This window comes from Neopsephotus bourkii, unplaced genomic scaffold (genome assembly GCF_033783945.1).
Source record: "Neopsephotus bourkii isolate Nb327-2 ecotype Australia unplaced genomic scaffold, CSIRO-AGI_Nbou_v1 NB_168, whole genome shotgun sequence".
NCBI classification, from domain to species: Eukaryota; Metazoa; Chordata; class Aves; order Psittaciformes; family Psittacidae; genus Neopsephotus; species Neopsephotus bourkii.
In genome coordinates this window covers 428418-550313 of record NW_026900684.1, presented here as the reverse complement: position 1 = coordinate 550313, position 121896 = coordinate 428418, and the positions used below count along the sequence as shown (strand labels likewise).

General features: G+C 39.2%; 4 protein-coding genes across 11 annotated transcripts in view; 3 read left to right on the top strand and 1 right to left on the bottom strand.

The window, feature by feature from the left end:
• Positions 1-24545: 24545 nt before the first annotated feature.
• On the top strand, positions 24546-39015 carry NMU (neuromedin U). 3 transcript variants are annotated; one of them, XM_061370024.1, is made up of 10 exons: positions 24547-24814; positions 28172-28230; positions 32056-32103; positions 32200-32259; positions 32796-32825; positions 32931-32981; positions 34995-35069; positions 36706-36759; positions 38105-38144; positions 38694-39013. In XM_061370024.1, the coding sequence occupies exons 1-9, from the start codon at positions 24634-24636 to the stop codon at positions 38138-38140; spliced, it is 594 nt and encodes a 197-aa protein (XP_061226008.1). In that variant the 5' UTR covers positions 24547-24633; the 3' UTR covers positions 38141-38144; positions 38694-39013. The 3 variants fall into 3 exon arrangements, with proteins under 3 accessions (XP_061226017.1, XP_061226008.1, XP_061226027.1); XM_061370033.1 differs by lacking the exon at positions 32931-32981 and having other exon boundaries at positions 24546-24814; positions 38694-39015; XM_061370043.1 differs by lacking the exon at positions 34995-35069 and having other exon boundaries at positions 24548-24814; positions 38694-39014.
• An 848-nt stretch (positions 39016-39863) lies between these two features.
• PDCL2 (phosducin like 2) lies at positions 39864-45247 on the top strand. The gene is made up of 6 exons (XM_061370010.1): positions 39864-40115; positions 40835-40955; positions 41455-41545; positions 42484-42627; positions 44428-44636; positions 44982-45247. The coding sequence occupies exons 1-6, from the start codon at positions 40110-40112 to the stop codon at positions 45143-45145; spliced, it is 735 nt and encodes a 244-aa protein (XP_061225994.1). The 5' UTR covers positions 39864-40109; the 3' UTR covers positions 45146-45247.
• Positions 45248-49434: 4187 nt separating this feature from the next.
• CLOCK (clock circadian regulator) lies at positions 49435-109878 on the top strand. Of its 5 annotated transcripts, none has more exons than XM_061370472.1 (25): positions 49435-49590; positions 60215-60326; positions 63061-63152; positions 67524-67577; positions 76804-76909; positions 79306-79396; positions 79960-80019; positions 80432-80580; positions 84144-84235; positions 85096-85185; positions 86117-86237; positions 87356-87469; positions 89982-90100; positions 93753-93835; positions 94059-94165; positions 94790-94937; positions 95159-95234; positions 96168-96309; positions 96687-96787; positions 97643-97732; positions 98560-98718; positions 100386-100544; positions 101688-101896; positions 102145-102418; positions 104637-109878. In XM_061370472.1, the coding sequence occupies exons 6-25, from the start codon at positions 79350-79352 to the stop codon at positions 104817-104819; spliced, it is 2523 nt and encodes an 840-aa protein (XP_061226456.1). In that variant the 5' UTR covers positions 49435-49590; positions 60215-60326; positions 63061-63152; positions 67524-67577; positions 76804-76909; positions 79306-79349; the 3' UTR covers positions 104820-109878. The 5 variants fall into 5 exon arrangements, with proteins under 5 accessions (XP_061226456.1, XP_061226447.1, XP_061226429.1 ...); XM_061370463.1 differs by having other exon boundaries at positions 49436-49590; positions 98572-98718; positions 100338-100544; XM_061370445.1 differs by having other exon boundaries at positions 49436-49590; positions 100338-100544.
• A 5379-nt stretch (positions 109879-115257) lies between these two features.
• Positions 115258-121896, bottom strand: part of TMEM165 (transmembrane protein 165) — a 10994-nt gene continuing 4355 nt past the window's right edge. Inside the window, exons 3-6 of one of the 2 annotated variants that reach the window (XM_061370505.1) lie at positions 121557-121732; positions 120552-120734; positions 117745-117850; positions 115258-116179 (exon numbers count right to left, since the gene is read on the bottom strand). In XM_061370505.1, the coding sequence (XP_061226489.1) occupies positions 116103-116179; positions 117745-117850; positions 120552-120734; positions 121557-121732 (542 nt within the window). In that variant the 3' untranslated portion in view covers positions 115258-116102. Of the gene's footprint in view, positions 116876-117744; positions 117851-120551; positions 120735-121556; positions 121733-121896 lie in introns of both variants that reach the window. The other variant, XM_061370495.1, reaches the window with a different exon arrangement.

Below are 121896 nucleotides of genomic sequence, written 5' to 3'. Positions count from 1 at the left end.
CTTTCTCAGCCTGTCTTCATATGGGAGGTGCTCCAGACCCCTGATCATCCTCATGGCCCTCCTCTGGACTTGTTCCAACAGTTCCATGTCCTTTTATGTTGAGAACACCAGAACTCCACACAATACTCCAGGTGAGGTCTCACAAGAGCAGAGTCCTATTTTAAAGCAGCCTCTGCATAGCTTTGTGCAGTCAGGATGCTAGTTTTTGTTCATCTGTCCAGAATTAAAACCACGGGTACTTAAGGAGTGTCAGTAGGTGGCTACATCTTGCTAACACTTGAAGTACTCACTGGAAACTGGAAGTAGATTTAACATCTCAGTTAAATCAATCATCAAAGGTTTGTTAAGAATGAAGAGTCTTTCAAGGTTTGAAAGATGATTGATTTTACCTCAAGAGCCCTCTGGGAAGCACTGTAGATTTCTAGAGCCGAGACTTACGGCTAAGATTTCATATTTTGATTAAAGGCTGATGAAAGAGCCCAGAGCATGTGAAAGGGAAAGCACCTTCTACAAACATAAATGTTCTGGGTTATCAGAGCAGCCTCAGAATGCATTGCTGGTATTTGTGTTTTAACACTGTAACTAATATTGCACCTTTATTTTCTTCTTAATTTAATTCTTTTGGGAAAAAAAAAAATCTATATTCTTAAAGCAAGATACCAGCTGAATTCCTACATCTCACTGAGCAGAGTGTATCATGCAAACTTTTAGTCTGGAGACTCAAACACAGATAGACAGTTCTGTGTTTTTAAAGTTACCAGCAGAGTGCCAGCTTGACCTTCTCGAATGCTACTGCATAAATACTGATAAAATGCAGAATTATAATGAGTATGTTTTACTAAGCTCTACCCTGGTAATAATGTGAGCAGGTTGATTGATTTGGACAGGAAGCTGGTCCATTCAGGTATTGCTGATTCATGTAGTGCTGGTGTTGTGTATATGGCCTGATAGTGAGATTGTCTAAGAAATAACACTAATCAAGTGGTACTTGAGCATATTTTAGGTTGGTAGTGAAGAACTGTAAGTATGCTGAAGTTACTGATAAATCTGTAAGCAAAACCGAGCAAACACAATTCCTATGACTTCAGAAGTCATAAAATTGTTTTGATTTAATCACACTAATTTTGTGCTCAAAGGTACTCATCCCATCCTGGTGCTCAAGCTGCAGAATTACACCATGTGAGATAAGGACACCATGCCTAATTGAAAAACTCATGCCAGAATTTATTTTATTAGAAGGGAATTAAAAAAGTCAGGGAGAATGAATCATTTCCTAAATTAATTAACGTATCACTTACTAACTGTCATTAAAACCTTGTTAATTGGATCCAGCAACAAAGCTAATTAAGAAGATATGTGTGCTTCTAAAAACTAATGAATATTTTAATCACTTTGTTCCTTTAACGTCTTCCCCAATTGTTTTAACAGTCAATGGCAGCATCGTGTCATTCTCTGCTGTCCAGAGGAGCCTTCAGTGACCCGGCACAGAGCAGTAATGAGGTGCTGTAGGCACATCTAATAGCAGGCAGTCCTGCTTGGATGTGAAAGCTCTGTTGCAAAACCAAAAGGTGAAAGCAAAACTTGTGAGCAAGGGCAGATCTTCCTCATCACTGGCACATGGCTGAAGCCAGAGACCAGTAACAAGTCCAGTAACAAAAGCAATTATGAAACTATAGAAACGCTTAAAGTCTCATCTACCCATTTATCCATTAAAAATGTTCTTGTTAGAGGACTTGTTCTGTTGCCAAGGACAATTCCAACATGTTTTCATATGAGAAACTGATGCCCCTTATCTGTCTTATGTGCCCAGTCTTATGCTCTTTGATTACCTTATACCTGTCTAACTGCACAGTCTCTTTTGGGATGCTTAGCCAGCAATGTAGGTGGAGATTTTACTCTTAGAATCTCTCTCTGTGATTATTTTCAATAGAATGTAAACATTTTTATGAACATGAACATACATGTGACTGGCAAGATCTCGTACCCAGTTTTGTAGTGTAGCCATGTAATGTAACTATTAAAACAAACAGGCTTCCCTTTTATTACCTTTCTACAATAATTCAAAAGCACATTCCACTGTTATTCCCTTTGTTTTCTTACTCTTCTTCCCCCAAATAAATAAAAAAGAAGTCATGCGACCCACCTCTCCTCAGTCTCACAGGTATTACTTACTGCTGCCTGAACCATTTCTTAAAAGGGTTGGGTATTATCTTGAGCCTGATGAACAAATTGCAGATGAATAGCTGAGAGATCATTTCCACACCATATGTCTTCCAACTTGTTGACATCTTTAGGCTTTTAGTCCAAATGTCTTCATCAATACTGACTGTGATGCTTTTTAGCTGGTGGAGATCTCACCATAAAATTTTGTGTGTGTGAACGTATAGGGAAGGGGATGTTCTACAGAACAGCCTTATACTAACAGAATATAGGCTGTTTGTTATCAAGATAATAATAACAACATATTGTTAGAGCTGTTACACATAAAAAAACCCAGAGAATTTTGCCATTACCTCATAAGAAAGCTTTGGAGGAAGAAGATGAATGGTGCAACAGGGAGGATATCCTCATTATGTAAATAAAAGGCAATAGTGAATGGGATCTGAAGCCACTTTGTCGTTTGTGGTGTACGACTGGGGCATAGAAACGTCTGGCAGATTAAAGTAGCTTGACTCTTTTGAATGTGTCTGATAAACCTGGAAGTTACAGAGATGTAGCCGGTCTCCTTGTGCTCTAAATCAAGAAGTCAAGAAAATGGCTTACAAAGAGTAACACCCAGTCCAACTTTGATGTGGCAGTGATCAAACTCTTTCAGTGACCATACTCTTTCAGTGACAGACTTCCAGCAACAGCCTTCCAGCACCCTGCATACGTGTGGAGGCAGAGGCAGCTCATGAGTAACCTTGCAGAATTAGGGCTTGAACTGCAGGAGCATTCCAGGTCTGCTGCTGCTGCAGCTTAACTATAAAGTGGATCCCAGGCTGTTTCTGCACTGAGCCACTTGTATCTGAAAGCAGTGGTTTCAACCCGGTTTCTGTATTCCACTGTGCAGCATTTTGTAAGCCTCTAGAGTGTTACCAAGATTGTTGTAAGCCAGAATTCATGGGATTTTCAGGTTGAAAGCAATTTTGTTTTATTGAGGAGTAAAATAATAAAATGCTTTTCCCTTTGAAGCCTGTCAACATGCATTTAGGCAAATTAGTCTGGAAACTTCTTTGTGCATTAATGGAATGGAAAAATTGTTTTTAAGTTCTCAGCTTTTCATTAATGTGGGGAATGTTTTGTTTTCATGTCATCATCACTGCTTTGACAAAAACAAATCCAGGCTTGATGGACAGGGGTTTTAGAGATGCTGCCTATGTACAATCCCCAGTGGCTTCAAATGGAAATCTGGCTGTTTGGTACAGCTCTGGCCACTTCATCCTGCTTCAGAGACTAATACTTCTGTGGGAAAGTGAGGAAAAGAGGCTGAGATCTCACTGTTTACTATTAAAACCTGTAGGCTCTTCAGAGCATTCAGACACACACAAGCATGCACACAAATATGCTCAATGTACAAAGACTAAAGTAGAAACTATTGATATATTCCTTCTTTTAGTAAGTATGAAATGGTGGAGAACAATCACTTTAGTGACAAAAACTGAAAACAAAATTAATATTAATTAAATTATTTGCATTGCATGTACAGGAGTCTAAAAATCAAATTGCTGCCAGGCTTATATTATGTGAATGCCGTGTCAACCAGTATATCTTAGCTCCCCTGTTCTCCCCAAGTCTGTTTTGTTTTGTTTTGCTTTGGTTTTTCACCTCCAGTGGAAGTGTTTCACTTGCACCAGATCAGCCCTTTCCAACCAAAATAAGTATTCCAGCCCCAAAACCCAACCTGCTTCCTTTCAGATTGTAAACATTTCAACTGCCATTTACCTGTCTTACACATTTTCTACATATTTACCAACTCTGCTTGATTAATGCTTTTTTGAGTCTGGTTCTTATTGACCACATAAATCACTGACATCAAGCTCGCACTGTTACATGTCTCAGTTCAATGAATCATTATGACAACTTGTGCTAAATTACCAAAGCCAAAACTGATTTCTGGAACCAGCAATTCCAAGAACAAAACTATTTCAATCCTCCCACCCTTGCAGCTGAAAGAGGTTGCAGGGTGGAGTAAAAGTTACTGGAAGGCTGGCCTGGCCTCTTGCTGTTGTCCCTAAGTGCCCAGGTGAGTCTGCCTGAAGGCTTGCAGAGCCCACCAAGCATAAACCAGGTGTGAATTGGGACTTCTGGATTCCTGTTGTACCAGTATACATATCTTTATGTACTTTTGAGGCTCCTTTTTTCTCCTTTGCGTTGTGGATAAACAACCGCTAATCCAATTAATGTGGGAAGGGAAATTGGGAACCATCCTACTTCACCACTTTCTTTGTCTCCACTCCATCTAGCATTAGCTGAGCCTACCTCTGCAGGGAGCTGTAATACCTTCCTAACTACAGCACTTACTTGAAAGTGTCTTGCAGTGCTGGTTTAACATCTCAGATGTTTCAGGTACCAGCTCTCTTTGGTATTAATACGATGGATTAGGCTATAGGGATTAGCAGGAGTGAAGAAGGATTTCGTAAACTTACAAAGATTTCCAAAACCTTTAGGACAGACAAGGACAGGAATACTTGTTCCCTGCAGCTGTGACAATCCTGTAATTGGAGGAACTGTTCACTTCTCTCCTGTAAGCCAATGACCTACCTAGGGGCCATCTGTGAGGCAGGTCCTGGTTCCTCAGGCTGCTCCACAGGATTGATCACTGTAGACAACTAACACATAGTTCAATAAAAGGTAAGAAGTGATCTTAAAGAAAAGAAGCAAAACCACAGCAAAACACCAGCAGTTACCACATGTCATGTAATTGTCTTGTATCCCAAGAGCTGGCTGCTATAATTGGCTTGAAGAATGACAGAGCAAGGTACAGAACAACCACCTTCTGATGGCTACAGTATTGGCCTTCTAGCATGCTGCTACAAAACCTGACAGAGCCCAGAACTTCTAGGCAATTCTAGAAACAAAATGCAATCAAGAGGATTTGGCTTATTTCTGAGCAAAGCCTCGCCCTGCTTTCCCCATTGTCTGCTGAAATGTGTCACATCCATGTGGGACTTGTGTATGCTCAAGCAAATGCACCTTTCAAGCAAAAGGTTTCTTGCACTGCATGGGTGTGTAGTTCGGCTGCAGTCTGTAGGTTAAAGCTGTGGTTGAGAGCCTGGCTTTAAGTAAGGGTGGTGCATCTTCCAGCTCAGGTTGGGAGAGGTTTCTGATCCATCATGGTGAATGTGAGTGCCTGTCTTAGATCAGCCATGGAGGAGGGCTGAATCCTTCACTGTATCTGTCCAAACTCTGCCCCAAGCCATAGTTGATAGAAGTACTGATCTGCTAAAGGAATTATACAGGAAGCATAGCTCTCAAAATTGTATTTGTCTTCCAAAAGTTTCTTGTAAAACTGATCTGTCTAATTTGCTGCAAAGTATCTTTTTGTGTCTCTCAGGATACATTACTGAAGATGCAAAAACTCCAGGTACTAAATGGAGTTGTTTGTCTTCCTGTTCATGAACCAAGTTTTTATTCTGGAGGAAACTTCTGTCCTTACTTACACCTCCATTTCTCCTAAGGTGCATGTTTCTGAGCACATTGTATCTGGGAAATACGTAATGAAACAGTTCAAATTTGCAGAGGGAGAAAAGAATTAAGTCAAATACATGCTCTATTTGTAAATTGGGAGGACTTGGTACAGCAGTATTTAGTCTCAGGAAGAGATTTCCAGAATGTTATTTTAATGATGTTTGAAAACACAAACAAATATTCCGGTTTTCTTAGATCTGAAAGACATGAGGAAGATGGAAACACAATGAAACAAAGGTATTCCTCTTTTTCCAAAACAGGAAATCAGAGTTTTGTATTAAAGTCTGTATTAAACTTTGTATATATAATGAATAAAATAATAAAAATTGTATATATAATAAATAAAATTAATAAAAAATAAAATATAAAAATGTATTAAAATCTGTAAAATACAGTTTTGTATTAAAATGAAGTAGAATGTTTTGTATAATCTAGCTACACTAGAAATTGATGCATACTCTTATTTTATGCTCTATTTATCCTATTTTCACGGACTGTATATGTTTGCTTGTTTTATTGTCTTCTTTGGCCAAACCATCTGCAGCTTGCTCTTCCTATTACAGCAATTTGGACTATGAAAGTTCCCATGCTTGGCAGTTGTCTATACATATATATTCAATGCAATATGTAGATTATGTTTATAGTGAGGTGAATATATATCCTCATGAATCATCAGCAAAGAAGCTGTGTGGAGTTCTTTCTTCTATGGCTGATATTTTATAAAGCTTGTATGCACGTTCTCTATACACTGCCCAAATACCGTATGCTTTTTTGAACATAATTTTTCAGACACCATGGACTCCTTTGGGTAGATGTGCATAAAATACAATTTATGCTGAACCAAGATGCAGTTAATAGATCATCATATTTAACTTAGTGTATGGCATGCTCAAACCTGAACAGTCTCCTTTCAGAGCTAAAGACAATAGAGGTATTTTTCAGTTGTTAATTTTAAACCAACACAATTTGGAAGCATGTCCTGGCTGGATGGTTACAGGTCATCTGCAAAACTGCACCCTTTCTAAGACACATTCAATAAAAAATGGCCTTAAGTACTATGGCTTGAGTCTCAAAGGCATGTACATAACGATCCTTCCCGGCCTAGGAAGGTACACTCAACTTCCAGTTTTCTAAAGAGTGAGATAAACTGCTATCCTGGAGGTAGGAGCCATGTGAAACCAGGGCTTTCTTATGAGAGGCAGAAAAGACCCTGGAAAAGAAAAATGCCGTTTTCTTCACAGTGAATCAATCACTAAAGGCTATTACCCCTGAGGAGGGTGAGTGAACATCTTAGCAATGTATTGCCATTAACAGCTACTTTATTGTCATCTCTTATGACATGAAATAAAGACTACAGAGGCTGGAAATGCAGATTCCCTTCCTTCATGATTCCCACTCAAAGAATACTGACCTGCAGTTTCCTTTTTTTTTTAGGCAAATCCACACTCAGAGCTAGGCCAGGAGAAAAGCTACATTCAAGAAAGAGAGAGAACTAAACAAAGACAGATAATTTCTTTCCAATGAAGCCTTTAAAGAGGCACTTGAAGAAACAGACTTAAGGAGTCTGATTCTCTTACCATGTGCCTCTAGGAATACAAAGTGCCTCTTGAGACTTGTATAATTTAGAAAATTATTCTTACTATTAAAATGTCCCTCAGGATCCTGCCTGGAATAACACTGAGGAGAGATCGATTGATTAATGCTATAGCTACTACATTTGCTATGCATGTGCCATGCCCACAGGTGTCTTTAGAGAAGATAACTGTAGAGAAAACTGTATTAACATACCCAGCCTGCCTGATGGTTTTGTGGTGTATTTGTGTCTTGTGTTCATGTAAGTTTTGTCAGCATTGCTGTTGAAGCTGTTTCACTGCCTGCTTCTGTTGCACTACATCCTCCTGCAGTCAACCTCCTGCAGTCCTCCCCTGTGTTAGAAGATATGTTACAGTGTGCACCAGTGACTTGTCCTCCTGTCCAGCTGGGGACTAGCGCAGCCGTACCTAGGGACACACAACAGCTGGGGTTGTGCTTGCTGCATCGTGTCATACAACAGCAGGGTACCTTTCCATTGTTTCATCTTTCCCACTTCTGCACACGTGGCTCTATAACAGGTATGGTTTTCAGGGACATCATCCCCAGTTACCTGCAACATATCTCCAGATTGTCCTGTTTCTGCTTTTAATGCAGACCTTTCAGTTGACTGTCTTCAGTAAGGGAATATTGTCAGAAGGTGATCTTTAAACAAGATGCAGCTCAGGGTACCATGAAAGGGGCTTACCCATTAATGTAATGGGTACTCATTACCGTGCTGCAGTTATTGTACTGCCATGGTAGTATGAGGGGAATTATACTTTAAGTTCATGCCTTTAGTCCTTCCCAGCTCCCCAGATTAGACGTGTACTTCAGCTGTGTCATGAATCCAGACGGAAAGCTAAACCTGCTCCAATCCTTCATTCCTGAGAGCTAAGTGAAGCCTGTCCAGGGAGACTGGCACAGACTCAGGGTCCTGTACCCAGGACCAGGACTCCAGTGCTCAGTGAGATAAAGACAGGCTTACACAGTTCAGATGTCAAAATCCCAAGGTCTACCTGGGGAAACTCTTCTGCACCTTTTACTCAGGTAATGCTAACAGGGGCTCTAGGATTTGGCCTAGGATAGTGGCTGCATAGCAGTTAAGTTTTAAAAAGCATTAAAAACCCCTGTTGAAGTGAAGCTCCGTGGCTGTGCTTGAGTGTGTTCATTGTGCAAAACCAAGTTTCCTAGGGGCCAGAAGGACACTGAGCAGGCAGGCACGGGACCTGTGCTACACTGAGCTGCCATTATGAGGTTTTCTGAGCTCCAGGGCAAAGCTGGAGAAGTGGGGAAGCATTACAGAAATGTCAATTATTTTGCATGCAGTGTTGTAATTAGTATTCATGTAATTAGGAAAAGCTCGTGCCAGCAGAGCTATTGAAGCTGGGGTGTGATGAGGGTGAGGAATGATAGACAGCCCCATGTGAAGAGTTTGTGCTGCTGGGGCAGCTGGCCCTGGTTCTGGGCTCCTGCCATGAAGATCATGGTGGGTTGCTGTTCTGGCATCTCCCAGTGGGGCTGTCACCCAGAAAAATGCTCCCACTGTAAGGGAAAGCATAGAAGCAGCTCTCCCCGGCTGGGTAAATGGAAAAGCAGTAGTAAAGCAGGTCTCCTACGGGATCGCCAAGCAACAGGCAGGCAGCTGGGAAGTACTGAAACACAGAGTGTGGGCAAAAGCTTTTTGAACCTGAGCACTTTAGTGCTGGCATCACAGAGTGTGGAACTTTTATGTTTTACTTGTTTACGGGAGGTAAGTTTATTGGAAGTGACACAGTGTGAGCACGGGAGTGCAATAACACCAGGAAGGAAAAGCTGCAAGGGCAAATAGTCCAGGACAACTTTCATACTCTGGCATGAACCAAACTCTGTTTTGTCCATTGTCATCTTTAAGGTGTTTGTTACTTGGCAGGCTGAGGGTCATGTTCTGCTTTTAGCTGTAGCAAGAAAAAAACATTAATCACCAGACCAAGCACGGGCTGAACTAAGGACAGGCAATTTGCTTTGGCTTCTCCATGCTGTCGTTAGACTCGAGGTTCATGTGTAACTAAGCAGAAACTGACCTCTTGTATTCTATCATTCAAGGCACTTAATTTTACACACAAAGCATTCTTCCAGAGAGAAATGGGGTATGTTAACTATATGGCCACATGCGTGGGCACTCTCAGGAGGATAATCCTAGGAAAGTCCAGGATTATCCTCCAGACTGGAGCCCTGGTCAGATCCTTGTATCTAGGATTTCTATCCTAACAGTACTACAGACTTGGCTAAGTTCTCCAAATCCCGTTACTTGTCCAGGGATCCTGACTCATGATCTTTCTGCCCTGAGCCAAAAGCTCTCTAAGAGGCATCAGCCCCACAGACATCTTTAGCATTGCACCATGAAAGACAGTCTCCCAGTCAACAGGACTCTTGCACCTCACAGCACATTAGCTGCACAGCATTTCCCATTGCTCTGTCCCAGGAAAGATGTTTGCTCTCTGCCACCTGGGTGCTAGCACCCCTTCTCCCTCCTACAAACGTGTTAGCTCAGGCTGTCTGCTAAGTTACAGGGGCAGTTTTAGGATTTACTGTTGTAGGTTTAAGATTAATTTTTCAGTCTGACAGTGACCTTGCACCAAAGATGTTCTAGTGGAAACTAATATCTATTGCAGACTGTCGTTGTGGAAGCATTAAGTGTAGAATTGATTAAGCTTTATAAAGCATGTCCAGATGTTTGTAAACAAAAGCTTGCCTCTAGAACACCTTCTCACAGTATATCAGATATTCCCTGGGCCTGTAGGGATATGAGACTTTATTACACTTTCCTCTCTGTGTAAATCTGGAGTTGATTTTATCATCTATAATTTAGAAGATTCATATAATCATTTTGAAGTATCTAAACATAGCATAATTTATTTACAACTTCCAGTGTGGGATTATATTCGTGGGATGGAAAATTCCCTATGTAAATTGTGATGCTGAATTTCTATTCCTTTTTAACTGCTAGCCATCTCCAGGGCAAAGGGGAAAAGCTGTGAAAGAGAAACTTGTCGGAATCACTTGAGGAGCATTCACACCTGCAGGTATGCCAGATCCCTTAGGATCAAACAGCTTGTTGCTTGCTGTACACAGCTGTGTAACACTGTGCATGGGTTGTGGGTGAGTGCATTTAATTTGTTCTCTTACTTGGAAAGAGGAGTATGAGGTCAAATGGCACATGTTAGATGATGAGCTACACCACAGTTGGTTCAAAAGACTACTTTTTCTAAAAGGATCTGGGGAATACTCAAGCTATTAGTCATCACTCGTAGTGTTAGTGCTTCACAGTTAGACTGCTGGAAGTAATTTATCAGTAAACTCAGTCACTTGCAACAGCCAATTTAGGGAAGGCAGAATTTCAGTGCTGGCTAACCTTAGAAACCTGGGTGTGAGATGCTTGTGGCACAGTGGGTTGCAGAAAGATGGTTTACAACAGTCTAATTATTGTTGAAGCTAAATTGTACTTAACTAGCCAGGAAAAAAAAATCATCACAAAGAACATCTAGGAAATGACAGTTCTTAAGCCAACCTGACGTCTGTTGTTCTCCGTTTGAGAAAACTACCTGAAAGAGCCTTGGCCTTTAGAGCTGTACTGGCTATTGGACGGACATGCAGACAAACTTCTTAGCTGCTGTTCTTGTCAGTGGTACACAACAGTTACTGCCACAGACACAGGATAACAAAAAAAGCCATCTTAGCCAAAATGAAGAAGAATTAAATTCACCCATTTTATACTCCTGGTCATGATATTGTTAAATATAGCAGTTAGGTGTCATAAAAGGGGAGAACATCAGTCTAGGGAATCATGATAGTGTCCTGCAGTTCCATCAGCTTAAATTGTTAAGGATGTAAATGGGTTATCACTAAAATTTAAATGTGTTGTTGATATTATGAAATAAACAAATTCAAAGGATCCTGCAAATGGTTGTTTCTTCTCTTTGGGTCCATTTGGGTACTACTAAATCCCACAAACAGCCATCTTGACAGTGACTTCAGTGTTTGTGCTGCCATACCTGCTTTGTGAATCTTCTCCTAACTAAGCAAGGTAAAGCACATGTACCTTTCCTTTCCTTTCCTTGGATAATTCATGCAATGGATAGTTCTTGCTCACAGCATAACACTTTGTGACATTTGGTTACAAAAGAGAGGGAAAGCAGGATTTGCTGGAGAACAAGGCAAGCTCTCCTAGCAACATGGAGTTTTCACCTTTAAGGTGTCTTTTGTCAGCACAATATAAGCAGTGTAAGTTGATGCTCTTCAGTGTCTCCTATTTACATGATGATTAACATGAAGTAACTTCAGCACCAAGGTACCAGAAAAATAGTGCAGTAACCTACCCTGCTGCGTAGTCAGAGCTGATGCATGTTGGTTTAGTACTGGTGACCAGTAAAAAGCATTTCATTTCTTAGCAGAGGCAGGGAGAGTGGCTCACCTTAAACTTTATCTACCTCTGTTTTCCTATGCCACCAGCAGTTGCTGATTTTACATGATTTTGAACTGAAGTGTATATTTAACAGTAAATTTTGTCTCCTAGTTGCAGAATGCTACATTTCTCACTATGTCTAATTTCTAATGCCAGTGTAAAGATCAGAATGCAAATACTTACTCTGTTCAGTTCCAGTTTGTTTTATCTGACCTTCTGCAGTCCAGAGCATTGGCTCCTATTGCTGGCATCACATCAGCTGTTGTCCTTAGAAATGATCTGGTATGAAAGTGCAAGATTACAGGGCAGTTTTACTAAATAAAAGCTTTTGTTTTGACAATAGACTACATTTGGATCTGGTATAAAAGTGTAGAAACAAATACTGGGGTATCCACTCTTACACCATGCATAAATTTAGACCAAGGGCTTAAGGGGTTTTGTATTATAATCTTTTTCTTTTCAATAATATTTTTTCTTTTCTGTAATACTGAAGCCTTTTTGAAGTCAGAGACTCTCACATGTACATGTTGCAAACATTGTTACCTAAAACCGGTTTTCTTAATGTCTTAAACATTTATCAGCTATTTCAACAGTAAAGATGGGCAAACTGCTGAGGTTTTCCAGCATCCACCTGATTTTAGAGGGATCAGTGGGCAAACCTGTAAAATTAATTCAAGTCCATAAATTTTACCAAAACCAGGATTTTTTTTTCCCTCATTTTCTTCCTTCCCAAAAAGCGATTCACACTTCTTAATTTGTTTGCTTTTTTGGGGGGAAAAAAAAAGATAATATCTTGTTTTTTAAGGTATTAGCAATAAAAAAACCTCCTCATTATTAATTTTCTTCAGTCTTACTGAACTGTTTCCTTAGGACTATACTGAGAATATGAAAAGAAAATGGCTTTTTGTTTGCAATAGTTGTGTGGGGTGATTCTTTATACTGAAATAAAGAAATCACACTTCTTTAACACTGTATCGGCACATATTGACATAACCCCAATTTCCAACTGTTTGTCCCCACAGGTATTAATCACATATGTGGAAAAAGAACCGAAGGTGAAAAGCTAAATGTAGTGCCCCAGCACACATCCTAAGCCTGTGGACCTTGCTTTTTAAATGGCTTGAACACAGTGGTAAATGCTCCATCTCGGGCGGAGTTCAAAGCTAGGTTGGACAGAGCCTTGGGTGACAGGGTCTAGTGTGAGGCATCCCTGCCCATAGCAGAGGGGTTGGAACTGGATGATCTTAAGGTCCTTTCCAAGCCAAACCATTCTGTGATTCTATGATTCTGTTCCAGTTCCTCGGGTCTGGAACATCTCTCTGTCTCCTTGACCACACAAGGAGTGTTAAGCTACATCCTGTAAGGAGTGCCATAATGGCAAAGGTTGGAGCCCTTATAAAAGGCATTGCAAAGACTGAGATGTGCGCAGAGAAGCAACTCATGCTTGACTTCTAGGATAGGCTGAGCTCAAGGGCATTATTTTTTAAACTATTTCTTTTTTTTTTTCTCCTTTTTCTGTGGGATGGAGATGATGCACAGGTAACCTGGTCAGCCCACACATCTGCAGGAGCAAAAGAATGACAATGTGTTTTTATGTTGCTACTGCAAGAGCAAGAAATGCTCATGAGTAATTACAGATGAGGAGAAACTAACAGACTTGTTAGAAAACCTAACCTAATTTTTCAGATTCCTGGGTACACTTATTTCTTAAGACTGTTCTTTTTCTAAACAAAGTTTGTCTTCAGAGAGTGAAAATCTTTATGCAATGGCATAATAAGGTGTATTATAATTCAGGACAAATCAGCACCTGTAAGCTGAAGCAGATAAAGAGGCTGCACAAATCTCTAAAAGCTACTGCCTACAATGTTTGGGAAATGGTCTGCAGCTACAAAAGACTGTAGTTGGGGATGTATCAAGGAAACCCAAAGAAAAGGCTTATATGATTAGGACTGCAGAAGGAGATGCTACTTAATTAGGGGAAAACATGGGAATAATAATAATAAAAATATCTAAGTAAGGAACCTTTATTCTCAAAGACTGAATGTTTAATAAACTATTATTACTAGTTTTAAGTGCTCATTGCACAGGTATAACATACATATTGCTGCTGCTTTACGACAGTTATCAATGCATATATTTTAACAGATGGAAAAAAGAGTAAGAGTTCGAGTCAGGCACAGTTTATGGAACTGTGAGCACTGAGACGTCCTAAATGTCCTTTGGCTGGGAAAGGTCATAAATTTGTCTAAAGTATGAAAGCATTTACGATTTTCAGAACTTTGATGGGGAAAGGTGCGATGCGATAGGAATCAATTCAAAATGTCTGGAGTGTGTCAGTTCTTGTGGAAGATAATATCCCAACTGCCACTTCTGAATCACACTGAAGAAATACAGAAAAAGTAGCACTTCAGTCCCAAACCAGACCATAATTCTATGATAAGATTAAGACTGACAATTATGAAATCATGCCCTTCAAAAGGGGAAAATTGCAAATAGCTGTGATAAGACATCTTGCAGAGGCAGTCAGGGCATTTTAATCACTTGATGAAACCCGGAGCTTCCAGTAAGTGCTGCCTGCCCTTCAAACCCTCTTGGAAGCAGCAAAAAGAAGTGGCCACTGCACTTTCCCATGTAGGAGCTTCCTGACTGTCTGTGTACAGAGCCTTGTAACAGTGGGAGCAAGGAGCTTTTCATCCCTTGTCTGGTTTTTTGCTTGCCTGTTAGCTATAGCTAAATACTGTATAGTGTACGTCATGGTTTGTGTCTTCTCTTTTTGTCAGCTAGGGGAAGGGTACATGCTTTCATGCTATGAAACAAAAGCCAAGGAATTCAAACCTGACATGGCTGTTGGCCTTTGATGAATAATTTCTAGCTTTGTGTTCCATATATGAGAAAAGTAGGTAATATGTACTCTGTTTACCTTCCTTCTTGGGGGGGACTAGGAGTAATTAACCCTTTTAAGTATCTGTTTCTGTAAAAGAACTATCCGGTGCCACCATGTTTGTCTATGGAAAACATGGACTGGAAAACACACACAAAATTTCAGAAAAAACAGTCTAGAAGAGGAAGCAGGGCATGGCAATGTGTCCTTACTCTTTCTTTGAGTGTTTGGCTTAAATCAGCGATGCTACTTAAGCAATATATTTTAACAAAGCTTATAAACCTGCCAAATGTATAACCACAATTCATTTATAGGGAGCTTCTCTTAGTCGTCCCCCAAACACACACCATCATCATTACCCAAAGCCTTTCCCTGTCGACGCGGGAGTCACGGGCAAAGCAGGAACGATCAATGTGATCAGCGATTGTCAATTTATTACAAATCTTTAACTCCTTATATACCATTTCTTACAGGCACTTACACTGATTTGGCATATTATGATTGGATACATGTCTTGAAGACCCTTAGCGACTAACACATAATTGGTTAAGCACAGGTGTGAGAACTTGACCTTGAAAGCTTGCCAACAGTCCACAGTTCTCATAACTCAGTGAATTCCAGCTTCTTCTTATCTTGTGTGCTTAAGCTTCCTCGGGCCTCTCACGGCCTTGCTGTATCTTTTGGGATTATTCAGAGTTTATGTACCAATTATCCATTCTCCCATGAGAACACTGTCTCCACATTTCCCCATGCTGATCCCAACTTTCTACTGCTAAAGCTGGAGTTTGACAAATTACATCTCCATTGGAAAGAGAGAAGATATAAACCTGCAACTTCCAACAAGGGCCTGCTGCTGCTTTGTAGGGTGGAGAATAAGTGCCATCACATTACAGGTGAGAGGCTGGAAGTTTGGGAATATTTGAGGCATATGGCCCTCTACTGCAGTAGTGCACTGGAGGAGCACACAAGAGACAGGCAACCAGGTGACTTTCTGCTGTGCATCCTCATTTGGACTTGGACACCAACCTGTGGGTAGACAGCACTGTAAATATCTCTTGAGCTGCTTCAGCCAGGGCATTACTATTATGTAAGTCTTAATTGCATTTGTAATCTTTCAATTAAAAGATTAGATTTACAAATGAATAAGAATATAATTACTGCAGATAGTTGCCCAGGCAATTAGACTAGGGAATGTTTCCATCCAGATTCCATGGGATTTCACTGATATTTTTGTTGGTAAAGAATAATACTTTCAGTTTTATCTTCACAAGTTTGGGTTGTTACCACGTTACATCATCCTGCACTAAACGCTGGTTTCATAACAGAGGGCAGTTCACTCTGCAGCTGTCCTTGCCCTTGGCTATCTGCCTGGCACCTTGGTCAGCTTGGAATCACCTGCTGCAAATTCAAGCCCGAGACACCAGAGCTGGCACTGGTTACCAAGTAAAGTCAGTGCTGGGGCTCCTTTGCCTTCCTGCAGCAGCTCAAGAATTCCTGTGGCTACCTGGGAGGAAAATGGAGAAAACCTCTATATGCAGCATAGAATATTGTATATGAACATAGACAAAACCTCTAGATTATTGTATACAGAGCTCAGCCCTAAGCCACCAGGCATTAAGTTTGTCTGTAGCAAAACTTCAGCTAGTGTAAATACAGATAACTCCACTATGCCTCACCTCAGCATAACTGTGTGGTTCATGCCAACAGAGCACCAGAAAACCTTTTCTCATTTAAACATTTTCAAAAGTCACTAGATTTGTAGCATTCATCACAAGGGATTGATGTCAGGAGCTGTCAGGTCATTTCTGCCTAGTGAAATGTTAGCTCTCCAATCCTGACATCCACTGAAGTGGTAGGTTTAAAACAAAAGCTTCCAGAGCAGAATATGTTAATGACTGACTGGGCCTCATCATCTATCAGTTTAAATTTAGTGCAGCTCCATTATTTGCTGCTTCATCTGCATCAAACCAGAGTAACAGAGCAATAGATTACCTTTCACCAGGCACTGACTGATTCAACTATTCAAGTGGAAATTGCATTTCTATTAAAAAGGATATTCCTCTATTATAGTGCAATAAACATACTTTCATTAATTGTGATCCCCAGTCTCTTTCTTTCACTCCTATTGCCTTTTCTTTGGTGACATTTCTTCTTGTCATGGAAAGGTCACAACATTTCAAGGTGTTCACTTCCTGAAGCATGACTCCTAGAAGTAATGAGGTTCAGCTGATCTGTCAGTAAAAGTCTGCCACCAATGAAAACAAGCCCAGCAAAAGCAAAGCTCAGAAGCATTGGCTCGTGGGCACTCCTGATGGGGCTGATGGCTGCTCATGTTCTCTGTTATTATGAGATTGTCCAGAAAGGACAAAAGAAACACGATTATATGTCACCAAGTGTTGTTATTAGTTGAACCTCTGTTTTCAAGCATCCCATTAATTTACACAGTGGTTCAAACTCAGACAAACTTCGCTTTGTTTTAACCTTAAATGTCAAAGATTGTTGTAAAGAGATTTTTGTTTCCTTAGCGGTATAAATAAACTTCAAATCGCATGTGTTAGTTTGAACTTTCCTGACTAAAATTTTTAGGCCTTTCTATGGCTATTTGTTACTCAGAAGAGCAACACTGATAACTTCTATCTCAAAGGAAGGTCCTTTTAATGCTGGTATCTCCAGAATGTAAACCCATAGCACAGTAATTTGAAAGTAGATTTGGGCCTGATTCAAAAAGTTGGTTGTTTTCTGTCCCTATTTTCTTATTGAAGAAAAATTGTATAGGGTTTCCAGTTTGCTTCAGCAGTGCTTTGCATTTACTTTTCACCTGGGAAAGATTACATTGTGTTCTCCTGCAAAACCATGCTCAGCCCAGGGCAAGTCTGAAACTAACCTTTACACCTCCCGTTTGTGCCAGTGTGTGAAGTAGTGGTAAGCTGTCTTCTGGAGAGGGAAGAGTGCTGTAGCCTTTTTAACCCCTACACAGCCCTTTTAACCTGCTACCTAGTAGTTTTTGTTAAATACTCCTTTCTGTGAATGTCATTGTGACTTCTCAAGAAGAGACACAATTCAGCCTAGTACTGATTATAGCCTGTTATATAATATTGGAGCCTGCTTCCCTTTTAGCTGCTGTGCTTTAGGCTGATGATTTTTCTTTTGATGAGTTCTTGTCAGTTTCCAGCCCATGTGAAATAAATAAATCTGTATTCTTAAGCATGCACTGCTTGATTTTGTTTTTTTGTCTCAGAGCTCTCAAATTCATAGTTTGATTGGCATCCTTCTGACACCCTTGCTTTCTGCAGTCTTTATTTCTGATATTCACCAGCAGACACAAATAATAACTTCTAACAGATCTCATGTCATCAGTATAACTGGTTTGGGGTTTTTTTACATAGATTATGTGTGTATTTGAGGAGGTCTTTAGTCTGAGAAGACAGCAATATAAAATCAGAAGTCAAAGAATTTAGGAAGTAAAATCCCGTTCATGTAGATTGGATTGAATTTTCTCTGAAGGGTATGACACTGTCATGCTCTTCCTGATAGCTAAAACATTTTTGTCCTAAGTTTCTAAGTGTATTTAAAAGAACCCCAAAACCGAAAAAGCAACCAAAACCAAACCAAACCAACAAACCAGAGAAGCATGCTTTTCTCCTGGCTGACATTTTGTTAATTTTTAACCTATTAAAATATGTTTATCTGATTATTCTGTTTCATTCCTTTGCTTTGCCAGATAGCTAGACTTGATAGCATGGTACTCTATATAACCTCAAATCCAGTCCTCTACCAGCTGGAAGACTGCTGCCTGCAGCCTTGATTGACTTGCCAAGAGCCTCTCCTACTGCTTCTGCCCTTCCTGGGTTCAGTTTTCAATGAACTAGCCAGTGATAGCTTCTTCCATTTACTTAAATAGAAAGGAGGGTGACTTAAGCATGGGGAATGTCCAACATCCATTGCTGGAGCACAGACAGGTGTTATCTCCACGAGCTGGTTACACATCAGAGAGGTAAAGCTGGGGGCAGACAGCATCTCACTAAATTGGACTCAGCCTGGCAAACTAATAGAGCTGACTGAAAAAGCTGAACCAGATGTGTGACATCACTCTTACTTGCCTGACCGTATGGTCCCTGATGCAAATTGTGTCACCACAACACATCTGCAACAGCAACCAGAAGACATAAATGCAGACTGGGTGGTACTTTACTGACACTATTCCTTTTCTATGGTGTGACTCCTGCAAGCATGTGGATGTTCTCTGACAGAAAGGTATGCACAATGTGCATTTCATGTAATATGGTGGAAAAGGAAACTGCAGACAGTTTGGTTTTATTTGCTGTTACGGGAACAGCTGTCACTCATAGTAGTAGTAATAGCCTGTATTATTCAGCATTTTCGCATTTCTTCCCGCTAAGTAGCATTTTCCATAAGGAAAGTGACCTTCTGTTTTTCCAGGAGGAACCTGTATGATCCACCACATACTACAGGCAGGTGGATTTTTAACATGCGGTTCATGTAGCTTTTGTTTGATGTTTGCTCTTTGGAGTCATTCTCGCTACTCACACATGGTAAGCAGTTACATATATATCTGCGTGTAGATTCATGTGGATGCTGAAGTATCACCTAATTATACAGAGAAAGCGTCACTTTTGCCTTCCAAAGTGTAAGAACTTCTGTAAGGAGATAATCTAGCAGCTCTGCCCGTTCAGACAGTCACAGTGGTTCAATGCTATTGAGTAGAGCCAGAAATATGGCTACAGTTTCTCAGTGTCAAAAAACATGGAGTGTCTTAAGTTGGTTGGGGGCTTGTTGTCCAGAATGAAAGAAGAATGAATCAGTTTAAAGTTTGTCACATTTCCCAATCTGTGCAATGTGCAATATATAACCTAAAAAATTACTAAAATTAAATAGTGTTGTATAGAAAAGAAAACAATAACTAAGGATGGTGTTGCTACTACGCTGTACTCGACAGACATGTATATAATGAAAGAATGATACTCAACCCGAGAATCTTGCCATAAATTAAAAGTTTTGAAGTCGAATGCTTTAAATACCAAGTCCATGTATGTGATAGGAAAGGCTTGCTATATGTGACCAGCTCCACTTCTAAACCAAATGCAAGTCCATAAAAATTACACATTTCTGTGGGGTATACTTCTTATGAAATCTGCTTATTCCAAAGGCAGAGATTAAATATCATGGACCAAGCAAAGGATGTCTAATGGAACTCTGAGCTTTTCATTTCCATGGGACTGACTCAGAAACATCTAAGGACATAACAAATGAGATATGGAGTCATGGTTTCCAGGTCTTATTAGGATAATTAGTTAAAAGACACTCTTCAACTTTTTCCACATTGTTCATATGTATATCTATATTTACAGACCTGTATTTTATCCCTCCCCAAGTTTCAGGTTTCCATGCTGAAGAGTCCCTGTCTTGTCAGACTTACTTTGCACTGAACTCACTCCAGTTCTCTGAATTTTCATCTGTAAGGAATGACGGGATCATAACTGCAGTAATCCAGTGTGGAAGCAATAGGGGCTTGTGCAAAGGCTGAGTAGTGCGTTTTATCTTGAGGGTTTATTTTTTACCCCACATCTTTATAATTCTAAGAGTAGTAATGGTATTTCTCTCCTAGTGATTTGTAACATCCTATTTCACTTTTTTTAACTTCACTGAGAAGTGAGCTGGTGTCCATGTGACTCTGGTAGCTCGTTTCTATGTGCTGGTAGCTAGTATACCACCTATTGCAGCATTTTTCTCCACATGCATTACTTTTCGTGTAAGAACATGAATCTTTCTGCTGAGACTACAAACAGTGAAGATATGAAACTCAGAGATCTCCTATTCTGCCTGTACAACTTTGTTGCAAACTAAAAGAATGAGGAATTACAGTTTGTGCCCATGCTGTGTGTCTGTGACCAGGAGACTTCAATCTCACTATACAGAGTAAACCAAATTCATCCCACCATTTTGGAATGATTGTGAGGTTTTTCCTGAATTTGGTCACTGGTGTTTGTTGAACACATTTCTTTAGTCATTAAAGGGCTCAGCCATCTCTCTTTTACACAAGGTCTGTTTATACAAAACATTTTGGGACTTCTGAAGAGAGCAGCAGTCAGTCCCAGCACCATTCCCTACTGGAGTCTCTGCCCAGGGGCTGATGTTTCTGTGCTTACTTCCAGTATTTCAGACAAGTTCCCCTCACTAGTTCATTAGAGTCTCCTAAGGTCATTTATATTTTATTTATTCATAAAGGAAGAGCTGAGGCATTATCTTGGATAATATAAAAAAAGAACATTCTGAGATAATACAGGCTTTATCATGGCTTTATGGGACTTTGGGTTTTGTTTTCTGTTTGCTTGCTATTTGTAGGGAGATATCCCTGAAGGTTTCTGCTGAGTAAATATCTTTCTGTGTTAAGTCACCACTGTAATAAAAGCCCATTCAGAGATGCTGATCTTGAATTGAGTCTCCAGTGACTTTTACTCGTGGGTCTTTTTTCTGTTCTGATACAACCTCCTGTACATTATTAGTCAGCGATAGATGGAGAGAATACCTTGAAGAAGTGCAGTATTTGAGCAGGCATTAATTAATTACTGAGACTTCCCTCCACACAACTTAACTCACTAGAACATAAGTAAGAAGGAAATCCATGTACACGGCTTGTTCATATCACAGAAGGACGGAAGATATTCATGGACCCAACTGAAGCTGTGAGAGGCATCAGCATTCTTGCTCTCACTGATCCATTGCAAGCACATTCCAGTCAGTCTGGAATGTACTGGTGAAGAAAGTGCAGTACAGATAAAAGCTCTCTTAGTGCTTAAGTTCAGATGCAGGTGGAATGATTTCTCATAATTCTTAATAAATTAAAGCCATAGAAAAAACGGTATGCTTTGAGCTCTTCACAGGCTGTATGTGCGTGTACACAGCCAGTGAGTGGATCCAGTGACGTACCTCCTGACCTTGCCTGTGCTGAAGATGGAGAAGATGATGTTTTCACATACTCAGCTGTTTGATTTCCTTTCCACTAACCATAATTAACATTTATTCAGGCAACATTAGGAAGAACATAAATATTTCAAAGAAGCTAATTACAGCATCCAAAACATCCTCCAAGCTATTCGTTTAATGAGGATGTGCTTTGTTCCTGCAATAGTGTAACATTAATTTCATCAAGCAATTAAACCAAACAAAAACAGACACAATAGAGAAAGACGTATTTTTTCTCCTGTTTACAAGAATGCTCATTTGCATTTCAGAGAGTTCCTTATGCAGAGGTGACCATCATAAGCTATGTAAACCTCCTATAAACTGAGATTCAAGCTTGGGAAATTTGCTCTGTCAAAGATTGCACAGATTTCAGTAGAAAAATTGTTTTTGTATAAGCTTGAGTCTGGGTTTAGTGCAAATACACACTTCTGTTAAAAGTTATATAGTTTCTTCTAGCATATGACTGGGAGTATTACAGTTATACCCAAATCAGTTTACCTTATCCATATATAAAAAAATGCAAAACTACACTGATGTTGTCAGTAAAAAGCACAGTCTGAAATGACATTCAGTTCACTCTGGGTTGGAAGTACTGGAAGACTGCAGCCTGCTAGGATTCAGACAGTGTAACTCACAGTGCAAATAGGTTTGCAATTTTAGTGGCTACTGCTTTTGCACATTAACACGAATCTGCTGAAAACAAATTCAGGTTTCACATGAAATATTATGGAACAATACATGTTCAAACATAGAGAAGGATTAAATGGTGTTTTTTTTGCCCTGGTAAACAGAAGGCCAGAATTTCCTACCTGGAAAGCTTCTCATCAACTTCAAAATCTCTTTTAACATATTTTCCAGTCTGCAGTATTAAAACACAAAAATGTAGTTTCTGGGCTAATCAGAACTCTTTTAACTGAAAATAAAGTTTAATTCAAGATGCATCCTTTTTTACTATTCTTAAAACACTCAGCACCACTCAATAGGCACAGAATGTTTACAGATATCTTGCTTTCAAATTAACAAAGACTATAACTTATTTCATAGCCTATTAAATATTTAACAAGAGGGTAATAATTAAAATGCATAAGAAAGTAAATCTTTCCTTAGGCCAAGGACACTGATTTGTGCATTTGAATCGGCATAGATTAGGGCAATACCTTTCAGTGCTGGTAACTTCCCACTTATGATAATATCTTCTAAACAAATGCATTATGTTTTTATTAATAGAAACCAGAACGAAATATAGTTCCTCCATTTGGATTAGTTTAAAACAATTCTTTTAACTGAGTAAATATAAATACAATAATATATACAAAATACAGGCTTCATTAATTTATGTATTGGTGTGATAACTGGCTTTCCATCAACACAAGGATTAGCTCTGTCCCCAGTCATATTAAGGAAAGCTTTGCCACTGAATCTGGTAAGAGATTTTATTACTAAGAGAATTTTATAGCATCTTAGTATGCTGCTTAGCAAAGGTTTCAGAATTAATGGCCTGTCAAAGTGCTGAGAGTGGCAAAGCACAACTTGTAGCATATACAATTGATAAGGGTAAAGGCAAAGAACAGACAGTAAAGCTACAGTTATAAATCCAAGTTACCTTTTGTTAGTAACAGCCCCTGCTCTTGTCAGGCAATTTTACTGAACCACCCACATTCACCCGCCAGTCAGAACCCACTGAAATGGCCAAAAAGAACTGTGCATTGTTTTGGAAAAGAACAATCTAATACTGTGCCATTGTAACATTTCCTTTCAAAGTCAGGAAAAAACCAACCAAGCAACAAAAATAGGAGTGAATGGAAAAAGAAGGGAAAACAAATCATAAAGATAGACCATAAATTGGGAGATGCTGCCCTGAAATGCATCTCAGTGTTGGAGCAGCACCTCAGCTGGGCAGGATCTTCCTGGAGCAAACGGTGAGGGAGCAGAGGCAGTCAGACAAGTGCCTTTGGAGACAGCCAGGTCCTGATGCTGGGCTGGGTGTGAGTACCAGGGCAGCACCAGCCCAGCATCCCACTGGGACTGGGATCTGTTGGTTCAGGCAGCAGAGGCACTGGCAGACTTGGGTAGCAGGTCTGGTAAGTCAGGGCTTGCTGTGTTTCTTGAGTGGCTGGACTAAGCTGCCTAAGAGTCCTTACAGATATGGGGTCTGTATGCTCTTGAACATCTTGCAATTTAGTTGCTTTGGCTATCTACAGGCATAAATATCACTTAGGAACAAGGTGTGCAGCTGTATCTCAAGTACAATGCTTTGCTAAACACAGTATTGGGATTTTAATCACCAAATATCACCATATTTCTAAGTTTGTTTTTATGGTGTGGCATTGTGTGTGTGTGTGTGTGTGCGCGTGTATTTAAGGCACAGGGAAAGTCAGGAATCAGTGACACCTGTGCAGGAGGGGGTCCTTCAGAAAACTCATCATTTGGCAGACAGGTCACATCCTCAGAGCCCTACAGCCCAGCCACTGATGTCTTCTCCCACATGCAAGCTCCTTGAGTTTTTACTGCCAGGTTCAACTAGTTGGGGGAAATCTGTGTGACATATCCCCATTTTGAATCATGCCTCTTCTCCCCTCCATACTGGGCTGGGACAGTGCCTGAACGCTCTCCTCTGCCACTGGCATTTCATCACTGAACCACGGAGCACGGCAAGAGAGCAGCAGCACCTCTTGTGCCAGCCATCATTGCTGCTTTCAGGGCGCAGGGTGCTCTACACGTGTGTTTTCAAACATGGATTTTTCTTAGAAAGGGGTTTGATAACGGGCCTGGAGCCTGCCAAGTCCCTCACCTCGATCCCAAGCTGCGGCACCCACCGCCCCGGAGCGGACAGGAGCAGGGCTGAGTCTCAAGCGGTCGGACGGAGGAGGCGGCGGGTCCGGCCCCGGAGGAGAAGGCAGGCAGGGCAGCGGGCAGGACCGACAGGCAGCACCGGCGGGGAGGCGGGCAGGCAGGCAGGCGGGCGGGCGGGTGGGTAGGGCAGGGCAGCGGGCAGGGCTGGCAGCGCTGCTGACGCGCCGCTTGTGAGTAAGGCTGATGCTCAGCCACGTGTAAGGAGGTTTAAAAACTGGCCGGGAGCGAGACCATGCCCAGAGAAGCGGCTCGCAGGGAGGCAGTGACGCGGACACGCACCGCACAAGTCATGGGACATCTCCACCACCACCAGCAGCCGCCCGCAGCCCTCTCTCGACGCGGCCTGAGGAAGGCAGGGGACGGCGCACCGCTGCTCCTCCTCCTCCTCGCCGCCTCGATGTCTGCTTGCAAAGGTGAGGAGCATCCTCCTCGCAACCGCTTCCTGCACTGCCACCTCTGCAAACGGTTTTGGGGGGGTGACCCAGCAGCGTGCCGGCCGTGCCTGCGAGCAGCCACCTCCCGCGCTGGGGTCGGCTGCGGGGCTGGGAGACAGGCTGGGATGCGCAGAAGGTGGCAGCGGCTGGGCACGGTTTCCGAGGGTGGTTCTTCATGTATCCCGGTAGGATTACCCTGTCCCGGCAAATCTTCACCCCAGCAACCTGGAGAAGTGGCTTTTGTTAATAGTGCTTTCATTTCAAATATGATTTATTTTGATTTAAAAGCTAAGAGAAATGAGATGTATCACAACTGTAGGAATATTTAGCATCCTCTGGAAGCCACCTAGTCCAGCTTGAAGCAATAATTATTGCATGAGGAATCCCTGGTGGAGGGGTTCAGTGGGAAAGGACAGAGCTGCTGAGGTGCTTTAGGCTGAGGTGCTTTAGCACTTGATTATCTTGATTTAATTTGAAATGTTGTCTTACATCTGAAAGCTGCTGTTTTGTAGCAGGGAATGCTTGTGAAATGAACACCACTAATGGGCTTTTTAGCAAAATGTGCTATCTTTTCTATTCTGTTTTCCCACTCCGTGTAGATTTACTTACACCCTATGAAGCAGCATTACAAAATAAATTGCCATGTAAGGAGTATTTCTGTTTTGTTTCTATTGTATGTGTGTGAGTTGCTTTCATCAGGAGCTTTTGTTCAGATTTGATGTTTGTTTTTGTTTTTTTTCTTCTCTTAATATCAAGAATCAAAGAAATCTAAATAAAATATAGACTCACAGAGGGGTTTGGGTTGGAAGGGACCTTAAAGCTCATGCAGTTCCAAACCCCTGCCAGGGGCAGGGACACCTCACACTAGACCAGGTTGCTCAAAGCACTCCGTTAAGACTAAATTCTGAAGGTATGAGGGAAGGGAAGGAAAAGGAGAGCAAGGAAAGTCAATGGCACACAGTATTTCACCACTGATACTATAGAAATGATGGCCAGGAGCTTGTGCAGGGTAAGCAGTGGAGAGAAGATGCAAGAAGTGAATCCCAGGTTGAAAAGCCACTGAAACTGTGCATCTGCTGTTCTGTTGACTTGGAAGAAGTTGAGTTTTTAGAAGTTGGAAGAGTTGAAAGATAAGAGAACAAATGTGTCATGGACTGTGTCAGCTTTCTAGGATTTCCTCCTCCAGGTATCTTTTGAATGGGATTGCTTTCCTCAACAACATTAGTTCTTTTCTTTTTCCTTTTTCTTCTCTTCCTATGGTTATTTTGTGTGTATTACAAAATAACTAAGTGTTAACTAAGTGTATCCTTGTGTGTGCTGTTGTGTATGTGTGTAAATGAAGGATATCCTGTAGGGACTGCAGCACTGTTCTGGATGGGGTGATGGAGGGACATGTCGTCCTAGGAGTGAGCACAAAACAGACAGGACAGCACATGAAGTAAGAGGTTTGTGAGTAAGTCGAGAAGGGCTAAGGAAACTTAGGAGCTGGTGGAATAATTGCATCTCCTCTGTCTGAAAGTTTACGCTCCAGGTAAAAAAAAAAGGAAACAACAAAAAAAGCAATTGGTAATATTCAGGCTTTCTTGCCAGCTGCCCTAAGTTTTATAGGTTATTGGATTTCTTCTGCTCCCCCTGGAAAGACTTGGGAACCAGGCAATAGCAGCAACAGTGCTCAGAGGCAGTCAGGTAAAGGTTTAAGGGGGAAGGTGTGTTAATTTGAAGTGTTGCCCAGTTCTGCTCTTTGCAACCAGGATACCAGTCCCAGGCAATACTCCAATTTGAATACACTAATTTAAGAACAGAAAACAAAGAAAGAGAATTGTAACACCTTGGATTTATTATTTTTTTTCTTTAAACTAAAACAAACATCAAAAAAAGCTAGTTTTTCACTGGAAAACCATTTTCTTGTTATGTGAACATCTCAAAGATTTCAAACATACCCCACTTCTACACAGCATAAGATTAAGAGTCCCTCTAATTCTTCTCTGGGGAAAGCAAACATCTAGACTAATTAATCACCTTCAGTCTATGTCAGTACCAAAATGTGATTTTGAAACCCACACCTTCATGCCTAGAACTAAATAGTGTTGTAGTTATTGTTATTAGTGTTCCATGTAAAACAAATGGAGATGATGGGCATTCATACCCTGCTCATGCAGCCGTACTAGCTCAGTCTACCTTCACCTCTTTTTGTTTCTTTTGGTTCAATTCTGTGAAAAAAATGGGACCACAGTTCATTACAGGCTGTCTGGGAGGTTATAAAATACCTATTAATTTGAGGTCAGTGTATAAGTCGGTTAGGCATGGCTCATGGGTAGCAACTTTGGACAGGAAGATAAGTTATATTACTTTGTAGGGTTTCTTGCAGTGCTAGGACTGTACAGATAAAGCACCATTGCTCTCCAGCACCAGTCTCCCTCACAGGTGAGTTACAACACATCCCCTCACTGATACGCTTGTAGGATGTTTAGTGTAATCACAATGCAGTGATGCTCATTTCTGTGTTTTATGGAATCATACATTCCTGTTAGAAATAGACTGTCAGACAGAATAACAATGTGGAAAGGTGGATATTCTGGGTGCTGAAGTGGAAGTGACCCAGAGACAGTGACTTCCAGGTCTGAAGCCTAGGTGGCAGAGCTGGAGAAAGGAGCTGCCCCCAAGCCAAGCATGGCATCACTGCAGCATTAATCAATTGATCACACATTTAATCTTTTAAGGGACTGAGCTGCACCAAACAGAGAAAACAAATCCAGTTACATATGAGCTGTCTATCACCTTTCTCAAAACCATCATGTTTGTCACAAGCATTATTCATATGCAAGTGTACATTGCATAGCTCATGTTTAATTCTTTAATTATGACACACAAGAAAGCAAGAGGTAGAATCCAGCTTCTCAACTTCCAGTGTGTGTGTTGAGGTGAGCTGAGTTCTCAGAATGCCCAAGGTTGTAGATGGTGGATTGTGTTTTCCTGAGCAGATCTTAGCATTCAAGAGCTGTCACGCAGATTTTCTTGCCTTCTGCTTATCACTGAGAACAGGCTAATGCTAGCCTGATGCTCAGTGAAACCTGAGTAACTTCCACAGTTTACTGCTAAAAGATGTGAGCATCTGTATCTGCTGTGAACCTGTGAAGAAACCTCCTGCTGTGTTGCTAATATAGAGCAGGCAGGAACTACTGGACAAACCACACCACGCAGCTCTCAGACTTCACATTTAGTAAGTGTGCAAGGTATCATACTGCATTCAGAGTTTTTATTTAAATTAGTGACATGGGATACTTAGGCAAATGACCCTTGCTGTACAGCACTGCTAAGCATGATTTGTGTTTCTAGGTGCACCAATGCCATCCCAAGCACTTAATGCAGATGAGGATTTGCAGCTGTGGAAAGAGGTAAGCATCATCTGCTATGGGGGTACTCACACTTTTTTTTTATGCCCATCCTTGCTACCTCAACCGTCAGTATTTCTCCTGCACAGAGTTCAGGCGCTGCTTCTTCCCAGCCCTGCTTCTCCTGTATATGTCCTGTCCTGACAGCAGTGAAGAGGAGCAACACCTTATTTCCCAGATTTTCTGAACAATTGTTCCAGGAGGTTGTTGAGGCTGGGTGTTGAGATGTTATTCTGGCAAAAGACTGTCTTGGCTCAATGGAAAGCTATGTTTGGTAACAGCTGTGATTCAACTGTTGATGATCAGGCAGTCACCATCCCTGGAAGCAACACAAGTGTCCCATTCAGTGGTTTTATAGTCTGTACATGGTACACAGGAATTGTGTCAACTCATTCAGTTTTACCTCTTGCTGCCTCTGTTCTGCACACAGGGCTGGGACACCATATTTTATCCTACCTTAGCCTCTCAGTTTACTAGATAAAGGATAATATACTGTGTCATTTAGCCCCCTTAGCATTTCGCTACAATTGCTGTCATGACTTCCACTCTCATCTTTGAAATGAACATTTTTTTGACCCTAGAATGTGACATGTGTGTTAACATGGGCTCTTCCCTGTCCTGTTGTAACTGATGGAGCATGCAGGGTGTAACATGTAGAGGGGGTTTAGCCTTCAGTCCACATGTCCTGGCATTGATGTAACCTTCAAGTATTCTGTTGACATTTAATTTTGTAGCTCCTGGTAACATTGAAAAGCAAGTGACTCACCAGGGTTACAGATGCAGAGAGTAAATTTCTTCCTATTGTGGCCGTTACAGGAGACACTTCCCTTACTGTCCTGAAGCTCCCCTTAGCCCATGCTGGAGGTATTGACTCAAAAATGAACGCATATCTTGACTGGCATTTGAACAAGCTTTGGTGATATTTATCTTCTGGGAAAAACTGGTCTCGTAGGAAGTAAGATCCTGATAGCTAAAAGAGTTTTTTGTAAATGAGTTACATACATTCCAGATTTAAAATGCTGTCTCATACATTTCTGCATTTATTGACAAGATTTACTAGTTGTAACACAGGATTCGTCCTGATGGTGACTGGAAACGAGGCAAAGTTCCTGCTGATTTCAGTGAATGAAAACGTATGCATTAGATTCTAAATCCTGTGTCAAATTACAAAATATGAGCAATATAAAACTAACTATTATAGCAAGAATAATGAAAGACTGGAGAGGCTCTAAGGAAAGAGAATTAGATGCATAGCTATATACCCTAAATTAACCTGATTATGGAAACATACCAGTTCACCAGAGCTTCTAGGAGTGAAAGTCAGTTATTCCCTGTTTGTTACTTTACTAGTGGACCATCCCAGAGAAACCCTGCCTCTAAATGAACCTTTTTTTTTTTTTTTTTCCAGGAATGACTCTGAGTTTATAAATATGGGAACTTTGTAACTAAGTATCGTGATCCTTTACTTGTCTCTTATACTGTTTTGTTTCTTTGTTATTTAACCAACCCCAAACAATCCACATGCTCCTCAGGGCACTTCTGGAAGAAACCTTTTGGGAGAGAAAATTACAAAGAAGCAACAATGTCCATAAAAATGATTACATTTTTATATATTTTTGCAGGAATTAACAGAAATGGTGGCTTTTCCTCAGCCCTTGTTTTGTCCACGCAGGTTTTGCCTTGCATTGTGTTGAACAAGAAGCCGTCTTTGGCTTGCCCTCCTACAGAATTATGGTAGTTCTCTTAAGAGTCAACTCCAACTACAAACCAAACAGATAATGCAATAAACCCCAAACAAATGAAAATCCCTAACCAAGCAGAAGCAGCAATTTTTTTAATGTAGGCTTTCAAAATTACTTCAGTTTATTCATTCATTCAGCTCATTTATCTCCTTTACTGCTCATTTCTCTCTCCATATTTTCTTACTCCAAAAGTAGCGAAGCTGAACTAATATACCCAGAGACAAATACAGGATGAAGAGAAAAGAGAAAAGGGAGGATGTGTTACCAGCAAAAACTACTTGAAAGGAGAATTCTGTGAGCTATTAGCTTTCCCACTATCTCTGCTAATGCTTTCTTGCAGATGCCTCTAGAGAAATGAATCATCTCTTGTCTTGAACTACTCAGATATGCACTACTTGTTTATTGGTTTTTTCATTTAATGTTTTGATTGCTAAAGAGTGCTGTTTATGGCTTTTTACCTATAACAAAGTCATAAGACCCAGTGCAGTGCCTACTTTGTATTTTAAAACCCCCACTTTTTTTTTTATGCAGTCTGTGAACAAGATGATTGGCAAAGCTTTTTGGCATCTGGACTAACAGTATCAAATATTTAATGGAAAAAACCAGCACATAGCAATTGAGGTTGTTACTGATACAGTTTTAAGGTTACAAAATGAAAAGTTAAACCTTTCATTTGATTTTTTTTTTTTCATTATTATTAAACTGTGCAACTTCAGTTGGAGCACTGGAGGCTTGTTTTCCTCAGTATTGGTAGTATTACTTCCATGAATTCAAATACCCTTTAGTCCAGTTCTTCTCCTTTGTCAAGTAATAACTCCACTAAAAGTGATTCAATATTATGAGATCCTTTCATCCTGGAAAAGAGACAACAGAAGGAGGATGTGGTTGTTTGTCTATACAAGATTATGAACAGAAGGGATAGGATGGGTAGGAATTGCTTATTCACTACTCTTCCAAGGTGAGATCATGATAACACTGAATTAAGGTAACTTTGAAAAGACTGATCAAGACAAACAAGTGGTTATTTCATGCAGTGTTTAGGAAATCCTGGCCACAGGGCATTGTAGATGCTGAAAGCTCACAGTGGTTCAGGGAGAGGTCGATCACATTCACAGCACAGAAATTCACTGAGCTTTATTAAAAAGACCTAGTTTCAACTAAAAGTTCTTGCACTGCAGATTGCTAATGGCTGGATAGCATGGGGTTTACTCAGACACTGATCTTTTCTTAGGCTCTTCCCTGGGTGTTGACATTGGCCGTTTTTGGAGACAGGATGTAGAGCTAAAGGAACACTTGTTTTGATCCAGATGAAATGGGAGTTGGGGCATTTTGTTTGGTTTGCGCATTTATTTGATTTAGGTTTTCTTGTGTAGGTGTGTCACATTCTGTTTTGTCTAAGCTCATCAGCAACCACTTCTTCCACAGTGCTCTCTGAGTTTAGATCCCTTGAAATATATTGAATCTCTCTTACTAGTACTGTGATTTGGGAACCACATCTTTTAAACACAGTCTTGTAAGGCTCCTCATTTGCAAGGGAAATCAGTGCAAACCTCAGATATTGCCTGCTTGGTGACTCACAGAAATTGACATATAATCATTCAAGAGACGTATGTATCATACACCTGCAGGGATGCTGGGATCCAGTTGGAAGACTTTCATTTTCAGACTGCTCGTTTAATCACTTGCTTTAGTTTTGTAATTTTCTTTGCAGTTTTGTATAATTCAGAGATACCACAGAAAAGATTTAAGTACATAGTCAAGACCTCAAATGCTTAAAATCATAATTTAAATATGGCTTAGTCTGAGAAGGTTAAAAATAACAGGTGCATGAGATAGGTAAGATTAAAAAGAACAAGTATGTGTTTGTTCAGATCAAGCAAGTGCACTTTTTTTTTTTTTTTAAGGTGGGTAAGGCCTTTTTTTCCCCTTGAACACAAAATATTTAATGAATGTACCTCATAAGGATTCCTTATGGTGGACAAGCTTGCCATGCCTTTGGCTGCCCTGAGCTGTTTCTGAAAATACACTATCTCATTTGTTTTTATTAATCTGACTTCTTAAAAAAGGATTGTGTGAACTTTTACAGATAGATGATGCATGCTCTGCCTACCTGTCCCCAGATTCCCAGCCTCAGGTAAGTCAGACAAAGGCTACTTTATTATTCTGATAGTTTGTTATATGCAGTAGGATTGGAAGCGTGATACCTGAGTTCACATTTTCTTTGCATTAGGTGTCCAGTACACTGGAAGAACTTTGCTTCTTGATCATGGGATTTCTCCAGAAACCACAGGTAACACACACAAAAGTCTACTTAGCATTTATGAAGCTTGATACATACAACTAATTCTGAGGACCAAGCACCTGAAGTGTCACTCAGTGCTGGAAGTAATAGTGTCAATTCTTACTCTGAAATGCTATGTGTCCTAATCCAACAGATATTAAAGATAGCAGGGAGACTCTAGTGTTTGGAAAGTAATCTCCAGGTCACATACAAGATTTTAGGTGTTTATGTTGCTCTAGATTATAAAAATTATGAGCTCTCAATGGAGAAAGAAATGTACTTAGGAGAGTCTAGGGATGTACAAATGAGCATCTGCTAAACCCATCGGCTGTTCTAGTAGAAAGTAATCAATGCTCTCTACAGAGTTTGAAAAGAGCAGTTACACTGATAAGCAAAGACATGTAATACACCTGCCAAGGAAGGATGATCTTCCAACCCAGTACTGAAAAGTTTATAATACAGTCAAAATTGTCCATTGCTTTCTTTTTTTTTTCTTTTTTTTTCCCAACAAATGAAAGCCTCTTTACTGATTCTTATTCCCACAGGGCTTAGATGAAAAAGACAACACCAAAAGGGTAAGACTTCTGTGTATATTCTACAGTCACACTAACATTGTCAAGAAAATGATAACACCCTCGACCTGTTTGTAGTAAACCCCCACTTCTAATTTTTTTGAACAGTTCTTATTTCATTATTCTAAGACTCATGACTCAGGCAACTCAGACATCATGGTAAGTGACATAGAACCTCCTGTGAGTACATGTGTATTGTACATAAAACCAGGGTAATGTTCCTTTTTGCAGTAGTCTCTCCAACTGTATATCAAGCTCAGAACTGTGAGTTTCATGTTCCAGATATAAAGTGTGCTTTAATAACATGGGATGAAATCATCAATACTGTACAGGTGTGGAAAACATCCATACATTCATGGAATCCCAATTGCATGTTAATCTTGTAGCTTCAACATTTAAGAATAAGATCAAATGCTTTTTTTCTGGTGCTGGAACATAATGTTTTCAGTGAAACAATCCAGTTCTATGGAAGCTGGGAACATGACCATAAATATTAAGAAAAATCACAAAGCTTTTTTTTTTTTGCTTTTACTAATGAAATTGTATGGGGTTTTGGCGTGTCATAGATATGTACCAGGCAAAATAGTATTTAAGTCTCACTCAAACTTTGAATAGTATTTTAAATGAAAAATATGATCTTTAAAGTAGCCTAGTATTGTTGCTATTAAAATATGCTCATAAACCAACATGTGATTCATTCTTGCTTTTGAAGTGCAAACATAATTTCTGTGCCTCTATGTGTTTTTTCTGCGCACCATAGGATTTTGAGAAAGTTAAACATTTTCATGTTTTTTCATTTCTTAACAATCAGTCTTATACATCCATTTTTGCCTTGTTCTTTATGTTTCTTCAGAAATATGTAGTGTATTTCCCAGAAACTGGTATTGTTGATACTGGGGACAGTGCTTTCTTGATAGAGGCTCTGGAGGTTTTAATGCTAATTAGGGGACAGTGAAATGAGCTGTTCCTGCTACTGCTTCTGCTTAAGAGGTTACTGTATCACCCTTCATCTCCATCCTGGATAACTTTGCCCATGCTTGCCCTCAGAGATTACTGTTTTCTCACTTATGGTTTAGATGTTTGCTTTTCTAGCCCAGTTCCCAGAGATACTAACTGGGGTGAGATCCACCATTCCTTGGCTTTATTAACCTCTTTCCACTGACTGCAAGGCAGAGCCTGAGTGGCCAGCTGGGATGCCCTTTAACTCCTCCATTCATGTCAAACTTCACCTTTTGTAGATGTTATGATGCCACATTGCCTACCTCAGGCAGACAGGAAAAAAATTGCTCCAAGTAGGCAAGTTCATTTTAGCTATTAAGTACGTTAACACTTCGTTAACTCTAGTTATTCCATTACGTTCTCTGTTGTATTTTCTAAGATTATATCAAAAGTCATTATTTTTAAAGTTACATTTACATAAGTTGAAGTTTTAAAATAATTAATAGAAAATAAGTTTTTCTGCTTTATTTCTCAATGTGGACCTCTCCCCACAAGCCTGCAAGGTTGTGTACTTTCAGGGGGCACTTAGGCTGCACACCATGCCGCTGTGCTTAACCAGGCTGTCTGCAAGGCTTGTAGAAAACAAGGAATTTCATGATTGGAGCTTGTCTTTTAGGTAAAGTGACCAGTGCCATCGTTACAAATTTTACTTGAGAATGGATCCCTTCTGAATGTTATTTTCTAGCAAAAAAAAAACAAAACAACTTTTTTTTTTTTTTTTGTGCTGCAATTTGTTATTTTGAAGTAAAATGAACTTTTGAGTACACTGGAGATTGGAGCTGCTAAATTCCATTGTAGATAATTGTAGAATTGTTAGCAGGAGTACTGTATGGAAATATTCTCTGTACTCACAGAGGCTGATCAAACTCTGAATAATTGCAATTGGCTGGGCAAGAAGTCTGTAAGCAGTTCTGAACTTGTAATGAGTAAAGGTGAGGACACAGCTTTTCCCTCCATCATTCTGAGTCACATTTGTAATGTAAATATAAATGCTGGTACCTGTTTGTTGTCAAGTCAGAATGTTAAAAAGATAAGTTTCTCAATTAACATCTTCAGTCCTTTTTTTTTGGTGCATGTTTGGTCCATAAGCCAATACTGCGTAAAGAGACTTCTTTTGCATCATAAGGTCTGAATTTCACTGTTGCTCGCGTGTCTGTGTTCATGTCCTCTCAGTCTTCTGTCCTGCATCCTTTACTCCAACTCGTTCCCCAGCTTAATGAGAGAAGACTGAAGAGATACAAACTAGACGTATGTAACCTTAAACTCTGTATACTTGCATTGTCACACTTTGTGATTCATTACCTGTTCTAAAAATGTCCTTGTAGACCTTTCTGCTCCTAACTTTTTCATTATTTAATATAACTCTGGTATATTTTCATTAGAAACATGATGGTTTTCTATTCTTTAACTAATGAAAAATAATCCTCCTGATATTTAACATTTTAAACCAAAACCTGCTGAAGTAACATACCCATAACATTGACGAGTGGCAGAACACAGAGCCTATGTGTCAAAATAGATCTGTTAGTCATTTTATAAAAAGAAAAAGACTTTCAAATTTTATATTTGCAAATTTTATATAAGCAAATATATTGCACTGAATTATATTTTCTAGGGGGTTCTTCTATACCTCCCCTCTCTCCCTTTCTGTTTGGAATTTAAATACTATCTACTCCCTAAATATATATTATTTGTGGCCTATAGCTCTAAGAATTTCCAACTAATTTATAGGCAATTTTACTGTTTAATTTAAGGTGCAGATTAAGACACATTTTGTTGGCAAGTCAGTCTAAGACACTGAACTTCCAGAGGTCAGGCATTAAATTAGAGCTTTAAATAACCATACTTCTTCACAAATACATATGTTTCTGTATATATATACATGCATATACATTACAATTATTTTTAATATCCCTTGGAAGATTAGAAGGCAGGTGTTAAAATGAAGACAGATTTTGTCTTCAGTTGTTTTCTAATACTAACCTAAATCAAACAAGAACACTAGGTAAACTTCTGTCTATAAGCAGAGAATGGCATATTAGCATAAATCACAAGTCCATGTTAGCAACTATACTCTTGATTCCTTTTATGTTCTAGATCCATTTCCTTAACTTGCAAAAGCTGCCTATTTTTTGCTTGTTTTTATTTTTGTTCACACATTGAATAGACAAAGTAGAAAAATACTGAAATACACATGCCATGAGACACTCCAATGGCAATGTACAAGACTCAACAGACAGATTTTTATCCTTTTGAAATACAAAAAAACCCTATAATACTGAATGGATCTGAGATGGGTATTTCAGAGCTGGATAAGGCTAGAATGACATGGAAAATATAAGTAAAAATCATAGAGATGTTTTATGTACAGCAAATAACCAGATTATTGTGGTATACCTGGTGAACTGAAGTTAAAATTCAAAGCATGATCCTGACACACTTCTGGGAACAGTCTGGGAATCTCATTCTTAGGAAGAGCCCAAGTATTTCTGATATTTAAGATTTGCAATGTTGTCCTTCTGTGAGGTCTGAAGACCAGCTCCATTTTGTCCATAGAGACTCCTCTCCCTTGAAGGCACTCTGGTTGTGTCTGGGCAATGAAACCTGGGAAGTCAAAGGCAAAGGCTGCTCATTGTTGCTAGTACATTCAAAAGCAATATGAACCAAGTTAAAACTTGAGGTGGAATCTGGCCCTCATTCATACGATCTCTACTATTTCTACATGTCAACATGTTCCTGACATGGAACAATACACATAAAGCATGCCTTAAAGGGCAAGACTGTATAATACTACTGAAGAAATACTTTAAGTATATACATAAATAACCTCTCTATATGTATTAATTCACAAGAGTAGACATGATTTAAAATACTTTTTTTCCAGGAAGAACTTCATGGACCTGGAGGGTTTCAAAGCAGAGGATACTTTTTTTACAGGGTATGGTTTATTTGACTTTTTTTCTTTGAATTTTCTGCTAAGCATTAGAAACCAAAATGTACAGAAACCAACAAATTATAAGAAGAATTACTGTGACTGAGGAAATTCTGTTCAGTTAGAGCATCCCACTATACAGGACCACCTAAGATCTGCTTGAGGCATTTTCTTGGATTAAAATAAAGGCATAGCAGGAATTTTTGGTACATATCTTTATGTTCGTGTATACACAATACCATGCTATACCTTAATAAGTCATTGGTCATTACGTATATAATTCCCAGAGAAAGTTCTAGAAAATACAGCATATTGGACAATCTCTCTAAAGGTTTGTTCAATATGGTACATTTGCATGTGATATAAATACAACGCCATGCTTACACAATCAAAAGAGCTACTGGGCCTGCCTCTCCTTCTTGTGTTTTGGCCAGTATGGTTAGAAGCTAGATACAAAATTCTCAAGAGTATGAAACTACCTGTTCATCTTTTATGCCATAGAGCCCTTTTACTCCATTTTAGAAATACTGAGTAAGGTAAAAATGGCAAAGCAGAGTTAATAACTCTCTTGAATCTGGTTAATACTTCTTTCTATTTAAATAAGAAAGTGGCTAATGGCTTTATTTAAAGAAGTGGCTAAGATTGGACTTGGTGATTCTAAAGGTCTTTTCCAATTCTAATAAAATTTCTAATGAAAAGAGTGCAAGTTTGTATAGTTACATTTTTTAATGTATTGAGCTTGGACCTTTACAGTTCTTATGACAGGCCAAAGCTATAAATTGCCATCGAGGCATTCATGATGCCAGAATAAAAAGTAAATCCTCATTAAGCTCAGAAAGGCATTTTTAGCAGCTTTAGTAGAAATTGTATCTAGTCCCTCAGTAGTGGAAAATATTTCTGAGAATGACCATGGTGAAAAGGGAGAAACTCTTTGCCTATGTTAATGAACACTGTCTAAAAATAAAATCATTGAGAGTGACATATTTTTGTTAATTGCAATAAACACTTATAATGCAATAACAACAATCTGAAAACACATTTTAAGAAAATGGAAAAAGAAGGAGGGATAATGGCCTCTTAGAGTGCCTTCTTGTGGCTTTCTCCCCCTTACAAAATCATACGAGATGGTCATAATTCATTCTTCAGTCTATACACAGAGAATTTTACTGTCTAATTCTCCTCCAGAGGAGGATACACATTAAACAATAACTGGTCTCAGGTTTATATTTAATGATGAGCATGTTGACAGAACTGAGAAGTTTACCAGTTTCTATACACACTAAGTTGTTTGGGGCTTTGTTACTGAATCCATTCAGTTTAACAGAGCACTTACTGAATACTTTTCTTTCAGCCACGCAATGGAAGGAGATCAGTGGATTTTCGCTAAGGAGGTATTTATTTAATATTCTTAAGAATGATCTACATTTAAGTAAGTTTATTTTTATACAAATAGGCCACAATATTTGTGTTGAGAAGCAGTCTCAGAGAGCCTTTGATTGTGTAGCCAACTTAGATTTCCACAGACAAACATCTCCCAGATGTGTTAAATTAATATATCTTTGGATGACGTGAATAGAAGCTGTAGGTACTCAGTCCCTAGGACAGAGAACACGGTTGTTTCAGGCAGCAATAAATGGAAAATATCCCAGATTTGAAAACAGTTTGAAAATTTAGCAATGATGATAAGTATATGCCAGGAAGAACCTACCAAATACATACTGAGAAGTAAACTGACACCGTGGGGGTAACCTTACACGGGAAAAATCACACTGAAACTAAGCCCAGACTTCAGAATTTAATTTAAAAGCATTCAACTATTTGGAGAGATAATGAAAAAGTATGCCAATATTATAATGTTCTGTTTCCTAACATATTTTATAACTCTATCATAATTTAGGTATGTGTTATACCAACAGCTAATGTTTTTTCTTATTTTTCAGGATTTTAGATTCCTGACCTAGAATTAATGCTGCAGGAATGCTGAGTACATGGACATATTGTTTTCCTTATAAAAATTATTTGTTAGTAATGTACAAAGTCACTAGAATGTAAATGTTCTTAAACCAGATTCTGTTCAGGATTCAAATGTGTCTTTATTTTCTTGGTTATACTAAAAGCATATAAAAATTATTGCTTCCCAATGTTGTGATATTTACAACTGTGTGTAACTGTAAAATCAATGTGTGCATGCAACGGACATTGCCTTTAACACTACTGTTACATACATTTATTTGCCCTTTTAAATAAAGGCACTCAGTTGTTTTAATGAGAATGTTTGCAATGTAGAGTATTGTATGTTTTGTATATATATATATATATATATATATATATAGTGATTTGTGCAGTCCTTAAAATCACAGCTTACCTAGGCGAGACAACGAAAAGGTGTGGTTTGGTTTTCATGATGATGTTGGTGATCACTTCTATTCCCTTAACTAAAGGAAATTGAACAAGTCGCATGTTTTGAAGACGTATCATGACTTCAGTTCAACTGGAATACAATGGCATTAATTTTTTTTAGCTATTAAGTCACAGATGCAGTATGGTTATCGTTCAGGTGACTTAACTGTGTTATTTACATTCCTCGAGAATTAGGATTCACTTGAAAACTCAGCTGGTTTTGATGTAGACGTAGAGAAACTGTACTCAAAAGCACAAGTTGGTTTCACAATCTTCCTTGCTGCTCTCTCTTGAGTTTATCTTCACACCAGGGTTATGTTGATGTACAATGTTGAGGTTGTAATTATGTATTAAGTAACAAATCTATTAGTGTAGAAGCCAATCAGGTTTTTCTTAACATTGTACTGGCTAGTCAGGGATTAGTTGACCTCAGCATTACTGGTTCTGCAAGCTTGGATGAGCAGCTGAACTTCAGAAGGTACCTGGGAAAACAGGTGGCCTCAGAGGAGGAAGCCAGCTTAAGAAGCCCTGTTCCTCCTCTTGCCTGAGTGTTTTCATTCTGCAGTTTGCTGTGCCTCTAGTTAAACTGCTGCTTTCATGTATGAACTGAGGATCTAGTTACATATGAACCCTACTCTAACTAATGTGTGGCCTGCCACAAAAAGCCCTACACCACACAACTACCATCCTCCACTCATGCAGGCCATGGCTGAAAGGCAAAGCAGGGAGCCTTCAGGATTTGTTTATTTCTGCTTGTTTTGTGCTTTAATTTTTCTGAAATTGCTTTGAACAGGATCAGCTTTCTCAGCAGGGCCAAACTAGTTGGGGCCCACTGCTGCCTCAGGCTACCACCGTTAGAGCCAGTGAGGGCGGCGGGGTGGCCCTGCCCCAACGGCCGCTGCCAGCCAGTCAGACCAGCGGCCTCCCTGAGCTGAGGCAGTGCCCCGAGGGCAGCCATGCAGGTGGGCGCAGAGGGTCACCCCGGACACAAGGTGTCAGGGTCTGGCAGCAGCCGAGACTGAGGGAGTTGGGGTGGGAACATCAAGGCAAGGGGGAGGCTGCAGGTAGGTAGGGGAGGCAGGTGCCTGAGGCAATCACCTCAATGGAGGCAACTGGAGAGAAAAAATGGGCAGGGAGAAGGTGAGGAGCAAAGGCAGCTGCCAGGGCCTGTGCATAAATAGCGTGCAGTTCCTTCATCCTAACAGAAACTGCCACAAGGTTGGACTTGGTGACCTTGAAGATCTTTTCCAACCTAGCTGATTCTATGAATCTATGATTCTAATACCTTATTCTTCGTAGCAATACGATACTGACACAAAAAGCCTGCATGTATAAAGCTGTATTTCTTTATGTTTAAGTAAGCCGTCTATAGTTTTGTGTTTCTGAAATAAGTTTCCATACATCTTTTAGGCAATTTTTAGCTCATATTTTGGAGACTGATTATTTTATCTATGCTTAAATTTTTAGTTTTCTTTCTTATTTTCTTGCTGTTTTTTGTTCAGAAATAAAAAATGCCGAATGAAAATCCATGATAGAGAACTGTCCATGAAGGTATTGCAGCCTCTAAGTAATGGTTTCCTTTTGTAACATACTTAATAAGTGCCAACATGAAAAAGGGCTGGTTTTGATTTTAAAAAGGTGCACAAGATTGATTTAGTTTTGTTTCATTATATTAAAACAGGACCCAAATGAAGATACTGAATGGAATGACATATTGAGACAATTTGGAATTCTTCCTCCAAAGAAAATCCCAAAAGATGAAATTGAAGAAACGGTTTTACGCTTGCAGAAAGAAGCAGAAGGCACGTAGAATTAAAAATACATGCCATTACTATAACAAAATTTGAAAAGCAGAAATATTTTCAATAATGCTACTAGTAACTTAAACATTTTACAACACCTGTATTATTATTTTAATGATTTTCACTTGGTGATTTTAAAATGGATTCTGAATTAAACATACAACGCAAATATAACAGTTACTGACAAACATGGCATGTAACATACGAACGATTTTCATAATGTCATAAAATAACCAATCAGTGTAAGCAAGATCTACATTCTGAACAAGTGGTTGTAATCTACTCCTGTATTTCTGGTTTTTCCTGTATGGCTGTATTTAAATAAATTTCTTTTCCTCTCTCTTATCCAGAGTTAGGCCAAAGTTGACTAACTTCTGAAATTAGTACATCTGTTTCTTTCCATTAGCTCCACAACTATGTAATACTTTTCATACATTAAAAATGTTTGCAGACAGTTTGGGGAACAAAAGGTGACTAATTTTTTGTTTGTTGTTTCTAGTGAAGCCATATGAAAGAATGAATCTTAAAGAATTAGAGGAAGCTGAAGATGACTTTGATGAGGCTGACAGGGAAGCTATTGAAAAGTACAGGTATAGTAAGATACTTCCGACTGAGTGCACGTGTCACTGTCATACATGTACATGATATTGAAAAATAAAATCTTTTAAACAGTCATGTCTGCTGACTGACATATCTGCCTTTCATTGCCAGCAGAAAGACAGCACTCACATTGCCATACTATTTCTTCCTGATTACCTGTGGCAAAGAGAAGCAGTGACACCATATTTCACTTTGTTATTTTGTTAGAACAAAATTGTTTAGTGTGAAAGATGGATATTTAAAAGAAAACAAACAGAAGGGGCCACAGTGGAAACTGCTGTTTTACATCCCCAGTTCAGCTGAAGATATATTGTGGTACTGTATGTTTGAAGTGTTGTATACTCAACATTTATCTAAGTTAGCATTGTTGCTATAATAACATTGCATATATATTTTTTAACCTTATTTTGGAAAAGGCATTTCTATGGTGGCTTTCAGTTAGTAAAATTAATAGCTGCGTTTAGTTCAGCTAATCTCAGTAAGGCATTTTTTTCCTACCTTGCAAATATTTTTATAGATGAAGACTGCCATCTACTGGGTTTACATTCCAATTTTTGTGAATTACTTTAAAATTGTAAATAGTTCTTCCTCAAACTAATATCATATTCATAATAATAATAATTAAAAACATCTGGATTATTTTTATTGCTTTGTCTCAAATGATATATCCTTGTGCAATGTGTTTATTACTCAGATTTTCCAAATCTGATACCAATGAACGAAAAAAATATATTTTAATGTTCTCTTATTGAATAAGGATTAGCATAGAAGCCTTCCTAGCTCTGAAGTTATATTCAAAGACCTTGAGCTAAAGGGTTGCTCAAAGCATTTGTTAAAGTAATTGAGAGAAATGCAGTAGATATTACTTTAAAATGCATTTTAAATGCTCCGAAGATGCTTATTGTTGTTATTATTACTTTTTACTTAGGCAGCAACGCTTGCAAGAATGGAAGTGTCTTCAGAGGAGGCAGAAGTATGGGGAGCTAAGAGAAATTTGTGGAGAGCAGTATGTAAAGGAAGTGACAAATGCTCCAGAAGATGTCTGGGTCATAATTCATCTTTATCGGTCAAGGTAATTCCATTCTTGTTTAAGATGTTAATATTTCAAAATAGAGAATTGAAGTGATAATTAAAATACCAAGAAAAATTAAATACAGTAGACTAATGAAATAGCAGTTGTTTGGAGATGATGGAATCATAGAGCATGGGACCTCCTTGACTTATCAACTAACTTTGTGAGAGTTAATCACTTCAATTATATGAAAGATTTCTCTTGCTGCATATGCTTATCACTGCACTACACGTCACTGAGATTCCTGAATTTCACTGAGAAAGTAGGGAAGTGGTAAATGCTCCATCCCTGGCAGTGTCCAAGGCCAGGTCAGACAGAGCCTTGGGTGACATGGTCTAGCGTAAGGTGTCATTGACTAGATGACCTTAAGGTCCTTTCCGACTCGAACCATTCTGTGATTCTAAAGTAGTGTCCATTGTGTGTGTTAAAAGAAGTCTGTGTTAAAGGAACATTTGCAGGTTATTTTCTCAGGAGTGCTCTATACGATTATTCTACCTTATTTCCCCTTTTACTGGAATTAATCAAAAGCCCAATAGGCTAATTCTCAGTTATAAACCTGAGCAAAGCTAGGGAATTCCTTTGTTTATCATTCCCCAATAAATTCTCTAGTGGCAAGAGAAGTTGTGATGGAATCCAGCAGAAATGTCAGAGGGTTTCCATGATCAGTTCAGGATATGTTAGCAACTCCATTAGATGTTTTTGAAAAGCACTGAGAATTGATATGGAATGTTGAATGCATTGCTTAGATTCAGACTGGCTCTCTTTTTTTTCTTCTTTTTGAGTCTGTTGGGGAGAATCTTCTTTGATTCTTCTCAGTTGTCAGAATTGAGTATTATTTCCATGAGGAAATCAAGTGAGAGTGAAATTGTTCAAATTACAGTAATGTAAATTCATAGATTTGAAGAAAGAAAATATCAGCTTTTCTTGCTTTTAGTTGGTTCTGTTTACTGGAGAACCAATCCTATACTTCACCCTTGCATAAATAACGAGTCTGTGAGAAAACTCATCATTCCTTAGAAATGATTATGAGATCTCCGAAGCCTCTAGTGGCCGATAACAAAACTGCTTCACCTGTCTTTGGCCACGAGAGGGTACTGCGGGAACTCGTCGAGGATCCATAGGGTAAACCTGCCTAACTTCAGCCACTTGCAGCAAAGATCCTAACTTCTAAAAGGTTAACGGGATGGAGGGGAGCAAAAACCCCCCAACATTGTTTGTAATTGTGGAGGGGTTTTTTGTTTGAGGTTTTTCTGTTTGTTTTGTTTGTGTTGTTTGCGTTTTTTAACGGAGGCTTATATAGTGGTTGTACTGTAAACAGTAGCTATGAAAGTAATCAACAGGCCTATGGTGGTTAATATGACTACATAAAGGTTTCCCTGACGTTACTTAGATTTTGCTAAAAGAATGAAGAAACAATTAAATGGTAAACTGAAAGCCAGTTCTAATAAATAAAAGCAAAATGTATATTACAGATTAAAAAAAAATAAATCTCATTTTAACTCTACCATAAATGGACAAAATGAGCTTTAAAAATCATAGTGGAGAACAAAATTGAGGCACAATGCTCAACTGACCTATTTTATAGACTGTTATTATTACATATTTTTATTTGGACAGGTCTTCAAATCACAATGATCTTAGAAGCTAAATAAAATTTGTGGTGCAATCCTTGTAACAATTTGCAGTAGAAGAAGACTATAGGAAAAAGTACATTTATTCTTCAAAAGCTTTTTTTTAATAACTTTATTTTACAAATCATTTACACCAGCAGTGTCATTGTGATTTCTTACTCTTTTCTAGCATCCCAATGTGTTTACTCATTAACAAACACCTCAGCCTACTGGCCAGAAAGTTTCCAGAAGTCAAGTTTCTCAAGGCTGATGTGAACAGCTGCATTCAGAATTACCATGACAGCTGTTTACCCACCCTACTTGTATATAAAACTGGTGAAATAAAAAGCAGGTTCATCGGAGTAACTCAATGTGGAGGAATATATCTTAAAGTAGAAGGTATGAAAAATATTTTGAAATTGTTCACATTATAGAATATTTTATGTTCTTTGTAATCATTAGATCTAAACATCACTGCTTAAAGGTGTTAAACATTTTTTGTTTTTGTTTTTTAAAAAAATTATGAAAATCAAAGAACTCATGTAATTCTGGTGATAAACATACTAGATAAGAACTGATAAAATTGCAATTTCATGGTTGGATATTTTACTGAGATAAAGTTGGGTTGTTGCAAGGATGTCTGGTTTTCTGTATTGTTAAGATGGATCTTGGTCTTCAATAAATGTTATTTTCTCTTAAGTGAGAATTTATTGCAGTTATCAGAACAAATTGTTATTTTTACAGAGCTTGAATGGAAACTAGCTGAAGTTGGAGCGATAGAAACTGACTTAGAAGAAAACCCAAAAAAGGGCATTGTGAATATGATGACACGTCCACTGCAAAATATTCCTGCTTGTGAAGCCACCAATACAAAAAGCAGTGATGCGATGAAACCACGTATTACATGAGAAAATTTTAATGCAGATCATCTGCTTTGACCTAAATTAGCTCAAATAATGAATTTGCTCCTTTGGTAAGCCTGAAAAAATAAAATAAAAAAAAAAAAAAAAGGAAAAAGAGAGCTTTTGTGTCACTCTTTCTGTTTGTTTGCTTGCTTACTTTGTGGAAGAACACTGATGTAAATTAAATCCGTACTTTGATGGATTAGATCCATATAGATGGCTGTCACTTACCCTGAGAGTCTCAATTCTCCATTTCATACAAACTCTGCTTAAACAGAATGGGAAAGGGAGAGTATTGGCTGGTGGGCTGTAATCCATGCTTTTCTTCCTCCTTTTATCCACTATGGGTACACGACACTCTGATTCTCAGTGAAATGAGTGTAGCACCACCCTGTTCTACTAAGTACCTTCTTGGTTCTCTTCACTGATAAGATGATCCACAGACAATGTGTACAGCAATACAAAATCAAGATTTGGCCCTGAATCCACTAACAGTTCTGTTTGTTTGACAGGTGTTCAAGAATTTTCTCCAGGGTCAAGGATAATCTTCCCAGTCCACTATGTTAGAATACTGACAATTGCATCAATTGTTCCTTCCTCACAAAAAGCGTATCGTTAATAAAATAGTTTATAGTTACAAGCTGCAGATAAGCAAAACTACGTGAGTGACATGAAGAAACCACACTCCTGATTCAGATTTTGAGTAGTCAAACTGTATATAGTATTAATATTATTTTTCCTGTGACTCATAAAAAACCCCAATCTCCCATGTGCTAATGAATCATAGAATCGTTGAAGAGTTGGAAAGCACCTCAAAGATCATTTAGTTTAACCCCCCTGCCATGGGCAGGGGCACCTTCCACCAGAGGAGGTTGCTCAAAGCCCTGTCCAACCTGGCCTTGAACCTCATATTTTGTAGAGTTCAAGATATAACTAGTAAATGCATTTCAGAGATAATGGCTAAACTGCTGTTATGTGCCACTTCAAAACTAGAAAGCTAACTAGCAGTTTTAAATGTAAATAGGTCATAAGTAACCTCAGATACATTTCCACAGTCACTTCAGGCAAGCATCATTGTTGGCTGCAATAAAAGGAGTACTACTACTCACTTCCTCTTCGTGGTGAACCTCCCTCCTGCTACTGTGGTTGCCGTGAGGTACACGAGTGTAACATACAACTGCACAGGTCCCTTTCAACCCAAACTGTTTTATGATTCTGTTTCTGGTTCTTGGTCAGTTACGCCATTTGTAGGAAAAGGGTCCAGGACTGAATATTGGTCAGTCTTGCTTTGCAAGGGTTATGTAGATTGTGTCTTAAATCCACAGAGTTTAGTATCCCGAAGTGATGTGAAATTCAGTTTCCAGACCAGCTTCTTCAAACAGATTCTCTTTTGAATTTGCCAGTGAGGATCAAGAAGAAACTTTCCAAGCAGGTGATTGTTTTATGGCTCTGAATATTTACCATGCACAAGATGGCAATCACAGTTCTGCAGGAAACAGGGTTATAGTTAATTGGAGCATGCTGGAAACATCTGCATTTCTGGCCCAGCCCAGTTCCATCATTCAGTAATTTACAAAAGATTTGCTGCTCATTATTTGGCAATGTCTGAAAATTACGTTGGTTCTCATGTAAACTTTGTGAATGAAACAAAACTATCACTGCATACCAGAACAAACTCATATGGACAATAAGAGCCATAAAAATAGTGTATCTGGGTGGAGAATTGTTCCATAAAACCACCACACCATTTCTAAGCCTTCTGCCCTGTTCCCTCACAAGCCTTTAAAACTCTTTCAAAAGAGAAGCAGCATTTAAAAAATGACCTTGGTTAGACAATAACTTCCACAGTAAAAGAAATATGTGTCATCTCCAAAGCTGTATTGCCTGTTTCGATCTCGTTGATCCCAAAATGTAAGGTGTGCAACCTACAGAGTAATTTGCTGCTGCAGCACTGCAGTGGGTAGGTGTTACGCTCCCGTACAGGCAAGGTGTGAAGAAAGTACAGTCTCTACTTTGTTTGTCTGAAGCATTACTACTGGTTACTAAAGATCGTGTGGCAAATTTGATACATTGAACTTGATGCTGGTTCTAGCCTCCTGATTTGTTGGCCATATTCTAGTTGTGGTAATTAGGCATTTTTGTTGAAAACATTCTTACATTTTCTCCTGGGTTTTCAATTTCTGCTGTACCCTATTATCTTTTCCACATTTCATCACAAGAGCATTATCTTTCGAATGAGCAATGAAATCATTCTGTTTACAATGCATTTGCAGAATTGAAAGCTAGAAAGAGAGTATTATGAATCAGTAGGTAACAAAACCAAGTAGTTTTATTAATACTCTTTAAAGTTCTTCAAGTGGGAAAACTAAGCTCATAGCTAGCTCTCTAGCAGCATTACTGCTCAAGAAGTTCCTGGCCGTACACCACTTTGTATGACTTTGGTTACAACGTGAATCAAACGGGGAAACTGATCTACCTGGAAAATGATCCAGAAAGAAAAATCCATGAGATTTTGCAGCCAAGTTCCTTACTTCATTCCAGAAACAAACACTAATTAAGGTTTTGTAGATACACATCTGTTAATTATGCTTTTAGGTACATTGCTGTTTAGATCAAATGAAAAATTAACATCCTTGTAACTAGCTGAGAAAGAAAACTGTGAATATTTACATTCTTACTGCTGAGCAATGTTTTATTTTACAGAATAGCGTGCTGCTTTGTCTTGCTGCATGCAGAACAGTTTTATGCTAACACAGTCACTGCACATTTAAGCATATTCCAGTCATGCAGTATGGCTGGAATCCATTACATCAAGACTGTGGAGTATCCATTAGGCATCTCTTTGATTAACTATAATACCTGACGCTGTTTGTATTTATTAGCTGGTCTGTCTCTCTTCAAAGCCAAGCATGTAGCCACATCCCGCTTTTTTTGTTTTACCAACACACAAACACAACAACACTGATTTTATTACCAGAGATAGTCCTGCGAACTACCACTACAGCCATGTCCTCCAGTGCTGAAATGACGCATTTTCTGAAGAAATTTACACCTCATCACTGTGCAGGCCGTGTAACAAAAATAGTTCAGCCTCATACAGGGAACTCCAATTGCCAAGTCCACAATTACTCTTTTACCTTCCAGTCACACAAAACCACCCCCCAAACGGTAAGGATTAGCAAATGAGAACAATGGGTTTAAACTGCTGCTTTTCAGTCAGAAAGCAGGGTAGTTTTTGGTGTGAGCCTTCGATTTGGTACTCCAGGAATCTCCTCAATGGCCAATGGATCTGTACGATACAAATTGTATAAACCGTGCAATATTAATACAGTATTTTTAAAAGTACCAGATTTTATTAGGTGTTCAGATATAAAACTCAGCTGGGATCACTTATTTTTAACGTTAGGTAAGGCTGTTTTATAAACTGGTACTAAAAGCATAGCACACAAGCAAAAGGACGGAGACTGTCAAGTTGCTCCCGGCCATTCCCTTGCGTTTTACCGGCTCATGCACCCCGATAAAAGAGATCACCGACCACCGCCACCATGGGGTGCTCGTCCCCTAAAGAATCTGTGCTGGCACGTCTGTTCCCACAGATCATCCGGGTTTCCCCCTGGAAATCACCATACGGCCGGGCACCTTGCACACGCTCGGGCACTGCTTGAGCGGCGGCTTGCGCCAGGTGTACTATTTCAGTAGGCAAGCGCCTCTGTTCAGAACATCCCTTGCCGAGGGCTCGGCTCCGGGCTGCGCGGCCGTCTGAAAAACCAGCCCTGGAGCATCCCGTCTGGCAGCGACAGCAGCCGCTGCGACATCGCTGGCGGCCTCCCACGGCGCCAGTATCTGGAGGCGGAGGACGGCCGGGCCATCCTTACTCCCCGGCTTCCCACTCGCAGCCCGGCTACCGCCGGCTGGGCAAGCCCTGATGCTCCGAGCCGGAGACGTGGTACTGCCGAGTATCTCCGAGTCGGGCTTCCCCGGCACCGGCGCGCCAGGACACGACCCCGCGGTTATACCACTGCCCGCGGCGACGGCCGATGGCGGCCATTTCCTCCCCTCGCGGAGCGGGGTGAGCTAAGGTGAGGCGAGGTCAGGCAGGCGCGGCGCGTACTGCGCCTGCGCACCCCTCGCTGCCTGGCCGCCCGCGGGCAGGGGGCGCGCACGCGCGGAGAGGCGCGCACAGCGGGGGATCACCTTCCTCCTCTCTGCGCGTGCGCGGCGCTTCCCAGTGCGCGCGGGGCCGGAGTGCCGCGGGGTGCAGTACGCTCCGGCGCACGCGCGGTGGCGCGAGGCGCCGCGGTTGCTCGGCGGTGGGCTCGGGCGGCGCAGGCGCGGTGCGCGAGGGGACTCCCGGGCCCGGCTGCTGGCGCTGCCGCTGGAGGAGGCTCTGTGCCGGCGGCGGGCGCGGGGCTGCGCGCACGGAACGGCGGGCACCGGGAGAGGTCGGGCGGGTCAACGGCCGCGCTGAACAGGGTGAGGAGCGTGCTGAGGGACGGGGCGGGCGGCTCCGCCGGGCCCGGCTGCTGTGGGAGGGATGGCGGGGGACGCCACGGAGCACGGCCGGTAAAGTTTGACAGCGCCAGCGGGTCCCCTGCTGTCGCTGCGGCGGTGGCGGCGTGAGGGGAGGGCAGCGGCTGCCCTTGGGCAGGGCGCGGCGGGGGCGGCCGCCGCCGGGGGTCGGGGACGCTCGCGGGGCACCCGCTAGGCCCGGTGACCCACTTTGCTCCTGTCACAACTCCCGGGCACGTTTGGAGCTCTGCCCGCCTGGCCCAGCGCCCGGCCGGGCCGCGCGCAGGCAGGGTAGCCGCGGGACTCCCCGGCATCCCCCGTCGCCTTGTCCGCGCTGTGCTGTGTTGAGCCCCCGCCGGTCCCTCGGCCGTGGGGCGGGCAGAGCCGCGAGCGCTGCCTCCCCACCGCCGTTCCCCTCCGTTTAGCGACTTGTCCCTCGGGTGCTGGAGGGACCCTCACGCTTTAGGGGGTTGAGGGGATTCTGCGGCGGCTCCGTGCGGCGTCGTGATCGGGAAGCGTTTGCGCGCCTGGCGGGCGGCTTTACCATAGGCACGGTGGTAGGTGCTGGCCCGGCGGCTGGGCCGTGGCGGGCCCCGGGCACTCCCTGCGGCGGGACAGCTTTCCTGGCCCTCGAGGCGCGTTGTGTCCCTGCTGCCGGTGACCTGGGCTGCGGGGTGCAGGGTTGAGCATGCACTTGGTGAGGTTGTTTTGGTTTTGTTTTTTATCTCTGATAACTTTATTGCGGTGCTCTCACTGCGTTGTTAAAGGTGAGGACTGCTCAGTAGCCCCCAGTCCTGTCTCGACTTATGGGCATTCTTAAAATGAGTGTGTCAAATGCTCCGTGCGTATGTGAAGTATGACCAGCGAGGCGCTGGAAATCGTGGTATTTCATTTTAGTGTTTCTGTTAAGACAGATTCGGACTTTTTGTTGGCTTCACTTCCAAATTCCTGGTACTTTTGGCCTGGGTATAAATTTAGATTGCCTTTTTTCATAAGGAGACGTAAACGAATCAATCGTTTGTAGTGACAATTTTGTAAGGCTGTTGTTTTCATGTACATGTTGAAAATTGACCTACTGAGACGCACAGGGGAAGTCGGATATAGTTCTAGGTGGGATATGAAGTGGCATGTAAAGGTGGAGTGGCTGGTCGGAGGTCCTGATCCTCTAAATCCTTAAGTATTATTTTTCTGTGACACAGTTTGATAAGTGTTGCTGTTGGTGGCAGTGTTGACTAAAACAGGCCTGTCCTTGCTCCTAGCTGTCACCTCTTTGCTGCCCCCCTCAGCTGTACCAGCACAGCGGTTCATGGAACCGTGTCCCGTCGCTGAACTCGCCCGAAATGATCCAGGTTAAAATTAACAACCCTTTTTTTTGAATGTGGTTATATTTAACCTGGATCATTTCTCCGGGTGACAGGTGTGCCAGAAGGCAGGAGGATTGTTTAAGCAAATACTCTAGTGAAAGAAGCACGAGACAATACACCTCAGTTGTGGTAGTCCTGGCCGAGTTCAGTCTAACCAGTTGTGGTTGTTTCACAGTATTCAGTCTTACAGGAATAAAATCCATTTGTCTGTGAATATCTGTGGGCTTGGGGCCTGTTATTTGAAGTTTGACAGCATTTGGTTGTTACAGTAGAGGAATTCTACTTGACAGGACAAGTAACTGCATTCATTTTTTAAAATAAACTATTGATTTTCATATATATCCTTTTCAGATACTTTTTCAAACACATTGCAGGCACTGGTTTCAGATTACCAAACGTTACCTTACACATTGGGTTAGGAGGGGTTTGGTCAAATGTGGGTGCTGATGTTTTTAAGATAGGAGAATTTTGTTGGTAAGTCAGTCTAAAGAGGAAAAGAAATAACTCCCGGGTTGATATGTAAAAGTTTAAGGTGCGATTCAGCCATGTCTTATTTTCTGTTTCTTCCACTTCATGTTCTTACACAGAAAAGTTTAAAACACACACACACGTAAAATAAAGTTGTGAGGAAAGCAGAGTATTTTCTTTATTAATTTCTAAGGGTTCCATAAACTCTCTGTTGTAGGTAATTTTACTCTTTCTGTACTTAACAGTATTAAAACTGAGTGGTAATTACTTTAAATTTAATTTGTAATGTTGGATAATTACCTTGTTAGCACAGGATTTCACCCAAGTCGTGTATCTTCATGGATGGATTGGTGTTGCCAAGGAAATAGCCGCTTTCAAGAGCTTTCAGTTTTTGCTATTTTCGTCTATTTTTGCTATATTTTCTTCTTTCTTTTTCTGTATTCTTCTATTCTAAATTTATGCAAAAAATTGAAGATAAAAATCATTAGTAGAGATACTGACCCCCACTCTCCTCACATGTGCTTCATATGGAATGTTATTAACTTGAATAATATAATCCCCCCCGATAATAATAGGCTTGTGTTGATTATAGTTATGAATCAAAAATGCAGGTTTTTTTCGCTAGGTAATGTCATCATTTGAAAAAAGTTGCTTTTTTAGCTATTGGCACCCCTTCAGGAGCTATATATAACTTGCTGTCTAAAGCCTCACAGCTTCAGCCTAATTTCCTACATTGAAGAGTATGGATAGGTCTTCTTTTAGAACAGAAAATAGGTACCCTAATACAGTTTTCAATACAAACCACACAGCATAATTAGGAAGAGGTGGAATTACAGCTAGGGTGCCTTCACTGCAATGAGTTGGGCTTTCTTGAGGAAAAGACTTTGGCAGATATTCAAATTTTATTAGGGTAATGACTGACAGCTGCATAGTGAAGACAGTAGTAGTTGTTCCTGGCATTCTTCTATTTATTTATTTCATAAGTATTTTTAACTTTTCTATGTTAATTGAGCTGGTTTGCTCTGTAAGAAGCTGTATTGGTGCCACTGAAGGGGTGGCACAGGAACAGGAGAGAGTCACTATTCTGCGGGGGGAGCAGTAGCTAGTTTAAGGCAGCTTTCTCTGTGGAGGAGGTAAAAGCACCTGTGAAACTATGGATAGACAGTCACCAAACCATTCAGTTGAGTCTCGTCTTCCACTAATACTGAATTGTTGTTAGTAGTCTTGGTTATTAGTGGTATTAGTATTATTATTTTGAATTTAGTGGTCTTTCAGGATAATAATAGGTATAGGAAGTGCACCTTCAATTATGTAGCAGAGTCTGGAATGAGATTGCAATGTCTCAATGTATCTGTGGCATAAGCATATTTGGCTATATCCATTGGAAGGTATCTCATTCGCTGTTGTGGGTGGTACCCCTGGGGAAAATAGCTTAGTACAGCATCTGGCTGTTTTGTTAACTCAGTTATTGGGGGGGTGTCTGTAGTAATTTGAAACTGTCAGAGATTCCCCTCTTAATTTGCTGCAAGGGTGTGAAATACAAAATCACAGAAGAGGAAGGAGACTCATAGTTAATGCAGTTGTGTGTTGCCCTGAAGGATTACATTCTCAACCCTTACTGCTGCCACAAAATTCCTTTGTAATGCAAAAGCCACTTTAATTTTTGCATACCTCATGCCTGAGTGTTTAATTTTATAGTCTTAATATTCCCTTACCATACTTTTTGTGTATAATATAAATTCTTAATTATAGCCGCTTTCAGAATATATAATCATATATGTAAAAAGTTTTGGCACTCTGCGATTGTCATATATTTAGTATTATGTGGAACCAACAAGGCTTCTCATTCTTTCATGTTGCACACTTTGGATGCTTTCCAGCTGTTACATTTTGTTATTAAAATCACTGAATTAGTTTTCTAATTCTGCACTGCTGTTCTGAGGAGTATTGCTGAGTATATTATAAAATCATCATTAGTAGCATTAATATTTTATTACATACAGTTCCTTAAAAATTAGATACACCCATGAGATTCAAGACTGATAAAGGCTTGTATTTAGAGGATGGAGCTTATGAAGCTTAGTAGATACTATGGGCATTCCTCATCTTCATGATAAAAATGTAGCCAAATTAGGCATAAACGCTTCTAGTTGAATGTTTAGTCCTTGAAACTATGTGTTTAATAATCTCAGACAATATAGGAAAGATTCAGTTTTGAAGCTATCATCATTTACAATGGCAGCCTGGTACCACCAGGTAAGTGGTGCTAGTTTATTATGCTCATATAAACCAGAAGAAAACAGTTATTGGAGTAAGTCTGTTCCATTTAAAGTGGATTTTAAAAATATGCGTGGCTTTGTTCTTCTGTAGAGGTCCATTTAGAATTCCATTAAAAGGATATTTGCAGGTTTCTCTAAGAAGTTTTTTTTTTTTTCATGTATGTTATTTTGCCATATGGCCAGGTCCATAAATTAATACAGAGAAGTCAAAACTGTGGTTTAGATGGACTGTGGGTGTCTAGCCCCAAATAAAATTGTAACCATGTGTAGGCTAAATTTTACAGGTCTCTATGTTTTCACTAGTAAAGTTTTGCAAACACTTTGAAGTTTTGTTCTCATTCAGATATTCATAATCTTGTCACAGCTGAGCATCTTGGCATCTAAATCTGTTTACTATTCTTAAATTAGGCAATCTGTAACTTAGGCATTCACTTGTCCAAAGGCATGTTCAAACCACATCTCAGGCACACCTATGGGATTGGACTCAGACCAAACCCCTATGGTGACTCTCCCTTTTGTTCAGAAAAAACAAAGGGGTGAGGAGGAAGAGGTTTTGTTGATGTCTCCTTAAAAAACCCGAACAACAAACCAACAAAACCCCAAACCCTAAAAATCCACTTTTCCTTATGTATAAGATGATTAAGGTCTAATTGGGCCAGAGAGATACTAGGCCAGTTATTTTCTTGGAGAAAAAGGAGGCGAGTGCCTGTGTTCCAAAAACTATTTTGTATTTTCTTCCATTTAAAACTTTAAATGCCATTAGAAACTGGAAATCAGGACTTGTCTCTGTCATTTGGGTGCCCTTCTCCCTAGAGAGGCATGCACATTGCTGGTTCTGCTCTGTCCAGCAAAGCTTTACTTTTTAATTTGTCTTCCATGTTCTGAAGAGTGCCACTGAAATGAGAAGTTCTGAGTTGATGCATCTTCCCAGTGAAATGTGGAGCCTGCTTAGAGATTATGGTTTGAACCCCTTCTGGCAGAGTGGAGAGCGGCTTTCAGATTTCTCTGTGCCAAATTACTGTGCTGTAACCCTGTGCTGCTGGACAAAATGAGAACACATCTTTTTCCTCCTGGTGTGTTAAATAGTATATTACTCCTCAGTAATTACTACTCAGTGGGAAAAGCTTAGTTATGTATGTCAAGGATAAGGACTAAACTTACCTGTGTCCTGGGCCTTCAGAAACAGGTTTGCATCTCTACTAACTTTTTCAAGTCTTGATGAGTGATGTGACTCTCGCTGGCTTTGGTTCTTTAGAATTGTTGTATGGAATCCCTTCTTGTGCCCCACTGATAATTTCTCAGTGAAGAGTATACCTTAGGGTAGCATTGCTTATTACGGCCAGAGCAGAATTTAATTAGTAACTGACCATGTGTTAGTGGTGTTGCTGTGGGACACACAGAAGGGAAGGAGAACCTGTGAATGGGCTAATCATCCAGCTAATCATCCAGCATGATGTCTGAATTTTAAGTGCTTTATAAGAAGGGTATGATATTGCTACATCATCTGCAAGAGTTTTCAGCTTGCAGCTCCAGAAGTTTGTATATCTCAGTGCTGGCAGAAGGATGGTCTTGGATACCATAAGCATCTCTATCTGCTGAACTAGTAGATATCCAGATAGTTCCAGCACTTGCTTTTAAATAATACTGGGGCAAGTATTTGTGAACATAGAGGAGGTGGGCCATCCTGTAACAAGTGGCTCTTGTGGGAGGGAGGGAAGTTAATGTGTGACTTTTCCAATGTGTACATTAAAAGTCTTGAGGAAATCTACATTTTAAATATAAAATCATGATCTTAGAGGATGAGAGTATGAGATACTAGGGTCTGATTAGAAAAGTATACTTTAAAATAAATAGTGTTAATAGCTAATTTCATATTTCCAGTTCTGAGAATGCTGCTGCTGTTGTAAAAAACATAACTCACCATTTCTACATTTGGGTAAAGTTTTTAATGACATAAACGTTAGTTTCTGGCATTTGAGAAAATTTGATGTGTTTGGCTGTTTCAGTGAGTATTTCATGTCATGTCAAAGTCTGGCTTTTGCCTTTTTACTGACATGTGCCCTGACAGGATAATACTGCACCAGTTTGGTGACTGCTGGCAAGGAGGTGGTTATGAATTTGGAGAGTGTGTGGTATCGTAAGGTAAAAGGTTCATAATTTTTCAGATGAATGTGTGACAGTTTTAGGTGTTCATCAGTCATCCAAAAACTTCAAGATATGTTGGGGTAAACCTGTCTTGTTAAATGGAGTAACTTCCCCAGTCCTTAGACCCCTAATGCTGTATTTGAAACATAAGTGTAAAGGTCAAGGGAAATGTGAAGATGTTTTGCCAAAGATTGCTTATTTCCCTTGGCTCAGTAAACAAGTAAAATTTTTCTCCATTAAAAGCTGTAGGGTGTTGCCTTTTTTTAAGCCTGATTTCCAAAGAAAACGTGATTTATGCTTTTTTTCCTTGTTTTCTCTCATTCCTTCCTCACATATTCACCAATAGCTTTTAAAATCATTGACCAGTTACAACCATGTTTGTAGGAGAGAGGGAAATCTCTGCTTGTAGTTTTCCTACAGTTTGGGGGAAAATGGCAAAGTGGGTAGAGAGAAAGGTGTCACTACTGTCACTACCCTCTTTTAAGAGAGTGCAATACAATTGGCACTGGCCTGTTGCTTTTTTTTTTCCTTTTTTTTTTTTTTCTTCAGCATGGCTGGGTCTGTGCTGGGTAGGAGAACACAAGATGGGTCTGTGCTGGGTGAGAGAACACAAGCCAATGGGTCTTGAGGAGACAGGCATAACATTGGGTTGTTTTGGAAGGGGATGGGGACTGAGAATATTGTGGTGTGTCAGAGGGGTGATGTGAGGGGAAGCTGCCTTCTTGTGGTGGTGAAGAAGAGAGCAGAGCTGTCAAAACTGTGCTGTGCTGCCCCTGAAGAGCTCATTTAATGATACTTTGGTGAAAGATATTTTGACCGTTAACCAGGGAATCACTGTTCTGAACAGAATTACATGATACTGTGTTTCACTGACTGCAGGGTTTCCTGACTCAGTTTGGTTTGGTATGTAAAAGAAATCCTTCTGAAATTAAAATAATAGCTTTAAGCTGTGGTTAAGTTCTTATCTTCGCATTGTATGAGGGGAAAAATGGTTTTGATATATTTCTTTTAAAAGACTATAACTTAGACCTTGCTTTCAGTACTAAAAAGGAAAAGAAAGTGTAACTTGAGCTTAAGAAATAGGACTTTTCCCTTTAAAGACCACAGTGAATAAGTGCTTTTACTAAGGGAGAGATGAAACTGAAAGGGTGCCATCTGAAGATTTCTGTTTATACTAGACAGATACTGTACAACATATATCCATTAATAGCCAAAGACTAAAATTACTTTTTTTTCTCAGTATAAGAACAAAAGATAGTACCTCCCAAATGGGAGTTTCTGTAAGCCCACTCTGCTGTCCTATAACATGGAGTTAATAGTTGAAAAGCAGAAGGGGCTAGATTTCTGTCTGATATTTCTCTGGTTCTTTCGTATCTTGCATGTATTTGCATTACTGATTAATTATGCTAAACAGTGGACTGAAGTTTACTTCTGTCAACTTGCAGGATTTTATCAAGTCTCAGTGGAGAATTTTAGTGTGTCCTCCTGATGGGTTTAGAGAAACTTCTCATAGACTTAGGAATGGTGAGAGTGAAGAAAGCTTTATCTTGCTGCTTTTGTTTCTTGAGAATTCCCAGCTCAGTAATGCAAAATATGCTTTTCAAGCCTTCAGTAACCAATATATAATCTTCACAAATTTTACAGTATTCACAAATTTTAATTAATTTCAATTATTAAAACAGTTCTGCTTTAAAATATATTGGACTGCAAAATAGCTAGGGAGGCCTTGATTTGTGCTTATTTAAAAGTAGTTTTCATAGTAACAACAAATATTCTAAAGGAAACAGGATTTTCCTCTGACTGTGAGTAGAAAAGCAAGTAGCAGCGTGAATAGCAGTTTCCAAGAACTGTCAGAATAGGAATGCAGAGTCTCACACATATACTCAGTTTCCTCACTGACAATTTTCATGTAGTAAAATGATTTAATAAAATTTTTCTTGCCATCCACAACAGCAATATTCATTATATGTAATCAAGCTACTACCAGCAGTTGCGTGGTTGAGGATGAAACTGAAGTTTGGAACAACTGTGATAGTTCCATTGCTCTAGCATCTCAGCAATTTTGTTTAAAATACATTTTCCAAAAATGTTTATTGTTAAAATACTGTATTTCATTTTTTTTTCTTCAAATTGGTCCTTTTTTTTTTTTTTTCCCCAGCTCAGAAGCATTAGTTGAACATGCTGTGCTCGCTAAGGCTTTGCGTGATGTTTCATAGATAAGATACAGTTTCAGCCCTGAAGAGCTTGTGATCTGAATTTCACTGATGTAGAAAATGAGGAGGATGACCTCAGAAAGGGGGACAAGGGTTCAAATGAAGAAGTGAGTCGTAGTGAGTAAATTAAAGCAGTAGTCGTTTCTAAGAACAGAATAAGGTAGATCAGCAAGGAGGAAGATGAGACAAGAAGAGCAAAAGACAACATAAAGCAAGTCCAAATAGTATAGGGATTTGAAGGAAAAGAGGGAAAATGTTTTATTTTGCAAGATCTGGAAAGAATAATAAAATCAGGAGAGGAGTCTGATTCAAGGTGAAGAGTAACTGGAAGGTGCTGGAAAATGAGACAGGAAGAAGATACTTAGATACTTGTAAATTATGTTGATGGATCTGGCTTTTATGAAGAAAAAGCCTCATGCGACAGGGAAGGAATTTGAGAATGTGCTGGTTTGATCGGCTTGGCAGAAAAATCAGGACATTTATTCTAGTACTGAGAAATTTTTTAACCCCTTAAGAAATTTAGCTGTCAATTTAACTTGCTTTTAAACAACAGGCAGTTGTGTCTTAAGATTCAGTCTCAGGCCTTCACATTGCTTTCTTGCTGCCTGCTATTACACCCAGGTTTTGTTTAAGCTGGAGGACTTTTTATGAGTTCCAATGCAATTGAGGTGGTGCCATAGAAACCTCTAAGATCAAAGGTAATTGAAGCATTGTCGTGGTTTAAATCCAGCCACTCAGTTTGTTCACACACACCCCCCCCCCCCCCCCCCCTTCTTGATCCCGGAGGGATGGGGAGGAGAATCAAAAGAATGCAACTCCCACGGGTTGAGATAAGAACAGTTTACTAACCGAGGTATAATACAAATCACTACTGCTACCACCAATAATAATAATGGTAAGAGAAATAACAAGGGAAGAGAATACAACACCTCACCACCCGCCGCCTGATAACTCGGCGCCCCCCGCCTGACCAAGCACCGACTGATACGTAGTCCAACCCTGCAGTCCACTAGCCCTTCTGGGTAACTCTCTGTTACATCCTGGGCATGACATGCTGTCGTATGCAATACCTCTTTGGCTAGTTTGGGTCAGATATCCTGTCTCTGCTTCCTTTCGGCTTCCCCTCCTCCCTGGCAAAGCATGAGACTCGGAAAGTCCTTGGCCAGACCAAACATTTGAGCAGTAACTAAAAACATCGGTGCTATCAGCACTGTTCCCAGGCCGAAAGTCAAAACCACAGCACTGCACCAGCTACTAAGAAGGAGGAAAAACGACTGCTACTGCTAAAGCCAGGACAAACATTATCACCTTATCTAAGTCAAAAGGATCACAAACTTTTTTCACTAAAATAAGTGAAACTGCTTTTCAAAATTATTTTCATTAAACTGGTACTACCTTTATATGGACAGTTAATTTTATGGATGATTTACATTGAGTTAGATTAATCCTTGTATTGCTGGCATAAAAATGAAAAGTAATCTCTCATAAACTTGCATATATTGATTTTTAAAATGATACTTAGGCACTTTTCCTGTCCCATAGTTTGTCATTTATTCTGTATATGCTGGTATTTGATTAAAAACATTGATTTCTGACATTAGAATATTTTGTTTTACTGGACAGATAAGTGGATGATAAGTCTTCTGTTCTTAACCCATTAGTCTTGTCCAGTAGACCTTCTTCAGACATTGTCATTCTTCTTCCTCAGTTTGACAGCTTCTTCTATCTATGTTGTTTTTACTAGGGGACAAGGAGTCAAAGAACAGGAATTTTGAAGTTCTTTTGATTTTTTTAATATGCTTGGCCATGTAGGAGTGTTAAATAGAAAGTATCAATAATGATAACTAGAAGTTAACCCAGCAGGGTTGTCAGCAGTGAGATTACATTATGAAATTGGTGCATGTCTATTTAAAACAGAGCACTGTACGTAGGGATACAGAATTTGTGATGGGTAGTAGATGGAGCCATTTCCTTGTGAAATAAATACTGTTTGTGTATGGAAATCCCTAATGTATAGTTAGCTTTTGCTTACTGAAATTAGTTTTTTGTTTGTTAGGGGAAGTTGTTCTGAATGGATTTATCTTTATAGAACTGTAGGGTTTTGTTGTTGTTTTTCAGAAGACTGTGCCAAAGAAGACTTGCTCAGATGACATCACATTTGGACTACTAACGCTATCCACCCACTCTGCAAGGCACAATGCATTTCTAGGTAATTAAAATAAGTATGTAGATTTTATTGCTACTAGAACAGTTATGCTTTAAACAGAAGCATCTCTTTTTCAACCTCAGGCAAGGTAGACATTCCACTTCAGTTTGAGATTGAAATTAATGTTGTGTGGGGGCAAGAATAAACTTCAAATAAGCTTTTAATAAGCTTTCAATCTGTACACTGGAGCATGGAATGAAACAGTTGAACTAACTGTACCTGAGCTGCCTTGAAAAATAGAAGTTAAAAAAACTCCAACCCAACACATCCTGTGGTGGCACTGTCCCCAGCAGTTAGGTTTGCTAATGTGGCCCTGTGGTTTCTGGAGACTGAATCAGTGTCTCTCCCAGGGATTCATTGCAGTGAATGAGCATGTGTAGTGCAGTGCTTACAGCTTTTTTGGGGTGGATTGTTTGGTTTTTTAGCAGATGCTCTTGTTAAAGTGGAGGGTGGGCTTAATACCTCCACTTTAATAAAAGTTAATGTAAGAATATATATATAGAAAGCAAAAAAATGCATATTAATAGGTTCAAGTATCAGTATCTATTCACATGCCATCTTATTTGTGCAAAGGTTGTGTTTGCCTGCTTCCTTGATTGGTCACTCTGTGTTATTCAGCTGAAGGTGGTTGAGGAGGTCCAGATGTTCATGTTTGCAAGATTTGTTCATGTCTTATCTTTCAGTAAGGTTACTGATTGCTTTGTACATCTGTGGTCACACAAAGAGAAGCACAGAACAGACAATGTAGTTTAAGGTTCTTCTTATGAGTGACAAAGGGGTTTTGATTTGTTGTATCAAGAGGATCGTGGCCATAGCCCTCTGTAGCCTTCACGTATATGCTTACGTGTTTTTTATAAGTAGGTATTATTGTTAAATTTTTTCAGACATTCCATTGTTTTATTCACTGGGTCAGAAAACCCTGAAACATCATCTGTTTAGGCAGATCAGACATTGTGCCAGTCTTGCTGAAACTCTTGCTGACAGAAAGCCTTCTTATGTTCCCAATGGCTTGTCATGCATTGGAGATAGAATCATAGAATAGTTAGGGTTGGAAAGGACCTTAAGATCATCTAGTTCCAACACCCCTGCCATGGGCAGGGACACCTCACACTAAACCGTATCACCCAAGGCTTCGTCCAACCTGGCCTTGAACACTGCCAGGGATGGAGCATTCACAGCCTCCCTGGGCAACCCATTCCAGTGCCTCACCACCCTAACAGGAAAGAATTTCCTCCTTATATCCAATCTAAACTTCCCGTTTAAGTTTTAACTCGTCACCCCTTGTCCTGTCACTGCAGTCCTTAATGAAGAGTCTCTCCCCAGCATCCCTATAGGCCCCCTTCAGAAACTGGAAGGCTGCTTGGTTGTGCATGAAGTTTGGTTGTGAATGGAGTTACAGGTAGCAGTGCTTGTAGTTAACAATGCTTGACATTTTATATTCTAAGACCCTGGTTTTAGTTGCTTATAATTTAGCAAGACTTAAATCACTGAGCAGCTGTTCTTTGCTTTATATATCTGCTTCAGCTAAAACTTTACCAAAGTCAGCCTGTATGTATGAAAATGTGATGAGGGGGAATACGGTCCCGTTTTCTTGATTCAGAAGGCACTGAAAATCCTACCACTGGAAGCATAAAGCACCTGTAAATGTTAGACCAAGCACTCAAGTTTTTAGGAGAAAACTTAAACAGTTATGCTGGGGTGTTTTTTTTTTTTGAGATTTGTTTTGTTTGAGATTTGGGTTTTTTTTTGTAGGTTTTTTTTTTTTTTTTGTGCCATCCTGAGCTCTTATATTAGCTGGCTTGACAGATTTCTGAAAATATGGTTGGCAGCAGTTCAGTGATTTGTCTAAATGTATTTCATCTGTCCAAATCAGATGAGGTAGATATATTCCAAACCTTTTTAATTGTACCCAGACATAACTACTGAGCATGTTCTAGCTCTGCTGTGAGAAATGGGAAGAGATTGTTTCTAAGCGAGCTAAGAGATTAGGTTTTACATATGGCTCAGAGCAGTTCACTTAAATTAATGGGATACCATAGTGGAGTTGCTGAGTGAAGCAAAGTAATGCCCTGGGCTAGGTAGAGAGGAGGAGGGGGTGAGAGAAATCATCACTCTATTTGTCTATAGATTCAAAGTATGAGACAGGTAAAGACAGACTTGCAAGACAGTTTGGAGACTTCTAATTCTACTTATTTTGCTGAAACTAGAATTTATAGTTTCGAGGATGATCTTCACGTTTCCATTCCTCCCTTTTGCTTATTACAGGACTGCAGTGAACTTTTCAAGTTTTTGGGGGATTTTTGTGTTGAAGTGATCCAGGAGTGTCTGGCATTCATGAGTTACAGGAAGATGAAATCTGTGTTCAGTGCAGGAGTAAATGGAATGATTTGTTGGTTATTAGATCTTTATTGATTGAAAATGTAATGTTTAATTAATATTAAAATTATGTAGTTGTCTAAAAAAAACAGTGGGATAAGCTGAATTTACTGTTGATGAAAATTGCACTGATTTTTTTATTATTAAAACCAGAATTTGGGTTTGCTTTCAAGTCCAGGTCCATACAGAAGGAAGCTTCTGAAATGAAAAGGATTGTCATTATACTTAAACTTTTCAATATATGTACATGTGAAAGTTTTTTTTTGTGTTTTGTGATTTGTTTTTTGTTTGTCTTAATAAGACAATTTTTCTTTAGTAATTGCTTTTAAAAGATCTGCTTTTCTTATTATCTAATTTTTAGCAAATGCAGAGTGAAGCCCATTCTTTCATTTGCAAAAATCTTCTGGAAAATTACTTGGATGTTTTATATTGAATGTCAGTGAAACTAGGTGAGTCTCTGAATATTTCTGTTATTCTGAGCAACTAACGAGTTTACTGTGTGTGACAAAATCCTGTTTATAACTTAAATGCTAAAACTGTGGCATTTAACCTAAAATTATCATATAAACAAATTACATTGTTCAGAAAGGAGGGAAAAAAAAAAAGGCAAAGATTAAGCAACATATTCCTGGCTTTACTCCTAGGGCAAAAAGCTGTGGATATGCCCAATATATTTTTATCTAGTGTTTTTGCAATGAAGTTCTTGCAAGCATAAGTTGCTGATTAGGTTCCTTTAATGTTTCTGTGTTGCTGTATTCTTGGAGGTGCTGTTCAGAACCAGGCTAATTTCAGTCTTACAGTAGGGTGATAATGCTGTGTCGTCAGTCTGATTTTTTTTTTTTTTTTTGCTCAATTCACGTAGTTGCTTAGCGCTGGATTTGGAAATCAGTTTAAATGATTGAAGCAAACACATGTTCGTCTTCAGCCCTTTTAAATTCTGTTTGAGTTAGCACAAGTTAAATCACAGTGATAGTGTTTACATGCCTGACTCAGTCTACACGATCTCAATTTCCAAATCAGAAAAAAAGGCCTGACAGCTCTGTTTTGAAAGTTCAGAGATGCCAGAATCTTTGGTTTTCTCTTGCTGTATTTAATACACAGGTAACAGGATGAAATAAATAAATAAATAAAGGAGAGAAAAATCTGAAAGAAATAAGGGGAAAAATGAAGTAAAATATTTAAAGGGGAGAAAAAATGACATAAAAAATGGAGTGAAGAAAGAAAGGAGAATTGAAGCCAAAGTATTCTGTTTTGTAAGATGACTCCTGCTTTGCTTAGTCTGGTTTGGAAAGGTGCTCGAGCTTCATTCCTTTCCCAGAAAAGTAGTTTGTAAGTTCTGCTACAGGTGCAAAGTGATCTTTTGCCTCTACTGGTAACATACAGGTCTAAATCAATTATTAAATCCCTGGAAAATTTTGAATGGCCTGTGTGATGTTGATGTTTGCTTCTGGAGACCAGATGAAATCAAATCCAAAATAAACCCTCTTGAACAGCTAGCAGTGGAGTGTCAGCACCAGCTGCTTTGATCTACTGATCCATTTCTACTGTTACAGATTACTTGCTAATGGAAACCGAGCCAAAGTTGCTCGCTCTGGTTATAGGTCAGTATACCAGGGTGATGAATGTCTGTGAAAGGTATCTAGCCTACAAATCCAGTTACAAGTTTCAGTGCTAATGTTTATAACTGAAGTTCAAAGTGCCACAGGCGTTCTTTGCAACTTTTGTTAGTACAAGCTGTCAAGGAAACAAACAAATACTACAGTTGACAGTGAATCAAATGACTAAATTATAGCTGCCTTTTGAAATTTTTATTTAATCTGTTAGTCTTCCCTGTGTATATTCTTAAATCATTAAAATAGTTTTCTGATTTTCTGAATTTCATGATTTTTATACATAATTCTAAATTTTTTGCACTTCCCACTCAAAGTGTTTTGCTTGAGCTCCTCATCTGCACTGAAAAATTGCCAAGTCCAGTGTTTTATTCCAGTCATTAAGTAGGAACAAGACAGGAAATGGCAAAGAAAGTCTTCACAGGTGTTTGCAGCTGTTACCATTTTTCTGTACATTGAGCTGTCATGAACCAAGACTGATTTATTTCCCCCCACCCCCTGAATGAATTCCTCAATTTAAAGTTGCAGATTGGAGTTGCTAAGGTTTTGAAAATTTAAGTAATGTTTATTTGCTAGCGTTAAACCATTTTATCTTGAAGAAAAAGTTGTAAGAGTTCTCCCCATCTACCCCATGTAATTTTAAGTTCAGAGATTCCCAGGAATTTTGCACACTTACTGTTAGTGTCATATCCTACATGTCTAAGTCAGTGGTCAGAGCTAATCTTGTTTGTGAGATCTTTGCAGAATCCAGGCCTTAGCTTTCAGCATTTTTTCCAGAAAATTTTTAATATTCAAGCAAGATTTATATTAATAGGGACTTTTAAACCAACAGCCTTTCAATATAATAATTAAAAAACGTATCTAAGGCTGTAAGGCTTTAATGTATGCTTAAATAGAATACAGTTTTTTTCAACAGCCTGTTAGCCTTTGGCCTCAACATATAGTTCATATTAGTTCCAGGGTTTCCTGTGAATATTGATAGCTTTTCAAATCCATTCCTCTATACCAGTGTTAAATAGGCTAGTAGCAAGATCCTAGGTTATTGAAACTATGTTCACAGTGTTCTGAGCAGAATAAAATTGCCATTGAAAATAAAACCTGATTATAGCTTTATTTATTGATAACTGATATAGTACTTGAAAATTGAAATAGCTATAATGCTTTTATAAATACTTCTTTAATGTTACTTTCCAGGACTTAAGTGCTAGATGATTAAGTCAGGTTCCATTAATAAAGTGGGAAAAGAGCTGATAAGGGGTGTTTTATTTGCTTTGATTTAAGATATTAACTGGAAAATACATCTAGTGCAACTTGATTTTTGCTAGATCTGACTTGCTAATTTTGGTGGCAGTCCTAACCAGTACTAATTTTAGCATCTTCAGGATTGACCTGGAAGAGAAAGGTCTAAATGTTTGCAGATGAAATATATGGTGGTACTAATCTGGGAGATGATGAGAGCTTGAGAGTGCAGAGAAGGCTTTGAGGGGCAAGGAGTAAGCATACCGATACGTGTGTTATGATAGATAGAAATAGTGCAGTCTGATCATTCTGTGAAAGAAAAGCTAGAAGAGGGGTGAAAGAGAAAAAGAAAAAAGCTGAAAGAGTTTAAAGTCATGCAGGTATAGTGAGTAGTACTTGATACAATTTTGTGATATTTTATACAGTAAAAAGGACTGAGTTCTCACATAAATAACTTAGAGGATTCCTTTGAAAATGTTAAAGTTCATATGGAAGTGTCAGGACAGAATCTGAATTCCCCAAAGTACAAAAAGGAGCTGAATTTGTGACTTTTTTCTCCTCCATAACCTAATACTGAAAATTATTGTCTCGCACATGGTAGTAACAAAGCTTAAGAAAGCTTTTCTTTGAGATTTCTCAGTTGTGTTTTATGTCTTTCACTCAATACAGTGATCATAAAAGATTTTTGAAGGAGCTGGGGGAAGAGTAAATGACAGAATTGTTGCTGTGAGCATTGAATTAGTTTGCAGGGTCACAGAAACCTTCATGTAAATATTCCAAATGCTTGAAAAGTAATATTGTCATCATAAATAAACAATTGAATTTACAGTCAAATTGACTGGGCCCAACGTTTTGAAGAGCATGCTGATCTATGGGGACAAGGAATTTGTTGGTCTTCTTTTGCTGCTTTTTGGTGACCCTCAGAAGGTGAATTCAGTGGGTTTTCTGGACTGGCTTAGCACAAGCTGGGGGAACTTTCTGCTCGTGTCAGTAGCAAGCCACAAAGGAGGAGGGCATGCTGCTGCTGCTCAGGTGAATGAGAAAAGTATTTGAACAAATTTGATGTCTGTGGAAATTGATAATGTTTTAGAAACAGAATGCTAAAAACCAGTTGCTTGAATGTACTGTGCTACTTCAAACTACAGTTTTCCTTTGAACAGTGTTTACTGAACAGTCAGAAATCCAGTGTTCTGTGTTAAGTATTCTAGCACTTGAAGACTTAAGTAAAGATGTTCTTCCTTTTTTATTTCCATATAAATAAGGATATATATGCAGACTGATTACAGTAAAATTACTTTAGAGTTGAGTCTATTTTTCTGCATTGCTGTTTCTGTTCGTTTCAAGTAGTACTATCTTTTTTGATATAATGCACCATCCTTCCTGTCTGAGCAAGTCCATTTATTGACTAAATGATGGCTGATGTTCCATTTCCTTTTGATTCTTGCTTATAGTAGGGTGGTGAAAGGATACCCAACATCTGTCCCCAAAGTGGTTACAAAGTATTTCGCAAAAAGTTTCCAGGGACAAGAAAAGTGAACTTTTTCTGCCTTGTTTTTGTCCATTCTTTAGCCAAGACAACGATAAAGACATTTCCCCTCTGTACCAATTGCAGAACTTATTCAATTTATTTTGTTTGGTTTTTTTATTCCCCTCTCCTGTTAAGGCACTTCTTCCCTGTGTAGCATGAAGCATGTGCCCTGTATCTTGGGTTTTGCCATCACTGCAATCCCAGTTGAGTCTGGATTGTTATATTGAAAGTTAAAAAAGTAACTCCAGTGTTTGTTTGTTTGTTGTTGTTTTTTTTTTAAATGAAATTAATGAAAATGAAATTTTTTTAATGAATTTTTTAAATGAAATGAAATTTAATGAAATTTTTTTAATGAAATTAATGAAGTATTGCAATGCAGGGGTTTGGAATTCTGTAACTGCAGTACTGAGATTTAGTGTATACGCTTGCTGTTTCTATAACAGGCAGTTCTACTGGAGGAAAGCCTGAAGGATCCACTGACAGACAACAGAATTTTAAAAAGTAAGTCTTGTCTTCCGTTAAATCTTGTTAATCTTATGAACATAACAATAAGCATGCTCATGCAGAAGTGTGTTTTGGTGCATCTTTTTAGAATACACTGAAGTTAGTATCCCCTAGCATTTCCTTATTCCGCTTTGTTCTGGTTTTCTGTTGCTGCATTCTTTTTTCTTTTGTTATCACTTTCCTGTCTCCAGGATGATGTGCAGGATGGGGGAGGCAGGGAGGAGGAGCTGCTTGTTCTGTAATTTTTGGCTTGTACTCTGCTTCACTGTTGGAGCTTAAAATGTTCCTACTGTCTCATCTCAGGGAAATGTGAGTGTGAAGTCTTACTTTTTTCTTTTTGAAGACCCTTTCCAGTGAAGTGCAGTGCCTACTCCATTCTTCAGGCAGTCAAACAGTCCACTCTTCACAAAAGCTTTACAGAATAATCTAGCTGTGCATGAGTCACCCGCACTGACAAATGTGAGCATTAGAAGCACTTCCACAGCTGCACAATCAAGGGTTGTGCAATATACTTGGAAAAAAAAAAGCCTATCACTAAATATTTGTGAAGTGTTTTATTTACATGTTTGCACTTCTGCATGGGATGGGTAATTGAGTTTCAGATTAAATACTTGCTTTCTGAAACATCTGTCACTTGTTCTTGGGCGTTGCTGTTAGCAACTGTACTAATTTTTTGTTATATATGTCCATTTGGTACACTTGTGCAATTCTAAGAGTTACAAATAGCTGCTGTGGGTATAAATCATTCTTTCATTCAGTTGTCTTAGTTACATATTATTCATTTAGGTGAATACCCTTGTATAAGTATCTGTACTGAGAATCAAAACAGTCACAGTTCATGCTCATTAACATCTTATTTGATAGATAGGTTGATAGCTACTTAGCCACATGTCAGGTATTTATACTCCTGTGCTTTATATTTTGCTTGTATTTCACATTGGCTTTAAGGCTGAATTCTGGTTTTGCTTTCATATCCAGAAGCTGATCCATAAATCTGAATCAGTGTATCTAAACAAAGCTCATTCTGTCCAGAAATTTCATTTGCAGCCATGCATGGGAGAGAGTACAGATGTTTCATTTAAATATGAAGCAGACTTCTCGAGTAGTACCTATGGTGCTTGTTTCTTTGAGCACAAATGTGAATCTTGTTTTTCCTCATTTTGTTCTCTGGTTGTAATTTAACACAGTGTAGGTCAGCATGAAATCGCATTGTTGCCAAAAGATGTCTAACCTGGTGATTCACTGCTTCCCCTTCCCTTGTGCCAACACAGCTTTTGAGCAGCCATATGGTGAAACAAATGTAGTTGATTTAGCTGAATGAAACAGTATTTCAGTTCGTTTTAGGCTGGACCAGTTTTAGCCTGTGTTGAGTATGTGGTCACACATACTAATGCTAGCAGAAAAGAGGGAATTTATGGGTATGGAAATGGTAGGTCAAAGGCTAACATTATGGAAACTTTTGACTTGGCTAAGGAGTTTGGTAGAAGTGTTTGCAAATATAAATAACAGGGTGCGAAATGCCTAGTATCTGTAGCCATCTAGTTACCTGCATGGTCTATGTATATATTGGTGTCGCTCTCTTATGCGGAAATTCTTCATCTGCAGACTGCGTCAGAGGGTCTGTTTCTCCCACATTCTAGGTGAATATCCTGTCCAAGAGTTAGGAGTAAGTCTGTCTCCTGTTAGAAACCAAAACAAAATGGACAACAAAAAGCAGACAAACCCAAAACAAACAAACCAACCGCCCGTTGAGTTCATTTCACTGAGTTGTCTGTCATATCCTGCCGCTTTCCCTCTGCCCCCTCCACACCTTTTTAATGCATGCATAACTGAGAAGCAATAAGATGTTTCTGGAGGTGCTGGATAATGCTGTCTTAAAGGAATAAGTTGTTTGCATGAAATAGTTGGGTGTCCCTTAGAAAGTAAGGTGACATAAAGGAAACAAAATTGATTAAAGACTTACAGCTATATCCTTAAATTCTCCTAAATAGACTGAAAAGGCATTTGGTGCAGAAATAACTTGCATAACTTAAATTCATATAGACCCTCTCGGCCATCTGTTGACTTCTTGTATTTCTGAAGATTTTAGAAGGCAATAGTGAGATCAGAACAAGAAATTTTGACTGAATGTTTTTCCAGATTAGTCACTACTCTTTATGTACAAAGTGTTCATTTGGATATAAAAGTTAATTTCACTGGGTAAATTTTTCTGGCCTAGGATAGAATTTTGGAAAGATTAATTTGTGTGAGTTTCAAAAACTGCTCTTTGATTACCTTCCCCATCTCGCAAGACACATTTGCATTCCAAAGTCTGGCACTTAAGGTGTTCACCTAACATGTAGGTTCATGTTTTCTGCAGGATTAGTTGTAGTGGATAGCTGAGTGTTGTTGCAGTAATAATAAATGTAAAGCTTCATTTTCTAAATTTAAACATATCACCACCAAGCAGAAATTTTGTATAGAATGGAAGAAAAATTTACTTGTTCTCTTGTTTTGGATGTGTAATACTTATGTCTGTTTAATTTGATAATTAATTTTCTCCAGGACATTTTTCGAGAATTAGTGTACTTTCTGTATCTCGACATTCTTCCCTCTTATTATTGGGGGGGGGCCCCCCCCCCAGGAACACTGCTTAATTCTTTGATCTGTCTCATTTCTTGGTGAATTTTCCTATATATATTTTTCAGTGTAGGAATAAAGTGTTCAGTAAAATTTTCCTCTTTGGTGAGATTTAAGAGGATTCTTGCTGGTGTTTATGCTCTGAGGAAAATGTGACACACCATTTTAGACAAATTGTTTAAGCTAACCTGTATCTGATAGAAAGCATTTAACATTGTTAATGCTCTGTTTTATAAATATGCATATTGTTAATTGGATGACAATTAGATGGACACATTTCAAAGTGGTGTTACCTCCAGGATAGATATCTTGGTACCCTATTTTAAAGGTTTTTTTCTTAAATTTCAGTTAATACTGAGAAATTGTCAAGTGAAGAGCACTTTAGTTGGTCGGTTTTTGTCTGGTGATCTGATTCTGTAGAAAGTTGTATGTATGCAGCAGATAATTTTCTGGGATTATCATTAATATTCAGCTTTTGAGCATGCGTGTTTGGTATTTTTTCACCTTTTGAACTCACAAACCCTTGTCATTTGCCTACCTTCTCATATCCTTTTAAGAGCCTGAAAGAAGAAAGAGCGGATTTTTTGTTTGTTACAAAATGTACCAAGTTTAGATGTCTCCTGCGGGAGAGAATAGCAGACTCTCCAGATTTTACATCATCTGGACCCCTTTTTCTGCAGCACTGTGGGCATTAATTTAGGATCTGTTCTTGAGCTGGCTGCCTGCAGGTTGGTTCTGTCCAGGATTCCATTAAACGAAGCAGAAATTTATGGAGGGTGAAGATTTTCAGTTTTGAATTGTAACATTAACAGGTTAGCTGCTTTTGATTAAAACCCATGTTGTGAAATACTGGGGTTGGTTTTGGGTTGTGTTTTTTTTTTGTTGAGCACAGTTTTTAAGGAGGCAGTAGGTGTGTTTTTTCAACCAGGCTTGATTGTGAGCTGAATTTTATTTTAAATGTGCACATGCAGTGTATACTCTTGCATCTAACCCATGGTTCCCTGGTACAGATCCAGCAGTGGCAGATGTAGGTAAGAGGTTCCTGCTGCTTTTTGTTAGAGGGGTGCTGTTCTTCAGGTGTGCCGATTTTCAAAGGTGCACGAAGCCACACTTTCTAATAGGAGCAAGACAATAAAGATTGTGCTTAAAAGTGTGCGATGTGTGGGTTCTTTTAGACACATCATTTCACAAATCTGTTTGTGTGTGGCCAGAGCTGAAGGAGTGCCACCTCCAGTGAGAGCCAGGGAAGAGTGGCAAGAAGCAGGGTGGAGCCTTACAAAAATGGGCACAAGTGGAACTGTAACATGTAGCCACAGTCTTTCTCTTGTACAGGCTAGTTGCGCAGGGTTTACAAGCATTATTTCTGCCACATTTACGGCTTTGTTCTTGAAGGAAGGGGATCTCCAGTAAGGAACTGAATACAAAGGAGAGAGAAAATACTTAAAGTGAGAATACACAGAAGAATAGCAGTTGTTTCTTATGGCCAGGACATTAAATGCTGTCTTTCAAATATCTCTTACAAACTTAGTTAGGTTTGTACTATTTTTTTATTATGCTTTATGATTTTCAGAGTCAGGGAATGTGTTTACTGATGAACTATGAATATCGGTATTATAATCACTTAGTTTTAATTTTTGTTAATAATTTGAAGGGGGCATGTAAACAACATGTCAGCTGTCTCCAGATGTAATTAATTTCGATCCTAGGGGCAAAAATAACAGACAGCCCAGAAAGGGATGGGGGGGGGTGGGGGGGGCGGTGGGGAGGAAAGCCTGGTAGGTGCCTCAGCACCCCACAGCCAAGGACCAATTATTAAAAGCCAGGCTCAGAAAAGAGCCCAGGTTGCCAGCAAGTTCCTGGTGAGCAGTCAACTCTGAGGACAAGCTAAGAAGTCAGATGGGCAAGTCGAAGGCCACATCAGTGAGGTATATGGGCCAGTCTCCAGTATAGCCTAGGCAAAGAATCTGAGTCTTCTTACAGCTTTCGTGCACATATCTTCATTGCTGTTGATTAGAGAGCTGCACTGTATTGAGGAGAGAGCTGTGCACTCATCTCTGGGGTGGGGGAAGAGATGCAGACTGCAGAGAAAAGTGGAAAGGGGGCAGCAGAACAGCTGGGCAAGCAGAGATTAGCCCAAATGATGGGGAACAGAGGAGTGGTGGGCAGGGGTGTTTAGCCATGAGCTAGAGATGGAAATTACAAACTGCCTTCAGTCCCAAGTTATAGAGCAAAGTTCTCTCATGATGGCTGGAGAGTCTTAATGCATGAAGAATGCAGGAGAGCATTGCATTTTCCTCTAATCCTCATCCGTATTTCTATGAAGGTATTATTTACACTGACTTAGCCAGATTTGTCAGAGCAGCTTGCAGAGGTCCATTACCTTTGCAGGGAGTAGACAAGAACGTATCTGTGTGACAAAGCAGTTCTAAGAACTTAACCTCTTTTTACGTCTGTGGTTGCTACCTTGTCTCCCACTCATAGTGATCTATCTGTAGGCTGTTCCAGCTGCTCCTGTTTGTTTCAACTGTGTAAAAGTAGATCTGTGAGAATAGTATGCACTTCTTGTGCATGATAACTTCACTAAATTTGCGATATCTCTGACCACTACCACAGCAGGCCTCCTAACAGGCAGTTCATCTCTCCTATAGACTGCTTGGACTTACCCTGTTCCCCAAAAGTCACTCAGGATCACACTTAAGACTGGATGAGTTACTCTGATAATGGCAACCCACATCATTACCTGTCCTGCTGCCCTTTATTCTTCACATTACACATTGTCCTTGTCTACTCGCTGCAGAAGTAATTGACCTGTGCAAGCTGCTGTGCCAGAGTAAGCTATTCTGTCCACTCACAAATTTTCCTAGTGAAAGGCCATCTGGGATCAAGTGCATGCCTGTGCTAGAAGCAGCCCTCTCCTGCTCTCTTCTCCTGTGAAGCAGGTGAAGATGTACGCCTGCTGTTATAGCATGTTTATCTGCAAAAAAAAAAAAAGACATTTCTGGGATGTGTCAGCTTTTCCACATGACCACAAACTGAAATTACAGTTAATTTGTTGACATGGTAGAGGAAAGGTGGTAATATATGACTACTTCTAGAATAACCGTTTCAGCTGCAGAGTTTGGATAGCATTTCTTGAAATTCCTTTCAGCGCAGTCTTCAGATATTTTTGTTTGTTATGCTTTTTTTTTTTTTGATTCTGAGGTAGAAAATGAAAGAGACATATGTCACTTTTAAAAACATAGTATTTTAACAGCTAGCCTTTGATCCAGCAGTCATTACCCTAATTTGCTTTCCATCGATGTGTATACTATTTCAATCAAAGAGCAAGTATGTTGAAACATGTTAACTTGTTACATTAAGCCAATCAGTGTCTGATTAGAGACCAGGTTATAGCTCAGTTGTCTAAAGATCTCTTGCTCTCTACAGAAGCTTATGGTTGCTAAAGTGGGAACTAAACCAAAGCAAATTCTTCCCCTTCTCCCTTTTACCCCACCTCCAAAGAAGAAAAATGTAAAGAGAAAAATGGTTGGGCTGGAGGTAAAACCTCTGAAGCAAAGAGCAAAATGGAATGCATGAGTGATAGTGATGCACTGTTCTGGGCATAAGGTAGTGGATGGACCTCTGCTTGCCCATTATGGTGTAATGTCCTAGTAGAGTAAAACCCTAGAAGTTCATAATCCACATTATCAGAAGCAAATGTTTATTTGTACCTGGAAATTGGAGTATCAAGAAGGTTTATAATTATCCTTGGAATCTGTATAAATAGAGCTTTTGGTGTTGTGCTTCTGTTGGGAATCAGGTTCTGGCTCAGCAAATTGCTCACAGTGTGATTTTTTGGCTCTTTGGCTTGCTTATTGTGGCATGCAGCTAGCGTTGGAGCTCTGCTGGGGCATCAGGTGCTGTGGAAGGGCAGATGGGTGTGCTCTGATTTTGATTCTTTAAACAAGATCTTCTCTAAAGCTAATCCTCAGTGATTATAATAACTAGTTTGCTCCCTTGGCAAAATAGGATTATGGCACAGAGATCAGATTGTATTAAAGAAGTTAATCTGTTTCTGTATGAAGAAACTGTAGTGCTGGAAAACTGTACCGTTTCGTATTTTTTTTTCCCGTGATCTTTCCTGGGTGACATTTTTTGTCTTGCTAATATGTGTCACCTCACACTAATTCTGTATGAGGGGTGTAATCTGTAAAATAATGAAAAGATTACTTAGAAAATCAAGATATTTATATTAAAATATTTTTTTATAGTATAAGGACAATATTGATTCTTCCTCAAAAGTATTTAGCAGTGTTCACATTAAGGTGAAATGCTGGAAGCGTAAGGGTTTCAATCACTGACTGTATACAAAATTAAGTACAGGCAACTCACTGACTATTGTCCATCCATTTTTCAGTCCTTTCTTGACAGAACATCTGTCAGGAGCAAGACTGTAGTGTAATTCCACTGTTCAATCTTTGAATTTGTTTCTAAGAAATAATGTTGCCAACATGCATGCCAGCACTGATGATGACGTTAAACAGAAGTTACTAAATTCTTTCAGTCTAAAACATAGAATATTTTATCAGACTGTGTGAACTTCTGTTACCTCAGGTTGGATTGTGGCTTTTTACCCTATGACTTATTCACAACCTTGTGTCTTTGGCCAAACAGTAACTTGGCACCCAGTAACTTCCTGCCTCTCCATGAGTGAGGAGTCAGCATAGTGCAGAAGTTTCAGTGGTACTAGTTTTTGTGATTTTGATGCAGATTGAGCAATGTTATGTGTTAAGAGTTTGTATATCCATGGCAGCAGCTAAGTTGTTTTATTGAGAACCTCAAACTGCTTAAAGATAGCAAGTTTCTAGCCACCTTAGTTGCAGAGAAGCTTCAAAACATGCACAGAATATGTACAAAATATAGAGTATTTAGAGAGAGATACAATTCTTTGTATTTAAATAAACGTCATGGATTGTGGAGGCAGACCCATGACCTTTGAACACTTGGGGCTGACAATACTGGCTTGCAGGCGTCTTAACCTTTCTGCTGGCTTTCACATGCATACCATTTCTACTGAGTTAGAGATCTATGTGGTTTTGGTTACAAAAGCTTTTACCACTGTGATAGCTTTCCTTTGGGTCTGGTTTAAGCTTGCTTGTGTTCATTTATGACCCAAACATATTCCTTTTCTCCATCTGAAAATTCCTTTTGAAATTATCATTAAAACCCTCTGGGATTTTTTTATTCTGTTTTAGACATTATAAAACACGTACTTAAGTACAAATCTGTACTTAAGTCCTGTGTTGCTTGTCTTAAGTGTTTGTGTTCTTTTTAAAAAATATTCCTCTACATACTGCAGAGATGAGGTCTTAAATTTTCCTCAGTAGAACTCTGTTAGGAGCTGGGTGGGAGTTGGCAGAGTTGTTCGACTGCAAGCGCTTTAAAAACACAGGTTTCATGTTGCAGTCTCTGTAACCTAGTCTTCCATGGGACTCTTTGTCGGTAGTAATGTTTGCACTTGTCAAACGGAACAAAACAGAATAGGAGAGGAGGCTGTAAGCACCTAAAAAAGTAGGTCAATGGGCCAGGAGGTTATTTGGCCAGACAAGAACGAGTGGCTTCATTGAATCATGCTGTAATTGTTTTTCTCCTGTTGGCAGATTGTTCTGCTGTGCTTTAACTTTTTATGTTAATATTCGCGTCTCTATTTTAACCACTTAGGAGCCTCTATTAGGTGCAGGGAGAGGAGAAAATTAACTTTTCTAATCAATTTCTAATTCTGGTGTTTTCTATACAATCCATTAATGAATTTAAGAGTAGCATAGGCTTAATATTTTAGATCCCAGCTTCACTTTTAAAGTTTAATATGCTTTAAAATAATTTTTTTCAGAAGGGGTACAAGTACATTGTGCAGTGAATGTATTTTATTTTAAGAACAGTAAGCAAGGCAGAGAGGTATGGGATAAAGATGAGAAAAAAATCATTTAATGAAACTTAAAAATGTGAAAAGAAACATGGCTCAGGGGAAGAAACTATAAATGAAAGCTGGTGATCACTTACACTTATGCTGAGATTTTAATGGAAGAACTGCATTTGTGAGGTAAGTTTGGAATACATTCCTGAAAGTGTTTTTGAAGCGGGTTTTGAAAGAAAGGGTTAATGGCTGTGTCTGAGGGAGTAGCAATAATGCAGCTGGGCAACTTTGCTATAGTTGCCAGCAGCAGCATTCTACACATTCTGGAGTCCTGAGAGTGGCAATTCTCACATCTTCTCTCTTTAAGACTTCAGAAAGCCAGCAGAGGCTGAAGTAAGAGTTTCAGCAGAAAAGGTGTTTAATAATGGTGTAAAGATATACTTCGAAGGTAGCAAGTGCAGATGGTGTGTAATTTCAAAAGATTATAATGGAGATTGACATATAGCAGTAGCTTAAAGCAGAGGTGAAATTGTGTCAGGAGAAGAGCTTTAAAGCCAAGTTGAATTGGGATAGTGAAATGTTTGGGATATTTTTGATAAGCAAAATATTCTGTTTATAAGTTACTCTTGTTGGAATGATTGCTTCTCTTTAAGAACTCGCTGATTTTTAAAACTCCTTTTTTGTTGTTTTTTTTTTTTTCTTACTCTTCAGAATTTAATGCTTTTCTGCAGGAGAACAGCTAACTCCACATTGTGCTTCAAAGGAACCAGGTTTCACCTCTAAACCTCACACTTTAACAGGCTCTAAAGTGTAAAAGGTAAAATTGTTTTCTTATAATTAATAAAGTTCCTATGGCTTTCAGCTATCAACATTGAAGGGCTGAGTAGCAGTGTTTTTTGAATCTTAGAAGTGGACATAGTCTTTGATTTCTGTAGTGTTTGGTTTAAACTTCATTGATTTCATTGGGATTATTTCTGCAGTCATATCCATTGGCATATATAAGAGCTAAGAATGTTCAGCACCTTGCAAATCTGGATGCAAAGGCAGAAGGATCAGACCTTCCAAACCGAGAAACAAATGCACTATAGCTACAATTCCTGTAGTCGTTTAAGTTCTTGTCTTGGATACCAAATCAAAGTTGCCAGTTATGTCATAGTATATATATATAGTATGTATATGTGTATGTGTACTGTAACAAGTGAATCATTTTGTTGAATTCTAGAAACTTGAGTGCTTTATTAGAGTAAAAATACTGACTTTTAGATTCTGATTCTGCATAATTAAGATGTTGGTTATGTCACAGGTGAACGTTTTCTGTATTTAGCTGTACATGTCTTTTGCTGTTTAAGGGAGCAATATATCATTTGTCCTACAGAATTTCGTATTACTCTTTATCCCTCTAATGTTAGATACCCAATTTGTTTAAAAATTAACACAGGCCTAAAAGTGTAATTAGTGCGTACCTGTATTAGTGCATACTATATAAGCTACATGAAAACAGGTTTCTATTTGTTCCCTTGATTTTAAACTTAGCTCCATGCCAGTGATGTTAGTTCGCTTTTACTGGTGTTCAACCTGTCTGTTGTTGTGTGCTTTTGACAAAAATTCAAACAAACACTTCATAATTTACTTTCCTTTGCATTCTGGCTGATTTTCAAATAGTGCAACTCCACTACTTCATAAAACTTTGCCAACTAATTTGGGGGATTTAATTTGTCAGCATGACCAGTGCAATTGTTAATTTCAAGAATTGGAATGAAAGAATAGTTTGCTTCCAATGTTTCTTCAGAGCACTAGATTTTGAAGAAAAAAGGCAAGACAAAGTTGGGTTGTATTAATTAAAATGGGTAAGATGTCTCATGGAACATTTGGGCAAAAACTCATGTGCACCTTGTAATGTACCTTGCAGAGAGATTATGCTGCAGCCCAGCTCTTCCATTTAATTTCCTGCTGCACTCAAGTTATGAAACTTTGTGGGGAAAAATACTAGTCTTGTGAAGCAAACCCGCATAGTGTGTGACTGTTGTAGACTGAGGCAGTTTGGTTGAAACATAAGCTTTTGTCCTCAGTTTCCCCATATATTAAAAAGATGGGGTAAGATCTTCCTGGAACATTTTGCAGACTGTCTGGATCATGGAGTTGCTGCCACATTCCTTGTGTTAACACTGCAAGCTCCACTGGATTTGGCACTCTCAGAAACAAACAGATCTTTCCTTCTCAGAAACTGTGAGTCACTAAAGTGACTAAAACCACCTCCTTTGAAATAAGTGCAGTGCCTTTTTACTATTAGTTTTATAGCATAGTAAAAATTCCCAAAGATCTGCATGTTCAGCTGGTATAAAGCTTGCTGTGTGCAGTTGTTCTTTAATCACTGACAACGATCTTGCTGCTCCATTTGAGCAGCCTCTGACAACTGACTTTTCTATACCAAAGAAAAGGATTTAATTGTGTTGGTTTATGTTTGACTTCCAGCCTTTCTATAACCTTTGTAATTTTGGGGTACCTAAAAGTAGGTACTTGTTGAATTAAATACTTCTTTTAATTTTATACTCCTCCTTTCACTATGAAAAGTCATTCACGTTCTTTATTCAAAATCATATGTACATCTGGAAAACCAAAAACTTCCTGCTGAAACTTTGAAATGAATAAGTGACTTCTGTAAGAAATGGCCAGGCTACCTAACTTTCTCACAGTATGGAAATCTCAATCTAGTGTTGATTTAAAATCTCTATTATAGCAGTGCGCTCAAGAAAAAAAAAAGTAATAAATTATAGCTGTAAAATACTGTATCCCAGATGCTTTCTGTTTGCACAGTGTCTAAATAAAATGTATTACTACTGAGGAGCGTATTTTACATCTGTTCAATGTTAAACATTATGACATTCTTTTAGGTAAAAGTTAAAATAAACATGAAAAGTTGTATCTGAATTCAGAGCCAGAAAAAGGTTTGTATTGGTTTAGTCCAGACTTACTTATTGTGGTATTTAATAAAACAGTGTTCTCTTGGACTCTCTCTCTTGTAAAACAAGATATCAAAGTCCAGGTTATGATGGTAATGGAGACTACTTTAGAGAAGGTAGGAGGGCAGAACAGAAGGTTGAAAGAGAGGGTAAGAGCAGCTTATAAAAAAAATGAAAATGTCAGTATGCTCTAATGAAGGACGTGTTTGTTCCTCCAGAGTCACATCTTGATGATTTTTTTTTCTCTTAATAGGCAAACGTACAAATGTCTACCACAAGACTAAAGTGTGCTATGTTATGTTTTTTACCATAAGCACCCATAAAATGAGCTCCATTGCAGACAGGTATGTTAATAAATACCGAGAGTTTTGGGGAAATTACTCTTCAATGCTTTCTTTAGTAACCTTTTATTACACTTAATATATAAAGAATATTAATCTATGCAAAAGATAGAGTGGGTGTTTGACAAAGTTATTTTGATAGTTGTTAGACGTGTTGTTTTGTAGTCATTGGAAATAGTGATTGTTATTGTTTGAGATGGATCTTAATGTATTACTTATTTTCAGTCATGGAACAAATTGAGCTGATTATTAATGTTTACTTGGGGTCTTTTTAGTAATTAAATATTTGATTAAGGATAACAAGTACATTTAAACAATTAGTGATGCTGCACATGATAGTAAGGTGACTCACCTATACCAAGGGAAAAGTAATATGTTGGGAAGTTTTCTACTGGATTCCTTGAGCTGGACTTTCTTAGCAGTTTAGGTGAGCATCTGTCCTTAGTATTCTGTGTAATTCCATTTTTGAGACTTCAGGAAATTAAACTTGCATCAAACTTAGAGAAAGTTAAACCCTGTCAAAATAAATAACAATAAAAGCATTTATTTCTTTTTGTTTCTTTCAGAAATGATGGAAGCATTTTTGATGGGCTGGTGGAAGAAGATGACAAAGATAAAGCAAAAAGGTAAGTTTTAAAGTTATTTAAAGCTAAGAAATGTCATATACTTTTACACTTGAACTTACCAGGGTGATTTCTAAACAGTAAAAATGTGATTCTTTTATAAATAACCATGTTATTCAACAGCATTTCTTTAACTGTTGTTATTCTGATATGCTCTATGTCATATCTGTGGTTCAGTGATTTGTATTTTTGGAATATGGTGCTTTAATCCAAAGGCTTAGCTGCAAATCTCTCTGAGAAGGAGGAAGCCACTCTTCAGAAATGGTGCCTGAGGTACAGAGTAGGTGTTTTTGTGACACTTCTCATAGCAGAAATTTTTAAGGGGCTGTTTGCATGAAGAGCCTGGCAGTAATATGGAGCTTATTATAAGAAAGTTTCATAGTTGTTATAAAACATTTTCTGTTTTGTTTTTCAGAGTGTCTAGGAACAAGTCTGAAAAGAAACGTCGAGATCAGTTTAATGTACTTATCAAAGAGCTGGGTTCCATGCTTCCAGGTAATGCTCGGAAGATGGATAAATCCACTGTACTGCAGAAGAGCATTGACTTTTTACGGAAGCACAAAGGTAATTATTTGTAATAATAATAAAATGTTTATAAATTTTTATTTTTTTTATACTCAGTAAATAAAACATTCACAATTTTGCAATTCATTTAAGTAAATAGTAAAAAAAAAAAGGTAAAAAATTTCTCAAGAGTGATATTTTTAAGATCATAATCTAGGTAGCAGAGATACAAGTATGTTTTGGCTAATCTTATTTAATCTTGTCCCATAGTTGTCAAAGAAGTATGTTTCCTATATAGAAGCATTTATTTTTTGAAATAACTTTGAAGGTTTTTGTTCTGGACAGATGAAGCCCCTTAGAATATAATCGCTTTGTAAGGCACCAACTGTCAAAGTTTTTCTTCACAGGAATACTGTTGATCCGTTTTAGTGGAAGTACTTGCTGGAAGTACTTGTGTTGATATTTAGATAGGATTGGTTTGATATTTATGTATATTAAAAAAATCCCTGTTCCTGCTCCTACACTTGTTCTTTATATGGCATCTTGTGGTGCCATAAACGGCATCAAAAATTCAAGCAAATGAACTTTACCCATTTGCCTGGGTAATTTCTGAGCACGCATACTCTCTAGAAAGGAGTAGGGACAAAGGAAGCAGCTAAAAAGGCTATAAATAAAGGAAGTAAAGCTATTAAGTGGATGAATAGGTGTGTATTTATCAACAGTATGCATGTCAATTAAGATGCAATAAATATTTTTTCATTCCTTAATATATGTCTTCCATTAGTGTTATGGTTCAGGTAGCATAAAACGTGTCCTGAATAGTGCCACTAAAATGGTAAACATAACAATTAAAATAGAAAGGGAAGAATAATTTGTTTGAGATTTGAAAGCTTTAGGATTTTTTTTGCCAATTAAATATTTATAATGCTGTTTTAATTCTCTTAAGAAGTTTGTCTCATAACAAAAATACAAGTAGTGTGAAGGCTCCTTTTCTGTAAAAGTTCTGTAGGTTCAAAGTGCCTTTGTGAAAATCGGTTCTGTTTCAAAATCACTTTTTCTTGTATTGATGATTCCTGTCATAAAATACAGAGTGTAGAGTGAACATGTGTCAGCCAGCACCAGTCATATTTTTTTATTCAAAGTGCTTTCTAATATAATTTTAAAAATTATTATTATTATTTTTTTTTTTAGGATAAAGGGGTACAAAACAGCTCTGGAGATGGATGCCTTTTAGGGCATGACACTTTTGTCCTTCACCTAGTGGGACAGAGTGCAGCTTTGCGTGACTCCACATATTATATTAATGTCTCTAAAGCTCTGGGTGCAGGTGCTTACTAGCATTGCTCTGCACTGTTTTACATGAAAATATATTGGACAGAATACTGGCAAGGTCACAAGCATATTTTGCTTTCTGAGGTGCTTGAATCTGTTACAGTAAAGCAGAGTGACCCTAGTAATAAATTAATTGTTCAACACTGATTAGCTGTTTTTGTTGAAAATCCTACTGTGTTCAGCCACCAGGTTTTGATTAACTGCATTGCTTCAGGTTCTTTCTGGACCATTTCCACATTGGCCAGGCTTGGTAGTCTGGCGATAGCTCCAGATGAACCATCTGAGCAGGTTATTGGCCAGTGTGGATTCTGTTTCTCCTTGGGAGAAAACAGCAGGCTAAGCACACTGAAATTATATTACTGAGTGCTTCTCTTTGGCTAATACTGCCTGTCCTCTTCCTTTGAATTCATAAACAAGGCATTTTTGAAAATTATTAAATACTGAAAAACTTAGCTGCTTATAATTAGTGCTAGTAGACTGATATTCATACAGATGAATGCTACAGGTCTTGGCAATTTCATTTGAGAATGCTCAATGCTGATGCAGAGTGGCTTCAGGTCCAAGATTTGAAGACTAGTGTTTACTGTGCAAGTTTGGTTATGCTCGTCTGTCTGGTAGCTAGCTTGGGAACGTGACCTCAGTGCCATTTATCTTTGAATGAAACCTTCTGCCAGAATCTTGAGGCATTTTTCTGAAGTTACCAAATACAACAAGTTATTTCCATGTTACTTGGGCTCTGTTTTTTCAGTATCACACTTGTTCTAATTACGGGGAATACAAAACACCTGTACTTCCAATATGAGAATTCAAAATTATTTAGTAAAGGTGTATGAATTTCAGCTTTTATTTAGTGTAAATCCTTTCTACCACAGAAGTCAGATGAACTTACATGGACCAGAATGAGCCAGTGAATCGCTTTTCCAGTTCTAAAGTGAAGATTATCTCTGTCCTGTGGACTGAATGCATTAAATTCCTTGAATTTTGCCTCTACTTCAATGTCATTTCTGTGTCATTTCAGTGTTCAATATATTTGTTCTGACTGAAAACTTAGATTTGGGGTTATACTTAGGTTATCCTTCTCCAGCCCACTCTTCCTGTTTTGTGATGACATTTCAAAACAGCTAGCAAAAGCCTGATCAATTTATGTCTTCTTTGATACCTGATCACTGGAAATTCTGGTGCATCTTTGTTGATGTTTTTTCCTCCCTCCTTGTAGCTCTGCACTACTTGCCAGTTTCTTGAATGACATTGCTGTTGTTTACAGATCTTTTAGTTTAGACTAAAGCTCTTCCATTAAGTTTTTCTCCTGCAGTCTGGGAACTGAAACTCTAAACTCTTCCAACCCTTTGCATATTTAACTCAGTTCGAGGTTTTCTGTGCTCTTTGAGCCATCTGAACTAGCAAACTTGCTTACAGCCTTTGTACAGACTTGTTCTTTAGAAATCCAAAGTCTTACAGACATGGTTTGGTTCCTTCAATTTGTCTAAATGCTTGATTCATGACTACTTGTTCAGGGTTGTTCTTAACAGCGTGTACTTCTTCTGTAGTGCCCTTGTTCAAAACTAAAGTACTATGTTCAGAGGTAGCACCAGCTTTCAGAACCTGAGGCCTGGTTTTCCTTAGCAACTATTGTTTCTCTCACCTATGTATGGGAAGTTAATATATGTGTTTCTCAAGTCCTACAGGAATCTCTCTTCAAAATTCATCTCTGTGTATGAATCAGACAGTAATTCTGCAGTGAAGTCTTGTCATACAGCTCATAACAGTCTTTGTTAAAAACCTACTCTTTTTTTAATGTTATTTCTTTACACAAAAGAGTGGAAAGAATAAAAAGGACAGTGACCATTTTTAGTGCCAAGTTTAGACTGACCAGGATTGGCCAGGATACTTGAGGTTTAGGCATTTTAATGACTTAAACTGATCAGGAATTTTGGCTTTCTCAATCTTTGAAAACAACACTCTCAATAAAACATTTTGTTATAGCCTCAGAGCAAAGAGTATTTTTCCATTGTCAAAATCCATTACTTATTGCTGTTAACTTCAGCATTACCTTGAAGTCTGACAGCACTGTAGCACAAACTGGTAGAAGGAAAGAGAAGGCAAATTTAATTATGACATGGGGGAGAAGACTTTGATTTCCTTTTTAAGGACCAACATCTATATGTAATGAATGAAAAACAGATGAGAAAGGAGAACCTTCTGCTATTTCCTGTTATGTGCATGCTGCTCAGTGGGAAAATAATGGCTTATGAAAGTGTGAATCCTCATACTGTATATACGTTTGATTGTAGAAATTACTGCGCAGTCAGATGCCAGTGAGATTCGACAGGACTGGAAGCCGACATTCCTTAGTAATGAAGAGTTCACACAGTTAATGTTAGAGGTATGTTATTTCTAGTTTTCTGGGAGTAGAACATTTCCTCACGGAGAGTCATTCCATGACGAAATTTTTCAGTTTGATGATATAGCTTTTTTTAGTTGTAACTATAAGTTCTCATGAACAGTTAAAATTCCTAGGTATGCAATGTAAAGCAAAACAGTTTTTCTTCTAACTGCATTTTCAATTACAGAAAACACGGTAACAGAGCAAGTCTACAAATAAACAGAACAATATAAGAATTATTTTTAAGGATGTGAGCTGTAAAATTTCCTATTTAGAATTACAATTCTGTCATGCTTTTATGTTTGGTAGCATTCAGCTAAAAGATGCTTGTGTTATGTTTAGTGGAAATAAGCTTGAGTTAACTAGAAGATAATGCAGTGCGAACTGTATCTTGCAAGTTTCAAGTCTCAGTAAAATCTTGCTACAAATTTATTTTGAGATTGGGAATGTTGATTTCACCACCTCTTTTACTTGGTTTTCTCTTAGCTTTTCCATCTTTTCTTGCCTTTGTCTCTAGCTCATTTTTCTGACTTCTCTGATGTTTTAAATTATGATTGAATTAAAAATAACAGGCAAGAAGAGTGGGAGATGGGGGAAACAGTGGCTAGCTGTATATGGACTTAATTCCAAAACCGTGGATTATTTAAGAACAGAACAGTATGGGAATTGTAATGCTTGTAGTATAAAAGCAAGACTGAGAAGTTTTAGTATTGAGGGTCATCTTCAATTTTAAATTTTAAATTTAAATTTATTTTTTAAATTTAAAATGTGTCTAAATTTTTTTCCATGTTGAGTATAGCTGAATATTTTTAATATGCTCTGTTTCTTTTTATTTAACTGCCCATTATGTTTAATTTCAGGCTCTTGATGGTTTTTTTTTAGCAATTATGACAGATGGAAATATAATATATGTGTCTGAAAGTATAACTCCCTTACTTGAACATTTGCCAGTAAGTACAAATCATTTTCAGTAACGTATCAGTTTGTCTATGGATGCTATTAATGAATCAGTAGACTTTTTTATTATAGGCATTATAGAACAGGTGTATGCTTTGTTCTGATTTGTCTGCTTTTTCTTCAGCACAACTCCTTCCTACTGGTCTGTCACCTATATTAAACATTTCCTTTGGAAATACAGAATGCAGTTGGTACTCTCTTAGGCGGGTTTAGGAAGTTTCCCTTCAATGTAGCTGAATAACACAATGAGCTGCAGGAGACCCTGTAGTGTTCACACCTCTCATAGCCTCTATGTGAGTCAGGCAAAGTATTGCTAAAGGAAAGGCCTTGACTCTGTATAAGCACTGCTCAGCAGTAACAAAAACATCGCTGTGTTGCCAACACTAGTTTCCAACATACATCTGAAACATAGCCCCATAGCAGCTACCATGATGAGAACGAACTCTACCCCAACCAAAACCAGCACAACTGTCTCCATAAAATCAATTGCAGTTGGCTACAATTATTGGCAACATAAAAACTTATATGATGTAGGAGATGCTGTCTTTTGTTCAGACATACAATTTCAATGCTGCCAACAGACTACAGTGCTCTAGAGCAACATCCTATAATTTCTAATTAAAACACTCCTTTACTTGGAATTGTTGCATCCAAGACAGGTTAATACAGGGTTAAGCAACACTTTGACATGTATGTGTATCTGTAGTATTCACAGTGCTTTTCATTACATGGTTTTCAGTGTCAAAATAAAGACAGATCAAAGTGAAATTTTTTTTCTTGCAAAAAATTCTTGTGTATTCCAGCAGGTGGCTTTGTTGAGTCACTAATGTTCTTCTGAACTGTGGCATTGTTTTGCACTAACATAGTAGGTTTTGTGACTTTGCCTTGCATTAGTTTAATGCTTATTAAATGTTTTTCTTTCAGTCTGATCTTGTGGATCAGAGTGTATTTAATTTTATCCCAGAGGGGGAACATTCAGAAATTTATAAAATATTGTCTTCTCATCTGCTGGAAGGAGATTCATTGACACCAGAATACTTAAAATGTAAGTAGTTATTGTGGGTTAACACTGGTAGGCATGTCAGCCCCACACAGCTGATGGGATCAGAATAAGAAGGGTGGAAATGAGAAATGTTGTGGGTGGAGATAAAGACAGTCTAATAGGAAAGCAAAAGCCATGTGCACAAGCAAAGCAAAACAAGGAATTAACTTGCTACTTCCCATCGCAGGCAGGTGTTCAGCCATTTCTAGGAAAGCAGGGCCTCATCATGTGTAATGATTACTTGGGAAGACAAATGCCATAAGCACAAATACTTCCCATTCCTCCTGCTTTCCCCAGTTTTTATTGTTGAGCACAATGTTGTATGGTATGGGATATCCCTTGAGGTCAGCTGTCCCAGCTATGTCTGCTCCCATCTTCTTGTGCACCCCCAGCCTACTCACGGGCAGGTTGAAGAGCAGAAAAAGCCTTAAGTCTGTGTAAGCACTGCTCAGCAGTAACTAAACACGTCCGTGTTATCAGTGCTGTTTTAGTCACAAATTGAACACAGCGCCATATGAGCTACTAAGAAGAAAATTAACTCTATCCTAGACAAAACCAGTATGGTAGTTGTGCTAAAAATAATCTGCTTTGTATCCCATGTGATCAGTTCTTCCAATGTTATTTAAGCGGAAACATGGGTGAGCCCTGAAAAACAGAAGCACTTTTTGTCTCCCTTACCCCTGAAGAGTAGAATTTTCAGCGTTTTTAGTGCATTTCACTCTGACTTTCTTGTGTATTAGAAATGGTCATCTTGTTTATATAGCTTCTGTTTGGACAGTTGTAGCAGTTGGCAATAATAAAAACATGGCAGTTTAATGGGTTTTGGAAATGCATGCTTTAGGAAACTTCAGTGTAGGGCAGCTGCTTCTTTAAAATAACTCTGGTTTTCGGGATAATCTCTGTGTCATTAGCATTCAAGCCCTTCATTCACACATTCTAAAGGAGTTTTCCTTTAGGTTAGGTAATATCATACTGGTTAACAGCAGGGGCTGTAGCCATTTGAAATCACAAGACTTACAGTCTCTCAATAAGTATGCAGCTTAATTATTCCTGCTTCCCACTTCATGTTGTCTGTGCTTCATCAAGCATGTAGCTTATTAATTTGTTTATTCCTTTCTCAGCAAAATATCAACTAGAATTCTGTTGCCATATGCTGCGAGGAACAATAGATCCAAAAGAGCAACCTACATATGAATATGTAAAATTCATAGGAAATTTCAAGTGTTTGAATAATGGTAAGTAATCTCAGCAATGTCAGAGTGAGATTCTTAGGAGCTTCACAGCTAATGAGGCTTGAGACTATTGTGAAAAACTTAATGATGAACTAAAATCAGTCTTTTCAAAATACAAACTTGAAGCAGAGTTATATCACTTCTGTATTGCCTTAAAATTAAAACAGCCTATTGGGTATTGCAGGTCTATGCATTTGAATGCAAAGCGCAGTGACTATGCTTGATGCTTCTGATTAAAGAAAACTAAAGTCTTGTAAAACTTTTTTTTTTTTAATGTAAGAGAAATTTAAGCAAGTGCTTTAAAATAAAATCATAATCCATACTTGAGCGGGTGACTGGCTAACTTTAAAGTCAGTCCTACTGAGTACCTGCAGTTCTTATTATGCAGTGAGCTGGGAAGTTCACTCCCATTTAAATTCTGCGCTGTCACTGAGAGAACTTACCACTCAGATGTGGATGGGCCAATACAGTTTTCTGCACTGAGTTCTTTTCCCTTCCATTGAAGTTCTTTGTATTACTTATGTACTAATAATATTCTTCTGCACTATATCTCTAATCTTCTTGGCCAGCCTGTGCTGTTTACTCAAAAGGCATGTTTATTTGGTCATCCAGACAAATGGGTTGTGCAGTGTAGTCAGTAGTAGACCTTCATGAAGATAGAATGATCACTTCCCAGAATATTATCAAACAGTATCTTACAAGTTAACATTTGTGGGGCTTTTGTAATATAATACCAATATTTTCTTACAAAATTGTGAGAGGTTAAGTCTTGGTGCTGAATGCAGGTATGTAACATTATAGGAAATATGTTGCTAATCTTGGACAGAGGATGAGTTAGGAAACTGCAGACCGATTGATTGCAATTCAATATTGGGGAAATACCCCAGAACAGATAATTATATGTGTGCTTCATGAAACTAGCAAAGAATTGAATAGCAACCATTGTGGATTTTCCAGGTAGAAAGAGCTTCAAATTGATTCGTTTTCCCCTAGCACACTGTGTGGATAAGAGGACAAAGCGTAAATAAATGATGGACTTCTTTAATGTGCTTTAGACAGTTAATATATTCTGTTATCACAAACATGTAAGAGAAGCACATGTTAATTGAAATAGCTGGAGAGCAGGTGCAGAAACTGGTGGGAAAGGTTACAAATGTTCACTGTCAAAATAGAGTTCTAATGGACTACTTCTGGATTTGATCAGTATTAATGTTATGAATAATGGTATGTTGTTTGCAGTCTTGAAATGATGGAAGAACACTAAATACAAGATAAGATTTCAGCCCCAAACTTAGAAAATGTGCTATTTAAAAAAAAACAAACCCCAAACAGCAAGAGACAAATCGAGTCAGAACAAATGCAAGTGGCTGTATTTAGGAGTAGCAAACTATATAAACAGGGGAAAAGGCTACAGTCAGCTAGATAGCAGTCATTTAGAAAAATGTGTTATGGTGGAATGTAAACTGAACATGACTAAATCACCATAAGCAATGTGTAAACCACGTAAAATAGTCTCACTGCACTTCTTGGAACCCGTTTGTCCTAATGCAGTTTTTGATGACTATTTGTCAGGAGTAAGTAAAGGAGTTGGAGAGACTTTAGAGGAGAACAATGAAAGCTATCAGAAATTTAAAAATCTAGCTTACAAGGCAAGATAAACTTTGAAGAAAGACCAAGAAGGAATAAGTTTGAGGAAGGAAATTACCTGTTGCCTTCAGAAAAGAGCAAGACAGAAAGACAGAGCAAGGAACGGAAAGCTTAAATTTGGAGAAGAAACTTAAGTAGAAGTTCTTTATCTAGAGTTGAACTAAAATCAATTAGGCTTGGAAGAGCCTGACAGCATTTTGAAGCCACCATCATTAGAGCCTGGTAAAGGTAAACTAAATTGATACCTGCTGGAAATGAAAAGTATGGTTACTCTGTTTTGAGGTCTAGTCTTCTTCTGCCCCGCTTATGATTCCGTCCATCTCTCTGATGCAATAAGTGGAATTTGTTTGTTGTCAGCTCAGTGTCCTGATTCTGTCACATACATCATTACAGTGTTTTGTTCTGTTATTCAGTATGTCTTCAGTTTGTGTCATTTGAATGTGATGGAAGCACAGAAAAGAAATACTTATGTCAGAGTTCAAAAGAAAAACTTAGCAAAACCTGATACAAAAGCAAAATTGTAAAGATACTTTTGAAGAAGGTGTACTTCAGTAATTTTCAGTGGTTACCAAGAAAAATGAGAATTGTTATTAGTTTCTTAAAACTGCTTTGTCTGATAATATCATATTAACTGTAATTTTAGTTCTTTGAGAAAGTTAGTTGATGGGTGTTTTCCCATTATGGCTGTGTAACTACTATTCCTGTGCATATATGTGTATATATTATATGTAGCATTTTCTTAATGCACGTTAAGTTATAAGCAAGCCACATTAGACAAACATTGGGCCATTTGTCTTGTGATATTACTGCCGTTTTCCTCTCTGCTTCCACTGTTATTTGTGTTGACTACTTCTCTGTCTTTCCTCAGTTCCCAACTCGGCGCACAATGGTTTTGAAGGAACTATTCAGCGATCACACCGGCCTTCATATGAAGACAAAGTTTGCTTTGTAGCCACAGTTAGATTAGCTACACCTCAGTTTATCAAGGTATGTACAATTGGAATCACTTTTGTGTCATTTTCAAATGGACTTTGAACAAGAAAGCTTGAGAAAGAATGCACGCAACATTTCAAATATTAGTTAAAACTGTAAGGAATTTTATTATATTAAACTGAAAGTGCCTGTGTTTTTTACTTAACACACAAATAGGTTAAACGTTATTCAAAGCATCAAATGAAGTTGTTATGCTGAATGCCATTTCTAAATAGTTATATAAAATAGCAATATCTAAGAAAAAAATTTGGGAATGTGTAGAAATATAACTTAGAAACTTAAAATGAAGCATAACATCGAGATGTCACTTTCACTGGTCTTGCTGTAGTTTGACACAGCAAATCTGGTAGGGCTTAATGAAAGCTTACATTATTTGTCAGCAACCAAGAGCTGGGTTTGAGTTAATAAAACTCTTTTGTTTCAGTAGTGTCATTCAGTAACATGGTGTTTAAAGAGAACATTTTGCTTACCTGCTAATGTACAATGAAGTGATCTTTCAAGGTTTAGAATTGGATGTGTATGAAATTTGTAGTTTACAAAGGATAATCCTGTTCCTTACCAAAATCATTCAAAATAAGTACTTAGGATACAGTACAGGAGTCTATGATTCTGATTTAAATTATATGTTTTATACAGACATGTTAAGGTACATATATAAGGATAGTCTACTATCTAACATCTGTTCTTGCAATTCAGTTGTAAAGAAATGCTATGAAATTTATATGGCACATGGTTAAGCTGTTGTCTGTCATGCTGAACATTTAAATATTCTGCCTGTAAGTTGAATGCACTGGTGTCTTAGGCTAAAGATAGATGATGGCAGCCTCTGAAGACATGGTCTATATTGCACTTTAAAAACATACAAGGGAGCCTGTGGAAAAATATAAACTTCTTCATTTCCATCATTTCCATCAGAATAGGGACTGGATCTTTCCAGGCTGCATGACAGAAAGCATGTTGTTTAGTTTTCCTGAAGCTATGGCAATCTTTCATTTGACTTGTCTTTACATGTGTGTCTAAATAATGTTCTTCCTGTTATGCTTACAGTTTGTAGAGATGTTAAATGTGTGTTTTTTGCTTCATGAAGTACTTGGGGAAGGGGAGGAAAGACCAACACAGAAATACTTGCAAATACTTTTGTCTTTTGAAGTCTGGCAGTTTAGAAATGTATTATAATTAAACTTCTGTGTCTCCTACTTGTGGAGCAGGGTATTTGGAAGTTTGAGGAACTATTTGAAAGTTGAGATCTATTTGTGATCTTTCAGGTTGAGGTCTCCTCAGGGCGAAAACCTCACAGGGTGTACTCTGGCCAGAGTTTCATTTCTCTGCCTGAACTTCTAGGAAGCTTTCACATTACAGAGATTTTAAGATCCTCTTAAGGGTTTTCACTAGTGCTGCTCATCTGGGAAACCTTATGGAGAAGACACGTTAGAATGAAGACTTTCAGTCCGGCAATACTTGTTTATACTCTGTTATTGAGGCTAGCATTGACTAGCAAATAAGCGTTAACGTCAGGAACTTTACCATTGCAGTAACTTTATGGCCAGTAATTAGATGTGTACTTTAGCACTGGACTGCTTTGAGGTAGAAGCTGCTGCTCATCTGCCACTTATTTGATGGTATATGGTTCTGGAATTTTTTTGCCTAGAATGTCATTTCTCAAGGCGATACAGCACTTTTGCATACAGGACTTTTGCAGAAAACCACAGTATTCATGAGAATAATTTCTGAAAGTTCACATATATATTTTCTGCATATGACACCACCACTTTTGTAACAAAATATGCCACAAATTTTGCTCCCCAGTGAAGGGATTTGTCTCTACACGTTCTTTAAAACATGTCATTAAAGCATGACCTGAATTTTGGCTGGTAAATGATAGAATCCTATCAAGAAGGAAGGATTAATCCAGTCAAAAGGATTTCATCAGAATACTTTTTGTTACAAACGAAAGGCCTTTCTTTTCTAGATGCCTTGTTGACAATTTCAACAAGATGCTTTGTTGGACAAGATAGCTTCTATCAGGTGTATTTTATAGTGGAGTATCTGCAAATCATTAATATAAATGCATTGAGTAACTGGACACTAACCTGCTGCCAGATCCGTTTTAACAGATATTTTTACTGTGTTTTTAGTTCCTGCATTGAAGTTATTTTTACTTTCGACTTGTTGTTTCTTTTAATCTAGTTATTTGGACACAAACCAAAGGATATACGTTTGCTCTGTCATTTCTTTTGCTTTGCTATGAGTGGTGCTTTATTAAGTGCTATAATCATAAAAAGCAGATGAGCTTCAGGTTTTAGAGGCAGGTTCAGTTTTGAAGGTTAAGTCTTGGTAACTGGAAGTCACACATTAAAGAGTCATAAATTTGTGCCCAGAGTGTTGGTTTGTTTTTTTTTATTACCTCCACCATATTACTTACTTTATAGTCACTGTCTTTAGATTTTATACCAGTGAAGGTGAGGAGAAAACATTACCTACATATGTCCACTTTTTTCTTTCATAGAAAAAAACCCTTAGAAATACCTATATAAAGACCTTTAAAATGTCCACAACCTGAAAGAGTGAAAAGGAAGGTGGTCCCTTTGTAAGAACAAGTTAGGTACTGTATTTTTCCACAGGACTATTTTAACAGTAGACGTTTGCAGAGCAGCAGTGTGCTTGTCTGTCCACATCTGTTGTGAATATTATGTCAGTGCAGCAGCAGCTTCAATGCCCTAGTCTTAGGGAAACTTGTGCTATCTGATCATCAGTAGATGCTACAGTGTTCCTGCCAATGGGAATACTGTTGCAAGCTCCTGTAAGTGTGACAGATGTGTGCAGGTGTCTGAAAATGAAATGATGTCTAATTCTCTGAGTATTTATATATGTGCATGTTGTAAGGCAGTACTAGAGGTATTCGTAAAAGAACCGACTGGCTTGGGGTACTTAGTTCTGTTATTGTCTCAGCATGAGGCACAGTAACTGGTCAAGCATCTTCACCTCTCTGGAACGGGACAGTGGAAATTGCCAGAAATGCACTGATTGTGCGTATGTCCAAGTGGAATACATTTTAAATGGTGTACAGAATACCTTAAGGATTTGCTGAAACAGTGGAAATACAATCACTCTCTTATTTTTCATGAGTTCAAAACATGAGTAGTGTGTTTTTTGTAGCAGGTGTCTGCCCTCTCAAGCCAAAGTGATTTCGAGTACATTGTATTCACTAAAAGGAAGAATCTTATTCCTAAACTCAAAATAACATGACCTTTTGCTAATGTTGTTTTTTGCCCATTATAAGCATATAGTGTAATCAGTGTCTCATCTCTTGAGAGTGTCTCATCTCTTTTTTTGTCACAATTTAAAAGCATAATTGCAGGAACTGTTGATTTCTGCTTGTACTATTGTGTTTGTAGATACTAAGCTTGAGTTTAATCTCGCACCAGGGTTGTTCCATTTAAGTCAACTGAGTGTCAGCCTGGCACAGCTGAGATTAGATTCTACCTCAGTACTATGTATCTAAACCAGTCAAAACAATGAAGCTGTCTAAAAATAACATAAATATTGTGGAATTATCTACTAACTTTAGGTAAGTCTGAATTTCAAAAGAGCTGATGAATTAGACTAGAGCAGTTTTGAGAGAGATTTTTATTTTTCTACTTTTTAGGAAATGTGCACTGTTGAAGAACCCAATGAAGAGTTCACATCTAGACATAGCTTAGAATGGAAGTTCCTATTCTTGGATCACAGGTGCAATTCCTTCTATGTATAGCAGCAACAGTAGCTGAATCACAGTGGTGGCTGTAATATTTAGAGTTCGCTAATCAATATTAACTACTCATAACATGTGTTGGGTTTAATTTTTAATCTTTTTCAGAGCATATACTATAAACAAGAAAACTTACATAATGAAATCATTTTGTTTGGGGTTTTCGTGTGAAAATGAAATTACATTAATTTTTCTATTGATTAGGGCACCTCCAATAATAGGTTATCTTCCGTTTGAAGTTTTGGGAACATCAGGATATGATTATTACCATGTGGATGATCTAGATAATCTGGCAAAATGTCACGAGCATTGTGAGTACAACTTAAGTTGCTTAAACGAGAAAGTTTGCTTTGTAAATGTTTGGTTTAAAGATTGTTGAGTTGTGCAACTATTGCAGTGAAACTCTGTAATACATTTGAGTGATGTGTCTTCGCTCCCATTCATTTGACATTATTGCACTGCTGATCTTTGTCTTTTTTCTTTTGATACAGACCTAACAAAACAGATATAAGTTTATCTTAGAGTTTTCATTGTGGTAAATTGGAGTGCACAGCACTGTATTACTTCCCCAGTTCTTCTGATAGCATTTAAAAGGCTCCGTGATGTGTATTAAATGTAATAATTGTTTAAACATGTAATAAAATGAACTTTCTGTTCAGCTGTGGTTTTCTTTCTAAAGCTGTAGCTGTTCCCAATACGTAGAAAACCCACAAAAATGGAAGTTTGTATTCTGCAGATCTCTGAAAAAATCCAATGTAGACTTTTTTTTCTTTTTTTTGTAGAGAGCCATGGTTTTAAATCTGTTCTTAATCATTGTCATAATACTGGATTTAGACATGGTTTGGGGCCATATGAAGCTGGGAAATAATGGTTATTATGTAACTGAAATATTTACAGCCTGGAAAAACATTAAACTTTATTCCTCACTTTTATAGTAATGCAGTATGGGAAAGGGAAGTCATGTTACTACAGATTCCTTACAAAGGGACAACAGTGGATTTGGCTGCAAACACATTACTATATCACGTATCACCAGTGGAATTCCAGGCCAGAGTTTATTGTCTGTACGCACACTGTTGTAAGGTAAGTTATTGTTTATAAGTCTGTATTAGAGAAATTGTAATGGCATGGGAGCTGTATTGCTGGTCTTTGGGAGGTAGAGAAATCCTAGCAGTTTAGAGAATCGCTGGAAAACTTCCAGAGATACTTTATGAGCAAAGTAGCTCTGAGGGCTTTGGTTTTTGAAGTACATGTTTTTAAAGCATCCAGTAATACAGTAGTCATATTTTGGTTTGTTCTTCTAGTTATGCAGAAGTTAGAGCAGAAAGACGACGAGAACTTGGTATTGAGGAGTCTCTTCCAGAGATAACAGCAGATAAAGTGAGTGTCTTATGTAATTTTATTTTACCTCTTCTTTCTTTCTTACTTAAAGTAACATGTAAACAAATACACAGAAATACAACAGCAGCAAGAGGACTTTCTCTGTCCTGTTACAGATAAAGTAATTATGTTGATCTCTAAGTAATATGACTATGTAGCCTAGGAAGAGTGGTTAATGGTGTTCTGCCCTGAAAACTTACCCTCCTCTTTTCAGGAGTTTATGTGCATGTAGTTGCAACATGGCAACACCCCTAAGTCCTTGTTAAGATCTGATTCCTGCAGAGATGGATTCATAAATAAATGTTCGTCTTTACTGGAAGCACCCATAATCTGAAAACACAAGGTCAATGCAGAATGGTGGCTTAAAAGAATTCACAGGAGGAAGGCTGGAGCTGTTCTATTTTGTGGCTCTGTCCCACTTCTTAGGAGTATACGAAATTCATTTTGAATTAATGTCCTTGGAAGCTCAGTGAGTCTTAGATAAGCTAGCTTGTACAGATGCTCTGTCGTGTTTTCCCCTGGCAGTTCAGAAATGTTTCCCCTTGGCAATTCAGCAAGTTTCATCTGACAGAGCTCCTTCTAGTGGAATTAACTCATCCTTTCTTCAAAGAATAAGCAGCTCACTCATTACACCAGCGTTCAAAGTGAATTGAGTTGCTAGAGAAGGAGGTCAGCTCAGCAGTCAGTCTGTGGCCTATGTCTGCATGCATTTTGGTTTCCAGGCTTATGTGAATTATATGGATTCTTTTCCAAGGATAAAAGCTACAAATGGAAACTGAGCTAACAGGTACCAAACAGACCACTACTTCAGCACAGTCACCTGTGTAAGAGGGTTGATATTAGGCACAGCATAGTTCTAGATATTTGCTAACAGAAATGGACATTGTGTGCTGAATCAGATAAAATAATTGTTGTTTATGTATGTCTTTTCAGAGCCAGGACTCTGGATCTGACAATCACATAAACACAGTGAGTCTCAAAGAAGCTCTGGAAAGGTTCGATACCAGCCCCACACCTTCTGCTTCCTCCAGGAGTTCCAGAAAATCTTCACACACTGCAGTATCAGATCATTCATGTAAGCACCAACTGTTGAAAATACAATTGCCATCCTAGTGAAGGTTTTCTCTACTTTACTTACTTTAACTAAATGCATAACTAGCAGTATCACTTTATGAAAAGTGTGCAGATAAAAACATTCAGAAATCTGCTGACAACTCTGATTTTCAGAGGTCGTGTAGTGACTTCTGCTTCTGGAAGTACAATAGCAGACTTTAGAGCACCCTATTTCAGTCCATCAGATTGTGTTATTGTTGCATAGCCAGGGTAAAAATAGAGTCCAGGCCTTAATTTTCTTTCTATTAATGAAAAACGTGCTGTGATTTTATTATTGCATTGCAGAATTGAGATTACTGTTAACATGTCTCTTTCTGTTGTAACTCTGAACATTGTCAGCAACACCAACTAAAATGACAGTGGATACTAGCACTCCTCCAAGGCAAAACTTACCTGGTCATGAAAAGACTGCGCAAAGAAGATCATCTCTGAGTAGCCAGGTAACTCTTCAGAGAAAAATTTTATACTTAATCAATGGAGTTTGATGTTATTTAAAAGATACCATTAAATAACCTTAACTTTGTTTCTTCTGAAAACACATAATTTAAACTATAACAGTGTCACATGGAATACATGAGTATCAGAATTGTATCAATATGCATCTTTGGCATACTACATTCTAAGGGAATACAATAAGCATATAAGTATCTCTGGCATTAGTGTTTGTGAGATTGTGTATAAATCTCTGCTTTCACTTGCACATAACTGCTTTCTACAATTCTGCATTTTTAATATACGTTCGTATATAAGCAACTATATATGTAAGTGTCAACATAAATCTGTGCTCATTGCTATATGAATTTATGACTTTAAAAATATTAGTGAATACTTTCATGTAGTTTCTGAAATCTTGGTAACATGGGAAAATGTCATACTTCATGCATTTGGTCCTCATGTTGCACCTAAACTAATACGTTCATTTCAAAAATAGAATGCCTATGAAAATGTATATTTTTAAAAATTATTATTTTAAGAATAAATCAAAGCTGTCAACTTCCAAACTTGTTGAAAAAGTTTTTCCTTGGTACAAAGAAGACTTTTAAAACGGTTGTAGTCGCAGTTTCTGCTGCTTCTGTATATTTTTAGCAGCGAAAAAATTGTATACCTATATATAATCAATTGCTTTCCTGTCCGTTGTTCTCTAAGATTTAAGGTTAGGTCTTTCAGAAAACATATACTTGGTTTTCTTCATATGTTCACATGGTGTTATTTTGGAATTGACACTTTATGTAAAGAAATACTTCATGTCAAGTAGAAAGTTCATTCCAGTTATGGAACCATTTTTTCAATCCTAGTCTTTAAGCTCCCAGTCTCTTGGACAACCAGTAGCACAGCCAACAGTATCTCAGCCTGCAACTGTACAGCTCCAGTCTGGCATGTCCCAGGTATGTATGAAGTTGGTTTATTGTTTATTATTTTTCAAACAGTCTTACTCTCCTGCAGAAACCGGCTGCTCATGGTTTGGATGGGTGTACTCTTCACTGGCTAAAAAATCTGGCTGGATGGCTGGACCCAAAGAGTTGTGGCGAATGAAGTTAAATCCAGTTGGCAGCTCATCACAAGTGGTTCTGCCCTGAGCTCAGTAATGGGGCCAGCTCTGTTTGAAACTCTTACCAGTGATCTGTATGAGGGGATCACATGCACCCTCAGTAAGTTTGCAGACAACACCAAGCTGCACAGGACAGCTGATCTGCTAGAGGGAAGAAAGGCGCTACAGAGGATACAAGTATCAGAGGGTTACACTGACTTGTGGCCCATAGTGGATGTCTAGGGAAAAATAGAAGTGGCAAACATAGCTTCCCTGTGTGCTCAGTCTTCAGTAGTTTGTGACTGAGGGTATTCCCAAGTTATTAGCTCTGGGTGGATTTTTTGGTAAACTGGTGCAGTTCTAAATTTTAACCTGAGGGAGCTTTAACATCTGCAGTAGTGTAAATTACTAAGGCTTTTTGTAGCCTTGATGATTTGGATACCAGTTAACTTCTTCTGCTATATATTTATACTTTTTAGTTCACCAGTTCTGATTAACTAAATATGAACAATAAATTAAATATGAGGTCTGTGACATTTTCATGCTAATGAATTTGTCACCAGATTATGGTACCAGCAGTTTAAAAAGCAGTGCTTCATTTCTTTGCTGCTGTGGAGGAGTGTATTTACTGCTTGTAAATGTAATTATTTTTGCTCAGCTTTTCATTTATTCATTTCACTACAGCCTGTGTTTCAGTTTTCAGCTCAGTTAGGAGCTATGCAACATCTGAAGGACCAGCTAGAGCAAAGAACACGCATGATAGAAGCAAATATTCATCGACAGCAGGAAGAGTTGCGCAAGATCCAAGAGCAGCTTCAAATTGTCCATGGTCAAGGACTCCAGGTGAGTTAGTGTAACTCTTACAGGTTTGATCTGTAGAGAATTTAGGCATCTAAACTTGGGCACTTAATTCCACAAACTGATCCTCCCTATCCTCATCAGCTGCCATCTGGACCCAATGTCCCTAAAATCCGTAGCATCTAAGCTACTGTTTCCTAGGGTACTAACATTTTGGTTCAGGTACTGGCACTGTCAGATACCCACATTTTGGTTCTGAATGTATCTGGAAGTGCCTCAGTGTATCTTTTCAGTATTGAGACCCTCAAGACTAGCTTATGCCTAAACCTCAACATAAAAGGATGCAGTGATTCTTACTTCTTGCAAAGATTTGCAGCAATTAGAATATTAATCCAAAATGTGCAAGATGAGCATTTATTTCCTCTTTTAGCTCGAGAGTGTCAAATTCATACCTTTTGTTTCTTAAACTGTTCCAGCTGTGAGGCTGTGGTCCTCCTGCAGACCCTCCTGATGAAGTGGTTCTACTTTGTACGGTATACCGATGTAGTTACTGAGACCAAAAGACAGGGAATGTAGAGGATGAATTACTCAGTCTAGCAGCTGACTACCTGATTTCTGTATTTTTACCAATATGTTTTTTCTTCTAATTTTGAATTTTGTCATTCTCCTTTCAGCAGCTCTCTTTGGAAGAAAAGAATGATCCTACTGGGTTTTTCTAGTTAAAACCAACCAACCAAAACCCCCCAAAATCCCAACCAACAAAAAAATACACCCCCCCAAACCTGAAGTACCCCTTAAGGAAATAATCTGAATATTTTCATCATGGATGGTGAATGAAAAGTAAAAAAAAAAAAAAAAAAAAAAAAAAAGAGACTTTCTGAAAGTATTGAGTATGTTGCTTAAATTCTGTTGACAAGTAGGAGTTTCTGGCATCTGCCATTTTCAGTGTTTTATCTTGTCTAATATAAGCCTGCCAGTAGTAGACTGCCTATAGATGCCTCAAAAGGACAGATTCACAGCCCTCTTCCCATGCACTGTGGAGGAACCTTATTCAGAACTGTAGAAACTAGGAAAATATTTTAAGTGCTGCACGTTCGTGCTACTTTATTACCCTGTCTTCTTGTAGTCTTGGCCTAACTCTTTGTAAAGACTCAACTGTTCTTGTGCTGAATTCAGATTATTGCAACAATGCTAGAAAGATCAGATGGAGATTCTGGTCTACAAAGAGAAATGTGATCTCAAATAAATTTTGTCTTTAGACAGTTGTAGACTACATTACAATTTAGTCTCTAAATAACACTGTTTCTTTAAGAACAAATATTAAACCTTACTGTTTAGGGCTCTAGAAATCAGGATTCGGATTCTTACCAGTTATAGTAGAATCTCTGAATAGTGACCCTATATGGGAGATGGGTCTTTTGATCTTGGTGATTGCAGTGCTGTTTCAACACTTCTAATAGCTGAGATCACAGAATCATGGAGTTATTAGGGTTGGATGGGACCTCTGGAGATGAATCTAGTCCAACCCAACTAAAGATGAAACTGAATTATTAGTCACTGTTCTCTTACAGTGATTTTAAATAATGAAATTTAGTTTCTCTAAAACACCCTGAACAATTAACAGATTTGGTTTAAAAGCTAACTTGTGGATTTTTTTCTTTAAGATGTTCTTGCAGCAGTCAACTCCTGGACTCAACTTTGGTTCCGTGCAGCTTGCTTCCGGAAATTCTTCAAATGTTCCTCAGCTTGCATCAGTAAACATGCAAGGTCAAGTTGTTCAGACTAGTCAGACTCAAAGTGGGATGAACACTGGCCATATAAGTGCTTCTCACATGATACAGCAACAGCCTTTGCAGAGTCCTGCAACACAGGTAAAATTCTCATTCTTGATATTGTTGGATGGAATACATGCTGAAAAACACCTGAAACACAACAGTTGCTTCCCTGACGTTCTCCTCCCAATTTATTTTTTTTTTTAACAATGCCCTTTGAGTTGTATTAATTCCACATTCCTGGTTTTCAGTTGAAATGCACTCATGTTCTTGATAATGCAATTTCAGATCTTGTTTTTGTCTCTAAGACTTAGGCATGTAAACAAATCTTAAGTAGCTTTTTTTGAAAGACCAGTATCAGGCAGCCTTTTAGCTTACCTTCTTTTGAATGTCTGTGATTTCCTGTTGATAGAACATACAGCATTGATAACAAGGTCTGCTTGAAAAGTGGTCTCCAGACAGCAAATAAGTAGAAAAGCATAGGAACAGGACAAGCATATATTGATGCTTCTGCAGTTTACTTTTCTACTCTTGAACATTTTCAGTCAGACGCTGGAGGTGTGTGACATCTGTAATGTAATGGGCTTTTTCTTCTGTAAGTTTTTTCAGTTTCTTTCAATTCCATGTAAACTTTTGAAATCCACAATACCTCACAGTGAGTTCTACAGCTTTGCTTTCTGGGATAAGGTGATTATGGTTGCTTCTCAAACTTGCCACCCAGCTCATGCACTCAGAAACACACTGAGCAGCAATTCACTTCTCATCTTCTCAGTCATGCATGATGTCAAAGTCCTCTGTCAATCTCTATAGAAAGCCTTTTCTTCAAGCTGATAGACTTGATCATTTGTGTATGGAGGCTCCTTATACCTCCCATCAGTGTGGTCACCCTGTGTACTTTTACCCAAATTCCATACTTCCTTTCAGCATTTGTGAAGAGGCAGACTAGTGGTGGATAGTGTTACCATCCCAGTAGTAAGCTAGTTCCAAGTAAGAAACAGATTGATGTGATGTGCACTTTTTAGTCTGGTCTGGCACAGAGATGCTAAAGGATTGGAAAATGGGATCTTGAACAAACAATATGCAAGTAGCTGAAAAAATATCAAACCCTGAACAGATGGAGAAGTTAATTTAGGAGATTTTCAGAGGTCTGGGGGCCAGTTGTGAAGTATGGGCAGTGACAATGAGGAGGACAGCTGTAATACCTGGGTATTTTCAAATTACAATATCATGTTTTCTTTTCAGCATAATCAACAAAATGTACTTAGTGGACACAATCAGCAGTCTTCTCTTGCCAGCCAGTCACAGAACACAGTCTCGGCACCGTTGTATAACACTATGGTGATTTCTCAGCCAACGACAGGAAATGTGGTCCAGGTTCCTTCTAGCTTACCACAGAACAACAACCAGAATGCTGCTGCAGTAACCTCTTTTACACAGGATAGACAAATCAGGTAAATCTTCAAGAGCAACAGTCAGATGACTTGCTATAATGAAGCATTAAAAAAAATCATATGACTTATTATCTGTATATGGATACAACTGTTAAACTAAGCTTTTCCAAAACTAGCATGTTTGCAGGCTTACCAAAGCCCATGGTGTTAGAGCAGAGTATGAACCTGACAAAACTGAATTTCTTAAGGGCATGTGATGCTTGATGCGGATTTTTTTCCTTAAGGGACTCCTTTTTTTCTTTCAACAGATTTTCTCAAGGTCAGCAACTTGTAACAAAACTTGTCACAGCGCCAGTAGCATGTGGAGCAGTAATGGTACCAAGTACTATGTTTATGGGACAGGTGGTGACAGCTTATCCCACTTTCGCTGCCCAGCAGCAGCAGCCACAGACTTTGTCAGTAACGCAACAACAACAGCAGCAGCAGCAGCAGCAAAGTCAGCAAGACCATCAGCAGCAGGTCACCACAGTTCAGCAACCAGCTCAGCCGCAGCTGACCCAGCACACCCAGCAGTTCCTACAGGTAATGCAGCATTCTCCATAAAGTTTTCCAATTTCTGACATTTCCACTATTGCTACTTTATCCTGGGGGTGCTTTATCTGAAAGCAGAGTGCTTAGAACAGTAATCTATGAACAAGCGTGATGCATGAGGTACATTTACTCCGTAGCTGTTCTCTAGAATCTTACTACTTACAGGAAAGGTAGTCTTCCCTGCAATTGCACTTATTTGCCTTATTTTATATCTTTGAATTGCTGTTCTTGCTTGAGCATGGGATGAAGAAACAGATGTTTCCCTTTAAAACTGCTTGCGTTTTCTTTGCATTCACATATTAATGCAAGAAGGTATGAGAGATGATCTCAGAATTGGTTGATCTGGAAAGCGGCATGCAGCCTAAAGCAAGACATGTCCCATAACACGAGGCATGAACATCTGTTCTGAAACTTGAACAGGGGAGGCTGAGCAGCAAGTAAGCAGAGAGTGGAGAAGAACCTTGGTTTAGTGGAGAAAGAAGAGAGATTGGATCAAAAGAGAAGGCAGGCAAAACCCAAGGAGTTCTTGAAAGGAACCAGAAGGCAGAAAGAACTGATGGGAAATCTGTTGCCATTTGTTGATTCCAGTTAATTGCTGGCACACAGATCACCCAGCAGGTGATGCTGGTGAGGGAGATACAGTGGTAGCTAGAAAACCAGGGAGGAAGTGTCTCCAAGAGGACGTGGGTTAAAGGATCTTAATTTGGCCTTTGATGTTGCCTTCTCCCAAGATGAAATCCATATTAACTGTCACAGTGTACTCTGCACACGTTCTTAGCACTCTTAAACTACTCTGGGAATGTCGATTTAATTTTTTGTGGGTGTTGTTCGAGAGCATACATAATTAAAAATCCTGATTTTGCAAGTACTTCTTACTACTGTGCTCTCCCATTCGCAGTAAATTTTAGTGCGAGCTGTCCCTGCCCATGGCAGGGGGGTTGGAACTTGATGATCTTAAGGTCCTTTCCAACCCTAACTATTCTATGATTTTGTGATTCTGTGAAATTTGGGATTGTGTGCATAGGCGAGATACATGCAAATGCAGGAAGTAATTGGAGGTTTAATCTACATTTCTATGCACAAGGAATGGTTACATTTTAGTTTAGAGCTGAGTAAAATTTTCTTTCACTGTATCATTGACAGAAAATACTGACTTGTTATAAAAGTCTTTCATGGGAACATACCAATTTCAGTCATGCATCAGGCAAAGGCTTTTCAGCTGCAAGTTGACTCTCAAAAGGATAGATGAAGGATACCTAGTGATTTGGATTTCAGCTCTCATTTACACAGTGGGAGATTCTTGAATTGAATCCAACCAGAGCGCAGATTTGAATGTGTTCTCTGACAAGTCAGATAAATACTGTAACACCAGTGCTGTTTAGCAGGTTGGTAATGTCTGTATCTCTGTTTCTAAATTTAAAACTTTGAACAATTTTGACCTAATTTTGTTGAAACAGAAGATTTGTGGAAGATGAAGATCTCCAAAAATTTGTTCCTGTTCTAGAATTTCTTTCTAAGCAAAAATTACTAGTTTGTATTCAAAATACTGAAGTGCTAGAATTTTAAGTGAAGCCAATGCTCTTTAAGAAAGGAGAAAAGTGCTTTTCCTGCCTCTGCTCACTGGGCCTTCTTACAGTCTTGATTGTGTAGATGCACCAGTTAATGTAGTTTAATTTCTGTTGCAGAACGTGTTTCAGGATTGAGATATCCGAGTACATTTCTACCTATCCTTAGTTGCTTTTCTTTGTTGGTTCTAAGAAGGTTAATATTAAAACCAAGTAGTATTTCCAGTAATAATAAATGTCCTCCAAAGATGCAGATTCTTAGAATATTCATTTTGGCTGTGGGGGAATAAATGTGATCTGTGCCAAGTCAGGCCCTGTTTTTTCATGCGATTGCCATGTCACCCACCTGCATTTGTTCATATGAATCCCTTAAGCCCTGTTCTGCTCTTGTGGTTTGAAATGGAGACAAATTGCCATGTGTTCCTACCCACTGTCATGGGAAATTACGAAGACCAGTTACAACTGCTTTGATAACTGGTCAGATGCTCTAGTTAACTTTATTAATATGAACTAATCTTTGGATTGTTTGCTCAGCATAAATGACCAAATCAGAAGTTTAGTTTGATTGAGCCCTTATGAAAAGTTAGAAAGCAGCCAGGCCTGCAGTTCAGGAAAAATAATTGTCTTCTATTTCCATGTTCTAGACATCCAGGTTACTTCATGGAAATCAGTCAGCTCAGCTTATCCTTTCTGCTGCTTTCCCACTACAACAAAGCACTTTTACTCAGTCCCACCACCAGCAGCATCAGTCTCAGCAGCATCAGCAGCCACTTTCTCGACACAGAACTGACAAGATGACTGATCCTTCCAAAGTGCAGCCACAATAGCGTGGGGCTCTGCCACTTCTCGAAGTGAACTATCACGAGGGGGCTGCTCCGCCAGCAGTGGCACTGAGGCTACAGAGGTAGCAGTACAAAGGCTTTCTAACACCACAGTGTTGAGATCAGCTTCTAACTTCTGGAATCTGTTAAGAAAAGCCACAAGATGATGACGGGGACATGGCCAACTTTGATAGTTGCCCCAGTTTCTTTGTTCTAAAGGATTTGCTGCCATGTGTTGATTTGTCCAGGTGAAATCTCAAAATGTGACTGAAATGTGAGGGATGCTGAAAATACTGGGTTTTTTATCAATCCTGTACATTTTTAAAGTATTAAAATGGACTTGGAGCAATTGTTTGAATTAGCAGAAGAAAAAAAAATAAATGCCAGGAATATAGTCCAAAAACCATCTAATTTTTTTTCAGATGATTAGAGGACAGTAAATATTTTGAAAATGTTGTGTGAAATCCAGTTCTCTGTTGTACAGATGCTGTAAAATATTGTGTATATGTCTGCATAAAAGGAGAAAGAGCAAAATATTTTATATGATGCATGAAAATGTAATCTGTTATTTGTAGGTTTGAATATGTTTCCCTAAATTCTCACGCCATACTCAGACTAATGTTCTCCTCTGTTCTACCCTTTTGTTTACAACATGATGCATCATTATTTTCACCCTTAATGTGGGCACAAGTCTCTTGTTTGTGCTTTGTCTGTGATGTCAGGGTTTGTTCCGTAAGGTTTAGTGTGTTGGTTTGTCGTTCTCGAGGTTAAATTATTGATGAAGCTGTTTGAACTGGTGATCATGCATCAGGGTTCAGGACATTCAGATTCATGAATATCATCCATCATTTCATAATTGATTCATCGCTTTATTTGAAAAACAAATAGGAATTTGCACTGCTTTCTTGTGGATGGTTTGGAATTTTATTCCCCAAAGCTATCTTTTGATATAGTTCATAGTTGGAAATACTTATGTAAAAGGTTTAAAAAAAATATGACAGTAATTTTCAAGAATGTTTCAGTTATAGGAGTAATTTGCACAAAAATATATTTACATTTAATAACCTTTTGGGCACTTTTTAACCACTTTCTCTGTGGTGAGAATTGTAACTTGTTAAAATATGTTGGAATCTTTTTATTCTCCTTCAAAAATCAGAACTGATTCAGGGTCATTTTAACAACAACAACAAAACCCATAGTGCCTTGATTTTAATTCAGGTGATAATGTTTAACATCTTGAATTACAATGTCTTGAATCTGTAACCATTTTCAATTTTGAAGTCTTAGTACATTGTCAACCAAACTTGTGTATCTACTTCATAGATATTTCTGTAATTGTGTTGATTTTATGGTGGTCTGAGTTAAGACCATGATCATTTTGGACTGGTACTCCCCCTCAAACACTAGCCAGGAACAGAGGAGGCTCTCAAATGTCAGACTTGGAAGGTAATACTCTTTAGAAGATTAAAAGACCTAAAAGTACAGAACTCCTTTTGCAGGAGGAGGAATATTAAGCTGATTTTGTTGTTGTTGTTGTTTTGGGGTGTTCTATTTTTATTCATCTTCATAGCATTTAAAGTGTGTTTTGGGGGAGATCACGATTGCATTCAGCACTATCAGGCTATTGATTTAAGAGATATCACTGAACTAAGACTTCAGAAGGCAACTTCACTCGATAAAGAAAATAAAAAGTTCCAACAGATAAGATGTGCTATTTTAAGTAAATGTTCAGTAGGTTTTTATGGCACTAGTTTGTGGAAACCAGAACTTGAGAGGAAAATGAATAAATGCTGATAGATTCTGATAATTAAAAATAGTAAAAGCAGTTACAATTAGTACTAGGGAGGGAAAGCTGGATTAAGCTTGAATACTGAGGAGGAGTTGAATGAATGTAACCAAATGGTGATGGACTGTTTTGTACTATGAAACAGTTTGATTGTATTGCTGGATGAACCAAACCTGCAGGAAGGTGTTACCAGTTTAGCCAAGCATGTTGGTTGCGTTTTGAGGCTAGCCTTTGCCTCTGCACATGTCCTATCATTAGATCTTTGTTATTCCCCAGTTATAAAGCAAGCATTTGGCACCAAAAAGCACGGAAGTGAATAAGGAAGGAGAGAGAAACGGTACCAAAGAGAATCAGATTGCTTTCTGCTCCAAGGAAACCTCTTGCAACCTGGAACAAGGAACAGATGCCAATACCAAACATAGCAAGGAGTACTCCACTTCTATAAAGGGATTTCTGGCATTCTCTGGGTTGGAATACTTGTCAGAAACCTGTTTGTGTAGAGTTCTGTGTGCAGAAATCCTGCCTGGCTCTTGTATCCCTACTATGCCATTCCACCCGTTTCTGAATGAAGCTGTGTTTGACTACAGAGGTCTGTGCTATCAGTACTTTAGTTTAGTGGAAAAAGGTTAGATAAAAACATAACCGATTATAGCACTAAAAAAGAAAACTGGAAGAGCTTTAATAGTGCTGTTGAACTATTGAATAGGGGTAAAGTGGGTTTATTAAACTATTATACTGCGAATTACAGAAAATAGAGATTCCAGCCAGGCAGGTAATGGTGCAGCTTTTTATATAAAGCTCCATTTAAATTTATCTTCCCATTTTCCCCTTCCCAAATACTCTGGTGTGCTGCTATAGGTCTGTCGATAAAAAGGCTAAACTAGGTGAGGGAGGAATTGGATGATGACGACAGCATCGCTGCTGAAAGAGAACTATAGAAACGTACGCTTTGATGAAGAAGCTTTTTGTAACCTCAGAGAGAGGTCATTCAGTTACAGAACTACCAGCTACTACAGAAAGGCTTAGAAGATGGGGACATTCATAGAAACTGGAAAAATATAGCACACGGTTGAAAAGTTCCTGCCACAAATCAGGCAAACTTCTACTAAAAGCGAGTATGTAGGACTTGGTCCTGATTCTGTGCAAGTATGCAGATGCTTTGTTTCACAGGCAGTGACTACAAAGTGTGTATCTAAAGGCTCTGCAGCTTCTCCTGTTGCTGAATCAATTGCTGAACTGTCCTTGATTTTTAATGGGAAGAGGACCAGGCTATCACCTCTTTCTTAATCAGCCTTTTGCTTCTGCCCGACTCATTTACCACTGTCACAGACTTATTTGCAACATCCTAATAAATAGCATGATAACAGATGCTGTAGGTTCTGGAGCATAACCTTTAGGGGTTGACTCTGACAGAAGGGAAGGGGTCTGTTAAGGATAGGATTGGATTTCTGAAGAAATGGGCTGGTGATAAACGGAGTGAAAAGGCAGCATAGTTGCATGGAGTTCAGGAGACACATTGTTTGCCTGTGGTGGGTGAGGATTTCAAGAAAAGCTTCTATGATAACTTCAGAGAAAAAGAATATAGCTATTTTTATATTATATTTAATATATATTTGTATATAAATATGAAAGGATTCTAGTAGGAGCTCTCCATATGCCTTCCGTTTCATCTAGAAGGTTGTTTACCTTCTGCACTACAGTTCCAGTGTGTCACCACCACCTTCTGTGGGCATCTCGCCTACTGCCAAACACCAAAATGAGTAACCCAGTATCCTTACAAGAGATAGATAGGTTTCATTTCAGCTTTATGTAAAAATGAATAAAAGAAAGCTATATCAGGCAGTTTTTCACAGAAAAAGAAATTATCTTAAGACTCAAATAGCACTTTGTTTTTAATATTTTTTTTGTGAGTAATAACAAGCACTTTACTGAAGAGACTATTGGAAAGCAGTTTATTTAGTCAGTGAAACTGTTTAAATGGGGGGGGAGGGTGGGGTGGTGTCAAAGAATAACCTGCATAAAACTGTCAAAAGAGGCATTTCTGGAAAATGTTTCTTTAACACGGTGATCCTTTGAGGCTCAAAGTGCAAGGTTAAAAAGGCTTCTAAAACTGGTTGCCTTTGTGTTTTACACAGCAGCCAGGGGAAGGGATTGCTGGTGACAGCTTCACTGGGAGGAGGGTTTGTAAATTGCACAGTTGCCTATGAGAGAGAATCATCTGAAGGCTCATTTGCCTGCTCAATAGTTGTAAGTGTCCCTTAGGATTCTAATTTGTGTGGAAATGGTCTGAAGGATTAAAGATGTGGCCTTTTTAAGATGTTGAAGTCGATTCAAGAACCATTTCTGTTTTCAGAGATTTAACCCAGGTGTTATCATGAGTGTGTTTAATGTCATGGCATCAGGAGATGTCAGATGTGTCAGATTCTCTATTTGAAATAATGATTAAAAGTAGATGCATAGTCAGGGAGCTGGAAAATGGTTATTTTCATTAAAAGGGAAAAGAGACTAGTTTTAATAATTAACCTTTTATTTTTTTACTTATCCCTGGTGGAAACAGTTGAAGAGCATGAAATGAATTTGGATGAAGGAAAGATGTATTTAAACGAATCATAGTAGATGAGACAACTGTGAGAGAACACTTGGAATTGTCTTGGTTGTCCATGAGACTGGACAGTGGCTTTTTCATTATCATGATTTTTTAACACTACATTCCTCGTTTTGTTTTTGGTTTTGTTTTTTTTAACAGGTGATTTTAAGCTCTGCTCTGCTTCATGCTATGTCATCTGCATGAGTTTTGCCAGCATGATATGCTATAACTCAAAGGAATTGTACCTAATTAAACCGGGGGGGTGGGGGAACACAAAACACTGTGTCTGAACAAAATACTGTATGGCCTAAATAGAGACCCCAGCTAAGACTGAGAGATGCTGCATTAATAGACAATCAAGGGGTGATTATGAAACACTTCTGGGAATGGTCTTAAAGCTGTTACTGCTCTGAAAGCAGTTGGTCAGTTGTTTCTTAACAAGCAAGGTAAAAATTACTTTTAGGTACATCCAATTGAATTTTGAGTTTTGAACAGTGTTGGGTTCACAGTGGCTTGGGTTTCAGTTCTGTTCTGTATGTCTTTAACTGGCATTAGATTTGTACACGTGAAAGAAAACAAACAGAAACACCCCAGTTGATGTCAGGAAATGTAGATACAGTTCCCTGGTGTTCATGTGACCATTACTAACTGTCAATTTTTTAACTGAATAAATGTAACTCATTTAAAATCTTGTGTTTTGTACCTTCTGACGTCCCAGAAGCGGTGTTTCCGTGTCAGTTTTATCCACATTCCTCCACTGTAACAAAGGCACTCTTCCCCCCACCCACGGAACCAGCTTGTGAGAAGGTGCTTGATGTGGTTTTCACTGTCTCTTCCCTACCCAGGCCAATGACTTGTGAGATGGCAGTAAAACACCCACTGTATTTCTTTTTAGCTCTCTTCTCTCTCTCTTCATAAACTGATGCCCCACTCAAAAGGCCAGAGACCTTTGACTTGTGTGTTTACATTTCTGCCTTGGAACTTACTCACACAGCACTTGTGTGAACATGCACAGCTTCAAACTGCTTTTATATCTTAACATGTAGGGTCCCTATTCTCGCCAAAGGAGGGAGAGTGCTGCAGGGCCTTGGCATGTGCATGAGGGTTTTATCCAGCATGGCCCTTCCCTCACTGCCTGGCATGGGCACAACATCCTCCTTTAGTTCTTCTAGCTTCCCTCCCTGGGCATTTCTTCTGTTGGGGAATTACCAAGAACAGTAACTTAAAGGTGTAGCTATGATCTGAAACACCAGCTGTGCCACCTGAAAAGGAAGCAGAGACATTTAGCTGGGAACACAGCTTCAGAGCATCAGTGCTCCCTTGAAAGAGCTGGCTGATGACACGTAACCTCTCCGTGTGGGCTAACCCTGTCTCCACAGTCCTTTTGCACTGATACAAGTGTACACATTAATAATATGACATTAATTAAATGCTCAAGGAAAGGTGGGAGGGAAATCCTGTACCTGAAGCTGAATGCCTGGAGGAGATGATAAAAACACCCATTTTTAAGGTCTGCATTTCTTTTGTTCCTGTGGTACCACACAGGGTGTCCATGTGAAGATACTGATCTTTTGCCTTTAGAAATCAGTACCTGTGCAAGTTGTACATTACTTGTACATGTACAAGCCACCTGGATCCCCGGAGTCAAAAAACAATGGGCTACAGCAGTGCTGTACTTAAAGCCTGTCAGCACCCACCAGCGATAAGGCTGATACCGTGTGGCCAGCAAGATTATCAGCTTGCTTAAAACTGAACTTTGGAAACCCCACTACAGCTTTCCATAAAGTCATCAAGAGCAGCTGTAATTGGAACTGCTGCCACACCTGGAGCAATGCTGTTCAATGGCGTTTTGCTGTCGTGCAGACTTCGAAACAAAACCCACGCTTATATGAAAGTGCAAGGATTAAGTACTTGTAAAGATTAGCAATCCAAAAGTGAGCTGCACTTCTGAGTGTTGGCCATTAGTGATGGAATTCCAGAAGATTTCAGCTGTTCAAGGGTAACCTGTAACAGCAAAGATTTCCACACTGTTCCTAGCACTCCCTGTAGTACGGTCTCCATCACTGTCAGACCCTCTGGTGACTGCATTTTCACCTGGGGAGTACATTAAGTAATCCAGAAGAAATGTACAGTTATAGTACAAACCACATAGAGGTGGAAGACATTACAGCTTAAATGTAACCTGTACCTACCTTAGCGAGCGCCCATAGCTGTACCTTGCTCAGGGTGCTGACTGCAGGGTCTCACAGGTCATCCGTGGAAAAATGCCACGTCAGTTCACGAGTGCCGTTACATCACCCTTTCCATGGCTCTGGGCATTAAGGATGACTTGGGTTATGAGGCTGAAATTGCCTGAGCCTCATTCAGAATTAGAGATGCTTCTGCTCAGCCACCAACCCCTTTCTAAGCGGGTGTTGTAAAACCGCTCGCATGGACAAGCTGTAATGCCCTGGGGCCTCTCATAGCACAGGCTGAATGCAGCCCCTCGAGAACCTCCATGTTTCCAGGCTTGGTACCTGAGCAGCAAGGCTCCGTACACTGCCCCATACACATTCCTGGTTTCATTGCCCCAGGGAGAGCAGGACCTGTGCTTGCATTCACCAACATGTCCTCTGAACAACTTTATCCTGGCAGCACAAGAGATGAGCAGTTCGCCTCAGTCTTCACTTCCTGCACACATGCAGTGCAATGAGACAGGCTTCACCTAAGGGTTGGATAGAAGCACCTTACAAAGTAAAGCACAAGCTTCTCTCATTTTAAACATCTCGGTTGAGGTGAAGTTTTTTCACCCCAGTAGAACTGACTCATCTCCATCTTGTTCCTGTTGCCTGGAAATGAGTAGTTGAAGGCAGCAGCACTGTTCAGCTCCTGCTGAGTGCAGCTGCTGTCAGAGCTGCACATTCCTGCTTTAGATGCTGCTTTTGAAGCCCCTGTGGCCACAACTGGAATCAGCTGAATCTCATTCCCACAGGGAGAGCAGCCGGATGGACAGGAAGCTGGGGGGCAGCTGCCCGATTCCCATGCTGCACATGCAGTGGTTTGCAGAGCCTTCCCCTCCACACTCAAACACTGGCTTGCTGTATCTCACATTCTCCAGCTACAAAGGAACAAGAAATGGCACAGAGCTGTGCAATTAAAACTTCATCTGGGTACCTTGTTTGTTTCATACTCTAAAACGCAAGGCAACCCCCAAAACAGCCTCTGTTTAGAAGGGAAAGAGCACTCTCATTTACGTGGTTTCTTCCTGAAAAGCCAGGCCCCAGCCTTTCCCAGAGGTACCACTATCTAGGAAGGGGCTGTGTGCAGTGCCTTGTGACAGAAACAGTTATAAAGCCCCATCAGCACAGCATCAAGCCTGCTCTGTGGGCTGGAACCTTGAGACCTGGCAGTTCCCAGCCCTGCACATTGCTCCTCCAGCCCCCTCAAGAGCCACACAGATGCTGCTGCCACAGACTGAGCTACAGGTACAGCTGTGTTTTGTCCACATGAGCAAGCTGAGGCAGCCAGAAGCACTGAATGCTTCCCTCAGGTGACACTTCATGCCTGGAGCATCTCTATGAACACCCCACCTCCTCTGGTCTGACCACACACAGGTTCCGCTCAGCCCGGGGGCTTTAACGCACTGGCTTAATGCTTCTGCAGGTTGGCAAGTGACAACAGCATCCTGGAAAAGAGGAAGTCAGTGCTACAGCCAGCTGCTGCTGGGAAGACAAAATAACCCATTCCCATATGCCCAGCTCCCCTGTTAAGGCACATTTCAGCTTACTGAGGATCTCGAAGGAAGAAGTGACATAAAGGTGCAAGCACACAAGCCCACTGAATTGCTTACCTCAGACATGCCCCATGGTTCCCACTTTACCTCTGGATATAAGAAGTAGAGAGACAAGTTTCTCTTACTAATAGACTGGCATCTTCCACTTCGGGCACAGCATGGGGAAAGGAAGGGCAGGGAGATGACTGCTCGTGTGCATCAGCATCGCAAGTGCCAGCACACAAGCTGTCAGCTCTCACAGGTCACTGCAGTGTCAGCCAGAGCTGCTCATATTCTGTGCAGGACACCTCAGCCCAGGGACCAGTGACACAGCTCACAGTGTTCCAGACTTCCAGCTCTAGGAAGCAGGCTTACATCACCTCACCAGCAGCACACGTAAACTGCTCCAACTGCAACCTGCTACCTCGAGGAAAGTATGGACAGAGGAAAGGCTTTAACAAAATCTGGAAGGTTTTGACGCAAACTCAGCCTTAAGAGTAGGACTTTTTATGTATCTATAGACATATATATATATACACACACGTATGTATGTGTACACAGGCACTCCTGAAGACATTACCTGTATCTCGAGTACCCAGGTACTCTGAGACAGAACAGAGCCACACACCTCCCTGATGCCAGGCACAGGAAATACAAGAATAATGTATGATGAAAGCTGCTCAAATCCAGACCCCTGAACCAGACACAAGGGTGCAAGTGCCTTGAGATACTGTGGAAGGACCCCTATTGTGCTGGAGACAGTGCAGCAGACACAGGGCTGCTAAAGATACACCCGTGACAGCCCAGTGAGCTTCCTCACATCGTGAAACATTCCAGCAGCTACTTGCCAACACTAAATCACTGTAACTAGCAGCAACTGCTACAGCACCTTTCAAAGCTTTCACTAAGATTTCATGAGCCATCTAGTTTTATAATGCATTTCCAAGGATAAGTTGATGCTTGTGCTTTTAAAAAGCAGAAGAGACCACTGTTCAGACTAAGCGCTTCCAGCCCAGCTAGAACTAGAGCAAATACACTCCTATGACTGGTAGAAAGCAGCACTTCACATCACATGTAACTAAAATATAAACTTGGAAGCCACAGAGATTTGCACTGCAACTTCACACTCACCTCTATGGCCACCACATTAAATAGCTTCATTTTGCTGTTGATCCCGATTGTTCTCCTATCAAAGCAGCTATAAGAAGCACATATAACAGATGCAGAGTATGTGTTTACAAGCTGTGGGAAAGACAAGGCTGCAGTTTCTGGCTACAATGCTTGGCGCAAAAGAAAAGAAATCCAACCACCAATAAAAAGCACAAACCCAAAACCCAACCCCACAACCCACAGCACCAAAGCAGCGCAGTGCCTCACCCAGTAATGAGCATGGGCCCTGCCAGCAGCACCCTCCCTTCAGCCCAAGACATGAACATCCAGACCTGGAGCCTGAAACTGCAGCCTGTTTGTGCACCACTGTGAATGACACGCATTGCACTGCTGCAGCCTTCAGAGTGTGAGAAATGAGGCATTAAGGGGTTCTTCCGGTGGATTAGGGACTGCTCAGTTTGTGAGCTGCAAAGGTCACATCTGTAATGCTCCGTATTACTTCAGCTTCAATGAAAGGCAGATTCATAGTGTTAGAAACCGTATCTTCTGTTTTAGAAGAGTGCTGCTGAGTGAACCTTGGGGAGTTATTTAGGCCGTTAGCTCAGAATCCACATCACTGAAGAGCAGAGAAAAGCATGGAACCATAGAATCACAGAGGGGTTTGGGCTGGAAGGGACCTTAAACCTCATCCAGTTCCAACCCCCTGCCATGGGCAGGGACACCTCACACTAGACCAAATTGCTCAAAGCCCCATCCAACCTGGCCTTGAAAGCTGCCAGGTTTGCGGCAGCCACAGCTTGCCTGGGCAACCTGTGCCAGGGCAACCTGTGCCAGGGCTTCACCACCCTCACAGTAAAGAATTTCTTCCCAATATCTAATCTAGATCTCCCCTCTGTCAGTTTAAAGCCATTCCCCCTTGTCCTGTAACTTCATGCTGTTGTCCCTCTCCAGATTTCCTGTAGGCTCCCTTCAGGCACAGGGAACAGCTCTAAGGTCTCCCTGGAGCCTTCTCTTCTCCAGGCTGAACAAGCCCAGCACTGTCAGTCTGTGTTTCTGCAACCCACACATCTTCAGTGCTTAACGTTTTCAGAACCTTTGTAACAGTGGTGTTTATCAGTATCCAAAATAAATACAGTACACTTTCCTCACTTGAAGGTAAACCTTTGTGGCAGGAATTACAGGAACCATCAAAAACAATACTGAAAATAGCTCAAAGAGAGACACTATATTTTATTAATACTCTTTTAGATTACATTTCTATTCCTAAAAAGAAAACCAGGAACACATCTAAGCCTAAGAATTCCATTATCATTCAGTCCTGGGAATGGAACATTGTTAAGCTGGACCATTTTATTACTTCTCATATACTTTAATATTTCAAAATAAAATACAAAAGTCAAATAATACTAACGCCAGACAGATTGCATATTGACCACGGTAGGTTGTTAATTACCACACTTCTATTTCCTGATAAAAATCCCTGATTAAGAAGTTTTCCCTCTGAAGTAAGGTTTATAAAATTCTCTGTTGGTGGCTCAGCCACTCAATGGTATCGGAACTGCTCCCAGGTTTCTTCCGGCTTATATGATCCAGCCTTGGTGCACCCAGGAAAGAGAGTCCTTGGAGGTGGGAGCCAGCAGCAGTTTGCTCCTTAACGCCTTCTGTTCAGCAACATGGAACAAGCCACAGCCTGTTTCAGGAAGCCTTAAGAATCAGTTCTTGAAGAAACAGGGAAGGTGGCTGGGTGCAACAGGGGAAACCTCAACACAGAGTAGATCCTCAGATCTCAGCTGTGCCAGGGCCAGCAAGCAAGAAAACCACACACATCCCACCGGGGGAGCAGGCACCACAGAATAAACAAACCAGACAACAAGCAGATCTCCTCTGCAGAAGCTGTCCATGAATGTGTCAGTCCCATGAATCATTCGCTATAAAAAGTTCAGTGTCTCATCTTCAGTGCTTGTTCAGCTACAATTCTGTACATTATATACAAAAATGCACAAGGATCACTGCTTGGTGCTTCCAATCCTTGTTCCTCTGCAGTGACGAAAAAGTTTAAAAACCAGAGTCTGGACTTATAAATAGTGCAGAAAATGCAAATGCTAAGAAGACAATGCCTCCTATGATTGTCACTGAAAAGAAACGCAAACCAAAAAGAGATTAGAAACTGAGAGTTAAACATCTTCCATGACACATTACAGATTTCTTTTCAATGCCAGACTCCCAAATAACCTTAGTTTAGAATTCATGCTGTAAATCATGGACATTGTTTTACGGCTCCGTGTCAGGATGCCCACATGCCACCCCACTGCCTAACTGCATCTACAAGAATATATTCTGGTCGTTGGAAGGAAACTTTGATTTATTCTTATTACTTTAGCTAGTATAAAATTGAGGTTGACACGTCCTGCTGAATATTTGGCTGTATGGGGGGAAATAAGATACAATATTCTCATGCTGAAGGAAGCCAGCAGGTAATGGTAACATACTAATGAGGGTGGTTTGTACAGTTCAGGTAACTATATTGAAAGAGACAGTATAAAATCTACTGTTTGCAATGGCCACGATCAGATAGAGGGTAGGACAGTATTCCAGAAAAGCCCCACTGTACACGTTCTCCTACTATTCTCTAAACAAACAGGCTAGGCAGCTCTTCTGTCTAACCTAACAAGGCTAGTCCTGTGGCCAAAGATCCACACTGAGCTTATTAGGAGCATATTAAATGATTGTGAGATTAGCATTTTGTCACCAATTTCCTTGGCAAACAGACACCACAGGATTCATGTTCCACTTTTTGTGGTGAAGTTGGCTTTTAACAACCTCTGCAACTGCAGAACAAATATTCACTATGAGCCTTTGTAGGAAGCAGCTTCACAGAATCTTTCCTGGGAGCAAGAAATCTCACCACATGACAGTATGGATAGCTGAAGCAAGCTGCAACCTAATCTAAGGGAAAACCACCCAAAATAACCTTACTGGTCATTCCTGTTACAGACAGCAGGTATGATAAAAAAACCCCAAGTATTTGTGCCACACAGAGTAGATTTTAAAGCTTTTTATATGGCTGGCATAACTTGTAACTACGCAGTTGTCTTGCTCACCTGAAGGTCTGCACTCAATTGTAACAATTTCACTGTTGAACAATAGGACGAGGCCTTGGGTGATATGGTTTAGTGTGAGGTGTCCCTGCCCATGGCAGGGGCGTTGGAACTAGATGATCTTAAAGTCCTTTCCAACCCTAACTATTCTATGATTCTATAATAAATACCAACTATCCAAAATACTGTATTTCCTTCCTCTGGTCTCCTGCAAGCCAGCTAATAGGGAAGCAAAACACGCTTCACCGGTGCCCATCTTTAAACCTGGAGCTACAATACTTAAATCAGAGTCAGTGAACTGTTACGCTCAATTAATTCTGGACCCCTCAGATGCACCCATCCTGTGCAGGCTCAGCCGTTACCTGGCAGGAGGGACAGGAGCCTTGGGGACAGTGCTGGGCACTCCCAGCAAGGGGAGCTCACTACGGGGCAGGGCACAGGGAGTCAGGATGGAATACACAGGCTCCAAAAAAAAGATAATGAAGTTTTGGGGTTTTCCAAAAGGTTTGAGAAACCCTGCTCCCAAGCACTTACAGTGAATCACACCACAGACACGACCAACATTAATGCACTGTTGACAGGAGTGAGCTTTCACTTACCAGTCCTAACCGATATTTTTTGTGCTATCATTCTCCCTCCGATAACTGCTAAACCAGTGCACAGGCAATGCCCCACTGTGCCTCCCACCGCCACGCCATAGGGGTCCTGAGGAAAAAACACAGGAGGGCAACATTAGCATAGCTGAAAACCCACTGGTCCTATGACAACCTCCTGCCATGAAGGAGCAACATCTAGGTTCCCTGGTTGCACAATGTCAAGTATGCAGGACTGACTCCCTGGTGTTTGCTCTGCTATCCATTGCTGCCTCAAAGACCAGCCACAGTGTACATCAGCTAGTGAGACAGACTTAAACCTAAACCTGACTAATACAGGAGCATATGGCATGTTTCAACCAAAAAGCATCTTCAAGTTAAATACAGATCCAGAAATCACTCTGCTGTACTGAAACAATTACGCAACCTCTGGAGGGAAGGTGGCAGCTGTTCAGAAACACAACATGCATCAGCTGGAAGAACACCAACCTCACTATAAAGGAAAATAAATCCATGAGCTGGAAATGAAAGCTTTCAAGCTTTCAGCAGCTAAAACATTCCATGTCCCATGTCCAGCTTCAGAGGCCTGTGTTCTAGTCTCTGTCCCCCTGTCCCGCTCATCCACAGAGGGAAGCAGAAAAGAATGTAAGTACAGAGGGTAATAAACTGTTTTCAAATTTACTGTCAGCAACAGCTTTCACATCACTGCACAGCAAGCAGCTACATGAAGAACCCTACTACGTGTAGAGTTTTCTCAGATCCACTTACAAATTACACATACATATTGAACAGCTTATAAAAGAGAAGACCTCAGCATCAGACATAGAAAAGAGTCTTTTAATAACTGACAGCAAAAGCAAGATAGAAGCATGACTTTCTGCTACACAAAGATGAATGAAAGGAAGCACCGTTGGGTCCCCTGTACATTTGTTAATGAGACCTTTAGCTCCAAGAGGGAAAAAAAAAAGAGCTGCTGCCATCACATGAGGAATGCATGAAATCTCTAACAGACAGGTTGGAAGCAGGGGTGTGCCAGCACAACACACCTGCCTCTAGGATCAGGGACAAAATTCCTGGAAATCCCCATTTCCTAACCCTCCCCCCCTTCCTTTTCAACTAACTGTACAGCCCCCTCAGCTAAGGGTGGATCTCACTCCATATCCCATATGCCCTGACAGGTAGCAAGCTCCAATAGTTTTCCCTTGGCATAATCTCCAGAAGCAGAAGTGTGCTCAGATCCAGCAGCTGAAGCAAAGCCAGTCTAGCAGGATGCTACTGAGCTTCCTTTTCTACATCCTTAAACAAAAGAACAAGTCTTATACACAGTAAACTAATAAGGTGTAAAATCAAGTTCTTCAGGACTGCTGTCAGGACTTGATTCATGGAGACAGATTTAACTCATTCCCTTGGTATATGCATTGAAACAACCAAATTATCACCCTTTTTTCTCCAAAGGAGCTACATTTTGTTTGTTGTGACAGGATAGAGACACTACTCCATGAGCAGTCACAGAGGTCTGGGTTTTTTTCTTTTCTCTAAGGAATATATGGTCACAGCTGACTTAACCACACTGCTCAAATATAATTTATTTCCTCATAAGCATTTCTGTAATGCTCCTGCTATGTGTCTGTGAAGTACTCATATAAGGATTTAGCTGAATATATTATGAAACAAGGGAATATAGAACAGTCCCACAGATAAAATGGAAAAAAGATCTGGACCATAATCATCCACTGATTTTGAAAGCCAAGATCAAGACATATCTTCAAGCCATTTTTTTGTAGTATTTGTTTTTATAGCATTTATATAAACACTTCACATGCTAAAGGCACAACATCCCACTCTTTAGTTGCAATGCTCGACACTTCACAAAGGACACCACAGAGTCTGGTGGATGCTCCCTAATGGAACACTCAGAAAGTGCAAACCGGAAGTTAAGAACCACCTGTGAAAAGATGGGCTTAACCAGTACATAAAATCTGGCCAGAGGCAATAACAATTCCTCATTTTCCAAGACGGCACGTAACTGACTGAACAATGAGATCACCCTCTCATCCTGTTGTTCCCTGCCTTGTTAGCACTGAACACCTCCCCTACACTGCGAAAGAGACTAGAGGTTCCTTCAGATTATAGCCTCCTTCATTACACAGTCCTGATTTATCCCTAGCAAAGGTCTGGAAGTACATTGAAAGAAGTGTGAGTCCTAGGGCAGCCATGCAAATTATCTTAATGCATGAAGGAGCCCAGGTAAGCTAATTATGTTTATTAAAAGGTTGACTATAAACCTTAATTTTCCTTAAATATACATTCCAATCATCATGCTGAATACAATTTCATTTACAGTATTATCTACTGCATGGCAGTTTATGGTTTATTTTAGTTCTATATACTGTACCATATTCACTTATATTTTTAAGATGAGGTATTTTTTGTCTAGCTTTAAGTTTGGTGGGATAAAGTTTTCTTTTGAAAGCTACTGTGTTAAAATGTACAACCACACAGACCAAAGAAACATCTGTTCTGTAACACCTCTCAACACTAACAAAAAGCAATTGTGTTCAGCTGCCTGATAGAAAACCAACTATTTCCAGAAATGTTTGTACAGTCCCTGTCACATAACAGTTTTAATACTATACAGAGCTTCAGTGCCTTTATTTTCAGGTCCTGGCACAGCTGTAACATTAAGTAAGGCACAGCAAGGCAGTAGGTGTGAAAATCTGATACCTCCTACCACAAGAGGATTTTGTCTCTCCCACTTCTCTGAGGACAACCCAAAGAGAGCAAAAAGAACAGCAGCATTCTGCAACACTCACCTCTCTGGCGGCCAACACTATGGTTGTTAATTGGGAACGATCACCCCATTCTGCTAAAAATGTTAAAGTAAAAGCTTGGACAAAGATTGGAGAAATAAAATGGAGCCACTTCTTCTGAGGTATAGTGGTGCCTGGCCCTGATTCAACATCTCCTGGCCCATTTAACAGTTTAGTTCGCTGAAGCTGTGGAAGGCAAGGGAAAAAAAAGCCAATCAATCAATCATAAGATTAGAAATATCATCTGAACAACATGAATGAAAAACAGTAAAGCTGCCCATTTAGTATCTGGACTGTTACTAGCCACTGACTACTGCATTATCAATATTAGACACCATTTAAAAAACTAGCTACATGTATGCACACACACGTGTGCACATATATATACTTATCACCTCTAACCTCCAGTTATTGTCTATCTTGTACTGCTTGTGCTTACACAGCAGTTTCAGTAGGAATAACACATTGTTTATAACCACAGATCTCCCCCTGTTGGGATCTCCCTCTTCCCAAGCAGTGGCTCTTACACTAGGATTTGGTAAAATCAGTGAAAACAAAAACCCCAAAACTCAAAAGAAATAAGATTAATACTCCACACTACCGCTTAGAAATGGGCCAGTGTATTTAGAAAGTTATTATAACAGAGACTTTGCTGCAACACTACAAATCTCAGCATTCATCTGCCTGCCCATAAAAAGAAGTGAAAGTAGAGGTAAGAGTAAACTGTTCATGCCCTCTCTGCTAATGCATCAAGGAATAAATAAAAACACCCACCCCACCCTATACAAAAAGTCTCTTTTCTCCTGAGAAGCCAGGCTTGCCATGGAACTGGAATCACCTGCTGAAACAGCCTCCAGGGCCCACTTCTGTCCCATTTACTACCCATTTTCTGTGTCAAATTATCAACTGCAGACACAGCTGAACACCCCAAACGTGACAGTGCCATTCTGCAGCTTCATGGCTATAACTGTTTCATCAGCCAGAATTCACAGAAAGCTTATGACTTACTTCCTCATCTTTCTTTTTAATTTCTGCTTGAACTTCCTCCAGCTCTTCCTGACCCTCATCTGGACTCATTTTCAAGCCCTCCCGAAGCATCCGAATGCCAAAAATTGCAAACAGTGCCGTTGAAACATAGTATGTGTACACACGAGGAATAACCGTGGTAGCATAGCCAAACAAAACTGAAAAGAAAACAAACGTGTCATTTAAAAAAATAAGCATAAGGCTCAAAATTGTTTTTCCCACATCTAAAAAATGCTTGCTAGCAAAGTCTGTAATTCAGATATCCACTGATAAATAAATACTGCATCTTTTGTTGGGTTTATATAAGTTTCTTCCCCTGCTC

What these genes read in the sequence shown, in the direction of transcription:
- NMU (XM_061370024.1), top strand. Translation starts at nt 24,634, where the DNA reads ATGCCCAGAGAAGCGGCTCGCAGGGAGGCAGTGACGCGGACACGCACC. An exon ending in CTCGATGTCTGCTTGCAAAG is followed by an intron (nt 24,815 to 28,171) that starts GTGAGGAGCATC and finishes TTGTGTTTCTAG; the next exon opens with GTGCACCAATGCCATCCCAA. An exon ending in ATTTGCAGCTGTGGAAAGAG is followed by an intron (nt 28,231 to 32,055) that starts GTAAGCATCATC and finishes GAACTTTTACAG; the next exon opens with ATAGATGATGCATGCTCTGC.
- PDCL2 (XM_061370010.1), top strand. An exon ending in CTTGCAGAAAGAAGCAGAAG is followed by an intron (nt 40,956 to 41,454) that starts GCACGTAGAATT and finishes TGTTGTTTCTAG; the next exon opens with TGAAGCCATATGAAAGAATG. An exon ending in ATTCATCTTTATCGGTCAAG is followed by an intron (nt 42,628 to 44,427) that starts GTAATTCCATTC and finishes ACTCTTTTCTAG; the next exon opens with CATCCCAATGTGTTTACTCA.
- CLOCK (XM_061370445.1), top strand. Translation starts at nt 79,350, where the DNA reads ATGTTTTTTACCATAAGCACCCATAAAATGAGCTCCATTGCAGACAG. An exon ending in TGTACGCACACTGTTGTAAG is followed by an intron (nt 94,938 to 95,158) that starts GTAAGTTATTGT and finishes TTGTTCTTCTAG; the next exon opens with TTATGCAGAAGTTAGAGCAG. An exon ending in CAGAGATAACAGCAGATAAA is followed by an intron (nt 95,235 to 96,167) that starts GTGAGTGTCTTA and finishes ATGTCTTTTCAG; the next exon opens with AGCCAGGACTCTGGATCTGA.